The sequence below is a fragment of the Enoplosus armatus genome, chromosome 8, assembly GCF_043641665.1.
Source record: "Enoplosus armatus isolate fEnoArm2 chromosome 8, fEnoArm2.hap1, whole genome shotgun sequence".
Lineage (NCBI taxonomy): Eukaryota > Metazoa > Chordata > Actinopteri > Centrarchiformes > Enoplosidae > Enoplosus > Enoplosus armatus.
In genome coordinates this window covers 10,875,961-11,020,139 of record NC_092187.1, presented here as the reverse complement: position 1 = coordinate 11,020,139, position 144,179 = coordinate 10,875,961, and the positions used below count along the sequence as shown (strand labels likewise).

General features: G+C 41.3%; 5 protein-coding genes across 6 annotated transcripts; 4 read left to right on the top strand and 1 right to left on the bottom strand.

Moving 5' to 3' along the window:
* Nucleotides 1-26,859: 26,859 nt before the first annotated feature.
* her9 (hairy-related 9) lies at nt 26,860-28,739 on the bottom strand. 2 transcript variants are annotated; one of them, XM_070910279.1, is made up of 5 exons: nt 28,443-28,739; nt 28,166-28,261; nt 27,969-28,056; nt 27,401-27,841; nt 26,860-27,322 (listed from the first exon to the last, which is right to left on the bottom strand). In XM_070910279.1, the coding sequence occupies exons 1-5, from the start codon at nt 28,659-28,661 to the stop codon at nt 27,258-27,260; spliced, it is 909 nt and encodes a 302-aa protein (XP_070766380.1). In that variant the 5' UTR covers nt 28,662-28,739; the 3' UTR covers nt 26,860-27,257. The 2 variants fall into 2 exon arrangements, with proteins under 2 accessions (XP_070766380.1, XP_070766379.1); XM_070910278.1 differs by having other exon boundaries at nt 26,860-27,841.
* Nucleotides 28,740-67,943: 39,204 nt separating this feature from the next.
* On the top strand, nt 67,944-69,376 carry foxl2l (forkhead box L2-like). Its single transcript, XM_070910475.1, has one exon. It carries the CDS (start codon nt 67,985-67,987, stop codon nt 68,795-68,797), a length of 813 nt encoding a protein of 270 aa, XP_070766576.1. The 5' UTR covers nt 67,944-67,984; the 3' UTR covers nt 68,798-69,376.
* Nucleotides 69,377-70,659: 1,283 nt separating this feature from the next.
* tmem201 (transmembrane protein 201) lies at nt 70,660-83,575 on the top strand. The gene is made up of 12 exons (XM_070910875.1): nt 70,660-70,769; nt 71,401-71,521; nt 71,670-71,864; nt 71,945-72,124; nt 72,936-73,300; nt 73,433-73,648; nt 75,027-75,041; nt 78,055-78,263; nt 79,216-79,278; nt 79,386-79,673; nt 79,915-80,043; nt 83,472-83,575. Exons 1-12 carry the CDS (start codon nt 70,660-70,662, stop codon nt 83,567-83,569), a joined length of 1,989 nt encoding a protein of 662 aa, XP_070766976.1. The 3' UTR covers nt 83,570-83,575.
* Nucleotides 83,576-92,224: 8,649 nt separating this feature from the next.
* pik3cd (phosphatidylinositol-4,5-bisphosphate 3-kinase, catalytic subunit delta) lies at nt 92,225-109,761 on the top strand. The gene is made up of 22 exons (XM_070909735.1): nt 92,225-92,365; nt 93,185-93,413; nt 94,284-94,516; nt 94,827-95,003; nt 96,054-96,206; nt 96,628-96,717; nt 97,685-97,906; nt 100,448-100,544; nt 100,958-101,088; nt 101,167-101,217; nt 101,309-101,476; nt 102,525-102,646; nt 102,755-102,898; nt 102,984-103,083; nt 103,175-103,341; nt 104,021-104,130; nt 104,440-104,518; nt 104,608-104,775; nt 106,434-106,557; nt 106,985-107,130; nt 107,223-107,355; nt 107,446-109,761. Exons 1-22 carry the CDS (start codon nt 92,225-92,227, stop codon nt 107,581-107,583), a joined length of 3,123 nt encoding a protein of 1,040 aa, XP_070765836.1. The 3' UTR covers nt 107,584-109,761.
* A 213-nt stretch (nt 109,762-109,974) lies between these two features.
* ctnnbip1 (catenin, beta interacting protein 1) lies at nt 109,975-133,169 on the top strand. Its single transcript, XM_070910590.1, has 4 exons — nt 109,975-110,063; nt 118,493-118,607; nt 120,229-120,319; nt 130,243-133,169. The coding sequence occupies exons 2-4, from the start codon at nt 118,512-118,514 to the stop codon at nt 130,299-130,301; spliced, it is 246 nt and encodes an 81-aa protein (XP_070766691.1). The 5' UTR covers nt 109,975-110,063; nt 118,493-118,511; the 3' UTR covers nt 130,302-133,169.
* Nucleotides 133,170-144,179: the final 11,010 nt, after the last annotated feature.

The window sequence follows — 144,179 nt, the reverse complement described above, 5'->3', positions numbered from 1 at the left end:
CGGCACAAACTTGTGGTGGAGAAGGAAAAACCTTTGATCGGCTGAATGTGGTTGTGAGTGAAACGAGACATTTAGAGCAACTGCATGTAATTCACTTCCTGGCTCTGCACCATCTAAGGTAACGGAAGCTCTGAAGTGCCTTTGAAATGTCCAAGGAACAAAAATAATCACTCTCCTTTTTTAGGCCATCGTTTTTCCCCAGAATGCACTCAGTATGGAGTCTCAGGTTGAATGTACACAATCACAGATGTTAGAAGTCCATTTATTTTCCCTGATCACCCTGAATGTGAAACATGCTCATCATTGTTTGAACCGGGCCTGATTGGCAGAATTTAAGGACTCCACTCATCTGGCTGTGTATGAGCCACAGAGTGTGTTACAAGGCCCCCAAAAGCTTGCGGACGGCAGTTTTTCTTTACATAATCTCTCAACATATTCAGGCGGTGAGCACCTGGGCGGATCATTTTGGCCCTAATGATATGGCCTGACAACAAAACAACCCAAAAGGTACTTGAGGAAGTTTTTTGGAGCCTGGGCCTAATTACAACACGGGACAAAAAAATCAAACCGCCCCACACTTAATTGGCTTCTTTTCTTTCATGGTCCTATACATGGCCATTCAATCATGAGATGGAGGCAAACAAAACCCTTGCTCTCTCCTTGACCCAAAACACTCCTCTAATTGCCACTGCATGGTCAGCTACAGCTGTAGGTGGACTAACCTAAAGTAGAGCACCTGAAAACGCCACACAGCACTATAAGATAAACATACAATGGCACGTCCGGTGGAAATAAATCAAAAGAACGTAATCATTTCTGTACTTTAGCATTGCAGGCTTATTACATTTTCTACAACATTGTATCTACTTATGTGTCACATCGACAAGCTTTGCCAACAACAAAATAGGTGCAAAAAGAGTCAGGTGACAGGAAAGTGGTTGGTATGCTTTCATGTGAGTCAGACTACTTCCCCAAGCAAGCAGGTATTTTTTCCATTTACTATGTTGAACCATGCAACAAATAACCAATTCACTGCAATGCTCATGTTGAAGAAGTTCTCATGTACCACAACCTACAAAGGTTACTGGTGCAGGAACATATGTAGTGGTCTATTCATCTGTCCTCTAGTTTCTCTCTGTGCTTGTAGTCAGATACGTGTGGTTTCTCTGCACTCTATGGTTAAGCGTTACCCTGGCTTCATGCGTCTGCTGTCAGGGTCATGGCCCAGCTCATTCACACATGTGGTATCTGCATGGCGGCTGCATGCCAGAGCGCTGCTTCGCCAGCAAGGCGACCGATGGGACATGTGCAGACAGACGCGAGCGAAGAAACAGCATGACTTCCACGTATCAGGTGGCTGACTTTTGGAGTCTTCTAGGGGAGACTGGCTATTACTAAATGAATCATGACGGTTTTCAGCAGCTTTAACTGGGAGAAAGATGTAACAGTGAATGAAAGAAAAAGAAGAAAAATACAACCGTTTTGTGATACTTGTATCTGTGAATCTCTATGAGAGGACATTCAACCCTCAATCACTCATTCAGCTTGGATGAATACCATTCACAGACAGATAAGTGGAAGAGCTGTTAGTGGTTATGTGTGTCTGTGTGTCTGATTGAGGCCACCATGTGGGACCCTCTTTTCACTCTCTTCCCCTCGCACGGCTGCTTCTAATCTCTGACCCCCATCAATAAGATGCATTCAGAGTCCATCAAACAGACGAGCTGCTGCACAGGCAGCCGTGCACCGCTGGGGGGAGAACCATGGGAAACGCTCTCTTAATTGTCCCCCAGACCTTTTTAAAGAATATTAAGCTGCATTAGCTGACCATGAGCCTTTCTCCGAGGGGCTTTCTTCAAGAGAGGGCTACAGCAGCCCACTCAGGCAACAGGCCATTAAACGTGACAGGTCTTTGTGAAGAACAGAGGGACAAACTCCCTGGAAAGTGCAGCTAGCAAACCCCTGCTTAAATAAAGGGGAGGCTAACAGGTTAGCCAGTCTTGCGTCTGGTTTGTATCAAGCCCTCTGTGCCGCCTGACTCACTCCAACAGCCTCAGATCTATTAGGGGCTATAAGCATCCCAGTGGAGTGAGTCTATGCTGCTGGCCATAACTCTGGCAGGGCAGATCCAAACAGACACAATATAGGAGGATCATTAGAGGTAAGATTTTCCTTCAATGATGTCATTGCTGCGCTCCTATGCATCCTCCTATTGGCAGTAGGACATATCTCATTTGGTGGAAAACACCCCCATTAACAACATAATATTCCAATGGCCTCATTCTATTTTTTAAAGGACCATTTCACCCAAATTACACAAAAAAAAAACATATTTTCTAACTTACATCTGGTGCTATTTAGCTATGCTGACACTTTTGGTTTAATTTGTCCAGGATGTGAGATACCTGTCTCTGAGATGTCACAAAATAATGGAGGTGAATGGAATTTCACTTGTGGTGAAATTAGCAAACATTAAAAGAAAAAAATTGTAGTACCACCTCTTTTAATTGCAATGTCCTGGCTACTCTCTGAGACAGACATCTCAAATTCTGGACAAATTATCTGCATGGCTAGATACCACTACAGGGAAGTGATTGGATTTCAGTGACAATAAGTAAAAAGTATTTTTGTATATTAAACAAATATTGTGTTAACACTGATATTCTGTAGAACAAATAAATGGCATAATGTATTTCAGTAAGGGGAGTAAACAAAGGTAACAAAGGGGCTCTTTTTGTCCTGAGACTCAGATGGTGGGGTTTTTGAAGAACGCATAAAATACATGGGTTACGCTCTCAAAATGACTGGATTACTCATCAGGTATGTACTGGTAGTAACCAGTACTCAAAGTATTTTACTGGTACCTGGTTCATACAATGAAATTAGACTGTAAATCACAGGCTGTCTTGTAAAGTCTTATCAGAGTTTTTCATCACAGTAATATTGTCAACTTACATAACATTTCCATGGGTTCATACACAATTAAGGCCACTGTAACATGTTACCATACTTGAATTCAGTCATGGAAACAACATGTGCATAATTGACTTCAGTAAAATTCAAAACTTTCAGCCTGCAGTTACAAATAAAACCTTTGCTGATCAAAGATTTAGCCCAAAAGACATTTCTTGAGTTGAGTGGGCTGTATTATTCCAGGTCCCTGACCCAGTCGTTCCCCAGGGCATGGCTATATTGTCCATCACATTAGCCACATTAAGAGGACTTTATGAGCTTGGATGGAGTGAGCCATGTGTTAAGGTTGGTGTTAAGCTGCTGCGCCCCTTGTTGTGCTCAGGCCTGAACTCGCCTCGTAGCTCTGAGTGACACTGGGGGATTTAGAGGGAATGGCCGAGCATTCAGGGAGGTTTTGGTCTTATTTGAGGGGTCAAGTCATCTCTGAGGCAAAGCATTTATATTTAGCACATAAGCACAATAAAAGACCAAGGGCCAGATGCATAAAACTCTATGTAGAATCAAGATTGTGGAGGGTAAAAGGAATGAGAAAGCTGTCTTTATTTCAAAGGAGATAATGGCCATTTCAAGCTAAAAATTACCTTTATGTTTGGTCTGAACCAGATCTAACTAAGAGGAAAAAACGATTTAATGTTTGCTCAGTAAAATTGGCTTATTTAAGCTCACTCTCATCTCTTCACCTTAAACACATAACCAGTGACTTAAACACATTTACTTCCCACCAGATGTAGGATTGACTGCTCTTTTACAAATACAAAAGCTCCATTTCTTCCTTCGTTTCACCCATTCTGTGTCTAAACTGACCTTGTGACATCATTACTCAAAAACTTCAACAACTGTGTCCCCGTCTTGGGTCCCTAAGATGGCATATGTTACATAGAATGGGCCTCCATTAATCAAAAGCAGTTAGGCGCTAAATAGGCAGATCCTGGATGAGGAGCCAGGACATGCGCCCCCCACCCCCTTTTCCCAATCAACCACCACAGTTCATTTCAGCCCACTGAAGGTTGATTCATCACCTTGGCATCCTTATATAATAAAAAGCCATGAGGCTGAATTTCAGTGTAGGCTGATGGGGTTGGGATGAATGTGTGTGTTTGTGTGTGTCTATGATGCAGAGCGAGTGAGCGCCGATGGTCAGGAATGGGGCGGGGCCTTCTTGTTGACCACACAAAGCCGTTGCTGTGCAATCAGCTTGGTGTAAAATCGCCGCTCTGTGGCCCTCACAAAAGCTCACAAAGGCAGGGGGCTGGTGGCTGGGGCGGGAGTGCGGCAACACAGCTGTGAGCAGAGCCTACACATCCCTGCTCAATATGGGCCCTCCTCATATCTGTAGCAACTTGGCCCCTGCTTCCGCCAGGCCCCTGGACAATGGAGGCCCTCGGCAGACCCCTTTGTTGCAAACTTTTTCAGAGTTCCTCTTTAGCCTAAATCTTAAATATTTCATTAGGCCTCCTTCGCCCCGATCCCTTTCTTTCACTAGCATTTTGAAGAGCATCGCCAGGACCTCTACTCTTAACCCCCCTTCGCTTTAGTCACGCCCTGAAGACCACAAAGGATTTCTCCCAAAATTGTTTGGAACCTGCTGTTACTCAAAAACAACCAGTGTTTAAAAACAGAGGAAAAGACGTGTGCTATGTTACATCTGTTGTAAATTTAGAAAAAGCTTTCATAAATAAATAAGCTTAGAAAATAAAGGGCTTTCTGGCTTCCATCTTAAGGAACACTTTACAGCATTCAACACATACCTTAGTTATGTAACATAAACACACACCATTCTTATTGGCTGCTTGTATATGCATGCACAAGTATGTTTATATATATCTTGTCTTATATTTTTCTAAATACTTTATTTGAACATATTCAGATCTTTTATTGCCTTCATGTTTTATGTTTTGTGTGATGTTTTCAGTTGCTGCTCCTGAAAAATCATTTTAATTTCAACTGTAATTTTTACAGTTTAAACGGCAAATAAACTTTTAAAACTTTAAATTTGAATACACCAAGGCTCTATGATTCTGCTGCTTCTCCCAAACTGAACTAAACTCTTGTATATGTCACATTTTATACCAGCCGACATCCACGGATGAGTCATTTACTTCGATGGGCTATTGCTCAGAAATGGTGAATTATATTAAACACAGGTAATTAAATGTATGGTCTACTACTAACACATAACATATATCTAAATAAAATAATGGATGACGGAGTCAATCCCCAAAGTTAGCACTTTATCTGCACCAGTTTAATTGTCAAATCAGGTTAACAGCAGTAGATAGCTGCCAGTGAAGTGAATAAACATTTTTAAAGAGTGTTTGAGTACATTGAACCTGATAATAAAAGTTGAATAATGGAACTTTATTGAAATTCAAATATATTCATGACATATGGTCACATTAGCAACATTGAGAGTCATTATTAAGTGTTAAGTCACAGGCTGCTCGGTGTATAGGAGGGCCACACATAAATGCCGTGTATGGAAGAGGTGGCCAAACACTCCCATCTAAATATTAAACACTTGTTAATAACTTTTCCGGCCCTGCAGCAGAACTTCTGTCACGACGGATAAAAAGGGCTGAAAAGGACTTGTCTTTATGCTAAGCCTTAAACTGGCGTGATTGGACTGAGTGACAAAGAGATGCTTTTGTTAAAAAAAAGAAGAGAAGGGGGGTTGATTTATCCAACACTTTAAGGGACCCTAATGAATAATTCAGTGTTATCATTCAACTTGATGCCGATTATTATGTTTTTCTTCTTTCTTCACACGTGAGGGACCCCAGCAGATAGGGGGTATCATGCAGGGGCACATAGGGGGAAGTAATGCGCACACAAGGACAAAACAAGAGGGCTGCAGCGCAGTCACTCCGCTGTCAGCTTGATAAATATAATGTGTCACCAATTAAATACTCATTGCCATTCTTTAATTCAGCCAAGGCCTTGTTAACCGCTGCCTGGCAGGGAGGCTGCCAGAGTAGCCACGGCCTCTGCGACCAGCACCACCATAATAGAGGCCCCTGCTTTCCCATCCTTTTAAAACCATGGCCCTTCCCTTTGGCATGTAAATAAGACATTCATTCGGCAGCACTTTTCCGATGACCATCGATGTCTTTGATTTTCATCTTTTTTCCCCAAGGAAAACAAAGAATTCTATAGTTTCAGATTTTTATTCAAAAAAAAAAAAACCTTTTTGGGCCTTTCTTTGGGAGCATTCTCATGGTAATCGTGTTGACTCAACTTTGTGCAACGTGGCTATACAACGCATATGAACCCTAGCAGGAGTCCATTACAGAAATACCATTTAGCAAGCTGTTTCTGTGAGAAAGTCAAACGTTTAAGGAGCTTTTTTGTGCCGGTCGGGGACAAGGGTCCCACAGAAGCAGCAGGAGTCCTTTGGAAACCTCAGTGAAACTAAAGGCCTCTCAGGTCCGAGATACTTCCCAGCTGAAGTCAAAAGTGTTGAAAATGCAGAAAAGCAGGTTTTCTTAAACAATGTCGAACTCCCTGTCAACCATGACTGTTGCGCTATTTAGCAACTTTCTTCTCTGACACTAAGTGGATGTCACTAACCCCTCCAAACACATCTGCCCAGGCACAAATACAAATGATTTTCATTTTAAAAATAATTCCATAAAACACGAAACTGATTTGTTATTGTGCAGGAATATACAACTGCAGCAAACTACACACACAATACACATCAAGTCCTCCAAATAAAACAATTTGCCCTCTGGTCTTATCTGACGCCTCCATCGAACGACGATCGAACGACATTGTTGATCTGTGCCTTCAAAAACCATTCCAAATCTCTCTTTTCTGATCTGACACCGCTATGGTTAAGTATTGGTTAGGTTTAGGCCCACAAATTGGTTTGGGTTTGGGAAAGATCATGGTTTGGGTTAAAATTGTTACTTCATCAAGGTTAGGGAACCATCATCGACATGGTTAAAATAATAACTACTTGGTTACGGCTGGAGAACGATATGCTCATGGTTAACTATTGACTATCAACAGTGTTCAAATTACATTGTGGCTTTCCTGGGAACCCTATTTTTTGTGGAGTGGGGGGTGAGAGGGTATGCACACATGCACGCGCATACATGAATGCGCCCGTCTACGTCCAAAAATATACTATCAATACATTTCAATCTATACAGAGAATATCTAGCCTGGGTCAATAAAAAAACAGAAAAATTATTCACCATTGCAATGTTTTTTTTAATCGCTCTCCACCGTCAAACAATAAAAGATGCCAACACACAGTGGAGGCAATGGTTTGCGTTACTTTGTTAAACAGACCAGACCTAGGTTGCATCCCATGACAACATGAACATGCCCAGCCACCATGGCGCCCCACATGGATGGCCACATTGGCACCAAAACTTTCTCGAATGAGGTTTTCTGGGGAGCTCATGTCTCTTTCAGGGGAGCCCCGTAGCTCCCCCATATTTCAAACCCTGACTGTTGGTGGGAAACAGGAAACAAACAGTTCAAATCCAACATCACCTGACTTCTTCCTGAGCTCCCAGCAGACAAGAATCATAATTCCTACAGCCGCTAGAAGGCTTTGTCTCTTGAACGTAAACATTTGACGTATTTAGGAATTTGCTGAAAAGGCCGATGCTGTCGTTTTTCTTGGGAGGACAGTCTCGCAGCAAAACATAGCTGAAGTTGAAAATGTATAGATTTTATGTGCTTAGTCATAAATCTCTTCATTTAAGTTAACAACATTAACAACAAAGTTTAGGGATAGGCGATCCTGGATTATGTAGAAAAACACATAAGAGTCTTAGTTGGACTTTGAGGCAATAAACGGCTTTAGAGATCACAAAGGGAGGGTCCGCTTCTCTTTCCAGGTGTCTACACTGTTTGTTGAGTCACTCGTTGAGTCAGATTTCCTTCTCCCACACACCTTTTGTGTGACACACTGTCCTCAGCAGTGGGAAAGAATCCAAATTTGGAAACTTTCCTAAGTGCTGAATTGTAGGAATTCAGAGGTCACGCTACTTATAATTCCCAATCTCTCAATGTCCCTCATCAAACCCAATTGAACAGTAATGTTGGAATGCAAGATATTCCATTGGACACTAAATGAGCCGGGTCATCCTGGACACATTAAAGCCCAGAATATAAAAAGAATGAAGTATGAACATCTGAATGAGCTCAAGTCTCCCTCTTCAGCCCCCTACAACCCACCACCGACCCCCCTCCTCCTCTCTGCCCGCTCATTATCCCTGTCACACGGGACCAGGGCCCACTTGGCACAGCCTTGTGGACTTAATTGAATTAGACATACCCGCTTGTTTAGGCATTGTGTGGTGGCATGAGAATCTCCCAGCCATCTCCATGAAGGCAGAAGAAAAGAAGAGAGGCATCGGCAACACTTGTCGGAAGATCTGAGAGTTGGAGATTCTCAGGGATGGAAGGGCCGCCGCGAAAACGAAGGACCACCAGTCTCCCATTGTGCCCCGGCTTAGTGCCAAGAACAGAGTGGGACTCGTCCAGGGGTGTCACTTGACTGAACCCTGAGGTGTGGCAAAATTATTCCATAACTAGAACATGTATTCAATAAATAATTTAGGGGGAATCCTGAAATGTTGCACCGATGTGGTTTATATTTAGATATGGCTTCCAAAGCTTAAGCTTCATCTAGGAAAAAATGTATTTAATTGAACTCAGTCAGGATCAGTGAGCAAGTAGAGATGAACATGAGTGACAGATGTTACTCCAATACAGAGTGCTGCAGGAATGAGTCCTAAAATCCGGAGCAAAGTTAGCATTTTTACACTTCCGGTTCCCTTGTCTCAAAGTCAATCGGGTTTTTTGTTAGATGCCTGAAATAAGGTTTGAGATATTTTCATGTTTTGTTCTACGACATGAGATATGTCATTTATTTACTAATTTTTAGTTAGTTTAGTTTCATTAATTTGGGCTCCGTATTTATGTTTGCAAAAAAAAAAAAACTAATCCTGCATGTATGCGTTTCTGAAATGTTCAGGTCATTAAAACATAGCATTTGCAGTGTGTTTTTATTTTAAAGCAGTCCATATTAGCCATCTGTTGTAGGCTTCTTCTCAAACCATTCGATGCAGCTCTTGACACCGGCGACAGCCACTGTGCCAGCTTAACCCTCTGACTTCTGCTGCTTCCAGCCAGTCTTGGAGCTGACTTTAAAGTCAAGAGTCAGTCACTTTGTGATTAGAGATTTTTTTCTCTCTTTCTTTCTTTTGCTTTAAAATGGAAAGAAACCTCCTCTAATGTGATTGCCCTTTTCCATTTATCCAGACGGGGTTTAAACGGAGGTGCTACAGGGTGATGCCGAGGCGCTGTCACTACATAACGTCACCTCCCTAACCCCAGGGGTCAGGGCCAGATTGACACCATAACCCACAGCCCTGATCCTCCTTCAGTCTCCTTAGAGGTGCACCCGGCCGTCAGTAATACGGCCCGCACTTTATTCATTTGGAGATCAGCCAAGCTGAAAAGATAAGCTCTGAATAATTGGAGCCCACGGACCACGGAGAATCTGATGGGATCTTCGGGTCTTTAACTTTTTCTCCCTCTCTTTATACCCTCTTATAAGTGGAGGACACCCCTTGTTAGATTCAGGCAGCCAGATGGGCAAGAGAGGAGTGGGATGGTCTGTGGTGCTTTAGAGAGAAGGGTGACACTGGCTGCAGGGACCTGTCACTCACGTGCAGTGGGAGTGAATGTGGAGCTTAATGAATCCTCCACAGCCACCAGTGGACAAGACGCAGCTCTGTGTGGACACCAGACAGCCAGACAGTACACCATCCAGCCTCCTTTTCACTCTTTCTCTTTGCCTCTCTCTCTCATGGCCACTTTCATTCAGGCCTAAATCTCTGAAACATCCCATTTGATTTTCATGTGATTTGACTGTAATTGTACCTTTACTTAATAGCTTTCATTTAGAAAGGAATACATTTCAAACAAAATATCAAGGAAAATGTCTTCATTAAAAACATTTAAAAAAACAAATTTTTACACAAAGTGGTCCTGAGTGGCACACAAGGAGTTTATGACAAACAGTTGAGCTGCTGTGCCACATAAACAGCTCATAAATATCCCCTCGAGACACGAGATAAGTCGTTAATAGAGCAGTCAAATCTCTCTGGGAGGTGGGACACTGGAAACAATAACACATGAAAATGAGGAGCTTTTGCTACTGTGGCTGCTGCAGTTAATCATCCCTCTGTCAAATTAGCATTCCCCCTGCCCTGCATGGAGGACAGCACGGCAGATAGACAGGGCATCGTTAGCTGCACTGTGCAACAAAGGGCTAACAATGGGGAGGCTGCAGCTATACTGGTAATGTCAGGTCCCAGGTCAGCTTGGTCCAGAGCCAGTGGAAGCCCATGCTGCGCTCTGCCTGTCCGGTGTTGTCATAACAGAGCAGTTTTACTGTATGAGGCCGGAGGAGAGACAAGACGGGCTGCAGCCTCCTGAAGACAGGCAGAACAACAGGACCACACACTCATTTACTTCTCATTAACATCAGCAACAGTTTTGTTCTTCTTTTTCTTCCCTTTCACATGTTCTGACATGGACCTACTAGGAGTAGCAGCAAGAAGTCTAGTGTATCTTAAATTACTCTGCCAGAGGGGCTGGGAATGTAATCAGTTGCAGATTAGGCATTACTTCTCTGCATCAGCTATTTATCAATCCATTATTATCAAAATAATAGTGATAACTTTTCATAGATAATCCCAGAAAGTTAAAAATCCAAGAAATCGCTTGTTATTTGTTTCTCTGGTAACCCCTTAACTTGTTTTTCTCCAACACTGATTGCAAAATAATTATTGCACATAATTACTGTTGTCTACTGATATGAATTATAGTTGTGATATAATTATAGTATTGTTGCCATATGTCTTACAGCTATATGTATTTAATAGTAGTACAGCATACAGGAATCTGCCCCTCCTACTGATTGCTAATATAATAACAAAAAGTAAGTGAAGTAGTCTGAATGTGTGTGTTGAGGAGCTGCGCAGCGTTCATTCTGGAGACTTATCCTCTAGCCGCTTTCCCCCTTTTGTTGGCCTGTACTTTGACAGAGGCCAGGCATTGTGAAACATAAAAAATCCTGATTATTACAATAACATCAGAGACATGCACGTGACCTCGAGCCGAATCAAAATGGCATGACGGGCTCGGACAAATCTCCAGCCATTGAGTCAAGCAAAATATTTTCTCTGCCCAATCACAAGGGCACATTGCTTCCTGTCCTGGAGACAGCGTCACCCAATGACTCCTTGTTTTCCATGAACCTTGTTTCCTGTGTTTCCAGGGTATTCTGATGGAGAGAAAAAAAGAATACCCGAAGCACTCACTCATGCCATGTTTACAGTATTTGAAACAGAGATAGGTTTTCAGTGAGACAGAGCAGAGACCATTGGTGTAATTTGAGCAGGAAATTTGAAAAGCAGCTTTCCAACCTGACCTGACAGGTCATCTGTGGCCCAGGCAGATACATATTGATAAAAAAGCATTTACAGTACTGCTTCATCACTAGTGGATGAGTATAATATACAACTGGCTTGTCATAAATAAATAAACTGGAAGTACAGAGACAAAAAAGACAAAATTGAAATGCAATTAGTTGCACAGCACTATTGTTTTTTATTTGATTGTCTGTGAACATTTTATCACCAAAACCCTCATAGATAAAATGATTTTCCTCTTGGCTCCTCTTTAACAATTTCAAAATTTTAAACTGTCCTTTATCTCCTTTGACCATCTGACTTAGAGCGTGCAATGAATAGGCTGTGTGCAGACAGCTGAAGTGGTCCAATATTATAAATCAATGACGGTTTGTAATTCTCTTCATTTAAACAAAGGGCAAACGAATAAAAACCCATTAAGATGACATGTGAATTGGCAAACAAACTGTTTAATTTGTGTCTGCTGTGTGAAGGGGGCTTTCCGTCCGTGGGCCGGGGGGCAGCCCAAATTTACATCTGATTGGAGTTTAATGGCCCATGGCCGCTTTTACTGCCCAGTCACTATGGCGACCAAGCTTTTCTCAAGATTTTCAACAGACTAAAATGTCCTTTTTTTGTCCATTTGAAATGTGTCATGCGAGCCAAATGGGGCTGGGGCTTGTATGTATCAATTTGTTTCTGTTGCGGGGCCCACACTAGCCCCGCAATGAATATATGGGCCATTGAATCCCGAAACACAATGGCCACAGCTGATGCGGTTGCCACAGAGACACGCCCACACAAAGGGTCGGAATGATGACATATGGTCCAAACCTGCCCAGTCGGTGGACCCCCAATAGGCCGACTGCATTGACAGACAAAACCCCGCGTTAGCCATTTATTCGTGCCTACTCATTTCATGGTAAGATAAACTTTTTATAAAGTTTCCACAGCCCATGCACAAGAAGTAAACGGCTGGTGAAAAAGCCACCATGTAAAGTGGGGGGAATTCATCATTAAGTGATTAACAAAGGCTTCTTTACCACCTGCTTCTACATTAATACGGACATTAAAGGCCCCTCTCTTTGTTTAAGGTGAAAGAGAAGAGATGAAGGGAAAAAAAGCATTAACTTAAAGGCATAATAGAATGAAGCAGTATGTCAGTACTTTCAACATCTACAGACCCCAAAAGTTGAATTTATTGTACTACTTCCTTTGGAAGGAATTTGTTTCTGCTCAAATCTGTTTTTTTTTTAGGTTTATTATATGAAATACTTGTATTTTAATTGTCTGTTGATACAGAATTTGTAACATTTTTAATTACAAATAGGTTAGTTAACCTTTTCAACATATCCTCGATTCTACCAGAAGTGCAAATGTTGGTGAAATGTCCTCCTTGAAAGTAATTATGAGAATCTTGTTCTTCTACATGGAACAAAATAAAGAATAATAATGTACTGTACAGTTAAGCAAGCACAGAAGTTGAAACAGCTAAAAGTAATAGATAAATGGTTGAAACAACCAGCTCTTGCGAAAGGGTAGTGCGAATACAAACTTGATCAAAGCTACTGAAAAAAAGAGACCACACCTGAACATCAACAGTTCCAAGAACTATACTGTACAATCAAATTTTATGTAATTAAAATAGTTAAATGATAATAATCTAATTCATAACATGGCGGATATATAGTTTCAAAGAAGCGGTACTTGAGCTCATGTGATAGGGCTGTGGGGGCACGTTGGTCCAAAGATAAAACATTAAGATAATCAGCACCATGATAACAACACAGGCCTGCCAACTGTTTGAGGGGAAAGTCCTCAGAGAACAAGCGTGTGGGTAGAGGAGGCCTAATTCCATTAGGAAAGATAAGCAGTGTGTGAACAAGACATTTAAGAGTCGACCTGTTTCATTACTCACCACTGAAATATGTGATGATGTCACTACAGGCTTTGTATGGTGGGAGGCTGGATGGGGTCAACCATTCACTTAAGGCAGTGCAGATGCTCTACTTTTAACTAGCACTAGCCTCATTTGAGGCATTAAGATAATTACATTGGTATAAAGGTATGACACCTTAAGGTAAATCACTCAACAAAAACAGTTAATCTGCAACAATTTTGTTAATCAAACATTCTCTGGCTTCAGCTTCTCGAACGTGAGGATTTTCTGTTTTTTTTCCTGATATTGTTGTAAATTCACTGTTGTTTTGAACTGTTGGTCACACAAAACCATCCTGAGCTCAGGGAAACATTTTATACCATTAGTTAAGTAAGTAATTTAAAAATAGTAAACAGATCAACAGATAGTGTAAAGGATTGTTAGTTGCAGCCCTAAATTTCTGTAAAGTTTTGTTTAATAAATACACTAGTGACGTGGCTGTCAGGATGTTGGTTCACCACTTTGGTCCAGACTGAAATGTTCCCAGAGGATGAAGACTTTGCTGGTCCCCTGACTTTTCCTCTAGCACCACAATGAGGTTGACATTTGTGGTTTTTGAGTGAAATGTGAAAAAATACTGGATGGCAAGCAGAAAAAGTAAAGCATGACATTTAGTGCAGAAATGTATGTCTCCCTCACGATGAATAAACTAACTTTGTTAATCTCTTAACTTGACATCTTTACACATTAGTGCAATCGTTGGCTCAAATCTGTAAATGTTAGCTTGCTAACACGCTAAACTAAGATGATGAACATGGTAAACTGGCCAAACATCTGCATGATAACATTGTCATTTGGAGCACAGCCTCACAGAGCTGCTCGCGTAGATGTAGACTATTCGTCTTGTTATTCTGGTATCAATGAGCAGAAAATAATTTTATAGATTCAGAGCACAGAGAGAACCATACACACACACACACACACACACACACACACACACACACATTCCTATATACAAGATAGGTCAGACCAAAGTGTCACTTGATGTCAGCTGGGGTGATGGGTTATGAGTGAGACCCGGAAGGAGATCTCACTTGGTTTGATTCAGAGGTGACAGGTCCTTCTGGATATGACCTGTCTATTCCCTGATTTCACCCCAGCCATCCGCCTGGCTGTCCCCTGCATGGACGCCTCCATTGACGGCTGTCAAAGAGAGGGACCTGGAGGAGAACATTACCCTGGGAGGTCAGACACCCCCAGGTGACCCAGTGAATTTCCTTCGAAACACTTCAGCGACCAAGCAGTGTCCAGACCAGACCTGTTTTTAACTGACACTCTGCAGTCCAATCTGGAGCTGTCAAACCGGACACAGTGGGTAAATACACCATGAAATTTCAAATGAAATACAAGCTGAGCATCCGTCTCAATCAACAGAGCTCCAATCTTTTCTTTGCAGAACATTTCTCTTAATGATCCTAGTTTTATGACGTGGATAAGATTCTGCACACAAAGATATTCTTCATGGCTCCCAACACACATACACACATCCTCTCTGTGATCATATGAGCAGACACACAGATTCCCACACATGTGCACGGGTGTACAGACCCCACCCTTCGACCCCACACTGCACAGTATTATGCAGAGCTCCCCTGAATTCACACAGAGATCTAAAAATACCCACGAGGGAGGAAATCCCCACATTCCGCAGCAATGGACCTGCACTACAAAGACATCCAAACAATAAGCCTCTCCCAACTCGGAATCATCCCAGACAATATAGGAAGACTGAGGCATCAGAGAGTTGTTTTTCCCGGATAGACTGTTGTGTCTAGGAGTGGAAACCTCTGACCGTTGCCGCTGACTCATGGCAACAGGCCATATGTGAAAGAATGGGCTGCACTTAGGGATAAACACATATGTGGAAACCAACTTGCATCCAAAATGACACAGAAGTATCCACAGACTGGCAAAAAGAGAGGGAGAGGGGAGAGAAAGAGAGAGAGAGAGGTTTCTTGCTGCAAAACCTATTGACAAAAGGTCACACCTGCTTTGGTTTAATAGACGGAAACCAAGTCATGACAGTGAAAGCCGATAATAAGCAGGTGGTTAATTCATGAGTCAGCTTCTGCGGGTTCATTTTGCTGCCTCAAACAATGGCCACAAGCACACCAAAAATCTGCTTCACAAGTGTAGATGTCATACTAAGAAGGTAAACTACCATTTTGATGAAAAAACATATACATACATACATATATAATCACCTGGCCTATCCTGAAGGAACTAACCAATCACACTAACTTGGTAAGAGTTAAATTTATAAAGTGTGGTCCTATGTATCCATCCAATTCTGTCTCCTGAGTTGCAACAGCAAATAGGTTTGAGAAAACATAATGCCACCTGGATTGCATTTTTATATATTTATGTATCAGCAGAACGTTCACTGTGAATGTGTTTCATTTGTTTTCCTCTGGAAATACAAGATGTGGCTCGTACTGAACACTAAAGGGAAAAAGCTGCAGATCATCTTGCTCTCTCTCTGTCTCTCAAACAGGGCTCAGGTCACACTCTCAGGACCAGAGATCCCTCATTTAAACAATGGTTTTTAATGACTCGCAAGACCTTTATTTGCTGACAGCTTGATGGGCGCCGGCATTCTCAGAGCCAAAGGATGACAGTAATACAAGCTTTTAATTTGCAGTTAGCTTTGTCTGGGAAATTTTGGTTCTTGTAGGCTAATACTTGAAGGACGTAGGCTTTTTGAAAACATCTGCTTAATTAATTGCATGTAGTATACAATGCATGTAGTATACACTATCGAAGACACATGTACTATAAATAGTATATATTTTACAACTTAGGCATGTGTGTATCATATTTAAGTTTTTGTTTCTTTCATTGATTAACTGACATGTTACTCATGTTCTTCTGAAAAAATAATAATTTCCAAAAATAAAAAAAGCCCACACATATCTTAAGATATTCTACACTCAGTCGTAGTAATCAGTATCAGACAGTTCCTGCTATTTAGTGCTGATTGTACTCTTCCCACTTGGAGTATGAAACTCTGGACTGAATGAGGATCAAATAAGGCAATACCTTCCGCCTGATTGACAGCTTAACAAAGGCAATGTGGCAGAGTGATTTGTCAATGGGTAAAAATCGACACAAAGAGCTATTGATTGGCAGGAGGGAAAGGGGCAGAGGACAATGAGTGCGGCTGTGGGATCTCGCAGAAGTGATCAATACTGGAGTTCTGCATGAGGGAGCCATCCCACTCTGTGTTTATACAGTCAGAGGCAGAGCAAAGATCAGCTATTGTACAGCCGCACTGGTGCTGTCAGTCAACGCAGGGCAACACTGCAGGGGGTGTCAGTGCATCTCACACACACACACACACACACTCACACAGAGACGTCAGAAAAGGCTGTTCCCAGACATTACAGTGGTTAGAGGTACTACAATTCTTAGAAACACACTGCTGCACCCACAGGTGTCTGTTTTTTTAATCAGACAGAAAACGATTCATCATTTCTTCTGAGAAACTATGTGGTTTGTTAAGTCACGTCAGGCATTACTGTAAAGGGTCAGTTCACCCAAAATTACAAAGAAAGCACATTTTGCTCACAGCTGTGATCCATGCAGAGAGTTTCAAATTCATTTACTCAGATTTTGAGATGTACGTCTCTGAAACATTTGCTGCAGTAGAGGTGAAAGGGACTATTTCTTATTTCTAGGGAAGGGGTGGGCAATACAACAACATTTGGTACCAAAATCAATACAGATTACTGACACATAGTTCTTCTTACTACAAGAAATATGTAGAGGAGAGACACGTCATTATTCATTAGTTGAATGCATCAGCAATAGGCTACTTATGAATCATAACCACCGAATGATTTGCCAAACAGTTAGTATTTATTTCTACTATTCTCTACTGATTACTTAATCACATGTGAGTTACAGTAAAATTCAAGACCGTTTTAATGGTAAAAACTGAGGAGTTCGTGACTGTACAGGTGCAAACAATAGCTGCGTAGAAGCAAAGAGTCCACCTTCCTGTTGATGTTTGATTTTAAAATATCAGAATATTTATACTAGAGTAACAGGGACGCTGTTTATCGAAAGACACACAGCTGTTGTATTTTATACATTTCAATGCTGTGCACATCAAAAACAACATTTTATTCACCTCCATTGTATTAGGGGGGTGGAGGCAGGAATATCAGAGAGGGGTATCTCAATTTTTCCCACTTATCAGGGTTAAGTGAAAAAATATGCTTTTGTCATTTGAGTGAACCAACCAAGTCAGTCTCATAGGAACTAGAAGAACAAATACAGCATTGCTCCCAAACGTCCCAAACAAAGCAAGAGACAGGGAGGCATGAAGAGAGAGTGTCAGTGAGAGACACACGGCCAGACATTCACAGAGGGAGGGATTCCCTCATGAATGGGCTGCGACTGAGAATAACATGCTAGACAGAGCCCCATGTGTGTGTTTGGCCTGCGCTAATCTTATCTCGGCTCTCATGTATTCATCAGTGAGGCCCCAGTTTCTTCAGCTCTCGAGAGCAGGACATGGCTGGAGACGAGTGGTCGTGCTGGACGGGTGATCCATCCCGGAGAGGATCACCCCCAGCAGACAGAAAGACACAAGCAGAGCCGCAGGGTGGCTGCGGAGGCACTGTTTACCTTCTGTCAGTCCACTGCTGAGTACCACTAAAAAGCTGTTTGTTATAGAGATAAGAGTATGACAGTGAGGAGACTGATGTGTGCAGGGGAGTTTGAAAGCGTGGATAGATTATGTGTTGTAGAATTTCCTGTTATGTTGGTCTTAATATTTAAACTAACACATGATTTCTCAATGATATTTTTCTTTGATTTGGACATGCTAGTTGCATAAGATGCATTACACACTTCTGCACAGTCTACAATAACTGAACTAGATCTGTCAACTGCTAATATCAAATAGCTGATAGGGCAGTTAAAATAGGCAGAAGAAATGTGTTTTGTCTGCAAGTCTGGTTTATGAGAAATGTGCAAAGAAAGGCTGTGAGGCATCTCTGCAGCTGTAGTTTTACTTTCAAAACTCTGAATTGTATAAATGTGATGTTTTTTTAAGGGAGCCCGGCCTCTATAGATGTAAAAGCTTCATTTAGATAGAAATTTTCCTAGAGCGTTATGTCTCAAAGGGATTTAAAAAAATGGAAATTATAGCTACTTGAGCTGTGCAGTCACCATATCTTGTTTGAATGACGTTTGACTAATGTCTTCAGGGAGTTGGGCATTAAGAAACCATTTGTTTTGTGTGTGTGTGTGTGTGTGTGTGTGTGTGTGTGTGTACCCAGCTGCATTCCCGGCACTCTGCCCATTCTCCGGGCGCATTTGTTTGGAGTGAGCCCATCCACTTATTGACACTTGTCTCCCCTGCCTCTTGCATGACAATCCAGGCAATAAAACCACGAGTGGAGCACACACTGTTCAACAGTTACCATAAGAAAAACAAGAGCAAAGAGGATGAGTGTTTACCTTCCCAGGGCATGAAAAGAGGCAGAGAGGGAAGAAGAAAGAAAAAGAAAGAAAAAAAGACAAGGGCTCATCTCATAACTCCAGCTCCCCACCACACGCAGTGCAGAGACACATACTCTCATCACCTACACTACATTTTCAGTGTCTGCTCTGCATTTTCCATCAAAATCCATATGTAGGAAAATTTCATGATAAAGAAAGGGAAAAAAACAAGCTGGGCTACTGACATGGAAAGGGAAGGAAGAGCTCAGCGCTTCTAAAAAGGTGATGGCACCTTCACAAATCCCGGTCACATCTGCTTTAAGGATTTGCCCCAATGTCCACAGACAGAGACACACACAAAGGATAGATCATATGAGATGGGAGCAGACACCAGGACATCCTGTTTAGGGGACAATGCCCCCCCCCCACCCACAGTGCTAAAGTGATAATGCTCTTGCAACAGAGCGGCTGTCACCACCTAGTTTAGCCAGGGTCCAGAGAGGACCACAGGTCTCAGCACCGTGGGATAGCCGGTCAGGAAATAAAGCTTTTCAACACCTCCCAGAGTAGAATATCCTTCTGTCAAATATGCTTGTATTTCATTTGCTAAATATAAGACAGGGACTGAGAGTTTCCTTGATCTTAATAATCTGATGGGAATATGTGCAGAAAGCTAACTTTGCGTTCTTGCAATGTAAAGAGAGAGTGACTCGAGAGAAAAGAGAGCCAGTGAAATTTAAGCTAAGTTCTTTGCCAGACGCACAACAGTTACAGTGAAGCAGTCGTTGGCAAGAAAATTCTTGTTCTCAGGCTCCCTCCAACAATGCTCAAACAATTTGAACAGAAAGAAAAATCACACAAGTAAATGAGAAATGAGAAAAAGATATTCTAAGACAAATATGATATAAGAATAAACACGCTGGTAGTAAAACTTCATGGGGGCTTTTTTTGAATGCTAACAAATGAATCGTTGTTTAGCTTTGTTATGATCACCAGTGTTTGAAATTCTGATTGCAAGTGCTGTGGTAGATATTACAAATGTACTTATCAAGAGTTAAATGAGAAAATGTATATCAATTTCATCTCCATTTAAGTTTTAATGCTAGCTAAGGAGATAATAATAATAATGATAATAATAATAATAGCAATAATAGCTTTTGGAGTTACTGGGACGTGTTTTTTAAAAATCTTTGCAGAAGCAAACAATTTCCCCCGCTTCAAGTTTTAGTGCTAAGCTAGGCAACAAACATCATGGACCTAGCTCTGTATTGAACGCACAGCCATTAGAATGTCAGTCTTTTCAGCAAGACGGCAAGTAAGTAATTTTCCCTCCGTAAACCTGATTTGACTATGTAAAACTCACCGCTGGTAGGCTTGAAAGGTGCAGCATGCTTCTCTGCAGTTAGAACAGCTAAAGCGACAACCATAGATATAGAACAGTAGATGTGACGTGTCGTAATAACTCACCATCCAGGATGGATCCATACGGCAGCCGTCTGACCTGGGTCCAGTTTTAAACTTGCTGTAATTGGAACCTATGGTGAAAGAGGCTTGTCTTTATAATCCTTGTTTTATTTTTTTATTTTTACCAATACGCAAATACTGTTTTTTTCTCTCTCAAAGTAATGAGCGTAAGACAACTGTGCCTGTCTAGAATTAACACAGATTTTCTGACATTGCCTTAATTTAATATGTAAGAACTGTCTTTGGTACACTGAATGGCTAATATACTACATTAAGCTATATATTTTATGTAGAAATCCTAAATAGATTCAGTATTATGGCCTATATTGGCAGGCAATTACAATGAGAAGAAAAAGAGAAACACACCTAGTATATATATATATAATATATATTAATATATTTAACATAAACTGTACATAAGGAAAAATATCTCTCTCTCCACACACACTCAGTGGCAAATGCTCATTAACATTGCTAATATCCTAAAGTACATGGCAAAAATGCTTAAAATGTTTCAAATTTATAGATAAGGAATAGATAAATGATTAAATAAATGTAATAAAAAAACTATTCTATTACCACATTTCCTATAAATCCTGGCACTTCCTGTTTTGCCGTTTTTTCAACCAGCATGGGTTTGTTTTGATGATAAGAGGAGAGGTTGAAGATCTTTGCTAACTGTAAATGAGGAGTTATTTTGATGCTGATGAAGCAAGTTTTGATTTTGACTTCCCTGGTCCCTTTGGTCCTTTTAGAAAAGCAATTAGGATCTGCGCAGCCAACAACCATACTTGCTGCCAATAGGTGGCGATTGTAAACAACACCCACGTAAGACGGCGGACGGTTATCCCATCAGTTATGACATAATGTCACATCTACTGTTCTACATCTATGGTTACAACAATCAGCAACAGTTCAGCCATGGCAAAAAACAAATGTGCAGCATAATCCACAAGGCTACTAGTATTTCTCCTCGAATGTGCCAAAATATAGCTAAAGTACAGTCACTCTTTGTTGCGAGCATGGTTGTGTACCTCTGTTGCCCCCATCTGTTAGTGGCTTATGTTGGTCACAAACATAGATGGTCACGATCGGGTGACATAAGAAGAGCTCGTGATCTCAATGAGGATAAGTGATTAAATATCTGCTCCAAGCTGTCAACAGCTTCCGCTTTTCAAGCCTACCTGAACCCTGTGGGTTTGATACTCAAAACAAGCTGGTAGATCTTTCCATGGCAGGCCTTATGACATGTCATACCAGGAAACACATATTTCCATTCAGATTTACCAGTTTCAAAGCCCTGATGTTGAGTATAATGGCTCTCTGGCATGAGTTACTGGGACAGACATTAATGTTACTAATTACACCCGTGCTTTGCCTGCTGTGACTAGTCATAATGTCATATGCAAAAGAGGTATATAGAGGCTTGATAACTGATCATCGCAACATGTCTCTTCGCTTAAAAGAGATTGGCACACCACTGGCCTTTTAATATATTTATATATATATTTAAATATGCATCTTGCAGGATCCATCAGTGAAATAGGTCAAAGGCTCTTTCTCACACTGTCACCCAACTACACAACGCAAATGCATACCCTTAAATACACTGCTTTCACCCACCACTCACTCACGCACACACACACACACACACACACACACACTCACAGGAGGAGAGGAATAGGATGAAATACACACACACAAACAACAGATGCAGATGGTGGCATCTTGAAAACACATATGAGTCAGATCACTGTGCAGGATGTTCACAAGTGTCAAACTGGGGACAAGTCTGGGCATGTGGTGAGACACAGGGTGAGTCACGCACACACACAAACTTGAATGAAGCCTGGGAGGTGGTGATATTGAGTGATCTACTTTAATTGATTTATACTTTTATGGAAAATTTGCATTCACAGATTATATAAACAATGAACACGACACTACATAATCTATCTTGTGAAATTTTGATCACTTGAAGTGCTTTTACTTGTGTCACAGCTGGACTGCAATACAGTATTTCTGATTCTGATTATTATTCTGAAATATATACATTTATTAAATGGGTATATGTCTTGTCCTGTATTTTATTTACTTAAAACATTGATATGTATAGGTTTAACAGCCTAATTAATCACTATTAACAATAATAACAGTCATTTCTTAATCATTACACTGAGCTGTGTTAAGTCAAGTCAAGTCGAGTTTATCAAATTCTTATAGCCCCAAATACTGTGTTACTTACTACAGTTTAAGAATTTTATTATCTCCGCTATTCATGCTACACAACAACATAACATCTCTAAGCTGTTTCATTTTCACATCTCCAACATTAGGACACCATTAGTTAAGTATTTACCTCTAAGACTTGTGCTGTTGAACTGAAATAGAGCAACAGCTGCCAAAGCTGCAGAGGAAAGACTGGGATGATGGCCCCTCAATAGATAAATAAAATGGGTCTACATTTCAGGGCAAGGCTCCTTCAAGGCCACCTAGGAGTCTGCAGGATGACCTCTAGCCCCGTCAAGAGGACCCTTTACTTTCTCTTGTGGAATCTGCACCAGTTGCAAAGGCTGCAAGCCACAGGCCTCACGCCTTGAAACTGGAGAAGCTGCTGAAAAGCCAAACCTGGCCGCAGAAATACGTCCTGTAGACAAGCGGTGAGGATCAACAGAGACCACGCGGCACCCGGACCCTGTGTTATTTGATCAGGCTTGACGCGTCCCATTTGCGTCTGCCAACCCTGCCTCACCTCCTCCGTCTTGCACACACCCAACGCCTCACACCAGGGATAAGTGGTCCCTTGCTATAAATACCGAGACAGGATGGAAGCTCCGAGGGAGCCAAAAAAGAGTGGGAGGTGGAGAGGAGGGGGGCGAGTGTGGCTAAAACATAAAAAGTGAACACCTGTTAATAAGGTGTCAAGGAGTCAAATGTGAGGTGACACTAACAAATAAGATCATAATCAGCCAACTTCATCTCCAGTGTTGCTGCTTACACCATTTGCCCCAATGCCCTTCAAAACAAACACTTGCACACGTCATGTTGGATCACAAACTTGACAGAAACCATTTTGTACTTTTCTGAGTTTCAACACCTTCTTTTTATCGTGTCCCCTCCCCTCTCAGGCAGTCTGTCTGTCTGTCTGTCTCCTCATCCTTATCCGTCTCTCCATATCACCCTCTCAAGAAAACAGGTGCAAGGAGGAGTGTCCAGTACACACACTCTCACACACACACACACACTCACATATACAAGCGCTTCATGCGTGATACCTCCTCCAGCCCCGCCTTTCTCTTACCAGAACCTGTGGCCAAAGCATGCAGAACATTTCCTTCTGTCCTCGTAGCTGCAGCGTCTTCAAATTGAGGAGCAAAAATAGCCTGTCATCCATGTGAAAGTCAGCGTAGTGGAGCTCTCAAACAATATTAACGCTATATTCCTGTTCAGATCTGCTGCTTGAGAGATATTGAGAATAATCCTAAATAAATTTAGCATATATACTGTATATATATATCTTAACAAAGGTAATCTCTAAAGGGGGGAGGTGCAGGTTTTAAGCCTTCAACCAGTGAGAAGGAAATAACCACTTCATGGCACATGGTTGCCTACCACATGGTTTGAAAATGAACAAGGACACTTCTCTCATAAGGCTCATCCAGAAAAAAGTTTTCAAAGTTTCAAGTTTCTATTTTCTTATTAACTGAGTGAAATACTCGAAAGTTACGTTGTTTTTTAATGATTCTAATAATCAGTGTAGATCTGTCAGCCAAACATTACAAAGAGACACAATAAACTTACCACAATACATGGTGAGACAGACAAAACAAAACTTTTACTTCCTTATTTCACTTCAGTTCAAATCCACAAAAGGTCTGGCATGGGGAATAATCTGTTCATATTTATTAATTAAGCTCAGCTGATCTTGGCCTTTACAGTGAACGAGGAGAGAGAAAGGGAGGCTCCACTGATGTCCTCTTGCAGCTCTGCATGGAATATGCAACACTCACTGTAACTGGTTGTGGTAGAAACTGCATACACAAAGAGTTAAAAAGTGCTAAACGAGGCCTAATGCAACAATGGCAATTGTGAATTTTGGAGGGAGAAGTGATGTTAAAGGTTTGGCGGCAAGGTTGTGCGCGCGTTCCTCCATTCAGTCGCTAATGAGAATGATAATTTGTGGCTCCTCTGACGACCCCTACCCCCCTTCAATAGCGACTTCTCCCAAGGGACGTGGTGGCTGCAGATCCCCGAGGGACATTCAGCCCTCTATAGGAATCCTTTTCATCACCAGATAGGGATTCCCGCCTGTTTCGTTTTGATATGTGGTCGATAATCCAAGATTTCCTAAATACTGCTTTTATATCGTTGGCCCAGCACCTCAGCGAGTGCAGCAGACCAACATCTGGATTTAGGTCTACACTACTTATAGCAACATCTGCAAAATGGCAGATACTCAATGCTGTTGCTTGGCTACACGGTTTTCTCAGTGCCAACAGAAAGTGATTTCTTTATCTCCCTTCATATTTCCCAACACTGCGCGTGACCACAGAGCAGCTTTAACCTCATTTGCTAACAGCCTTCAACATGTTGCCATAAAAAAATAGGATGAGTCAACTTCTCTTGGGAGTGCTGGGATCCGAGTCCCCCCTCCGCGATCCCCCGTGTTTACACCGGACCAGGCTCGCTTGTTGGCGGCCACGCGTGTGTGTGTGCTCGCCTCCTCACCTCCGCAGAGCGGCTGCACGACCCGGCCAGCCAGCGGGGATTTACTGACTGGCGCTGTGCCCGACCGCAGGCAGACTAGTTCGCTCGGTTCTCACGACCTCAGCTTCACAAAGGCATCTCTGAACTATTAACTCAGACACGAAGGCAGTAGGAACAACCACAGAACCCACACACGCTGCCAACTGGTGTTTCAGCATGCCTCCTCGCAGAGGGAAGCTGCTTAAGCATCACCATCGTTGGGGTTTCAGTATGCCATTTACTGACGGTGTCATCTGCAGGGCACTGGCACCCAGCAGGGTGGAAGTGAGAACGCAACTACACGAATTATCAAGACAGTCCAACTGTAAAAGGACGATGAACACCAGGAGTTGTACAGATTATCAGGGCAAAAACCGCCAGAACAAGTTAAGTAAAAACTGAAAAATTTGAATTTTTATTTTTGTTCAACAGGTGCAAAACACCTTGGCACGTTTTCATTGATTCCCGATGTTCCTCTATATCCCTCAATAAACTTGTTTCAAATCCTTTAATCGTGTGGTCTTTATATCAATGCATGTGTGGGCATATTGACACTAGTTTTTGCAAAAATCCCCCGAAGACCCGAAACTGTTAAGAGTCAGCACATCTTCTGCGGTTCATGGTTTAAAAGAGACAGGATTTTAAGATTGAATATGAGACTTCTAAACTTGGATGTTTGCGCTGTGGACATATTTACGCACGAGATGTGTACATAACTTCAAAGTTTGCACCCTAGATATTTTGAAGTGGTGGTCAGGGCGAAGAAACACTTTAAAACCGACTTACTTTTGGCCTGTGTCAGCCATACGCACCCACGACGCGCCGGTGGAGTATTAAATGTTGAGGGGTTCTGACCGGCGGTCACCAGGCAGTAACCTAATCCCAAGTAAAGGGGCCCGCTGACTGCAAGTGGCTGACACACGGCCAGCACCACGCCGCCAGACACAGAAACACGGCCCTCAGTTCCGGACCCCACTCACCGAAGGAAGATAAGTTTACACCCAGAGATAAACAGAGACGGGGGGGGGGGGTCGAGAGGGAGAGACCTTTAACACACAGGAAAGTGCGTGAAGCTGGTGCCAATCCAAATGATCTTTCCAGCCATAGATGGATTTTGGAGAGTAAGTTCAAATCAAGTTTCAAAGTTTCAGATGTTCTGCAACAGGTTTATTTATCTACTCCGACTTCCGCCAGGTTTCCCCGCCATCAAACAAAAGTCTCACCAAGTTCCCTCGTTTTCTCCTTTATTGAGGTGTAGGCCCACTGGGAGTGGGATTGAACAATTGATACACAAAAGAAAGCGAGGATCCTTCCATATTCTTCTTTCACTGAGGCAATCTGTTAGTGACATTAACCCCTGAGCGCATTTCCCAGGCTCATGAATAGGGTTTAAGACTTCTTAAAGCTCCCGCTGCATACAGGATGAGACCCCTTTCAAACTTTTAATTACCTTTATAGCAATAGAAAAATACACCCCCATTGTCCCCTGGACCCCTCTCCAGCGGGCCAGATGTAGAGAGCTCCCGCCAAACTGGTGACAAGGTGGCTGCTTAGGAAATTCAATGATATAGGAGTTCATATTTGAAACATAATCAACAGGTTAAGGCTTCGTTTTGGTCCCAGCTGTAACTGCTGTGAGTCTGTTTAAAAGTTATACCCCCTAACAGGTCATCAATTCATCAATGTGACTTTTACGCATGGAATGTAACATTTACGCACGGCCTCAAAAACTGCAGAGTGATCAATGAAACTCTTAAAGTTTGACAAAGCAACAATGACATGATAGAAACAGCCTTTAGACAAGAAACTTAATTTCTGAAATCTCGTTTATTAAAACAATGGGCCGTCACCCAACTTCAGTTTTTTTTTTCTTTTCAACACAAAACAACAAAGAATATAAAACACAGCTTTGGTATAACAATCAATAACAACTCTGTACAAAACTAAACCTTTTCATAAAAAGTACTCCATAACAAACATGTCCTATAAATCTTCCATCTGCATGTACAGCATTTATCACCGACATCCAAATATTGGAATCAGTCAATAAATTATATATATATATAAAAAACATGCGCCATTTATGGCAACACCTGTTCCATAAAACGAAACATTGAGAACTACTGGGGGGTATTAAGTGGTTAGAGTCACCGTCCCGTAGAGGAAAAGTTCCAGGTTTGTGCAGTCAGTTAAATGTCTAAACTGGAAAAGTAATGCAAACTGGTTTCACGAGTCTCTTGGCGCTACCAAGGCCGCCACACTGGCTCGCTGCTCTCCGAGCCGGTGCTGACCCCGACCGGGCTGACCGCTTGGGACCCCCCGGAGAAGGACGTCATGCCGTGGACCGGGGACGCAGCAGTCGGAGCCGAGCTGCCATGCACCGGACTGGCGTTGACCGCAACAGGCACTCCTGCGTTTGCGTAGAGGGGGATGACAGGGGCTGTGGCCGAGGCAAAGGCCGGGTTAGGGATCAAAAAAGCGAACTGTCCATCGGTCGCGGGCACCAGCTGGAAGCCACCAAAGACCTTGGGGGAGACGGCCTCGGCCGGACTGAGTTTGGAGCCCATGGCGGCACCGCTGATGGGCAGAGTGGATGGGAGCTGCACATGCAGGGGCTGAGCCAGGTGCGCCTGCTGGGACGCGGCCTGCTGCGGATAGTTCATGGACATCATCTGGCCCATGCAGCTGGACAGGTGGTTGAGGAGCCGCGACCTCACCTCCGCGTTCACCCCCTCCGAGGTGGAGAGGAAGCGGGTGACCTCGTTCATGCACTCGTTGAATCCGGCTCTGTATTTGCTCAGGACGGTGGCATCTGCTGAGAGCGCTGCTGGAGGGGAAAGAAAGGGAGCGGATATTAGTGACGCATTTGTGGCTTTGTGACTCGTTCAACAGCTTCCCAATGACTTCTAAATGTTTTTTGTTTGTTTTTGTTTTTTTAAATCAAATAAACTTACCGCTCATCTGTACACGCTGCAGGTTCCTCAAGTGCTTCACTGTCATCTCCAGGATATCTGCTTTCTCCAACTTGGAGTGCCTGGAGCTCTGTGGGTCACAACATGCAAAGTTGAGTCTGTATTCAAGGCACACTCAAAACCAAATGATCTACGAACATGAAAGAGTTGTTAAAGGCATCACAATGATCTCAACTTACATCTTTTTTAAGTGCGTCCAGGATGAGAGTCTTGAGCTGCCCGAGGCTTTCGTTTATTCTGGCTCTGCGGCGTTTTTCCATGATCGGTTTGGATGACTGCAAAGAATAAACAAGTCTACATAAATGTCCTGTTCACCAATCACATATATCAACTTGCATTTCGTGTCACGTCATCATAACAAACTTGTTAACTGCATTACAAACTCTAAACCTTCATAAAAAAAAAGTGCTCACTTGAGAACAATTTATTTCCTCGTGAAAATAAAAAGATCCTTACTTTTCTATGCTCGCTGGCATTTTTCGGTTTGTCCGGTGTGTGTGATCCGTTTGCAGGGGCTCCGGCAATAGGGGATGCCGTCTGCTTTTCCATAGTGTCAGCTGGCATTGTTGAGCAAAGCAGGTAAAAAGCAAATAAGTAAATCCTCTGTGGAAGCGCCGGGAGAATAAAAGCCTTGAGGAAAACGTGGAGATGTCTCAAGAATTCACTGCAGAGCATATAAGAGATGCCTGACAGTCGGGTCCCACCGATCGCTTTGCGTTACGTCGCTTGTTATCACTGAGCTGTCATCTGAGTAAGAGGGCGTGCGTTGCACCGTGCGGGACGACTCTCCTCTTCTGCCGCCGACACACGCCGCGGCGGTACTTATAGACGGCTCGCGTGCTCCCAGTTCGTGTGAAACCCTCTCTGCATTCTTTCCCACACTCGCCTCAGCCAATAGCAGAGAGGACTCACCCATTGGGCGCGGGGCAGACCGCTGATTGGACAACACCCCCGCGGGCCGTCAGTCACGCGCTGCTCAATCAGCCCTGCAGGGACAAACAACAAAGCGGAGCGAGCAGCAGCGGCCGGGCCGGGCCGGGCCGGGCCGGGCTGTGAGGTGATAAGGGAGGGGAATGCGCTGGATGTTTGCTTCCAACTTTGCTCCGTGCTCGTCAAAAATGTTTTACTGCTTGGTGTGTGTGTGTGTGTGTGTGTATGTGTGTGTGTGTGTGTGTGTGTACGGAGAGAACGTAGAGTCTGTATTGATAAAGTCGTTGCAGCCGGTAGCCTACTTTTGACAGTGTGTGTTGTTTAGTTGAAGAACTACAGAAATCTGTGAATGATTGATGATGATGATTACATTGTGTTTTGGCTGCAGATTGAGTAGAGAAATAGTCCAGCGATTGTTTTGGTGTGGATTGTGTAATGTGCCGATACTCAGAAGAAACCCAGATGATTTATATATTTGTATCTCCAAACTTGTATGCCCACTTCTCAAAGTTGGAAGTTCCTGCTGCGACTAATAACAACAAGGTTTATTTATTTCAAGTATAAACATCGTCTTGGCTTTACGTGAAAACATACACACTTTTTTTTAAGACTGCTCTTGCGCCTCCAAGGAGAAGGCATCTGTAATGGCACGCGAGGCGGTTTGCAGTAGCACGCACCAGGCCAATGGCATGCGACCGCTCTATGCAAATAAGCCAGGGCGCACTCTGATTGGCTGCGTGAACAGCTCTGTGTCAATCATCCCGGAGCGGGAGCAGCTCAAAGGGGAGGAGGAAGAGGAAGAGGAGGGGGGCACATCTGTCCGCGTGCCATTCGCGCAAAGTCTTCTCCGGTCTACGCGGAGCACGTGCCAAAATTTGCAGATTACAGCCTGGAGACCAGGGAGCATATAATGTCAAGCCTGAGAATCTGGAAACATTTATATTTAACATTATATTTAAAGAGAATAGAATATAGTAGAGTAGACTGGAGTAGAGTAGAATAAGCACATTTATAATCACATTATTATTATTATTATTATTATTATTATTATTATATTAATACCACCTAGTGATTAGGCTTTTGTGTCAGCTCGTCTCAGAGGACGCACTATGATGCATGTGCAATCATCTAAACACGCAAAGACATTTCCCCTAACATTTGATTGTCGACACGTCCTTTCCACCACATCTGTGCGTGTGCGTGTGTGTTTGTGTGTGTGTGTGTTTAAAACAAGGTGTGACAATGTTTGAAGGAGAAGAGCGCCATCTAGCGATTGATTTGTAAAAGTTAACCAGCTCAACATGATGGGTCTCAGGGCATTTAACAAAGTGAATCGACACGTGCATTCAAGGTCTAAGCTTTTATAAAGTCATTTAAATGAAGCCTACAGGCCTAATGCAAGATAAACAATCAATTGTGATGGAATTGGTGTTCATGGATGTTTTACATGGGATGTAATGATTCTCTTGTCTGTGCTCTGCAAATCATTTCCTCATTCACAGCAATTAATGTCTGCTGCTGTATGCTGCTTTTCCATTATTTTATTTTCCTTTTGCTGTGGCATGTAAACGAGGCATAAGAAGAGATCATAGAGATGATCCTCTGTTGGAGACAAGGAAAAGTTTTCTTTTATGCTCATTGTATTGAGATGACCACAAGGTGGCACATCAGTGTCCAAGTTTATGTAGACAACAAACAATAAACAATAAAATGAAGCAAAATGCAAAAGCTATTTTATTTTGGCACCTAATGAGAATGTTATCGTAATTTGGTGACTTTATTTCTCTATTTATATCTGACTGATGGTTATTAAGTCAGACACAAATCAAAGATCTGTCACATTTCTCATATTAGTTCAGAGAAAAGAAAAAGTCAAAACAAGGTGAACAGATGAAAATGAAAAAAAGTGATAAGAAGAAACATTGAAAAAGAAACCACTGAAGGAAATTGTTGTATTAATAGTATATTATTTGAATTACAAAAATAAAGACGTGCTGTAGATGTTTTATATATGCTGTATGTCCCAAAAAGATAAAAGAAAAATGTTTCCATACAACATGTGTTTATATATACATGTTTTATTTATATTTATCATGCATTTAGTGCATACACGTAGGATCTGCATATTTGTGTAAATTCCCCCCCGGGGATCAATAAAGTATTTCTGATTCTGATTCTGAAATTTATGTAAATGTATATACACGTACCTTATAAAACTACATGCAATGTTGCATGTCATTTCAATCATCAGTAATGAATGTATTGCAGCAAAGACATTTCCATGCAATTACATCTGCATTATCACACTACAATAATGTGACTGTGAGAAAAATGAAAGCAGGCATGATGTTTACTGTGAAGTATTAACTTCCAGTTTGAGTCTCTGCAAGCTGACTTTCATAAAGTAATGAAACTAAAGAAAACATAGTATAACATGAGAGCACAAGAGACGTGCAGTTAATGGGCTCCAACATGCAAGTTGATGAAGTTGCTGACACCAGTTAAAAACACTGACAGCGTAACAGTTGCTGGCCACCCTTCACACATCTGCAAATGTGACACAAATGAAAACTTTATGTGAGCGAACAGCAGATTTCCATGTTAAATCGGTTGGTGTAATGCAACAATGGGAGCATTATAGAGTCTAAGGAGGCATAGATGTGATAGTAATCTTAAAACTGATGACAAAGTCTGTGATCCTCTTTTGGTCCGCAGTCTATTGAAACAGGCCAAATGTAATAAAATTTTGCTAAGCCCTGCTTCAGTCCAGCCTCTAGTGGAGTATCAGTCATTGTTCAGTGGCTCATGCCCCCCCCCCACGGGTGAGCTGTGCTGAGGCATGCTGGACGCTTGTTTACCCGGGATCCTGAGCCTTAAGGGCCAGCTGTGTGTACTTGGGCTCACATCGCCTTTATTTGCCTTAGGATTGGCCCAAATGATGCAGATCTAATTCTACAGAGCCTCATATAGATTACACAACTGCTCCCTGCAGCAGCGGAGTTAATGGGATTTTAATAATTCTGTATAGGTGGAGCAGCACCTGTTGAACCTGATCTGAAGTCAGACCGAGTCCGACATCTCTTGGTATTTCAAACCCTTTCCATCAATAATTCTCCCCTCTTCATTGCTGCATTTCAAAGATCTCCGGCTCAGACAACAAAGAGAGCAGGAATTCCCCTTCAACTGAAAGAAACTTTTTGAGTGACTCCGTCATTAGAGCATCATTAAAGCTGATGCCGACATCGCCGGCCTGAGGAATGCAGAGAGGCAGAAATCACTGCTGTTTTTAAGGGACGATCAACATTCAACAGACAAGAGCCAAAAGCACTTGCTTTTTTGACTCAGCTTTATGAGGTAGAGGTCTGCAGGAGGAGATGAAAGGGCCCAAGAGGAGGGAGAAGCTGTGTTTGCAGATTTAGCAGAGATCAGTTGTCTGTTGTCCAGATCCGGTGAATGCTCAGCAGCTCCTTTTGACTGCCGCCTGCTTAATTTGTTGTTGTACAATGAGCCCGTGCACTTCTCCAAATCCATGTGCAGAATGCAGAAGGAGAGTCAATTATATCTGTATTAGCTGGTGTCGGCTGGACAATCCCTTTATACACACTCCCCAATCAAGTGCTAGTAGATGTGTTTACGGTGGTGAATCCCCACAACACTGATGCCTGTCTGGGTGGCTTTTGCTTTGTTTCAGATACTGTGGCCATTTCAAACAGGCAAAGCAGGAAAGTGACAAAACAGGATGCTGCTATTCTGTGAAAACCTCACTTTGATGTATAAATCTCATTAAAAAGCTGTACATTTGGGCGTCTTGAAGATTTTTAGTGACACACAATGATGGGATGTAACTATGTACAATTACTCAAGTACCGTACCTAAGTACAAATTTGAGATACTTGTACTTTACTTGAGTATTAAAATTTTATTCTACTTCTTCTCTACTTGATTTCAGAGGGAAATATTGACCTTTTTACTGCACTGACAGCTTTACAGATTCAAATTGGTTGATAGAAAATGGTTAAATTAGCTCCACCTCGACCAAATACAACAGCAAGTTGCAGCTTACAGATGAATACATCATTAATAATATTCCAATCATATCATATATATAATAGTCAGTTCTGTTGCCATGGACCCCCATCTGTAAGTTTTAATTATTTGTATTTTATCTATTAAGTTAAATTATTATTTTGTGTTCACATTAAGGTCTAAACCTTAATGCTGAATCATTTATTCATTCAGTCACTGATCTAAAACTAGTCAAATGTACTGAGTCTAAAAACACTGGAATCAGCCTATAAAATACCCATCATGAGAAAGTTTTATTGTAGAATGTAAACTCCCCCCAGGTTGCTTAAAACCCCAAATACCCAGAGAATATACAGAGGACATAGCCTCCCTGTCCTCAACAACCGCGATATATTGTCTTTACTTTTGATGAGCACTTTTAGCTAATAACACTTTTACTCGAGTGTTTTTACAGTGTGGTGTTACAAGTATTACTTAAGTAAAGGATCTGAATCCTTCCCCCACCACTGCTGACACACATCCAGATACACGATGACGATCAGGACACGATCACTTGATGTCCTGTTTCCAAATCCGAGAGGACAGCAGGACTTCAAAGGTCCTGTTAGTGCTAGTTAGTGTGGTGAGCTTTCGGAAACAAGTAAAGCCAGAATCCAAAACAGCAGCAGATCTAAGCTCCTGAGTGAAAGGACACCTGTGGCTGCAGCATTCACCTCCCACTTTAAGCAGAGGGATTTGCAGAATACCAAAAACACAGGGTTGATGATTTATTGTGGCATCTAATTAAACTAAATATTGAAGAATTATGGTTAACAAATATTTGTGTTAAAACACGTGCCCTTTTCCCTCACAGTCATTGGCAAAAGATCTGAAGGGATTTTCCCCTGCCAGGAGATATTTCATGTGCGTTGTTGCTGGGGATTTCTTAAATTTTGGGAGTGGCCAGATGTATTAACATTTTTTTTACACCCATCAATTGTGCTGGTATTAAAACAGCTATTTTCCTGTTCAACTATTCCGTGTTTGATGTATTACCAGGACTGCGGGGTGCTTTATAAGAGGTCGGAATTTGAATAAATTAATATGAATTTGGAAATATTTCTCATGGCATTACGGGGCTGGGTGCATTCAGTCAAAGGCTTCAAAGCTGCATGTTTGCACCACAAACGTGAGGGAAAGTGGTATTTTTCATGCACTTTCACTTTATTCTTCTTTAATCTTATTACTCCCTCGGCTGTTTTCATACCTGCGAGAAAGAAAAAAAAACCCTGAGATCAATTATATTTGCCTCACTTTTCAAGCGGCTTGTTGTCATTTTGCCATCTGCAGACCAGCATGTCCAGTACAATGTGGTGTATTCACGGAGCCTCTTTGGCTTTCTGAACAGAGAGAGAGACCCTATTCTCTTGCTTCTCGCCCCAATTCAGGGCTTTCTTCTCCCTTTTAAGTGGGCTGTTGATGAGGTTAGTCTAATCAGATTAAGTCAACTCACATTGGTCTCTGCAGTTTGTTTTCCTTCCAAAGGCGTCCTGACATCTCCTATACTTTTTCTTTATCCTCCTCTTTGCACTTTTCATCCAGGCTTCCACCCAAAAAAACCTTTTCAGCAGAGGTCCCAATGGACTCCTTTATAAACCACAGTTCCCCAATGATATAGGTTATTTAGAATGGGTCACTAGACTGCTATACATGGGAAAGGCCTTTAAAGTTGTGCAGTGACGCATTTGGACATTTCCACTGGTGTCTGTGTGAATGCCAGAGATTAGGTAAACACAAAGCACCAAATCAAATTTTGGAAATTGCTGGAACCTTTAATTTGATTCCTAAATAAATGTTTGAGGGATGTTTTGTAAACTACAAGGCTAATGCAATCTCCACTTTTATCTAGACGCTTGGATGAGAGTAGTGTTTTCACGGCCAACTTGTTAAATCGTTTTTAAGTGAAATAAATAGATTTCACAAGATGTGACTGTTACAAACAGTGGATTTAAAAAAAACATAAGGTAGTTAAATCATCATTTCCCATTTTGTGGTTTTTCTTCAAAAAAATAACACAAAATCTCTACTGTCAAATGAAAACATACGTGGTTGTGAGTATATTTATGTTCTCATCAAACTATGTTTTGAGAAGAATATCTGTAAACAGTGGCATTAAATATATAAATGTATTTTTTTATTACATGGGGAGAGACTAATGTCTCTAAGATTTGTTTTCTGAGAGTTTGATTTTGCTGTTTTGAACTATTCATGTCATGAACTTTTCCTACATGATGAAAATAAACAGTGGTAACACAAATGTATAAATGCACAATAAATTATAACCGTTTCCTTGATAAAGACCTCCAAATAGTTCACTTTTAAACAGATTTAGTAATTGGAAGGAGTCATTAAAGGAAGCAAAACGTTTGGAAAGTCCTTGATCCCACAGTGAAATCAATTATTTTCCTTCAAATTTGATTTGATTAATACGCACAGATGCCCGGTTAAGAATATACCCCCCACCTGTAACTGTAAAATCTCTGAAGTTCTCATCAGTGGTGTGCCGTAACTTGATTCCCCCACTAATAACAGGCTTACAAAGACAATGAGCACAATGAGTACAGAGGAGGTCTTTTCAGATGACTTCAGAGCCCCCCCTGAGAAAAGACATGGCAGCCCACTGACTGAATGGGGGCTGTAGAACCATTTCAAGCTAATGGATCTGAGAGACTGTCCACATAATTACATTACAGCATTTCAGCAGCCCTTTGAGCTCCACACTTGCAGCTTGGGCACACCACAGCACTTCATTCATATCATAGCTCCACAGTGGAATGTGCTATGACAGATATGGCCCTCTTGGGCACTCTCGAACAAGGTTGCGCTCCATGGGACTGGCAACCCCCTCATCCCTCTGCATACAAGTTCTTGGATTTAAAACAGAGGGTGGGCACTGCAAAGACAAAGGATCAAACGTGAAAATCTAAAAATCGACTTAGTGTCAAAGAAATGATGTTTGAGTGCAACAATATGCATATTTTCCTGTTAACCTCGATTTTTCTTACTGGCTTGCTTCACACATGACATGCAACATATTTTACAGTTTATTATATGAGGAGTTCACATGTTCACATTTTGTAAAAGATATCATGGAGCCTAAAAATTGTTTTAATAAAGACAGATTTTAACTGACATGCAGGCTACAAGTCAGGCTCACACAGATAGCTGCTAATAGGTCATGAACATCAATGCTGTGTCCATCTTTTATGGTTTGGTTTTTATTTGACTGAAATCATCTTTCTGTGTCTTTGCAATCTATTGAAAACTACAGGTCAAAACGTTTTAAAGAAGGTTTCTTGTGTTTTATTCAAGTTTGTCCTTTATACTAAATGCCAGTGTGGTTGCAAATAACCAATATACACACAGAAAAATCAGGCAGAAAATCAGCCTTTTATCTCTTTAGGTTTGAACTGAGCTTGTGTCTAATCCATTCCAGCCAAACCACACACATGTAAAAAGAGAACAAGATCTTTCACAGGCTGTGGTGAATGCCGCTAAATAAGTCAAACAGACGAACACAGAGCAGAAAAAGGGCACATTTGTCGCTGCATTAACGTGCCGACTCCTCAATCAGTTTTGATTTATAAAGAACCCCTTCAAACCTTCACAGGCCAAATTATTCAAATTGAGACAGACGTTTTTCTGTGAAAAAGTGGAAAATCCCTCAAACTAATATAACACAAAGCGACAACTTTGAGATTTCCCTCCTTGATAGCCATATTAAAAGATGCCATTGATCTTTTTGTTCAATTTTTTTGGTTGAAGAAATGCTTTGCTCTGTCGTTCCTCTGGACAAAAAAATGACTCCTTTTGTGGAGGAGCAAAATCAATGCAAATTAATCCTTTATTCATTTCCCTGTGAATAGTTCAAGTCTTTGCACTTTTGTTTGGGGGCCCGTGAGCTAAACAAAATCATAAGAAAGGTGGAAAATGTGAAGGTTTATTGGCCAGTGGAGGAGAGAGATGACCCCTCTCGTGGCTGACAAAGACTCCTTTATGGCGCTGGTGTGAACCCACGAAGCAAGGGTATTCCACTCTGACTGACCAGCACCGCAGGAGATCCAACACGTGCAAAAATGGTGACCCAGTAAAACCAACTCTTTTTACACCCATAAAGGAGGTTAGAGAACCAAAAAAAGCCTTAATCTTTGGCCATTCTCGAGCGCACACTCTGAAGGACGAGGTGACAGGCAGAGAAGGACACGCTGCAGACCGTCGGTGACAGTGACGGATTTATTTATTATCAAAACTGTGGTTAAATTCTTTCATTTAGTAACATGAAGATACTTACACATTTATATCCTTGTGCCTAGATTATTATGGTTAACTTGCCTTAAAGGGGAACTGATTTTACACATCACAGTCTGTTTACAGGTCTTGGGCGAGTACTACTGCATATGTGAAAGAAAGTTGTAAAAAGCCTTTAGTGGCTCCAGAGGGAGCTGCATGAAATCTGTTGAATGGTTGGAGCTGAAGTTTGAAAATGAAAATAATCTGGGGGTGGAGAGTTAGAAAGAAGTGAGCTCACCAGGCCTCTGCAGGCCGCGCCTCATCCCTGCTTGAGGCTAGCAGCTCGAGGCTACATTAGCCACTACCAGCAAAACACACCTGAGTCTCCGACTGAGTTGCATAGTGCTGGCTGCCAAATCTCTTGCATGGTCTGGCACCAGAATATAAAACTGAAGTAATTTAACTATAACATTCATTTTAATATATATTTGATTTCATTTTTTTTGTCATAACTTGCTTAGATATTACTTTTTTAATCTTTTCACTGTTGAGAGAGCTTGAAGCTAAAGCATTTCATTGTCAGCAGTGACTGTCATGACTGTAATTGACAAATGAAGAATTCTTGAATTTCTAAATCTCTAATGTTTCCAGAGGCACTCTAGATGTTCAAGAGTCCAGGTTAAAAAACGAAGGGCGATGGAGCTTTGACTGTACTGTCAAGCTCTGGAACAGCCCTCAATTTAGCATCAAGTTGATTTAAACCTTGTCTTAAAACCCAGTTTTATAAAACAGCTTTTCTTAACCACTAATACAGTTTTTAGATTTTGCCATGAAAAAGACAGGACGTTGACTAACTACAAATCACTTTGCACCACTTTGAGAGCGAGAGATGCTGACTTTGCAAGACGCTGCTGGAGTACCGATCCTTTATGTCACAGGTTTCTTGCTGAGGCTGAGCTCAGCACATTCCTCCACAAGGCCAGGGGTAAAACAAAGGACACAAACTAGCCAGACAAGTTGCTGGGATTCTTTCATGTCCAGAGTACAATGGCAAAGAAAACTATTGTGTATGTCGGTCATTGCTAAAATCATCTCAATGTAGCAATGACCAGCATACACAATGGTTGAGCCGAGGGCTGTAGGTTTACAGCGTTGTGGTCACCTCGTCCATCATCCCATCATCAAAGTGCCCTCTAAACCCCAAACACCACCGCCCTTCCTTTTCCCTCTGATGTGGAGATTCACACACTCCACAGCACGTACCCTCCCTTTAACTTTTATTTTGGGCCAAACATTGAGGAGGAGACGATTTGTGTCTTTGAAAACACCATGTATCAATCACATCAAAAGCCCAGGAAACAAAAGCGGAGGCTGGCAGCATCAGACAAACACTCCCATTAGTCACTGCGCTCTCTTTCACGTGTATCGCATCACGGACGAAGGGGGGGGGGGGTTGTTTACTCTGGAATATCACACTGTAAAGGCAAAGAGAACCTACCGCCTGGCCCATTCAATAAGCACGGAAACAAGTGGACTACTGTGCAGTCAATTACAATAAACACGGATCAAAGAGCACAAAATGGACTTCTGGTTCATAATGCAACATGTGGCACAACCTTTTTTCCTCACAAGGACCTCACACTCAATCTTCCCACACTCATGTACAAACTCACCATTAATAAGGTCTGGAAAGTGTGATTTTCAGCTCTCCCTCTTGTGTTTCTCTTCCTTGCCCCATCCCCAGCCCCCTGCCTGGTGCTGACCCAGCCAGCAGACCCCCTCGGCCCCCTCTGTGGCCCCCTCCAACCCTGGGAAGAAGAGGCCCACGACTAGGAGCTACAACTGGGGCTCATTAGCAGCGCCCACCTGGAGGCTGGCTGGGGGCAAACAGGGGACCACGGGGGCCAAGGCCTTGATCTGTTGGCTGGTGTGACACACAGCGGGGACGGGGCTGCTGCAGCATAGTGTACAGCGCAGAACACCATCAGATATACAGTACATGCTCCAACAGTCCTGAGTTGATCAAGCTTAATCTGTTTAATTGTTCCCTTAGCAAAGGCACACCTCTCTCTGTTAACCCACCAGGAGCCAGACAAAAAAGTTTATAACTGTTTGTGTTGATGGTTATCACTGCAGTAGAAACAGTTTGTAAAACAATTATGGAAACGAGCACCTTGTGTGTACGCTTTCTTTGAAGTCTAGCCACCTCATGCAAATTCGATATTCTGACTAACAAATCAGTCCCTTGTTTGGGGGGGGCGGGGGTTGTTTGCTGCGAATCAGTATTTACTCTGTCAGTTGTTGTTATGGGGGTGAGACTGAGGCATGCTGGTGTGTCTGTGTGTAATACTCCAGCGGTCTGGAGCCCCTGCGGTCAGATGCCCTGGGTCTGGGGAGACACAAAGGAATTGCAAGTCTCCCGAGCCATGTGGCTCCAGTCACGCCGACTGCATCCAGGGATTCACGTCGCTGTTTGACTTCAGAGTATCTAAACGACAACCTTTCCAATGGAATTTAGCTTTGGAGTTGCAAACATATGTGTAGTGAAATTTTTCAAATAGTTTCACATAACGCTGTTCTACGGAGGATCGCCTAACCTGATTCACTGAATAGATCTGCTCCTTTTAAACAATATAATTGGCAGTATCAATTAACTGAAATGAGGCCTCTAAAACCAAAGCATGTGGCAGGAGTTTTACAGTGATAATGGTGTAATCTTTTAAAATCATATGAATCAGGAAAACATTTTAATGATGTTCACAAGATATCCATAAGAAATGATCTTTCAGTCTTGCCCTGTATAGTCACATTCTACCTGATCAATTACCACACTCCTCCTGAGTGAGGGCCACACATTTGTATGTGTGACGGTATTTTTATCTTCAACAAGCCATTGTTTTTGTTTGGTAAATCATAAGAGATTTACTTTTGGATTGTCCAGCTTGTATGGGCTTACAAGACACTGAACAACCACCAACATGATCACAAAACAGTTAATGAGAACAGTTCCACGAATACATTTCAGAAGATTAAATGTACATATAATATACATATACACATAATCAAGGATATAGGTCAATCTTTCACAGCTGCCTTTCTATAAATTCTTTCCAAAACACAAAGCTCCTCACTAAAAAGTCACTTCAACATCACTTTCAACCTAAACAAACTTGGACTCTTTAGCTATGTTTTTCAAATTGCAAACACAGGAGAGTGAACTTTGTCCTCAATGATGCCAAGATCACAGAAAACACATTATTGCTGCTTTTTGAGAATGCATTTACTATATCTGCCTCAACTGCTAGGAACAATTTTAATTATAATGTATAATATATGGTTCTGTATAGTAAATATACCTGAAAGCAAGATGAGTTTGTCCACTCATTTATCATTCATTTGCTCTGCAAAATGTGTTTCCATTGAGGATCACATGCACTGAACTGTGTGTTGAATAAAACAGTAGGGAGGACATCATGGTTTTATTCAGCTAGTAAAAACAGCAGCTGTGGCCCTCGGGCTCTCTCCTCCTTCAGATCCTTGGTCCTGTGCGTTGCACTGTGTCAGGTGGAAGAAAACCCTGAGGGTCATTACTGGTACCTATACATGAAATGCAATGCGTTATATCCAATACAGAGTCAGATCATCCTGGTTGCAGAGATTGAATCTGACTGTAGATCTGTTTGTTTAATCTTCTCTGCAATCAAGTTTCTGATGCATGCAAACCTTCTAAAAGTAGTCCTGGGTTATTGTGAGCTTTTAGTTTATCAGATCAAAGAGGAAGAGTCTGGGTCGCTGCTGGTGAATATGGACAATGGATTGGTCATGATGACTGGTAAATCTCAGTCACAGGCTGCCACATCAAGGACAATTAGCATTAGCTTGACTCTCCAGGCTCACCCCTTAAGCAGGATGAAAAAAGTGACCTGCTGACTAAGCACATTCCACCTGCAGCCTGCAGTTCAAAGGGCTCCTGTGATGGTCACCCTCTGCACCTCACTGCTCCTCTGCTATCTAGCCACCACCTGCCCTGAGGCAAAGCTCACCCTCCTCCACACCGCGGGTGACCCCGTGCTCCATCAACAACTATCTTGGCCCATTCACTGCACATGGAACTGCTGAGGCGCTAGCTGAGGCGCTACCTGCCAGCTAAGTGCCTCAGGTGATGTTTGAATGGGCTTCACTTAAGAATTAGCCACACCTCTCCCCCTCCGAGAGGAGGCATGAGGGAGGCAACATATGGCCGGCTCGCATGAATTCCCCTACTGTTTCAAAAGACTCTCGGGAGCCTTCAGGGTGATCAGAACTTCACGCTCCTCTTTACTAGATTAAGTCTAATAATCTGCCAGTAACGAGACTTTAAATCCAGAGCGGTAAAACACTGGGCCCCAGGGTTCACTTACAGACAGTGCATGCTGGTTTCCCTTTAACACTTTATTTTATGACCGCAAGTAAGAGTTAATGCTCCTCATCAACTTTCCCCTCTTCTACGAGCGAAGAGGAAGATGTGTTGATAGTAAGCAGAGATTCCCCAAATAAAAGTTTGATGGATTGAATTGTGTTAACTTGAATGTGTGGGACATCGCAAAAAAGTTCACATATGAATGTGTTAGTGTTGGATGACCAAACGACTGACGGCAGAATAAATAGAGTCTACATATGAGAATGTGAGATTAAAGGAAAATGACATTCATTCCAATTTGAGATTTACTTTAGTAGCATAAACTATCATTTCTAATGGCAGTAATAAGATTGTACTCACCAAAGTAACTGCTGAGATCACGACACAATCTTTCCCTAACCTTAAAGACCAATACCAACAATTTTGAGACTTGCCAGATACATTAATTGACAACTTTTCTTAATTATGTTGATAAAAACTGTAATTGTAAACTGTAACACCATTACGTTTCCTTCATAACGTATTTGCTTTTCCATTCGTTGTAAATCAACGTAATCTGTAGGAGACAGAGTTGCACCACAACAAAGTCTGTCGGGGCAAGAATCAAGTGGTCAGACAATCAGACATTTTGTAACCAGCAAACTGTTTAGCCAGATTATCTAAAACCACTTTATTTGGAGAGAAAACTGAAAGTGAGTGCACTCAAAATGTTGGTAATAATCCGTCATTGCACAGGAAAACTGTATCCAGTCCCAACTACGGCAAGTAACGCAAGTCAAAGTTGAACCACTAAGTCAGTCTGTAAATGGACTTGTCGTTAGGGGTGTTACCGTGTTCCCAGATCTCAGCAGTTGACTTGCTGAGTACAATGTTATTAGCCATGCTAGCGGCATGGTCGGACAGGTTGACATTTTTGGTTTTGAGTGAAATATCTTAACAACTGTTGGATGGATTGGTGGAGAAATTTGATATAGATATTCAAGGTCAAAGGATGAATTGTGATTTCATAACCATCAACCACCAGCAACCCTAGCTATATTTTGTATTTAGAGTTTTAGATTATACCAACATGCTACACACCAGCATGTTTTCAGGAAGTTTTCAGGATTGAACTGTCTTCATGTTGTTTGCTAGCATCATCATACCCAGATGATAATATGACATACTCACACTGTAATAGATTTTCTTGTATAGCCTTCGCCACCGCAAAAGATAAAAACAATAAGTTCTTTTTTTGTAATATTTCATATATTATATTTACATCTGATGAGAAACAGTGCTGTAAAGGACAAAACAAACATCTTGTCTTTGTGAGTACTTTTCATTAAAAACAGCCAGGCAAGGCGGCACCATTGTGAAAGTTATCAATCCCCAACTCATACTGACATAAGGACAAGTAAGCCCCCTGGTTACCTTTCTCGGGAATTACTGTTGAGTTCGTAATGAAGCATGGACTCCCACTGGAGTGTTGATTAGGCAGATGCCTTTACTGGGCTACAGGACCGAGCGCCAGGCTCGTCTCCTGCCCTCCAGGGACTCACTTTATTCATTCGCTGTAATTCATGGCCGACCCCGACACAGCCCGGGATGCTGCACCCTCTCTCCTCTCCACTCATCTAATTTGGAGCTGACGCAGCAGAGGCAGGAAGGAACCCCAGCGATGGAAGATATTAGACTGAGAGGCGGCATTGTATGGGAAATCCACCCTGAAGACAGAATTGACATGTTAGGTAGAAATTGGCCAAGAGCTTCTTGTGATCATCAAGGTCTTTCTGAAGCTATTTAATTGGTAGTAAACTGATATCATTTAGACTTAGAGATCCCCTTAAGACAAAGCAAGGTCTATATATGGACCCATATAGGTTTAGTGGGTCTATGAGTCCTGAGCAGTTCACCTCTGAGAGCAGTTTAGCACCTCTAAACAAGCAAAATATAACAGTTTAGTAATAGATTAGAAAATAGAATAGATATAACAGTAATAGTTTGCTAGCTTTAGAGGTGCTGGTAGGCATATTTTTGAACTTTGGATCGAGGCAGGCTAGCTGTTTCCCCCTGCTCTCAGTCTTTATGCTAAGCTAAGCTAACCATCTCTTGGACACAACTCATATTTACCGTACAAACATGAGGGCAGTATCGATCTTTTCATCTCGTCAAAATGTCTATTACTTTGATAAATCATGTTGTTATGCTTTATAATAAGTAAAACTGTCAAAGCTGCCATTGTGCAATTTGCAAAGTCATTTTGCTATTAGGGACATTTGAACAAACACCAAAAGTTCAAGCTTTGTATCTTTGTTACTAATTTTGAGAGAAATGATTAATTAAAGAAAATTTTTAAAATAACAGATTACAATGCATCGTGTCAATAAAAAATGTCACGAAGGTAAGCACTAGGTTATGCCAGACTTGTTGGTGATATCAGTAGTTGTAGATGTTGGTCGTGTCATTGGTTCGGACTCTGCATCAGGTCAAAAAGAGCATGTTTTTGTTCTGCACTGAAAAACACACTGAAGACAATGGCATTCCAGTCTGGAGACAACCAAGGCCTCCTCACCAGGAAAAGGGACCAAAACAAGGTTTCTCGGCTTGACGGTGTCTCTTCCGACCTTATGCCAGACAGCCGACTGGAAATGCCAGGAATGCTAGACTGCTGCTCGATAGGAGACCATGTTCCAGTTATTGGCTACTGGTGGGCAGAGCCACGGGGACAATGTCCAAGATGAGTTCCCACACAATAGGAACAAGACATTTATGACTCTTCGGCCACAGAAAAAATGAAAGGTTCACACTCGGGACACTCATGGCTCTTGTACTCCCACTGACACACTGGGAGAGATGCTGCTCTGGGCAGTCACCGCTCACATTTTTGGGTTGTGTCTGAAAGGCTGAAGAAAAGGTCTCCCCCGAATCCAACTAGGCTGTCTCATTTGGGGTGATTTAAATGGCCTGTTATTACCTTTCTCAGCCATTGTCTCTCTACTGCAATCCCAGTCTTATGCCGCTTTTAATTATTAGTTTCACCAGCACTCAACAGACAGGAGCCTGTAGATTCCTGGCTTAGTATTTCACTGGCATGTAAACATTACTAGTTATAACCCAGGCAACCAAAGTGATATATTCAGATTCACGTGCGCTCAGTAAGGCGTAATTTCTATGCAAAAACTGCTGCTCCTGGGTTTTTGAGCATCCTTCATGAATAAGAACTGTAGCAATCAGGATAAAATCTAGTAAGTGGAGAGGAGAGATTTAATAGCAGGGCTCATCAGTGAATAAGTGCCCCCAACCTAGATATGCATTAATTTATAGTTTTACTTGAAAATAAATGACTGACTATTTGAAAAAGTGACAGCTAGGGATCGGAGAAAGCACAAATGTGAAACTAAATCCTCAACATTTCAGAGGCATTAAGCAATATGTAATTGTGGTAAAGGTACTCAAGTTACTTACCCAAACATACAATCGTGTAAAGTAAAAGTATTGCATTTAAACAGAAGTGGAAGGTTAGTGGTAGTGAAGATTGATCAATGCCAATGTGTTTATAGATAACTTGAATAGATTTTTAAAAAGGCTATTAATAGTCTATTGTATGTAGTAATATGTAATAATTTAAAATTACTAAATCTACAGTCTAAATACAACTAAACAATGATTTGCATTATCAACTCAGCTGGTGATTATTTTCACGATTAATTGATTAATTGTTTAGTCTATAAAATGTTTTTTAAAAATGTGAAAAAAAACTCATCACACTTTCCCAGAGACCAAAGTGGCATCTTTACATTTCTTCTTTTGTCCAACCAACTGTCCAAAACCAAAATACTCTACATTTACTATCATAAATGACAAATAAAAGCAGCTAATAATTACATTTAAGAAGCTGGAACCAGTAAACGTTTTTGCTTGAGAAATGACTGAAACATTTAATCGATTATCAAAATAGTTTGCAATCCGTTTTCTTTCAATCAACTAATCAACTAATCGTTGCAGCTCTAATATATGTATATATATATATATATATATATATATATATATATATATATATATATATATATATATATAAAGAGAGAGAGAGAATCATGCACAAAGTATGCAAAAGACTGACTGACACCTTTCACACACAAGAAATAAACCATATTTAGTACTTCACAAGCTGTAGACATCTTTAAAGATCATTTCTTTATTCTATTATTTGTATAGTGAATAAGTCTCATTATTTGATCTCAGAGTGATCATTTCTGTGGGCTCATTCAGTCTGCAGCTCTTTGTTGAGACAAACTCATTCATGTCACCTCTCAACCTTCAGACCTGGAGTGCCACCTACTGGTTTCACATCAGAAAAGCAGGGAAGCTGTGCGAGTTGTACAGATTCATAATAAATACATTTTAGGTGCTCAGACACAGGAAATTTAGGTTTATTTGGGTTTTCTTTGGTTTCTGGGAAAGATATACCATTCTACTGTACATTTTTCTTTGTAATGTTGATTTAAAATATTTATATGTATACTATATGATTCCACAAATGTTATTTCCAGTTGACAATTTCAGTTCTGTGTGCTCCTTTTTTGCTAAATAGAAAGGTGTGTAATTAGTTGCTTCTAATAGTAAAAGCCTCTTTCATGCTCATTACACCTTTATACTGCCAATTAGGAGCATGGATGTACCAAAACCCTTTCATGAGTCTCCCATTTCTCACTGATATCCATTGTACTCTTCAGCTGGTTCGCTGCTATTTGAACCCCATATCCAGACCTTTCCCAATTAGACCCACCTTCCACTTTGAGGTTTACTTACTCCAAGACGAGGGAGAAAACAGAGTCCTTCAACAAGTGGGCCCCATTCTCTTGTTCACATGGGGAAGTTTACCCACATCTGTCTCAGCACCTAACCCCTGGAAGAGAAGGGGTCAGTGCCAAGGCCAGAGGTCAGCACTTGTCCCATTGTGAGCTAGAACCAACATGAACCCCAATCGAACACTGCGGTCAGCGGGAAACATTGCCCGGTTGGTTCTTAGGGCCACGGATGTGTGAACTGAACAGGAGTTGTGCTTTGAGGTGGCTTGCCGCACGGAAGCGTTTGAAAGGGAGTCTTACGGTTTCTTAATTAAGTACAGAACAAATAGTTGTCCTGCTTTGTCACGTCTTTTCTGCATCATCAATGGCGTGGACACAAATAGAAAACAAAGCTGAGGTTTGAGAATTTGCAGGTGTGCACGGATGCGTGTGAAGCTGCTGGAGGGAGCGCCACCATGCAACAAAAACAAAAAAACAAAAAAATCAAGTTTATGTGGCACTCGAGGGGGAGGTCTGTGTGAGAACAGATCTAGTTAGGAGCGTCACAACAGATCTGACAAAACAGGCGGCCAGGTCAGGCCAGGCTTGCTGCAGTGACCCAGCAGTATTCAACCATGTGATAAAAAAAAACAACAGTCTTGCTCCCTCTCCCTGTTACTCCCTCTTTCTCTTGCTTGCTTTCTTTCACTCTTATCAGCAAGCCACCGTCCATAATTGACCTGATTCCCAGATTTCTGTCCCTCTGACCACCCTTGCCGTAGCATAAAAGTGGGCAGCATAGGTGGCAGAAGACCGCCTGGCTGAAGGAAAAAGGAACGTAAAAGAAAGTATTCTTCTAATGTGTTGAAAGAAAAAAGGAAAAATCAGCATAATGACCGCGCTCCCCTACCACACATTCACTCTCTCACACACACATACACACACTCCTTCTCCATGCCGGCCCTCCTCCCACTCCCGTCTGCATCCAAATCTTGATTAACCTCCTCTCTCACTCCCCCTTTCCCACCCACTCACATTCACACATACACATGGACACAAAGTGCCTCAGAGGCCCCCTGACAGATGGGGAGAGGGGTTTCGGGGGGTTCCTCTGAACAAATGGCACCCTGGTTTAGTGTGGTGTTGTCAGGGTTTGAATTGATCCCCGGGACTACAGAGGCTTCTCTCTGCCAGTGTGTCACAATGGCAACAAGTGTGTAGAGCTGGGAGCAAGCTTGTACAGGCATGGGACCCATACCTCATGAATGATAGCTTAGCAAATGGCCCTCCTTTCACTGGCTTTCATTGTAGGGCCATCTCTCGTTTTCTTTCATACCCTACTCAAAAAACTTGCCCAGCTTTGTTAGTTTTATTGGGTTTGAGATTCTGAAACGTGTTGGTTTTTGTGTGATTTTGTATGTGTGAACTTTGGAGTAGAACGGGGGAGTGTGTGTTGGTGGTGTTTTTTGGGGGGGGGGGTATTTTTCTACATTTTTGCTTGTTAAATTGATGGGCGCTGTGCTCTCACGGTATGTTCTGTGGAATGATGTAAAGCTATCTGTCATTGGCCAAAGCCAGTGAATGTGATTCAGTTTTATATGAATAGCGCTTCCTGGGAGGTCGTGATGTTTTTCACTCTGTGAGATAAACACCATGTGTGCAATTTTCACAGCTTTCCATAAATTCAACCAGATACGCAGCAATGAGACTTTCACACAGTTATAACGGCTATATATCCCTTCTTGTCAGCTCAGATTCTCCCAAAGACTTCCTTAAACTGTATCAGTGCTGCAAGGAACATCCTGTTTGTTCAGAAAAGTCTCTCTCCAGCATCTACTTTTGTCTTTTTAGTCTGAAAGTCGTATTTTTGTCTAATATGGTCTTGTATATCAGCATAATGAGCCCCTGTCTCTTCCAGAAGATAAAGCCCGGCTGAAAGTCCGCTGCGACCCCTCGGCTGACCCTGGGTAGCAGTTTACAGGCTCAGGAACAATCGTGCCATTGGTAGATAACAACGGCATCATCCCTCCAGGCTCATTCCATCACTGTCACTTCTCCTCCGTTTGGTTAATGTTTCACTAGTCCTCTATTTTTTCCTGCGAGAGAGGGGGAGAAGGAAAAGGAGTGGAGGAGGCTTGGTTAATCACAAAAGGACAACAGAGGGTGATCGATTGATTGGTAAACAAACAGGTCGGGCGGGCAACGGCAGAGCAGAAGGGACCCTCCTTATCTTCCCCATGTGACATCACCATCCATCACGCCTCATTATCATAGCTGTATCAGGAGGTGTTGATGGGGCCGATTACCTGCCTGCTATCAAATCTCAAGATGTTACGAAACAAGGATGAAGTCTTCAGCCTGTCGCAACCATGGAGTCTTCTGTCCTGCTTTTTGTTTGCGTGTGTTTTTCTAAGCATTTTGAACATTCATTGTTAGATACACATTAAATATATACCCACTCACAGATAGCTCTGACACCCATGTATTTATTTGTTTTTATCAAACCACAGGGGCAGCCGGAAGTCGCACAACTAGAAGTGAGAGATGGTTTAAAGGGGTACGATTCAGTAGTCCACTTCCATATAGTTCGGGAACTCACAAGAGACAGATTAAAAAAAGAACAGTCAAAATCAGAGCAGCAGAGGCCAATTCATCCTGACCTTTAGTCTCTAATATAGATTAGGCTCCAAAAATGCTCGATCCTACATTTCACATAATGCAGCTGGACAGCATCTTTAATTAGACCTTGTCTAAATGGTCACTTCTTTCAAACCCCACAGTTCTAGTTTGAAATGCAGGCTTTCTGTCTCAAACCCAAGCTGAGATCATCAGTATTAACTTTGGAAAGCTCCCACAGAAGACATGAAACAACTGTGTTCACAGGCTGAATAGTACTCCTCGTGATGAGTAATGAACTTAATGTGTAAGATTGGTGGAATATTCCTGTAATATCAACTTGTTTTTATACCTCGGTTACATGATAGCAGGTTTTCCATGTCTTCTAGGTCAAACCTGTCACCACAGAAGGTTCTGATGTGAAGCCCTGTTCAACCTCTGAGTCTGAAAATTTAATCTGTCTGTGTTGCTTAACTCTAGGTAGATACTGCATGATGAAAGTGTCTGAAATTAGCATTTGCCAATTGCCAAATGTCAGTAAAAGCTGTCTCGCTGGATAAATCAGTAATTAGGCCGCCTGCCACATTCTCTTTTTGGAGAAAATGCAATTTCAAAGCCTTGGCTTAATCAAACTCTTTAAGATGGATTACAAACATGACCTTGTAATGTGCAAAAAGCAAGTTTAAAATCAACATTCAGTTTAGCATCTACTTGACGAAATAGCTGTGAAATTGGTAGGATTGCATACATTACGTTATTCATTTTGGCAGGGGGAAATCACTCTGCAGGTAAGTGAAAAACTTGTAGGCTGTTTAAGTAGCCTACAGTAGTTGTAGACTGTTAAACAAGTAGGCCACACCCCCGGCTATGGTCTGGGTCACAGAGCAAAGGTACACATCTCATACATACCAAGGTGTCAGGACGATGTGCTCCCTTGCTCGCTTTTGTGTCGTCCACTCTGCATAGCAATGGCAAGAACATTGCAATATGTTTGAATTGTTGAGGTGGAGGGGCAAGCGTGTATTGTTGAAGAGGCAAGGTCTGCATATTAAGAAAACACGGAAGGTAACTGAAAAGGCCTTTGAATGAGAATCAATTAATTTTCATTTACCTCCATTAGCACTGGGCAGGGATTTGCATCTGTGAACCCATTGCCAAACTGGCAGTGGCCTTTTTAGTTGAGGGAGAGAGCCACATTAAGCTAATGATGGGGGGCAGAGGGAGAGACAAAAGGCTGTATGTGTGGTAGGGGAGGCCTGGCCGTCCTCTTCTCTCATTAGCACCACAGTGCCCTGCACTGCTGTCACACAGCGAGCCCTCACAGGCAGATCATTAACCACTAGCTGGGATGTGAAAAATATTCTGCCTCACGATAAAAAAAAAAAAAGGGTATTCTCATCTATCAAGTACACATTTTTTTGTTTGACTTACTTTTACTGTGATCAGGCCTTGGGTCTGAAAGGCTGTTATTTATAGCTTCACCATAAACATAACATGTGGATATGTGGTGGCAGCATTCCTGAGTGATGAATCTGAACTAAAGGAATAGGAAAGGGACAAAAATTAAGTCTGCTTTACTCATTAGCTCTACCGAGGAGGAAGATACTGAGCCCCCCAAGAGTGAAATGCGTGTGCATGTGTAGCTAGATAGAGATACACAAAAACTGCTTTGACAACAAATATCTCTTTCTACAACACTGTACAATACTGTAATCTAGATGTTGAACAGCATTATATTTTGTTTGTAATGTATATGTATCCTGCATAAAGTAAAATTTACTCCCATAATGCACCAATAAAGTCACTACCTGTGATCTGTAACTGTCAGACATGTTTTTAGGTAATTGCCTGATGCTCTAACCCAAAGAGACTTCTGAGAGTGAGCAGGTACAGACTCACTGATATTTGACAAGCTACACCAGCTGATGGAAGCACTATCGCCGATCAGAGATGTGGGTTTGCAGTGAAAGTTCAGTGTCATTGACGAATAACTGAGGACAGTTGGGAAGTTGTGAGTGCTTACAGGTTGAAAAAAATGGACTGATCCGAAGGTCAGCAGTTCTGTAATGGTAGGACTAATCCAAAGATTCACAGTGATGTGATGCTCTTGCTTTTAAATTAACTAAGTAATTTATACAACAAGCACAATAGAGTTTTCTACAGTGTGTGTTGTTTTTCAGCAGTGTAGACTACAATTTATGTTGGATACCATCAGAACCATCAAATAGGTTTTGATTTACTGTAAGTTAAGCATACTGCAGATCGGGAAAGACATTCTGTTCAAACCAAAAGTGAAATACCACATTCGCAGAGCTAAAATATGTAATTGACAAAATTGCAGACCTGGTAGTCAAGTAACAAAGTTGACCGAAAGTGTTTTCTGTGGCTACTTCAGTGTAGGCAAGACGGCAAGACCACGGTGGAAATCCATATCTACCTAAGACTGTGATTATCTACAGCCTTGAGTGTGTGTAACTGAAGCTGCAGGATCAAAATACGGTGAGAAAATGTCATCCAGAGTGCACACATGCAGTCTCAAACCAAATGTCCCAGAATTTCGTTTAGATTCCCTGTTTTTCAACATGGGAAATAGCTGCATGTCTGTGGATGAGGGTCAAATTAAAACAGGATTAGACATGAGGGCCTGGTCGTCTTATTGCAGCACTACGGTTCAGAGCCTTGCCTCCACGTGTAGGGAGGAACCTAGACGGTATGAAATGGAGCGGAAGGTATGAGCAGAGAAGAGGATGAAAGACCAAATGGTAGAAGGGAGCAGACAGGGTCACAGATGTGACATTACACTAACAATAGGAGCGCTGGAGGTAAAAGTGTGCAGACATCCCATCTTGGGCAAAGCTGTCTCCCAGCTGTGTGGTTCACCTGTCTATTAAAAAGGAACATATTTCTTGGTGTCTACAGAAGGAGAGACAGTTTTATTGGGCCTACAAGGGGGAGGCCTTAAAGTGGATTGATTATTAGACAAGGGCCAATAAATCACTTTTCCTCTTGTTTGGGGAGGTCCGACTCTCCACAAGTTTGTTGATAAGTCAGAACAGAAATAAATAGGAGTTGTAAGCTCATCATAAGAGCAGCAGATTCATAAGCAAATTGCTAACGGCAAGAAAAAATGAAGGGGTTGTGTGTCATATTTTAGAGGCACCTTTATCTGGGAAGTTCTGTGTAATTGAGGACCACATGGTGAGGGCTTTACATTAAAGCCCAGACAGATATTGAACTGACCTCCAGCCCTTTCCTGTACTCAGTCGGCCCCATTCTAAAACAAAACGGACATGACAAGAGGAGAGGGGAGAAATCAGATGGCTTAATTGTTCCTTGACAATTAGACCATCACTCAAGCGAACATTGAGCAACCCAGCAAAAGTAGCAAAGGGAGGAGGCAGCTGAAGAAAGGGATGAAAGAAGAGGGCACTAAAACACCCACTGAGTGAGAGGGAAAGAGGGAGAGGGCCCTGCTATTGAGGGGAAGGGAAGGGAAAAGGAGCAGAGAGCAGTTTACAATCCTGTACAGTGCTGTTCTGCTCCATTAAGTGGCATGGAGGGCAGGGCTGGGACAATGGGCTTCTGTCCCCAAGGAGAAGGCCAGCAGCTCCAGAGGAGTCCTCCTTTTCAGCCCATATGGTTGTGGCTGCCTCACAGGATGGTCCTCTCACCGCGGCCGCATGCTCAGCATCTGGACACATGAGGTCCAGCGTCTCTCCTCAGTGACCACTGCAGCGTTAGGGAGGGCAAGAGGGTCTCCCCGGTAACACTGCAGCGATACTCAAGGATTCAGGAAAGCACTCAAGAGATTAAGGAAAGGAAGTCCTTCTGGATGGAGTGAAATCCCAATTTTGTTGGATTTAGAGTCACAAAAATCACACAGCAGATGCCCCAACAGGACTGAAAAAACTGGGAGCAAGAAGAATCTAAACCAGAATTAGCCCCATGCTGATAACAAGCTCGTTTAGACAAAAGAAGCTCTCAAATACATCCAATAAAATCTTTGTAGAGAGTTTTTTATTCTTTAAGTGGAGACAAAAATTCTGCTATTCCCTTTTAATATACATCATGTGAAATTACAGACATTAACATTGTAATATTCAACAATTAAAGACAATAAAGTTCCTAACTAGTGATAGCCTGCACATCATTCCAGATTTTCCCATTTTTCTACACATTTTTCTATGTATGTCAAAATTGCACCTACACCACACACATACTTTTTCAAAAGCTTTGGTCCAAAAAGCTTATTTTTTTCAAGAAACATCCAAATGCTTCTAAACACAAGCAGATGTATGTCTAAACCATTTACATTACTTCAGCTAGTGTATTTTCCTCCATGCTCAGAGCAACTGTGACTCCTGTCCCCTTTGGACCTGTGACAAAGAGCTGCCTGAATGATGGATTATGAAGCTGCTGCCTGAATTTCAAACAAGGGACCTGCCTTTACTCCTGTCCATCCTTAAACAGACCCACAAACCCCCCAAAAGAGAAAAAAGTATAAGCCGAGCGACCGAGAGAGAGAAAAGAAGTTGGGGGTGAGCCTGGAGAAGAAGAATCTTAACAAGTGTTTACCCTCTTTCTGTTGCCAAGCTGTGGAGCAATAACCTACCGTAGCGAAAGGCAGTGCCTGATCCAGGAAGAAAAGCCTCAGCCTGCAGGGTCAGGGGTCACTAACTCTGCCATTGTCTCTGACAGGGCAAGCACACTCCAGCTTTTCTCCGGCTTTCAAAGGCCTGTGATGGGGGAGGAAAGATAGGCCTGAAAACAGTGGGTCAGGACCAGGGGCTCTATGGTAGTTGGGGAAGAAAGATTTGGACCCCAAAGGTTAAATGAAGAGCGAAAGGGCCCTTCTGTCCAATTACCGAGGGACAAATGCTCTCTGTGACCCATCAGGGTCAAAGTTCAGCTGAGCCATTGGTAGCGGCACACTCTGGCTTTTTGTGGATCAGATGAGATGAACCTCCGCTGTGTTTATCTAAGTGACACCCTGACCAATAGTAAAAGTATAAATAATTCGGGGGCTTGTGTGCTGCCACTTAGCAGAATTAATTTATAGACCAGGGCTACAGTAGGTCAAGCCACTCACAAGCTGGAGGAATTAATGAAAAGGCTGAGCATCCATGGTGTCTTTCAAAAGTAAAATGAATAAAATCAGGTATTGGGATATGTAGTGAAATAAGAAGTAAATAGTATTGCTTTGATCAGCTCTAATATACTCTGAGATGCAGTCGTGGAAAATAGAAGTTGTGCAAAGTTATGCGTTGATGAATGAAACCCGCCATCAACTCCCCCCTTGCCAGAGCTTTCAGCCACGCCGGTCACTAGTTCCCCTAATCATGTGCCCATCTCAGTCTCGGGCGGCACTTGGTGGTGTTAATACCTGCTGATACAAAGGCCCAGTGGAGCGGCATGGTGAGAGTGTCCGGCATATCCGGAGATGGCTGGATTAGACTGTTCCTGAACCACTTCCTCCTGAGCCCATGGGCCGCCAGGGATTATGTCAGTGGATTTAATCATCCGCACTTGTTAGGTTAACAAGCAAAGTACAATCATATTACAAGATTTAGCCAAGGTCCTTTCTTGTTCCAGGCTCTTGCACGGCAACAAGTTCCAGACTTAGTCTTGAATTCACTGTATTATACTTTCTGTTTATTGTTTACATATCACATGAAGACAATATGTTTCGGCCTATGTTTTGAAGATGAACTCAATCGTGTTTAAAGAAGTTATGTATATTAAACAGGAAAGATTAATTTTGCCATTATTCTGATAAAAACTAAGTACAGTAGAGTGTTGGTTCTGGCACAACTACACCTTCTCCATACTTGCATGGAGAAAAGAAAGCAGTCTTAAAGGGTCAAAACTCCACAACTACAAGTGTGGCTGGACCCTTAAAAATACACACAGGAGATTCACTTTTAAAACAAAGTTGAATCCCGTGTTTATACAAATCCCACTCAACCCTGGCGGCACTGAGTCATAGCCAGGTCACCGCTGCACCGCTCTCAGAAAATCCAGAAATGAACCTGAGAACAATCCATCAAAGCCCTGAGATGCAGCCGCCTGGAAAACACTGAGCACCATGAAAGCTTTAAATCTCTTCCTCTGCAGAATCCATTTAGCATGGCTCTGCCACACTCCACCAGGGGGTGCTTGGGCTGGATACCAGGCGTGGTACCACAGGGATAAATTATGCATCCAGTGTTTGTGTGTGTGTGTTGTGGATGTAGAGGATTTTTCTCTTTTTGGGACTCCTCTCTGCAGGTCCTCTCCGTCCCTCATGAGCCAGCATAAGCCTGTTGGACACACATCGGAGTGGTGAAGGGGAGTCACTGGGAGCGAGCCAGGCTCCCTGGGTCTTACAGGCCCTTAGAAGGAGCAGGATGACCTTTAATCAGGGATCAGGAGCCCGGGCTGCAGCTGGAGGGCCACAGGAGCCCTGATTATGCCAGAGCCCCCAGGTCACTCTCCCAGCTGGCAGTCCACCTTGAGCCAGGACACTGAGGCAGCCTTAGGCCGGATGAAGCGCTCAGTGCAGGCATGAGGTGTACATTTATGATGAAGTCTTAACATTAATCTGCAAGATCTTCATCCAAACATTCTGAATAACATCCACAGACATGATTTTTGATCTACCAGAGATCTGATTCTCTGTGTTACAGCCAAACCACCCTCTTTCACATGAGGGTTTTATTGGATTTACTCCTCCTCGTACTCAACTTACACTTTGTGTTTCACAATGGAAGATCAAACGCAACAAATCAAATGTTCTGGCTATGATTTAGTGAAAAACTTTTGGGTGAACTTGCTTTCATTGTTATCATGACTGAAGGTAGTGCCAAGACCGTTGGATGCATTGGAGTGATGAGATGTCAGAAATGAAGGAAATTAGATGCTGAAAGCTCCACTACCCGGGGATCAAGGTATTTGCCAGATAAATCAGACCTGAATTCACAAACACTGGAGGTGGGGGTGAGGGTGAGCACTCACATTTTGTTCTTGCATTTTTCTTTAATTAAATTGACAACAACAGTCCACTTAAAGGGGTACTCCAGAGATTTGGTACTACATTTCCATAAAGTTGAGGGAGTCACAAAAGACAATTGTTAAAAAACAATGGTCAAAATCGAAGCAGCAGAGGCCAAGATGTCCTGACTTTCATGCTGTGTACAGACTGCCGGTGACAAAGCAACAGCAACATTTTCAAAGGAAGACAGTGACATGAAGCTACAAACTTGACACACGACACTTGTAACACGTTACAAATAAAAGTTGAGCTGGACTCTACTTTTTTGGCGCACCGATGACGCGGTGAAGCGTGAACCAATCGTATGTTTTTGTTTCACCATTTCCAGTCCCCTTTTTTTTCCCCACAATTCCTGTTCCGAACTATCTAAGAAATGGAAGTGCTATTAAATCCTGCCCTAACAAAAAATGCAGCTTGGCAGAGGATGTCAGCTATTAGGGGAGTAGCATACATTTTTAAATGCACAATGGCTAGCTGAGGTACTGTCCTATTTAGCTAAGTTAGCCCATTTTGTAGCTTTGTCGCTCGCAGTGTGAACATACAGTTAGTCTCTAGTATGGGTATCTCCAAAAACAATGGATCCTACATTTCCCATAATACAGCTCAATAGCATCTTTCATTAGACCTAGCCTACATCCTAAATGCCCGCTTGTTTTAAGGTTTTTTCTTCCTGAGCTAAGGGAAACATTATGCAACTGTTTTCACAGGCTAGTGCTCCTCCTAACAAGTAAAAAGATCATCATGTGTAAAATCAGTGGAGTGCCCCTTTAAAACTATAGAAGTTTTGACTCACACAGGGGAACCAGGTAGCCAAACACCCATGTGTCTAATTGGGCTGTTGCTGTCAAATGCCAGATGTACATTTGTACAGTGTTCACCCCACTTATGTGTGAATTCTATGGATCTTGGTTCCTGACTGGTTGCCCTCCATTAAGAAACTTTGTTCATCTTGTCAAGTTGTGCTTTACCTACATATTCTGGTTTTGTGCTTCGCATCTAACCTTGACATGTCATTCCTTTCTCTCTTGCTTTTTCCAATCTTTTCATCCAATAGAGGCAAAAATGTCAAGAACATTCACATAAACTAGCCCTTTCTGTGCCAAGCAGCATTAACCACGCCCTGCCCACCACACACACACACACACACACACACAACCTTTCCCCACAGACACGCTACCACACACACTCCTGCCATCTAGGGGAATGCAACCCCCTCCTCTCGCCCTCTCTGCATCACCCACCCCAAGGATTAGCCCCCTAGCCCCACCTCTCTGCACACTACCATCCCCTCTTGCCCTATTATCATATTTGATCCACAACTATCACCCCCCCAACCACCCCTTACGTATTCACCCTCCCACAAGCACCACCAGCAAGGCATGCCCCCTTTTCTTTGGCCACTCTCAGGGAGAAGAAGAGGAGGATGAAGAGGCAGGGGCTTTCATGGGGAACAATCTGCCAGGGAGATGAAGAATGAGCGGGCACTCAATTAAGGGCTGCCCATTGAGCCTGCGGAGTGAGCCTGAATGTGGGCCCCTCCAAAGGAATGGAGTCCCATGAATAGATTGTGGGCCTTCATGAAATATTAAAGAGCGGACGGATTTCCCACAATATTTGTACACCTCCCTTTGTGGGGATTTCTCCCTCCATTGAGCCTGAAACTGTTAACACATCCGCTCTGAAGCACGGCCCGCAGACAGTGCTAAAGAGCCCCATGGTCCAAGCATCAAACACTCCCCACCCTCACCTCTCTCTCTCTCTCTCTCTCTTTCCCTGTCGCCCTGTCTGTCTCTTTCTCTTTGTCTTTCTCTCCCTATATCTCCGTCCTTTGCTTTCTCTGTCTGTCCTCTTACCCATGAGCTATTCATGGAGGGGATTACAGCAGTTTTAATGACCACCTGTCCTTGCTCCAGCACTGTATTGTGCCATGCCAGGCCAAGCAGCAAGTATCCCTGCAGTATTAAAGGGTCATATTGCTAACTGGTGACCCTTGTCTCCACCAACACAAGCCTAGACAGCCAAAGCCACCCAGACAGGTAAGGAGCACAATCGCTCCAATCATTAATCGCCTTGAACCTAACCACAGTCCTGTGTGTGACAAAAACAAAGCCTTAAGATGCAGAACAAGAAACAAAAGTGGCTTTAGCTTGCCTGAATCAACATGCTTATTTGTATAAAACACTGCATTACTGTACTGAATAGCGACCCAGTAAAAGTTAACAAGTGCTTCCTCCTAGCATACTCATCTTGTCACTTTTCCCTTTTCTCTCTCTCTCTCGCTCTCTCTCTCTCTCTCTCTCTCTCTCTCTATCCATCTCCCTCTCTCCTCACACACTGGGATCAGGCTGAGTGGAGCTGTATAGAGAGCGAGGGCCATGTGGTTAAGTAGGTGGTTAAAGCTGCCATTAGCATCAGAATGGCCACATATTCCTGCCATGAGTCAACATTAGTTCATGTCAGAATTGAGGGGTTGGGGACGGGCCACAAGACTGAGGCTCTCGCTGCAACAAGTGCAAGTGTGCTTGGTTCATAGTTTGATTCATGGGGTCTAGGTGATGATTGTATAAAGTGTAAATAAGAGAGTTACTGGAGCTCAGTTTACGGATCAGTCCTGTTGCTTCAGTGTATCCGTGATGTTGACATGAAAGCCTCTGTTAAGCCCATATGGACTTGATATGCATTTGTTCATATTTAACTTCTTAAACACAAATACTACAAATATGTTCCTTAAATTTTCACTTAAAAGATGATTCAGCATGACATTACATTAATTTTCAGACGTCTCATACTGTACTGTATCCCTCTGCGTCTGCTTGTTATTTTGAGATGTTGCTGTTGTATATACTTTTTGAGTACCACAAACAAAATGCCATCTACCTCCGTGGGCCTTTCTCACGGAGGACATTTTGACATGTCACAGTGGGAAAAGCACAGGTGTAATTGTTAACGTGAATGATGGCTGAATTCCATTTAGCTTCTTCAGTTTCAGGGCCCTGGTGTAGTTTACAGGTCATGGCTTACTGGGACACTTGAACGAAGAACCGTTGCCTTTTCTGCTATGACAAGTCAAAATGTGTGCTGTGAAAAGGGCATCTAGTACAGGTTTAACTGAAACAACACGTCATATTAAAGTAACTGAAAGCAATGAGTGACCAGGACTGTAATCCATCCAGTGATCTGCTATGACAAGTTGAAACGTCTGCTGTAAAAGAAAGACCTCTTGTATTGGGGAGGTGGCAGAAATCCACTGCATGGGCTGACATCACTAGGAGTAAGTGAGAAAACATGTTATTCTTTTCATAATATGGGTGAACTGACCTTATAAGTCTGCCAATTTTCGACTTGTCTACACCAATCAACAAGTTTGACATTGTGGGTGAAGACAGTCAGCAGAGAGCATGTGGCTGCATGAAGCTCTGCTGCCCACTCCAGCAGAGCCCCAGCTGTGGAGCACATTGGAGATCAGGCCTCTTGGTCTGGCCTCCATATGCTGAGGCCTGGGGTCCAGGCTGTCAGTGCGGCTCCAGCACATGGAGGGCAGTTGGGGGGCATATTGGGAGGGGGGGTTCTGGGATGGTGATGGGAGGTTCTGGGGTGGTGATGGGGGGGCAGCCGCTCCACCAGCATTGTACCAGGAGGACAAGAGCTGAGCAGGACCCAGCAGGAGAGTGGGGGGCCTTTTCTAAAGAACGATCAACTGGAGCTCCTTTTCTCACACCCCGCTCACTCTGCCCTGCTCTGTATCTCCTCCTCGCCCGCCCACCCCCCCATCCCTCCCCTCTTTACTCCACCCTCCCCTCCTTTCCTTGGCAGATTGATACACTGACTGAAATGTGATTTTCTTGTGTCTCTCTTATGAAACTGCATTCTCCCCCTCGCTTCCCCTTCCCACCCACTCATCCCACTAACCTATTCTCCACTGGAATTAAATCGAGCCACGCTGCATTGTTTTTCAATCATCTTGTCCACATCAAAGTCACTCATGAGAGGATGATAAAAAAGGAGGAAGGGGCCAGGGACGAGACAAATCTCTTTGACTTTTTCCCTCACACAATGCTTCTCATTTGAATTCCCCCATATATTGCTGATCACCGTTCTGAATGGTGCCCCTGATGAAGTGTTGTTTTTGTGGTTCCTCACATGAATTCCAAAGACCCCAGGGATACATTTTCCTCTTTTTGTCTTTGACTTCAAAGTTATCTGGAACGAGACGTGTCGGAATGGCGAATCTGAGGGGTCACTAGGTCCAAGGCTGGATGTTGTTTACCAACCTTCTCACCAAGTCAAGGAGCATTTAAAGTATGGAGTCACCGCGGGGCATAACACCAAACATTTCTCAAGCATTGAAGTTGTTTTAGTGCTGAATCCATGTAATGTGCACAACATTATTCCTACTTTTGCTTGGGTTAAAAGAAGGCCCCTTTGTTTTGATGATCTTTAAATTCATGGGTTACACCCCACGGTGTAGCAATACATAAAGGATCATCCAGCCTACATCCGTAGCCCTTGTTTTTCATGTCTGGGGTCATGGCATGGGGTTAAGGAGGTATAAACCTTCTGTATTATCTGCATAAAAGCATGTTGAAAAACATGAAAATGTATTTGCCTTATGTACAGTATGTATTCTGTGCTGCATTCACTGGTATGATACCACAAGATAAACCCAACAAAATAACAACATGCATTATGATGAGTATTATTGTTTGGCTCCTGAATGTTTTCGTTTACTGTTGTAATCTTTCTTCAGTTTTGATGGAGATAGTGTGTACTGTGGTTAGGAAGAAACTTAATGCATTTCACTGCAACAGGCATTTTGCACTAGATTTCAGATATAGGAAACGCATGGTAGTGTCAGAACATCCTCACATTCAATGTTATATGGTTCTACAAAAAGTGAGGAGATCCATGCATTCATTCAACATCCTTGAAGAGTGTCAGTCTGCTGCCATCTGCTGCCAGAATGTCCAACTGAAGCAGGAAATTACTGCATGTGCATGTTAAACTTCTGTATCTGATAAACCATCTGGTATTAACACAAAAACTGTTTATTTGATTTCTATGGCTCCATGTCGGTGATATCCGTGGACTGAGGCATTATGTTTTCAGGTTGTCCATCCGTCCGTCCCAACACGATATCTCAGGAACGCCTTGAGGAACCTTGAGTGGCACTAACGTCCACTTGAACACAAGAATGAATTGATTAGAAGTTGGTGGTCAGAGGTCAAGGTCAAGGTCACTGTGACTTCACACTGTGGTCCTGATAAACATGCTTTTGTCCATAACTCAAGAGTTGATGCGTTAATTATGACAACATTTCACACAAATGTTTAATGGGATACAACAATGAAGTGATGACATTTTTAACCCAAAAGGTCAAAGGTCAACTTCACTGTGCTCATGATGTCCTGGATTAACACTTTTTTGGCTATTATTCAAGGACCTCAAAATAGGTTTTTAGCCACAATTTACAGGAGAAAAAAAAGAACATCATTTTGTGTAACTATACTCTTTTAGTATCCATCTTTACATAGTAATCAAGTACATGTGTACCTGTTTAGCCAATACATCTCTGATAATCCCTCATTAATCAGTTCAACAATGTAAAAAACCTTTGTCCCTCTCTGTCTTTATGCTGCTGCAACACCAGAAGTTCCCCCCGTGTGGATAAATAAAGGCTTATCTAATCTTGTCTTATCTTATGTCATTGGTAAACTTGAAATGTAATTTTTAGGATGCGTATTTATAGTATTTAATGATCTTTATTTCATGCATTACTCATCAAATGTTGTAACATTGTGATTGGGGTTGAAAGGTCTTACGATTGTGGCCTTTACTAAGCCTCCACCTCCATGTTACAGAGACCTGCTGTAACTGAATTATAGTTGTGCTTTCCATTCACCTCCACAAGATGGCATAGGAGAGCAATAAATGGACAATTACCGAATACACACTGTAAGTAAATGACAATACCAGAGGTTTTCAAAGCAAAGAAGGTGGATAGTGTGCACATCCAACTCCAATTGGGTACAGAAAGGACTGTAGACCATTTTTCTCTTTTTGAAAAAATGCATATTGCAAAAAAGATTTAAAAATGGTGTAAAAAATATGTGTATCACCACAGAACTTTCTTTAGGACATTATGTGTTTAGTAAATCGTTTGGGGATAATTGGTGTTATCTAGTATCATATGATCTCCTTGTATGTGGAGATGTCATCTTATGTCTGCGTATATAAAGCCTGCTTTTGTTCACATGGGTGTTTGCCTGACGAAGTCTTAAAACATTGCATCAACTAACATTTTGGAAAAATTTCAATGTGCGTACAACCTCTCCTTTTCCTTTGAATAGTAGATGTTTTATCTACTGGGGAACTGGACCAAGCAGGAGAAATTATATCCTAATTACTTTTAACAAAGGTAGTCTGCAATCTATTTTTAATATTGCAATAACAGTAACAGTAACTAAGTGTGAGAGGGAGCTGAAAAGATTGCTGTGCAAAGTAAAAAATAAAGGATATTCTCAAGTGGGAACATGCAGGTGATGATTCAGGCAAGGCTGGTATTTGGCAGTGTCCTTATCATATAAATGTGATCTGACCTTAGTCACGAAACTCATGCCAATTGAGAGAGGCTCAGTTGAGTTAGATGTCAGTGAGATGTCACAAACCTCACAGCTATCTGAGATCAGCGCCTGTATGCCCAGCTGTTCTGCCTGTCTGAAAAAGGCAAAAGCATACTGTAGCAAAACTTTGCATAATAGTTTCAAACAAAAGGGGCACGCATGTGGCAACAGGTTGATCTGGAGTGAGGAGAAGTCAAACAGTAAATTAGTCATTAAGAGGCTGAAAGGTTTCTTTAGATGAAAGCATCAGCAAAGTGCAAATTATGAAACACCATCTGTGTCATTGTGAGGCTATTAAATGATAGACAGAGGTGTTTAGAGGTGTTTAGAGTTGTTTAACCTCTGTGTGGATGATGATCATTCCTGTAACAAAGAAGCTGTCAGAATGCAATCTGTCACTGAGGAATCCTTGTTGACTTTATCTTGGCAGACAACGTATTTTGCTCATTGACAGGAGAGTGTAACAATGTTGTTTTTACCTTTAAACCTGAGACTGAAACATTTTGTCTCCACCATGAAGGCAAGTATCAGTCCATGATTGATCATGACTATTAGAAGAGACCCATTCAGAGAAACTCTTACAAGCCAATCAAAGATCAGGCTGTGGATATGTTCGGAGTCATTCACTGGATTACTCAAACAACAAAGAACAAAGATCTGACGTACACTAACATTTATTGTCTTATATGAGTTGGGAGTCTCTGTTGGTGTGATAACCTCAGTTTAGGCAGCCTATGCAAGCAATAGAGATGTGGTGGAGTTAGGAGTGGTTTAGATGTGGGCTACAGGGCCAGACCAGCACAGGGCTGGCTGACAGGCCGTCATGTGGAACCCAAGGAACTCAAGTATCTCATCACCTGATCGAGAGCCGCACCTAGCACGGGAATTCAGCCAACAAGTAGTGTCAGACAGGTGAAAGAAATTATCACATTTATCACCTGTGAAATGTCCATACATGCTGCCATTTTCTAAACCAGTATCATGTTCAGGATGATGATCGCGTGAAATGTGGCAAACAACATTTGTTCCTCAAAACTTTTTTTTTTGTCTGTCTGATGTGCCCTTCACATCAGATCAAGTATGTTGTTTGGTCTGTCACTATCTGAGGGAAGTCAGGTTTCTTGTAATCCACGGATTAGAGAGGTCTGGGAGTTGTCCCAAAAATGACTACTGTAAGTCAAGGAGACGGCTGTGGTCTGCCACATGCACATGTGTTTAGACAGAAGCCACAACACATACTGTAATTTCCTTTTATCACTGATCACAGCTTTGCAGGTGCCCTGGTGAGTCAGATTTCATACCTGCTCGCCCCACTGCAATCAAACTACAGGTGTTTATTTACTGCTCATAGATTTTATTCAGTTCCTCATGAAACTTTTTACTCGAGGAGCCAGACCAAAACCTGAATTTCTGTTGTAATATTACAGGTATTGACGATATCTTCACACAGAAATCACTTATAACCTGCCACCTTTGAAGAATATAATTTACCCTAAACTTTTTGAGAGTGTGAGGTAACAGGCCTTTTTTACAGAAGACATTTTAACACTTTCCACAGTAGGAAAACCACAGATGTAAATAATTAAATCAATGAGTGCCATTTAGTTGCCTCAGTTTCAGTGTCCTGGCATTGTGCATGCTCGCTCACTGTCACACTGCCACAGCTTACTGGGACACCTGAGTACAATGGAGTCATTATAAATACTGCTTTTCCTGCTATGAGAAGGCAAAATGTCTGCTGTAACTAAACTAAAATAATACAAAATATTAGTCAAACGCAAACTAATTCTCTCAAGAGATGGTATTACTTTCTTGCATTGGCACAAAATTGATTTATAAAAGTGTGTCATGGTTGATAAACAACTTAATCTTTAAGCATTGAGCTAGCAGGGCAGTAATCCTTCCAGTGATCTGTGTAGTGAGATTTTAAAGCCAGGAGCTGAGAACATGTCTGCAGCTGGACATCACTCATCTCACTTACAAACATCAGGGTATCCTGTTGCCTCAACCTCAACAGGACGGGACCATTTGGAGCCTTGTAGCACACACACACACACACACACACACACACACACACACACTTCAACCTTTCCACCCACGTCAGCCTGCAGGAAGAAGACAAGCAAAGGTGTTGAGCCACCTGATCTGTTAAGACGAGTTGGTGTGCTGAACTAGTGCAGCTGTGTAGTCGCCATCTGTGCATAAAAGGTATTTGTGGTATGACTGCGGGGAAGTTCCTAAAAGTCGCAATCTTTCAAGTACTTTACAAGTAAAAGCACACTTCATACTTTATAGACATATTTGCAGCAAATTGAACTCTAGAATACAATTTTTTTTTTAAATGTCATCAGTGTGCACTGATCTACAAAAAACACTTACACAACACAAACATATTCAGCCAGTTCTCCTCCTACACGATATAGTTAACAAACTCATCATCATAGTTACATATAAACCTCTCAACTTTCCTGTCAATGTGACTGTCAATAACAGAATAATCATTATCAGATTAACAGGAAAATCAAATGTTTTATCAATAGCATATAACCTTTATTACATGATCATTTTATTGTGTTACTGACAAGATTATTATTCTGTTAACTGCACGTTTACATTGATGGTTTATTGGAAAGTCGTTACATTAAGGGTTGTTGAATTGACTTACGGCATTATGATTGATTTGACCATGCTAATTCACAATAACACAACATAGAGATATTTTGCAATAAACAGCATATAAAACAGAGCTGCAAGTTCTTATATCTTTTAACAGTCCTTGACCAGTTACTAACATTTGCATATTTTTAAATTACTGTTTTGTTTGTTAGTCAAGCACAAGTACACATCGTCAAGTTATATTTCTCTTATATTTTGGCAAGTCTCCCAGGAAATAGCAATGGTGTGGTATGTTTGTTATAGCTCTTATTTAGAAAGAATTAACCAGAGAACATCAAGGACAAATTTATCCTTGTATCTCTGTCTGAGAGATGTGCTTTGAGGGCCTTAATTGATGTGGGACTAGAGAGAGAGGATGCTTATCAGATCTATAAAACTATTGCACTGTATTGAAAATAAAAAAGAAAGACTTTAAATACTCTGTATGTTCTGAACATGATGTTCAGCTATAGGTCTTGAACACAGCCTTGAAACAATTGTTTTTGTTCTGGTTCAGACTTGATGGCTGTTTGAGGATGTCTGTGGGTTGTAATTCTTCATTTGTTCTGTTGTCCAACCCCAGTGTTCATGATCTTTGTTTTTGGCAGTTTAGCTGCATTCTTCTTTAGTCTCGGATAGCTTGAACTACACAGATTGTGTTTAGCCTGGCGCCTCGCTTCGCTCGTATGACATCAGGGAGGTAAATCTAGCTTTCTCTGTGAGGAAAAAGGACAGTGGGCTGTCCAGTTTCCTTTTGTCATTTTCACTGGTTATTAAAAAACTGAGAAATCAGAGAGGGAAGTTCAAAAAGAGCAGATCAGATATATGAGTCTATGAGGATTCATTCCTGCCCAGTGTGTGTGTGCATAATTTGCTTCAGAGTCAGGAAAGTAACTCTTTGATTTTGAGTTTGAATTTTCTAAAAGATCTTCTGATTGACGATACCATTTTCATAATTGATTGACACACACGAGGCAAGCTGTAGGCTACGTTGTCAAACAATTTTGATTCCAGTGAATCAGAATCAGGTTTATTGCCAAGTAGGTTTTCACATACAAGGAATTTGCCTGGTTATATTGATGCATAACAATAAACATAGTAAGTAGAAAAAATAAAAAATGATGAAAGCAAGTACTGCAAGTCAAGACGCATAAATATAAAACATAAAATTGACAATAAAATGTGAAAAAACAATATGACAGTTATTTAAATGAAAGAGCTGTACAGTTTTACGCAGGAATGTGCAAAATGTGCAGGGTGGCCTGAAACTTTCCTTGCATAGAGTTCTTACATTGACTTTAATCAATTGATAATATTTACCTTACTTTGTATTTCACATAAAATTAGACTTGTTTCCATCCTGTTTGACCATATAGTTCTAGCACTTCACAGCAGCTGTATCAATCTTATAATCCGTTGAATGCAACCTTGTATCTAACAAAATAATTGGGAAAATAAATAAGTGGTATATAAATGTAATTTGCAGGAGGCAGGGTTGTTTAATGACTACACCATTTCAGCAAACAGAAAACTGCACAGAAAAGTGCTCCATTTATATGCATTTCTTTGTCATGTCAGCGTGATATGTTCATGTCATAGAAACCACGGGATCATAGAGTTTACAATACATTTCTGAGGGTTTGAGTAATATTTCTCCATAGAAATGTAGTTAATAATGATGGACTACTTGGAGACAGGGTTGGATAGAGTCATGGTCTCCTTAATTCTGTATTGTACTGAACTTTATTCAAAAAAGACATTATCTTTGATTCTGAATAATAGTTTAAGAAAGGTGTAACTCCAATTAATATCCTTCCAGCAACACAAAATGCCCTCTAATCCTTGCCTGAGATGTAGTTGCTTTTCCACTTGTTGCTCTCTCTTTGAGATCTGTGCTCCCCTATCAGTTCAGGGGAGACAGGCTGTCTGGTGAGAGGAGGTGATCATTATCTACCATCCTCAGCGGACAGACAGGCCTGCTGTTCATGCCTCACTGTATGTGGGTGGTATGCTGGGCTCTGATACCTGCAAGCCTCAATACTTCTCTGCCCTGTGGCATACCAAGCTGGAAATACCCAACTATCATGTGCCTCTGAGTTGTGTAAAGCTGTGAGAAAAAAACAGCTGTGTGTCCAAAGGTAGGCTACAAATCAATGCTGTGTGTGTGTGTGTGTGTGTGTGTGTGTCAGTTTATCCATATTCTTTTAGGGACAAACATCTCATAGAAAAACAGTTTAAAGAATAACTTAAAACATGCACACATAGCCTACAATATAAGATGGGGTTTGTTCATTTCAGTCAAAGTAAAAAATACTTTATATTGGTCAAACGTGTTGCAAATGACCTGTACACAATTATTAACAACTCTACACATTTAACACAATGTATGTAAAGGGGCACCGTCTTTGATCGCCTCGCTCCAAAGAGGGACTATTTTGATTACTGTTAAAACACAGTCTCGTGACCGCTGTTTCAACCTAAACTGACTGCACAGTAGTCCCGCACAGAGGCATGAACAGTGTGAGAAACCCGGCGAGATGAAAGAAGGCGATAACTGCTGCGCTCTGTACCTGTGGGAGGAGGGTGTGCACCTGCGGACACCACCGCAGCGCTGCCTTTGCTTAGCGGCAGATTGCAGCCTTTTTTGCCCACCAGGAGGACGCACAAGCGGACACCTAAAAGCCATGGATGCAGAGGAGAAACCCCCCGCAGACCTGGGAGTGCAGCTCTTGGACATCAGCTCCAACTCGCCCCCTCCTGTGCCCAAAGGTGCGGAGGACACCGTCCAGCCCGAGAAGCCGCCGTATTCATACGTGGCTCTCATCGCCATGGCCATCAAAGACAGGCCAGACAAGAGACAAACCCTGGCCGGAATATACGACTACATCATCTCCAAGTTCCCCTACTATGAGAAGAATAAAAAAGGTTGGCAAAACAGCATAAGACACAATCTGTCTCTCAATGAGTGTTTCGTCAAGGTGCCCAGAGAGAGCGGAGGGGACAGGAAGGGCAATTATTGGATGCTGGAGCCCGCGTTTGAGGACATGTTTGAGATGGGCAACTACCGGCGGCGGAGGAGGGTGAGGAGAACCTACAGACCCCCGAGCGTGCCTTACCTGACCGGGAACCCCGCGGACTATCCCGAGCCGCTCTACCTGCAGCCTTATGTGAGCAGCTCCTGGGGTCTGTGCCAGCCCAGCTCGCCCCAGCCGACCGGATACCCGACACCTCAGGTCATCACTGGGCACAACCGCAGCGTGTCCCCCGGCGGCCCGGTGAGCTCCTACTGCCCGCCACCCTACTTCCACCACTCTGCCTACGGCGCCTACCACCGCCACCCGCCCGTGCTGGTCCCCCACAACGGGTGTCCCTACGGCGGAGTGACCCAGCCGATGAGCCCCGACGGAGGCACCGTGTCAGTGGCATGCAATTACCAGCAGTTCACCTCCTATGCAAGGCAGTCGGATGCGCCGCTTCCTCTCCCATTTGAACTGTAGGGGTTTGAGATGTTCGAGCTATTGACAGCCAGTTCACGAACTCAAAGTTCATCTATTTCACCATTTCAGTTCTGCTGTCATTCGTTTGTCAGGTAAAGTTAGGCTAATTGTTTAGTATTTTGATAATATTGTTGTTGACTAAGGTTAAATAGGCAATTGGTTAACTTTTTCAAAAGCTTATTGTCAGTAGCTACTCATTGCATTTTGCTTCAGGAATAGCACCGATCAAGTGTGAACTGCAGGAAGACAGCTGATTTAAATATGAGGTTAGTTTATGCCTCTTTTGTTGGATAATTATATTGCAACCGAATAAACTTAAACGTTTTTTTTTTGTTTTTTTTTTAAACATTTTTATTATTTTAATATTTCTATTCTTTTTCAATATAGGCCAATACATATGTGACTATGTTATTTATTTATTTACCCTGGTTTCATCCCATTCTCCGAGCTGCTATGCAACAGTTGGTGATACTGACGCACTGATCAGTTTTCTTATTCGATTATGAATGTTTACTTGATGTAAAATACATCGTGTTTGTTAAAATAAAATGTTATTTTTGCATCAAATAATCTCATTTATTGAGTTATTCCTCTGCTATGTATCATGGCTGAAAATGTTGTAATAATAATATTTTTTTATTTATATCATAAATAATGATGATTCTCTATTAATGATGCAAAGCTTGGGATATTAGCTTTGTTGAAATGATTAAAAGAACTTTCCTCGAAAACTGAGTAGGATAGTGTTAGTAATATAAATCACTTATTTTTGCCATGACATTTGATATTTGACATAATGTCCTACTTGCACCTTATTGACCGATGTCACTTTACTTTATACTACTATCACTTAGTTACTGTTTACATCTTCGTTTATTACTATTATATCTGCACTGCCTACATCACAGTATGTATGTGTATATATAGGCTATTTATTATTTATTTATGCTACCTGTTTAAAGCTGTGTAACCATCGCAGTATATATATTTAGTTTTTTTGAGTGTACTGCCTGTCTAAAATCTTGTTCTTACCTGTCCATAACATTACAGTTTATTCAATTTATCACTACTGTAGCTACACCTCCCTGTCACAGTATTATATTTTATTCTAAAGGATATCCTATATATTCCATTCTATTCTATTCTTATATTTTAACTTCAGGACTACTTTGTGTCTTAGATTCTCTTTTACCTGCGCGACTTTCTTTTTATAAATTGTTATGAGTTGTTCATTGTTATGAACTATAAATAAAAAATTGCCAATGATTGCTACGCTGTAATTGTTGTGCATATGACAATAAAGAACTTGAAATAACAGGTGATATGACGCAGTTAAACCAGTAACTAATGTTTCAGAAGGTAATTATTCTTGACAGCATACGAAGTGACCGATTAATGTAATATTTTTAAAGATTCGTGATGTGCAGTAGTATGTCTATGAGTGGTATCAGGGGTTTAAACCATGAGAGGAAAAGGAAGACAGAAATGGTCCCCTCCCACATTCCAACACTATCACACTCCCCGTCTTCTACACTACGTGCTGTTTAGAATCAAACCAAAGTGTGATTGATTTCAATGTTGATAAGCACTAACACCCAAAATATTCAAATTGTGACTACATTTTTAGGTTTACGTGATAGTTTTATCATGTGTTGTTTTAGTGAATGGTACAGTCGACAAGAAAGAATGAATTAAAAATATTGGAACGCGTCCAGGCTGTTACGCACGTTCCGTTTCCGTTTCATGGGCGTGAACAAAAGGGGATTGCTTGCCGCGTGCGCTATCGCGCCGTGTTTTGCGTTACCAGTAGAACACTACATTTTTATGTTTTGTTAGCTTCCTTACTGCTAATTTCAGTGGAAATGGAGGCGTTTAACCAGCTTCTGTTGGAATATCCTCAGTTAATGTACAGTGGAGTCGGAGCTACGGCGTTTGTCGCCGGTGGAGCGCTGATATACAGAATTGCTACCAGGTAACTTCAAGGTTTTGCACCGCTTCGTATGCTTTTAGCTAGATCCACGTTAACCTTAATACAAGTTAGGAAACAGTGTTTAACGTTTGCATTGGTGGTTCAAAATTGTGACATTCAAGAAATAATTTATAAATATGAATATATATTCTAACAGTGGTCTATTTATCTACGATAGCCCGAGCACTTTGCTAGCCTGGGTGCTAACTAACTTTAATGCTATAACGTTAACGTTAGTCGGATAGTTGTGACAACAACGTTAAGATAGTGACTTTCACTATTTCAATGCACATTATTTTATTTTTTTTAAAGTTTATTTATTATTACATTTCATACAATATTGACTCAACGTGACAGTTAAGCGCTACCAAAACAACAGGGCTTCCCAAACTTTTGCACGTCAAGGATTTGGTGCACCTCCAACCAGACTGACATGAACTTAGATCCTCTACTTACTCTTACTAGAATATAAGACACAGAGTGCCTCCTTAATACAACAGGGATAATTGGGTTGGTGGGGTGGTTAGTGGATCCCACTGTGGGAAACATTTGTACCTCCTGAAATGCACCAGCAGGTTTGATTAATAGTATTAATGTTGTATCATGTAATCATGTATCCACGTCTTGCTTACAGAAAGAAGCCGACCCATGCAAATGTGAACTGCTGGTTCTGTAATCAGAACACAGTGGTGCCCTATGGGAACAGGAACTGCTGGGACTGCCCCAACTGTGACCAGTACAATGGCTTCCAGGAGGTAAGTTTCAAAAACACACAACACCTGTGAATAATATTCTTGGCATCTCGGTAAACTTCACAGAATTAAAACTTTTTTTTCTTTTTGCCAGTGGTGTAAGCTGTGTGTTTTTTATATTCTTCTTTTTGTTGATCGGTCTGGTTTTCAGAATGGAGATTACAACAAACCCATCCCAGCTCAGTATATGGAGCATCTGAACCATGGAGTATCTGGTAGCCTTCCCTCATCTGAGACACCCAAGACACTGCAGTGGGTCAACTGTCAGATGCTGCTATGCAGGAAGTGCAATAACAACCAATCTACAAAGATCAAGCAATTGGCCTCATTTATCCCGAGGGATGATGTATGTGCGCTGCTCATTTCTATTCACTACACAGTCTTTATCGATGTAATTAATACATTGATTTTTTGTTTCTTTTTTAGGAGAACTACGATGAGGAAATTGAAGCCTACAAGCACCACCTGGAGCAGACCTATAAGTTATGCAGGCCGTGTCAGACAGCAGTGGAGTACTACATCAAATATCAAAACCGTCAACTTCGAACAGTGCTCCTAAACCATCAGCTGCGGCGCAGCCGAGAGTCAGACAAGAGCTTCGTAAAGGTCAGTGCAATCCAAAGTCCAAAACTGCAGACACCTGACAAGCAAAGTGTGTGAATATGTGAATGAATGAATTTACATGAAACACAGTAAGGCTTGATGAGTAACCATATGCTGACGAAAAGGCATGCCCACTGTAGCATTTCATCAGAAAATATATCCTCACATTGTTTTTATCTTACTGAATATGACTTTATGCCACGACAATAAAGTACAGTATTTTGTTCACAGGTATTGCCACTTTCATCATGTCTCATATTAAATATCCCCCCTTTGATCTCATCTGTTTATATTGCATTAGCTTGGTTTGTGATCACAAATGTCACCTCTTTTATGTGCACCTGCCCAAAGCTGAACTGATAAGCCAGAGGTTAACACAGTTGTCAACCAGCTTTGTAACACCAGTTATACAGCACCACTGATCAGGTTTAGTGAAACTCTATAACTTAAAGAAAGGATATTAAAACTATTTGGATTGGACTTGTTTCTTTAGGGACGGTTTGGTGATCTTAATATTACATGCTTAAAGAATCAAGTCATGTATGGAGTGCCAAGGGTTGTGATTTTCTTCCCCACACACCAATAATAGCTACAATCCTAAATACATACTGTTGTTTGACACATTGCCAATTTAAGTCCTCATTATACCTCTGAGTTTTAGTGCAAAAAGGGATGTGTTTTCAGATGGTTTAATTTAATTGGCTTTCACACCCCTGGTGTAGACTTTAGTTAAAGTGAAATCATGAATCTGTTTACCCTCCATGTCAAAATGTCACCCAATATTCACAATGAAAATATGTTCTTTCTCCTTCAGAGCTCCTATTCTGCCTCTTCTCCCACGGGGGTCATACTGTTACGGGCCCTCGCCTTCCTGATATGTGCTTTCCTAGTTGCTGCATCTTTGAGTGAATGGCCGGACCACACTACTTCACCTAGTGGCCCTCAGACATTAAGTGGTGGGGTCGTTCCTCCAAAGCCTAAACCCTCCAATGAATCCACCCCCAACAACGAAAGCAGTGGTGGCGTGCCTGTATGGCAGGGTCTGCTGGAGCTGCTCCCAGACAAGGCCATAGAAAATGTCAAGCTGGTGTGGCAGCATGGAAGGGACAACCAGCTGGCGGTAGTCTCTGTTGGCCTGTTGACTTGTCTCACTGCTATCTTCTTTGCAGGACCTGTGAGGTAAGCAGTCACTGCCTCTTTAGTATCCCTTGGAAAGTTTGTCCCAGACAAGTTTAATTTAGCCAAAAACTAACTCTGGAAGCTCATGTGTTGCTGATTTTATTTCATTAATTTTATTTTTATTTTTTTCAGGTTGAGGAGAATTGATGCCGTGGCCTCTGTCCTGTGGTTCCTCATCCTGTGCCTCCACCTGACTGAGAGCTACTTGACTGGTGCCTTGGGCTGGATGGACACAGCCAGGCTCAGTATGGTCTCCCTCTGTTGCCTAGTCAGCTTTGCCGCTGCTGTGGCAACTCGCAAACCACTGGGTCCAAGAAGAGCCAGATATCGAAGGTCAGAATCTGAGCAGTAATGTTCAAATAGTGTTTGAAACATGGGATTTTATAAAGAGTCCTCTTTCCTTGAGAGGTTTGTGTTCATTAGAACCAGATCATAGTACATTAATACATAATCTGAAAGTGTTATTTCCCTTTATTTTGTCTTGTTCATTAACAGAACAAGGAACATGCTGTTTTTAAATACAATGTCCATTTTTTTACTCATAACCCCCCTTTTTTTACTGCCGTGTGCGGATGACTATGAGGTCATGACATGTGAATGGCAAACGTAAAGCATAGGATTGTGTGGCCCATGATAGGAACAAAAGACTAGTGCTACTTCACATCAAAACCTTACCTTTGAGCACACATGCACGTGAATAAGATAGTGTCGTATGAGCAGCTTGATCCCTCTGTTTGGTAACAGAATTGTCATTGACTCAATGTCAGATTTCTTATTTTTGGACTGTTTCCATGAGAGAAATTGACTAGGAAATCTTTCAAGAATCATGTAATTAAAAAGGCATTATTAACTACTATTACTAAAAAAAAATATTAGTTACCGACTCTGAAGATGACTCTCAAGAAGACTCTCAAGTACACTATACAGAAGGCATCTTGTAGGAAATTGTGCCACAATTTCTTGATGACTAATTGCATTGCTAATGCAATATTAACTATAACAACTGTGTGATGGACTGACCTTGAGAGTGAAAAGAAAAATACAATAAAAAAATGTCATTTTTAAACCAATATAGTGTGAATTTAACATTCAAGTACCCAACTAGTACTAAACTATGTAATCTTCCTCTTTACTAGAATGTTTAAAAGCATTTTGAATGTACTCATTTTTTTAACACTGTAGCTGTAGGATGAAAATAGTTACCAACAGCTCGTTGCCTGAAATACTTTTTCTTACTATTTGTGAAAACACTGCAAGCCATACTCAAGATGTGGCTTTTGAACAGTCACATCGCTCGTGTATTGCTATCGTCGACAATTTCTGAACAAAGAATAACCTTGGACCTGTGTGTCCATCACGAGTCCTTTTGACGACACTATTTATTTATTACCGATGTCTGTAAGGACTCTCTAAGGAACACAACATCAGTGCTGAAACAACTGATCAGTTTGCAAGTCAGAGCTGGAAGGTTTTTCCATGTGTGATATATGCAGTTATGTTTGTAGTGAAGTGGCGGCTATTGCGTTTTCGTCCTTACAAGTTTACAAATTCTGTGTCTTGAACAGCAGCTGTAACGGTCGCCTTTTTTCCTTCTTTTTTTTTTTTTTTAATGATGGAAATGTTAAAAGTGGTTCATGTTCTTGTTGCTATTTGAAAATCATTAAACATTTAGCTGCCGGAGAAAAGCAGCCACTAGTTCATCGATGGTTTTCCCCAAATTCTGTAGTTCAAAGGTCTTGCTGTTAGCTGCTCTTCTCCCGTCCCCATTGTTGTGGTTTTGTACTCTTGTGATTTCCACTTGGATTTTGCTTCAGTTTTTTCCTTTGCCTCGAAATGATGCATGACCTTCATTGTAAGACATAATCCCTGTAATTATACTTTTGTATACAGCACTTTAAAAAAAAAAAAAAAAGTTTTTGTTACTCTCTGTTGTGCCGAAAGCTGATGCTTAAAAATATTGACTACCTGGCAGGTACTTATTTGCTTGAGGTAATCATGTCTAAGTAGTAGTTTCTTGCGGCCTTTTTGTATCAGTGCTTTAAAACACAAACATTATGAAGTGCTCATCTCTGTACCTGAATATGGTCATTGGCAGAAAATCTTTCAAGTGTAATGTAAAACTTTAAGCAAGTACTTTGTTGAGAGTAAGTAATAAGACTCGGATGTAGTTTTTTGTTGTTGTTTTTTTTTGTTGCGCCACCAAAAACTCAGCAGTATTAGAAATACTGCACTTCCAGTATTACGGTTACATCCAGATTTTGATAGTTTCAAGTGAGATGTTGGACCGTCATCTTTTTCATACTCTATTGGAATAAAAAAAAATGCGATAGTTAAAAATGTTGCATTACATTCCATTTGCAGCTAAAAATATTAGATTTCTGTTGCACTTACCTATTGCTGCACTTGACCACTTCAGTAATACTGAACTTTCCTTTGCCAACATTCTAACACTGATGGATGTTACATGTGCTAACATTTCACCTCTTGCAAATATATTTTTGTTAACCCATTTGTTTTTACTTGTGGAATATAGTGAAGGGAGTGTTTATTTGACAGTAATGCGAAAAGGTATTAGAAACTAATAGCTGTAGAGAGTGTGTATAGATTGTAATTGGTGGGTAGAGTACTGTACTGTAACTGTGAGGTTTAAATTGCATTTTGTGCTGTCCTGTAGCGTTATGTTCTCGAACCAGTAGTTTCAAAGCTTTTAAATTGTGAATTTTGGCAACAAAAGTGTCGCCAAATGTAAAATATTCAATTTGCTGTTTGTGGATTATGAGGAAAGTATTGACTCTGCGCATGCAGAGTAATAACCAAGTTTTGAAGCTGTGATTTTATTTTTCTGCCTCTGAAATAAATCAAATGCAAGTATTGCAATGCTATAGAGTGCTATGAACCAGTATGATTCCTCAAGCTATAGCATCTATCAGTAATTACCTAGAGGCTCTTCCTTTTTTTACCTTTCATAAACTTCATCATGTGACAAACTGCATCTTAAACTCTTGACAAAGATGATATTTCATCAAACTTGGAGCACGTCGCACAACTCACCATGCTTTATTACATGCTGAAAATGTATGTATACGAATCAAGCATGGTGTACTGGAGAAGAGTTGTGAGACATGTTTTCATTTTGATTGATTGATTGAAGATCACACTAGTCTGCACCTCGTTGTGTGTGCGTTCTCAAAGTAAAGGGAAAATATCATTATTTCAGTAATGGTATATTTTTACCCTTTTGTTTGCATATGTAAGGTACATCTTAAAATGTATTATCTTTGCCAGAGCTTTACATGCTGTGCTAAAAGGTTTGTGTTGGCTATAAACCTCCAGTATGCATGTGTGTTATGCTATGATAAATGCATAATATCTAGCCTGAGTATATGGCTGTTTCTGTGTGGTTTTTAGAGAATTCCTGTATCTTTCTGATAAGCTGTATGACTGTTAACCTTCATTTGTGTCAAACACTTAGCTCGAGAAGCACTACATTCAAACTTGTATGTTAATCATGAGTTTCAGCTGCCATATGCAACTACAGCATTACACTGTTACCACAAACGTATTTTGTGGTGTTTTTAACAGCGATAGCTAGAAAACTACCTTTTTACTAATGCAGCCGAGAATGTTAATGTTTTTACCGCACTGTGTTTCTATGGATATCCAGTATGTAGCTAACAAATGTGATTGTGTTATATCTAAATGTTTTAGTAATGTGTGTGTTGCAGAAAGACTGAAGGACTCAATACTTAAAAAGGAAAGGTTATTGTGCCAAATCTTGGTACTTTTTACACAATTTAAGCAATAATTTGCTATACCAAACTGTAGAATAAATAAGCTAATGTAATATATCTCAATTTGATCAGTTACTGTGTGTTTGTATATTCTGTAGCAGCCTCAGAAATGGAGGTCCGTCCATGCTGAAAGGTTTCCTGCAACATACCCAATGAAACGTACTGTGTTTTGGGTGCTTGAATGCTGAAATAGGGTGTCTTGCTTGTCATATCAAGCTCCAGTATGAAGACTTGCTTGCTGTACATGGAATGTAATAAACAACTGGTGAAAGGATATGCCTCCTCTGTTTGTTTTCAACACAAACACACAGTCTTGTCCACTGGTTTCTCTACCGTTTTTTTTTTTAGATAGAAGTGTTATTACACAGCATAGGATTTAAAATAAAATGTTAGCTTAATGTTGGCCAGGATTCCTGTGAATTGTTTTTCTAGAAAGACAAAGCATTGCCACTATACAGAAACTACTTTGACACATAACATGTATGGGCAGTTGACTGTGTGTTGTGGAAATGTGAGTGAGATGAGCTGCGTTACTGGGCAGCATTTCTCCTGGAGCTTTTGTCCTGTAGGCACTTTCAGCTGCTGCCTGTTGTCCGACAGCTGCAGTGACAGCCTTGTCATAGCTGCTGCCATTAATGAAGTGCTGGCATTAAATATGAGAGCTGTGTGGTACAAAGTTTGTGCGCTGATCTGATTTCAGGCACTTCTTGTACCTTTTGCAATTCAAAGTATATATTTTGATGTCAATAATGTTGTATATTGACATTGACGTGGAACAGATAAGTCACATTTTAAGACTTCTTTCTTTGCACATAAAATCACAAGTTGAAAATTCTGTCTCCTTGCAGCACCCATTCTCTGTAAAGTATATTATGCTTTTTCTGGAGTATTAAAACCTTTTGACTGTTTTGTTGTAATTTTGATTTTCAAGTAGTAGACCGTTGCGTTGCTCTTGTGTTGCAGATACCTTGCAGTCCCCCCCTTCAGCAGCCAGCCTCACTTGCTCTCTCCTGACCTGGCAGACTCCTTCGTCCCCATGCCGCCCCCCAACCTCTCCAAGCTCATCAACCGCCAACAGAGCCCTCGCGAGCGCAAGGCCTCCCCCTCCTCTCTGCCTGGGCGCCTCAGCAGAGCCCTCTGCCTTGGCACCATCCCCTCCCTCAACAGGACAGGTAACATTAAAATGATTTATTTTCAGTTTGAGTTGACAGGCATAAAAACAATGAATCATCTGGTACTGGCAGATCCTTCTATGCCTTTTGGCATAGGCTGAAGATGATTTGTTAGATTAGATTTATTCATTCAGTCATCATTTTGTGATCTGATAACTAAATAACTAAAACTCACTGAAGATAATTGACACGGTATCTTTTTCATGTAGCTGGACACTCCCTTCAGCTGGGGCTTGTGGGAATATTCAGCCCACTTCTGCCTACAGTTCTTGTTGCATGACTTCCCATAGCTGCTCAGACATGTTTGATCTTGAGTTGCTTCTTGCGATGTTCATTGCATACAGAAGATTTATAATTGTTAAGATTCAGTAGCTTTCAGTTTCTGCTGCTTGGCACAGAATTGGGTTATGCCACTGATTCCAAACATGTGAAAGATATGTTTGAAGGATTGGTGTTTCTTTGCAGGGATTAATGTTACATGCACTGTATGGTTTATACTTTGGTGCTTTTTTAGAAACACAAAATTGTACAGTAAAAAAGTGCTGTCTGGAGGACAAACTAGGTAATTTACTAGAAATTGCAGATAGCAAACTAAATATGGGAAGATGTCACCTCAGGCTTTAAGAAATTGTGATCAACATTTTTCACCATTCTGACCTTTGTATAGACCAAGTGATTTGTTGGCCCCAGCTGCATTTGTCAGGTTTTTGCCTCTAGGGGGCAGAAAATCATCAAAATAACTTGACAGATGGACCACCACCACATATCACTAACTTAGGATTGTTAGTTGAACGTCTTAGCTTGAAGTTGCTTACTTTTAATTTTATCAGACACAGAGCAAAATTTGCTTTTTGGACACTGACACTAACTGTCCAACTGACTGATGCAGGTTAAAGTCCTGGTTCATGGTTGTGGTGAATGGTGTGACTGTACATTGTATTTCTATTTTCAGATTCTGGTTACCTGTTTAGCGGAAGTAGACCAGCCTCACAATACAAAGACTCCCCACCCTCAGGTATTAAAACTCCTGGTGATTTTGTGATGTCCACTCAACCCTATATCTTAAACAATTCCTAACCCTTTCAGAGCACTTGATTGACGTTCGATCCTTTTTTGGCACAGACTACTTTTCACTGATGTCTGGGAGTCGCCCATCATCTCCGGGCCCCTCTCCAACTCCTTCAGTAGCTGGGTCGGTTACATCCAGTTCAGGTTCTGCCAGACAACGGCGCCCACTCATCAGCCCTGCTCGCCTCAACATCAGCGGCCGAAAACTCCGGCTTTTCTCAACGGAGCCAGAGCCCACACTCATGTCCCCACCTGTGTCTCCGTCACATTTTCTTGTAGAGCGAGCCTCCATTTACAGCGGCTGCTTTTCACCTGACATCTCACCCTTCCAAAGCCAAAATGGTAAGTACAGCTGAGGTGAAACTGTTAAAAGTGAAATGTTTGTTGTTGGGTGGGTTGTAGCAACATGCATTGCAGTCTACCTCAGTGTCATTCATGATGCTACCACCAGATGGCAAAGTAACATAAGTAACATTCTCAATACACAGTGGCTGTAAAGAGAGATTCCACATTAATTAATGGCTTCATCTTTAGATGGTTTTATCAATGGCTTCATAATTTACCTAGTTCCATTGCTTTGCAGATTTGAGTTCTTTGTTAAGGGACGGCAGTGTGATTGAAGAGGAAGAGAAGCGAGGCAGCTCCTCAGAGTCCTCCGCGTGCCTGGTTGGCACTACGACACAGGGGCTGGAAAGCACCCCTCCTCCAAAAGGTAAGCAGTCTCATTTTAATGCAGGGAGGTGAAGCTGTGTCTACGATTGGTCGGAAATCACATTTAATTTTGGTTTCATGCCTGTTGTCTAACTGGATGCCATAACAGTGTCTTGGTCCTGGGACTTCTTGTAAATTGTGATCCTAATCGGATGTACAGTTTTTAAAGGATAGGTTCACATTTTTATGCCTTTTTTTGGGGCCATAACTCAAGAATTAATTACCATGTTTCAGTTGGTCGGATACTTAATAGGTGACACTTTTGACTCAAAGGTCATTGTGATTTCAAAGTAGCTTTTTAGCCATAATTTAAGAATGGATTGGACGATTACAGATTTCACACACATGTTGACTGGGACGACACAGTGACTAAACAATAACTAGCACAGTACAGGTGTTTGTGAGGTAATTAAATAGGGCTAGCTCATATAGGGTATGGCAGTAAACAGGATGGTGTATCGGTCAGAACACATGAATCAAGATGAGGACATTTAATTTCTTCCCAGAACTACATCATTATCAGTCTGGAATTACACATAAAATCACTATTGGGCACTGGCATCTTAACAACAACAGGACATAAAGGAATATACTATACTAATATATGCCTATATACTGTATATATAGATAGTACCAAATCTAACTACTTAATTTAAACAAATGTATCAATCAACATTGCAATGATCATTCTTTAACAAAAGCAGTAACCTCAAAATGCATGCAAATGAAAATATTACTGTTCAGAAATAAACAAATTTTACATATGCATTGACCAGTACAATGTCGCCACCCTTAGGTCAAACGAGGGTGTAACGTAATGGCGTCCACCCACAACGGACATTTCCTCCCCATATGAAGATGCTATTAACTAAACTCTTAACAGCATTTACGTGCTACTGTAATGTATGTACATGGAGCGTAATACAAATTTTATATTTCCACTAGTAAATTACAACATGAGCATCGTGACAATATTAATAATATTTCTCCTCACGCTGGGCACATACAAACACGTGGTTAAATTTGCAAAATATAAACATAACGAAGCAGGCACTTACTTTGTCATTGACTCAATACTTGAACATCACAAACCGGACCACACAGGAGGAAAATAAGGATTAATCACTCCTGAACTTGAGCACTCCCTCTTTTTTACCACACAATGAAAAAAATGCTAGCGAGTCACATAACCCATCTATACATAGGGAACGGGAGTATGAGAGTGATAAGCATATTCGGCATATGCACGCTGGTGTCTACAAATTGCAATTGAGCAAATGTGTAACTGGGTGTGAGTCATCCAGGACAACAGGGTGCAATGTCGAGTCATCTAGACCTTCTGAGCGTCTGAGCCGACCACCCACTCTTATGAGGTTCGTGGACTTGTCCATTTCAGGAGCTAAAGTAAGTAGGCGACTCCCAGATGAGACGGGTTTCCCTGCTGCAAGGAGTTTGTGGTTCTCTGGAAAAGACTGTTGTTGGGCTTGCTTAAGAATGATCATCTCTGCCTTATGAAATTCTTCAGCATTAGGCGGAGAACTGGAGATGGTCTGTCCATGGAATTCTTGCGCAATGGCAGCCATGAGCTCCTGTCAGGTGTTGTATGCCTTGTCATCCAGGCTGAGAGATCGGTGAGGTGACTGCTACCCCACAGAAGGTGGTCTTTTGGAGCTCTGCTGTGTCCTCAGGTGGTTCTGTGTTGGGCCTCTCTGGCTAAGTGACTGGGTGTTGGAGAAGGAAGAGCGGTCCTTCTGACCATCGGTTTGGATCTATAGGGGCTTCCAGGGTCTTCCCTCTAGTAAGATCATCCGCAGGATTATTCCCAGTCTACATAGCGCCAGGTGCAATTTTCTGTTAACTCCTGTATCTCAGCTACTCTAGCCCCCATGAAAACTTTGTAGCGGCAAGACTGGGAGTGCAGCCAGGTGTGTGTTTGTAGCTGAAGGAGTCTGTTTCCCAATTCCAGCTAAGGCTGAGTGTTGATGCCAGAGGGTTGGACTTATCTTGTGCTAGCCACAGGCTGTGGTCAACAACATGGCGTATGCTGCTATGTGATGTTCTCGAAATCTCACCAAGACTCCTAGCAACGAGGCACCGAGGGTAGGACCACGTAGCAGGTACTGGTTCAAAGTCTCCCTGAGGTATTGGTGAGAGCAGTTAAAGACCAGGCGATTCTTCCCGTTGTGGCTGACAAGATGATGGGGAATGTACCAGCCTTCTTCATGGGCGGTCTCCTGATTGACTTCTCGTGCGGCTTTTACTCCAGTGAGCTTCTGCATTTGTCTTGTTGGCATCCGCTCGCTTGGGATCCTTCAGGAGACGGCTCTCAGTGCTACGCAGCATAGGCATTTTTAGTGTCATCAGAATCACATGACTGCAAATGACGTATCGGAGCACACCTAGCTAATCGTGATCCTGTGAGTGAGTCAGTTTCACCATCAGAAATGCCAGAAGAAAACAAGAGTTATATACATCAATGTGTTGCATTTTCAGAGCAAAATTAAGAGGTCAAATCTCTGAAGAACTTTGTATTTTGGGTCGCCACATTCTGGGTAATTAATGGGAAACACTGAGTCTGGACAAACATGGATGCAACTTGACTGGTTGGCGGAGGCATACAACCGCTGGAAAGATGGAAAGATTTTACACAGTAATAAGCTCAAATTAATGCTGATGCAGTGGGTTCAGAAAATATTCAGACCCCTTTACTTTGTTCACATTTTTCAGTCATCAATATACACTCAATACCCCATAATGAGAAAGCGAAAACAGGTTTAAAAACAATAATAATAATTTTGATTGGCTGAAAGCTGAGGGGGGCGGTGGTAACACCATTGTCATGAAAAGTGACATGAATTAAACAGTGACAAAATGAGAAGACATAATGAAATAAAATGTGACGTCAAATAAAAGAATCATTGGGGAAGAAAATACTATGATGAAATAAACAGATTTTTGAAAAGGGACATTTTCATCATGCTTCTAATGAAATAATAATGTACTTCCTTCTTTAACATTGAACACTTCCATGCAGGATGTGGCAAAGTATTAGTGGTAGCTTCACGCATGTTAGCTTACCACCCTAAATGAGTAGAGAGTGAAACAGAAAGGTGTCTTTGATTTGGATTGGTGATGTTTGGCTGATATGACCTGCTTTTTAAGGTCCATATCAGTGCTTCCCTATTTTGTAGTCTTAGGCAATCTGTATTTGAAATACACTGGTCTCAAATTACATTGTCATGGTCTTATCAACATGTACCTACATTTAAACTAGCTGACAGCTGTATCAGTTCTGAAGGAAAATTGGCTGACAGTAACCAAACCGTAAAACATGTAAACAAAATACAAAACATTCATGCTACATTGATGATAATAATAATAATAATGATAATTCTCGTTAAACTAATTTGCTTTCTCTGACGTCTCCAGGTTTCGTGAAGCGTCTCATCTGGCCAGGGCTTTTGTTAATGAGCCTGACTACCAACCTGTTCTTCGCCTGCCTCTACATGTACCACAACTGGACATGAACTGGGTCTGCTGCTGCTGTTCTCGTGTAACCTGCACAGAATGAGTTGGCCTCTGGCCCTTGACAGCCCTGTCATGTCTGTAGACTTGGAGGTCACTCAGCAATGCCAGAAAACATCCTTTCTGGCAGTTACTTATTGTTTACTGGTGCTTAGTGAAAATACAGATGTTAGCTAACAGATCTTCAACAGCGTACCTCCCATTTGATTAGAGTTATGAGAGAACTGTGTGGCGAAATGAAATATTACGCCTTTTTGAACTTGTGATTCAGGGCTTTTTTGACCTGGGCTTGTTTTGTCTTGTCACTGCTCCTCTTACATGAGCACAGGTGCATGTGTAATTGATTGAAGTCGTGCACTGATGCTTGATGGTTTTTTAAAAACCATTCTGTGAAATGTGCAATAAACATGTACTGTTTATTCTATGCTGCCTGGACACAGACGGTCATGTCTTACCTACTTATGCTGATTGTGATGAGAGCATTACTTCTCCCAACTGAATAACATTTCTGGTTCTCTACAATAGCCAAACATGGGACAACATTAAGCAGCATGTTTTGTCCGTGGTGTATAGTTAGTTTTGCATTTTTGAAATTTGTACAGATTTCCCCTTTTTGTAGTCTCATAATTTCACAGCACTGGTGTTTGCCACTTACTTTCTATGTATATTCAGCTGGGAAAGAGTGGTGTGTCAAACTCTCCTGTTATGTTATTTTGTTATACAGTTTACAGTCAACATTTTTAATATTATGGTCATTTATATCTCATACCAAAGTGGCACATGTCACAATCATCCACTACAGAAATGGTTCTCTTTCACCAAACCATTTCATTTTCTGTGATATCCTATTCACAGGCTAGTTTGTAAGGGGCAAAACTCCTTCGAGTCAAGTGCAATATAAAAATAATTAATATTTCCAATCTATAAAACTTCAAGTTCAAATTTACATGATGTTTGCATAAGAAATGCACCAAGATTCAGATAGACGTTTTACTTCTAATTGAGCTGTGAACTAATTTATACAGGACTTTGCTTGTAACTTGTAGTCAAACATCTACACATTAAATTGCATTGATTTTGCACTTGTTTTTCTGAATTGTATTTCCAGTTTCTTGTGTTCGGTTGTGTGTTTTGAATATGTATATTTTGAAATTCTTCTATTAGAGATTAAGAGCACAGATGTTTGATTATTGTGTGTGTGTGTATGTTGAACATTACATTACAAAAAGTTGTACATTTTGGACGTGTAAGATGTGTAAAAACAGTTTACAGTTAGCTTGTTTTGCTTCTCATGTAAAGATCACATGTTAGGCTTTAGGGTGTTTATTTTCATGTTGAATGACCATGCACTTGATTTTTGAGAGGAAAACTTTTGTCCTCTTTGTCTAAGTATTATGGGTTGTGTTTTTTCTCAGACACTTAATGCTAATTGGAATTTGTGGTAATTTAAAGTACAGTTGTCAGTTTGTTTTGAAGTTGATATTTTTAGCCAAATTAAACTAATGTAAAAATAGGTTTCTGAGAAAACGAAGATTTGCTACTGAAAGACATCTAAATGACTGGCAGTTGTCTAATGAAACAATCATTAGACAACCTTATAATGAATAATTGTTTTTGAAAGTTATTGTAACTTTTCCACATACAGTATGTACACATACAAACATGCTGTTTCATTTGTACTTTGTGGCGTATGTTTATTTCTTTTCTGAAGAAGACTTGTTCATTGAAAGATAATGTACATGTTGAAATGTAAATGTTCTTTCAGTCATGCAGAATTTTCCTGAATGAGACAAACCTCAATTTTTTCAGTTGAAGATAAAATGAAATAATTTTTGAATTTGTATTTAAATTATTTTGTGTATATTTTCTTTGGACTTCAAATCACCATTATGTCAAATCAAGAGTCTGTCTGTTTGACAAGAAGTATGCGGTCATGTTCTCTTTAATATTTTCACTAACTGTTTGAAGGGTTGTTATTCCACTGTGTTCAGCAATGCAAATGTTTGTCTGCAAAAGCTCCTCGGTCTGTGTGATTGTAAGGAACAACATTGGTTTGTTTCATCAGGACCCATACTTTTTTAATAAAACTTTTTTTCCTAATTATTTGTGTAATTTACTACTCTCTGTCCAGGTAAACCAGTTATTTCTAGATGATATGTGTTAGGTTGATGCTTTGCTAAATGTGCCCCCTTCTGGCACTAAGAGCACATTTCACTGTGGTAAACTGAAAGTTTTCATCATTGAACTTGCATTGAAGACATCTAAAATGTTGCCATAGCAGCCTGAACTTGAACACAGTGGATGTGGGAGCAACTAGAAGTGCATAACTGACCAAGCAGTCAAGGACAAGTAAAAGAGGCTTCTATGGATTTAGATAAACAACACAATTATTCCGTTGCAGATTTTGTCACAGATTTGTGCCAACAAATGAGCCTCCGCCACATCACTGATGATGATCAAACTCCAACGCAACACAGTTCAGTTTATGTAGCAAACAATGTATGTAGCAGAATTTATTTTTTGTTGACTTCATGATGGTCATCTCTTCCGTCTTTCGAAATTGTTCCGTTTATCAATCGACCTAAATCATTCAAACTTGTGTTAATGGCCCGATACATGAAATAGGTCATACTCTTATCTCACCACAGGGCAGTTGTGTTTCATACCATGTTTCCTTTCCTTAACCGTAAGCTGAGCTCTTAGTTGTCAGTTACTTTTGCTGCTTCCCCTTTTGCTTGGTCGATTAGAGCATCCCCTTCTCTGTTATCGTCAGAGGAGCTTTTTTCTCTGTTCAGTTCCTCCCTCGTGACCATTCCTAACCACATTTCCCGGGTCAAAAGGAGAAAGCCCGAGCCTGACACTCAACTTTGGCTGAATGATACCACTAAGCCTCTACAAAGGGAACGTGGGAAAACTGAAACTAGAAGGATAAATTACAAATCTTTCATACTAAAACATATTGCTATATATGTATTTGATGTGAAAATGGAAGACTAAATTATTTCTGTAATGTCTCACATAACTGCCGTACACCAAAGATCCTTTTTTGAAATGAAACTCAAAACTTGCTTTCTGGATATTTTGCGTCCGACATTGTCCATGCAGACTTTGGATACTTTAGCTTCCAGTATTCTCTGTCTTGTCAACAAGTGTTGTACTAGTCTTACTCTGTTTTAAATAATTAGTGGTGCCACCAAACCTTAAACAAGACTAGCAGCCATGATAAGAGCTGGTCCAAACCTCTAGATGCTAAGGAAGGGTACTTCGGTGCTTCCTTTCTTTTGTCCTTTAGTGTAGGGTACACTGGAACATCCTTTAAGGAAGGAAAGGAGATAATGCCGTCCCACAATTCCTTGCAGCAGCATTATTTAGTCTTGACCTCATTACGTTTTCCATCGAGGTCAAGGAAGTTTTTTTAGGATTCATTTTTTTGACTATTCAACCGCAGACTCTACAGCCATGCTCGTGGCTCTGTGAGGATGTACTTAGGCACAGCAATGCTTTGCGCTAACGTGCTTACAAGTTTAAAATGCTGATGACATTTCCTAATTAGCACTTAGTCTCGCACACTTCGCTTTAGCACTGTGTCAGCGCTGGAGAAAGGTCTGGCTCAACCCATTGTCATTCTGGGATGGGGGAAAGAAATGCTCTGGCTTGTTTTGTATTTCTTTAAACCATTTACAATCATCTTGGGCGGCGCTAAGCCACGGATGCAAGTGCCCTTGCAAAACAGGAACACACAGATAGCGGAAAGAAAGGAGAATTCCAACTGAAATAATCAGCCAATGGCAGACATACCAACAGCTAACATCCTGTGAGCCAGACTAATAAGCACTAAACACCAAGCTGAGGCTGATGGGAATGTCATTAGTTTTGCAGGTATTAGGTCATAGGTCATTTACCTGCTACCCTACAGACAGAACTTTTTCGGTTAACATAGGTCCCATCCTTTGCTCTCTATATAGTACACTTCTTCTTTGTCAAATCAGTCAGAAGTACTGCATGTATTTCTTTGTTAATACTGCTGTCATGCTGCATCTTCCTCTAAAACCAAACTTAGAGCAAATCTACAGCGAAAATCCTCATCCAGCGATCTGCCTACCATTACTTAAAAATCTTGTCATCTTTGATTCTGAGCATTGCTTGGATAAACAAGGTCATTTAGCCGTCAGGTCCGGTTTCCTGCACCCGAGGACAATTTTCTTCCTTTTATATTATGATCTGAAGAAAGTTATTCACGGCCTAACAGAATAGTTGCACATTTATGGAAATAAGCTTATCCGCTTTCTTGCTGGCAGTCAGATGAGTAGATCAATTCCACTCCCATATCTGTCAGTTTAATATGAAGCTGAAAAGCCAGTTAGCTTAGCTTAGCATAAAGACTGAAGACAGGGAGTAACAGCTAGCCTGGCTCTGTCCAGAGGTCACAAAGTTCACCTATCGACGCCTCTAAAACTCACTTATTAACACATTATGTCGGGGGGGGTTTTATCCATACAAAAACCAAAGTGTATAATTTTTTATCATTCACCTTTATGATTTTTCATCAAAATGACAACACCATTATATTGCACAGTCCAACAGGAGAGAAAGTAGACGAATGACAAACAGAAGAGTATGCACTAAACAAGCCTCGACAATGTTTCTGTTTGGCCAGAACAGTGCTTATCCAGGAAGTCAAGACCCCCTTCTCAATCTCCCCCCACAGTACTGCGGGTAAACAGGTCACACATGTCAACATCACATGACCAACCTATTAATATGTTCACTCATTGTCAGAGTGAATCTATTGCCTTAAATAGTTGCTGTTTTGCTGCGCTGCAAAAGTTAATGATTCTAGTGATGGCTGTATTGCTGTGTTAAAATAACACAGCTGGTTTCCGGTTAAGCTGTTGACTACCTGCAGTTTCATTTATATCTCAGATCCCAAATGGTCTAAACTCTTATGCATACAGTATTGGGGTTCTGAGTTCCTATCAAAGCTAGCAGGTATAGTTGTACTTTTTGTCAGACACTACTGACAAAGGGTCTCTGTCTCTGTACCTTGTTTACTGACTGAGGTTTTACTGTCTCAGAGTTTAAAATAGTTCTCTGACGGTTCAGGGGCGAAGGGTGGGAAGCAGGTTCATACTTTCAGTCTGCAGCTCTGGCCAATAGTTTCTCTTCTGCACAATCACTTCCTGTTTTCACCAGCTGGTCTGAAGTGCACTCACAAACACATGTTGTGTTCGAAATACACCAACGGAGTCTGCCAGATTGTATGTGCTCATGTCATTAGCCTCTAAGACATCATTCAACAGGAAACCAGAGTTTTCAGAGGTACTAGACCACCAAGACTCAGAGAGCACATGAAAGAATAACACCTGCAAACCAAACTGACAAATAAACACGGCTCACAATATTTATGTATGTTTTTATTTGCCTGTGAATGATGTGTCTTGCTAAAACATAGTCTGGCATAGATATCAAGTCAAAATAATGATTTTTGATTATTGTGTTATTGTATTATGTATGTGTGTATCAAATAGCGGAGAGTAAATAGTTGTAATGTGCTGTTGATGTTGGGGCCCCTCCATTTCCCCTTTCTACAGTAGTACTACTGTGGTTTATGTTCCACTTCCAGAGTGGTGTCATTGTTCACTAATGGCTGCAAAACTAAAATTGTCACTTATGGTTATCGTTTGGAAATATGAAACAGGGAGGCAGGTTTCAGTTCAATTACAGAACCACCTCTTGAAAAGTCCAAATAAATAAAGGCAGGCATAAAAGTGAAGTTCACTGTGGGTAACTATCAATGTTAGGGGTCGTCTCAAGACTTTGACTTGCAAAGCATTTTGTCATTGGTTAATATTTAGGAAACAATTTTATTTTTCACAAAACAGTGTATTTATTTATTTTTACATGTTCATTTATTAACATATAGATTAAAAATGTACCATAATTGATACATTTTGGAATTTATAAACTAAAACTGTATCATCTAAAATCTCCTCTCTCTGTTTTATGATGGGTTGCATATTCTTAAATGCACATTAACATGATGTTCATATGCACAATTTAACCTCCTTTTATAAATATAAAAAACAGTCACGTTACAGAAGGATGGACTTTCTCAAGTGACACTATGGTACCTGGAAATACACTTAACCTCCGTCTGACTTACAAGAATTTCGAAAACTGCACTTGTGAAACTTGCAATGGTGGAGGGAAACAAAAGGAGAAAGTACCTCCTGTACTTTTGTCTTTGCATACCAAATATTGTCAATGAATATGTTTTATAGTTTTCTTACTGTGTCATTGACAAATTGATGAAGCTGTCTTAATTTGATGATGATGAACATGATGTCCTTAAATAAAGATTAAAGTGACAACATGAGATTAAGGCTGCGTAAAGCACTCATTCTCATTATTGATTAATTATCTGATTTTCTTTTCTTGATTAATCGACTAATCATTTTGTCTCTTAAATAAGTGACGGTGTCCGTTCTAATTTCCCAGAGTCCAAAGTGACGTATTCAAATTCCTTGTTTTATCTGACCAACAATCCAAACCTGGTGGAGGAACCTTACACAGTACATTTACTCAAGTACTGTTTTTAAAATGTGAGTATTTCCACTTAATGCCACTTTACACTGCTATTCCACTATGTTTCAATGGGAAATATTGTAGTTTTTACCTCACTACATTTATCTGTCAGCTATTAGTTACTTTACAGATAAAGATTTTACATACAAAACATGTGATGAGATATGAAGCCTTTATTTAGATTTTATGTCATATACTGTATCTATAAAATCTACCTCTACCTACACCAAATATAGCATTAATGTTTCAGTAATATTAATTTAAAATGTAATGTATAATAGTATAATACTCAGAGGGACCATTTTTCTGCATTGAGATTTTACTTTTGATACTACAAGTACATTCTGCTCATAATACTTCTGTGCTTTTACTTAAGTGAAGTTTTCAAAACAGGACTTTCACTTTTTTTTTAATTTTACATTGTGATACTTTTACTCACAGAATTTCAATACCTACTTCACCACAGTCCAAAACCCAAAGATATTCAGTTTACTATCACATATTAGCATAATAGATTATGAGTTATTTGCTTGCTTAAGTAAATAAAAATGTAATAAAAAATAAAACGTGAAAGCAGCTAGCTTGCTTAAAAAAATGACTGAACAATTATCAAAATAGTGACAGATGAATTAGTAAACTGACTAATTGTTTCAGCTCTACATGAGTTAAACTTTGATCCAAAAAATAAAAATAAAATAAAAAAATACATGAGACTACCAACATACAAGAGGGTTAACTTAGCAGGGATGGAGGGCGGGAGTTAAAGAGAGAACATTTTACTTTCACTTCGCGCGAACTACAGTTTTGGTGGACGGTCCCTTGGCGCGCAGGGAGCTGGAGAGGCAGAGCGCAGCCGCTCAGTCCGGGTCAGTGCAACAACATCGCTGCATGAATGACAGCGCACTTGAGCGACGCAGGGAAGCACCTCACCGCTTCATTTGAGCCGTACGAGCCGGATTTATAACACCTCGCCTCACCTCAACCCAACGGAGGGACCCGCAGCTTACAGCCGCCCGAGCGAGACATGACACCGTGATGCTGCAGCCTCCATCTTCGCTGTGATAAAGCCATGAAGAGATGACCGGCTTGTAGAGCTGACGGGCAAGTGTCTGCGCTAACAGGTTGGCAAGGCTTTCGCTCTGATGCATGTACAAGTTTTAGCCTGACAGGGAGAATATCACGTCTTATATCGGACTGTTGCTGTGTGTGCACCTTCTGTTTTCTTTCCCACTGCTGATTTTAACGATGTTGCTCTTTAATAATGTGCTAAAAATAACCACACTGTGGGTATTATAAATTTCATTCAAATACATTTTTATATATAGGCGCAAGTCAGCCTACATCTGGCAGCACGAGCTTCCTCTTACCAAAATCAATAGTGTAGAATTACTTTATGGCAAACTATTGAAAATGACACTCCAAATACGATGTTTTCTGTTTGCACAGTCAGTTGAATAGATTTGTAGGAAGTGGGACATCAAATTTCCACACAGTCTGTATTTTTTTGTAGTGTGTAGCTATAATTCAGTCAATTGTAGTTTCTTTTTAGTGTGTCTTCACCTTGTTTGACCCCTGAGCTCTTATTTCTGACAGAACATTCAGTCTGTTAAGGTGGTGTATGAATCAAGTCTGCATACTAAAGGCATTTAAACTCCAAAAACACACTTAAAAAATCTCAATACTATTGCCTCATTTACCATTTGCTATCTTATAAATAAATATCCTTATACACGCATTGAACTACATTAAAGAGATGGAGGAAGGGATCAGGTGCAAACAAGGCCCTTCATCTACAGGCTACTGTTTATCACTCAGTGTCAGTTATTCATTCTAGTCATACACACTCTGCATGTGCTCTGTGATTCCAATGAACAGCCTTGAACAGCCTTGCAAAGATAGATCATTCAGCTTGTCCACGTAACACACTGCACACGTACACATGTACAGTAACACATGTTAATAGTGGACATATTAACCCCCTGGCTCTGTTTGCTCTGTGTGGACGGGCGGCTTGGGGTTTTTTCTTCCCGGTGAGCAGCAGAGGAGCTGACGGTAAATGAGAGGCCGTCATCATGCCCCCGGGGAAGTATGGGATGCAGGAGGAATGGGAGAAGGAGGGGGACCAGGGGATCGTGATGGACTTCCTGCTGCCTACTGGGATCTTCCTCAAATTCCTTGTGTCTCGAAACGACACCATCAAAAACATCAAAAAAGTATGTCCCCTCACATCCCCATTTACCTTGATGGTATATTTTTTTTACCATTGATATATGATGTATAATGTCATGATACATCTGATATAAGACAACACTGTATTTCTAATAGATTGCAATTGATTGACTGCAGCACAGCGCTGTGGCTCTGATGACCACAGTTGCGAAATGCTGTTGTTGTTTACAATATTTACTCAATACGCTTTTAAGCAAATTGGTTGACTTAATATTTCCTTCAGACATTAAACTAATTAAAACATCACACAATCTGAACAATGCCTGCCTGCGCTTTTGATTCATCTCGAAGTTTTGATGCAACTGTTCGAGAAGGAGCTACAGCTTCCCTCCTTGGTATACACGGCCAGCTCTCTCTGCTAAAGCAGATCTGCTGTTAAACGTCAATGTGCCAGTTTCTATGCCAACAGTTCTGCCACTTCAGGCTGTTTGATTTAGCTGTGTTAAGTAATGATGCTCTTGGAAGCTGGTAAGCTGATTAAGAGATTAAATGTCTTTCCAATCGAGGTAATTCACAAGGAATTTTAGAAAATGTTCAAAAACTGCCAGGGTCATTTTTTGCACAATAGGTTATAATTTTAGCTCGTAAAGTTCATTAGAGAAATCAGAGTGGTGACAAATATGTTATTCTGCAACAGCTGACAGTTTTGTCTTGCTTTTGAAAATTATGAGGTGTTTTAAATTGATAAAGCTTTCTTTTACACAACCCCTCATGCATACATTTTACATGCACTGAGAACACACTGTACACTTCATAAACACTGCACTCTCAACCTCGCCTGTTGCTGCTGTCTCCTGTCTCAGATGGTTTGGAAAAATGCCAGAAGTGAGGCCCTGTTCAGTGCACTGGGTGATCCCGACGCGTACGTCTTCACCTGCATCAACCAGACAGCAGAGAGGGAGGAACTGGAGGAGGAATCGAGGCGTATATGCGATGTGCGGCCCTTCATGTGTGTTCTGCGGCTGGTGGCGAGGGAGGGCGACCGAGTGGAGAAACTCACCAACACCCAAATCAGCCTGTTAATTGGCAAAGGTCAGCAGCATCCATTCTCTGCTGGAGCTGAGCTGCTGATAGTAGAGTCGCAGTGGGGCCATAGAGGTTTTTGGTATTGTTGTGTAGTTACTACTGTCATCATGCTTCTTACTTGGTTCCAATTCCCTGAATCACTGTCCACATCTCTAATTTATTCAGCAATGCAGATGGAGTAACTGATTATTTATTGAATACAATAAAGAAGTGAAATTAAATGTCAGTTTCAGACTGAATTGCCCTTTCGTTACACTTTATTTACACATTTACACATTATTTAGTCTGACATTGTGTTCATGTTTTCTGTTTGGCACTAACCAATCAGAAGTGACACTTTTTTCTGCCACCATGTTTCAGGCTCTAGCACAGGAAGGTGCCTGTCTTAATCCATCGCATACTCTGATTGGCTGGGGCTGTTTTTCCAACCAAGGAAACAGCCATCGCAGCAGTACTGTTAGAGTGGATGAGAAAAAAAGATGTGACTGTGATTCTGGACCAGGTTAGAGCTGCTCTGGAGGCAGAAATGGTCCCACTGGCTGAGTTAAATCCTTAATGGGCAGAACCAAATGGCCGCCATTTTTCTTCACAGTTAGCAAAGCTAGCAAACCAAAACTGGAATGAAAAAGAAGGAACTCAAACAAACAACAAAGCAGTTCTTTGATCACATTTGTTCGTGATGTTCATTATCTGGAAAGGTCGGCAAGTTTCTGGCTAGCTATGAGCTAATGTAGCTAACTTGAAAATGGAGCACAGCTAGGCTGACTAATGCTAACTCCATTTTTCCGACTCTCAGGTAGATCCAGTAAATGTTTGTACAACAAGGGTAAAGTGTTCCTCTCACAATACAAGTCTTATTTAATTATGATTTCCCAGGTCTGCACGAGTTTGAGGCCCAGAAGAACCACGAGGTGAATGAGTTTCGGTCCAAGATGCGTACTTTTTGCGAAGAGAAGGCTCAGGTGCGGCAGATGTTGCCATGGCAGCAATGGATGGAATACAGCTTCCCATGTGACCTGGAGCCATGCTGCTCTCCGCCAGAGTGTGGGAGCGTGAAGTCAAAAAACACCAAGAAGCTCTTCATCAACGTCAAGTTTGAGGCTTCTGATGTGAGTTGATCTGCTGTTTTTATGAGTCATATGTATAAAGGTTGTTAAGACAAATCAAATGTTACAGTATGATGGGGCAGCAGTAGGGAACCACACAAAGAGCACAACAAGCTTTGATTGGAAAAACTGTGCTTCTCAAATTGTGGAGGATGATTTTAAGTAAGTGTGTGCACCTTTGGAAATCCCCCTCCCACACCCCCAAACACCACCTTCAAAACATCACTCAGGAAGTAGAAATGAAAGCTACATTTTGTATGATTTCTTAAAGCTGGCACGTTTATTTGTATTAAGTTGTCCGTGGCTCTCACAGGAAAGCTTCATGCTGCAGCAAGACCCCCAGGACCTCCCAGTGGCTCTGATGAGGAGCGCCCTGAAGAAGAAGGCCACCGTCTTTCGCTCAGTGCGGCAGGAGCCCGAGGACTACACCTTACAGGTCAACGGGAGGTGGGAGTTCATCTATGGGAAACACCCCATGAGCCAGTTCAAAGTGAGTGACCGCAGCAAAAGCGTCTTTGAGCTGCCACGTGAATTTATTGTTTTGTCCATATTTAATTGATTTACACATTTATTCACACCATAGAGAGGCACTTTGGCAACAATTACAGCCTTTAGTCTATATGAATAGTATGTCTGTATCAGCTTTGCACATTTGGACACTTCAGTCTGGCCCCATTCTTCTTTGGAAGATGAAGTTGCATAAGGACATAGAATGGAGAGAAATTTCCTGTGTAGCTTTGTCATTGTGTTTGGGGTTGGACTCAGTTCTCATTCAGATTGGTATTCCGCCATGTTGTTTTTTGTATTTTGCTACATTCATTTTACCCTAACCTCACAAGCTGTGGAGGAGCATCCCCACAACATGACGTTTCATAGTTGGGATGACGCGTCGCTTTGTTTGTGCCGTAAAGCTGTGACTCGCAAAGCAACTGGGCGACTTGATGAGCCGCCAGATGCAGGTGTATTTAACCTAAAAGCCCTTGTCACTTGATGATTTTAGGCGTGTCATAGAAAGTGGGTGAATGCTTCAATCACTTATGAACTGTCAAATCAATTAATTTTACTTTGTTTTAGATACATTTGTAGAGAAGTTCTTTTCTTTGATCCGTGTCAAAAGAAAAAATGATTAAACGTGAAAAAGCCCAACAATTGGGAACACTGTTATTTTCTCAGTGGGTGTAGATCTCTATTCTGTGTTGTTTGTCTGCCATTCTGCCTGTGGGCTTGGTCTGTGCAGGTGGTCCATAATAGCTGAAATGATTGTCAGATCAGGAGTGCGTCAAGGTTTTGGTGGCAGGAGACCCCATTGTTGATTCTGAAACTCCAGCCACCTGCAGGGGTGACTCATATCGGTCTAGCAGCCCTGCAGAAAGGAACTGCATCCATCCACACATAATGAGATTTCGGCTGCATTAACCTACAGCAAATGAACAGCCTCCAGGAGTCAACCAGTGCTATCAGAACACTGGGAAATATCTGTGGGTGAACTGATGGCTGTACCATTAAACAAAAAAAAAATCTCTCCTTCTGTCTCTCCCAGTACATTTTCTTGTGTTTGAGAAATGGCCAAAACCCTCATCTCACCATGGTGCACCGCTCCACCATCAGCAAATATCAGGAGGAGCAGGGCCGAATGTGCCAGGCGTACAAGAGTCGCTCCTTGTCCAGACCTCCCCCACTGCCCCTGAAGAAGGTAAGAAGTCAGCGGACAGCTGGCGTCTCTCATTAACAGCACTCTCTTTCTCCCTCTCCTCGTCGCAGTGGTTCCTTGATCGGACTCTGGACTTTGGCACACTTGAAACATGCTGCGCGACACAATGTTGATAATTTACGCCGGACACCTTCGCTTGCATTGATCTGAAATATGAACAGTAAAATTACATGTTTTTCAGACTTAATCAAAGTACCTTTTTGTCCGTTTCTACCAGTTTCAAAGTTTGTTCCCCTTTTTTACTTTCTTTTGAAAGCGTGCATTGTTGTTTCTATCTTTTGGCATGTTGCTAAACAGGAAACTGTAGCAACAGTTTCATGACTTGAGACTTCAGTGAACGCTATTTCAATATAATGAATGAGAGGGAAAAAATTAATTTTCCTTTCTTCTGACTTTTCTATAGCAGAATACCTCCTCTCTGTGGTCCATCAATGAGCCTTTCTACATTCACCTGCTGCAGGGCAGCCGGGTGAATGCTGACGAAGGAATGAAGGTTGGTGTGGTTTTGTGTGGGTTTTTTCTCTCACTTTGCTGCTCAATGAAGTGTGGCATTCACTTGTTTACCAATATCTCAATTTCAGTTGTAGAAACAGCGGGGCTGACATGTAAATGACAGGAGGGGTCACATGGTCCAGACCACACGTTTCCCATAATTCATCAAGGCGGTTGGTTAAAACTTCAAAACAGGAAGTGGGGAGGGCCTATCTGATTTTTAAGTCTCATTCTGAGGCCTAGATTCTAAGAAAAAAAGACTTCATGCTGTCTCTCCCTCTCTCGCTTTCAATGCACTTCTTTTTTTGAAGCATGCGTTTTGTTACTATTGCTGAAACCTGAGTAGAATCTTGTTCCAATTTCAGTAATGTATATTACGTTTTTCCATGTCTTTTTTTGCAATGTCACTTTTCTTTTTCAACCAATTTGACTAAAAAGAGGGAGAGCGCACACAGGGAACTCTGTTAATGTGTGTCTGTGTTTGTGATCCAGTTTCATAACTAACTATGTTACTGTTTAGATGGGTTATTAAGTGTGAGTGCACTTCCGGCTGCTGCCTTAGAGCACATCATGACTGATGGCAAATTTGTCCTGTCACATAATTATCAGTCATGTCTGCAGTTGGCAGGCAAAGGTCTGAAAACACACCCCGGGGGAGAATAGCCACTCATATATTTTGTAAATATAGATTCAGATTATCTTGATTTGCCAAAAGGCAGGAGCTTAATGGTCGTACAATATTGAATTGTGATTCTGTGCCGCACTGAAGGGCATCGTCTGCTTACGTTATGAATGTGTAGACCCTTTGACTCATAGCCTGAGTGACACAGGAAACTCTGAATCATCTAGCGAAGTCTATAAATCTTCCACAAACAATCTCCCTCACACAAGTGCTAAACAGCTTCCAAACCACATGTCATGCCTTTATCTAATCACTACTGTGTATGTGTGTATGTTTCCCCATCCAGCTTGTGGTGCAGGCTGGTCTGTTCCATGGCAGTGAACTGCTCTGTAAGGTGGTGACGAGCTCAGAGGTGACAGTGTGCTCCGAGCCGCTGTGGGACCAGAAGTTGGAGTTTGACATAAATGTGGCCGACCTGCCGCGCATGAGCCGCCTGTGCTTTGCGCTCTATGCTGTCATTGAGAAAGCCAAGAAACCCCGCGGCACCAAAAAGAAGAATAAGAAAGCGGTGAGTCTGTCAGAGGCTCACGCCGTTTTCTGGCCTTAGTGTGCAACTTGTGATTGAGCAGGCGAGTGTTTGGGCTGGTGGGTGTGAATTTGTTAGCAAGCACAAACAGATCTGTTTCCTCTCGAGTGTGTAGTGTGCGTACTCAGTGTGTGCTGTGTGGGTGTGTTTTGCTGCTGCGTCTGGTTGTGCAAGTGTGTTCAGTGGCAAGGCTGTGGTTAACATTTCATCCGCTTCAGCTCTTTTATCTGTACATCACCCCAAGGAAGGAAGGAATTGGCAAACATTTTCAAGGAATTCTAAATTCATCTTCACAGTCGCCATTCGCAGTTATAGCCGTCCCGCCCACTGAGCATTTTACATTTAATTTACTTCTCATCTTTAAGGCCGCTACTGGGGACAGTTTAGAGTAGAGGTCTTAAAAACTGTGCAAAGCAATTTCTTGCTGCTGTTATTCTTCTTACATTTGGAGACGTTTATTTAAACCCAACCCATGCTTTATTGTTTGTGTTGCTGAGATGCTACCAGACCACATTTAATTTTTTCATATTATGTGAAGCACTTTTTTGTAGGTACATAGATGCAAATATGCAGATTGTACTCTTGATGTACAAGACTGTGTCATCAGCATAAAATGGGTACGTCTGTGTTGAAATAGTATAATTTATTTAAATTATAATGGACGAAGAAGTTAATAACTTCCAATTTGACAGTAATACAATTTTTACACTTAGAAAAATTATTACAATTAGTGCCGAATCATTGTGTATTGACAGGAAATTGATGTACAACTATTTTGATCATGAATTAACCGTCATTTTTCAAGCAAAAATGTTAAACATTTGATGGTTCCAGCTCCTCAAATGTGTGAATTTACTTGTTTTCCCTGTCTTATATCATTGTCAGTGGTGGAATGTAAGTACTTTTACTCAAGTACTGTAATTCAGTGCAGTTTTTAGGTACTCGTACTTCACTAGTAATTCCATTTTCTGCTACTTTGTACTTATAATCTACTACAATTCAAAGGCAAATATTGTACTTTTTACTTACCTTTTGTTTGATAACTTCAGTTACCTTGCAGATTCAGATTAAAAATGCAAAATATAATCAACAAATAAATTATGTTCTATTATTATGGATAAGACTTGATACGTTGATGAAAGCTACCCGGCAGTATATATAGTAAAAAATAAGCTCCACCATTACCAGCTGCAACATTACAGTAATGTACATATTAATGTAACATATATATATATACATATACTTTTACTTGATTAAAAACAAAATGATCAATGCAGGACAGAGTGTTTCTACACTATGATATTGCTATCGTAAATTGAATATCTTTGGATTGTTGACTGTTGGTTGAACAAAAGATTTGAAAGGTTAGAAAAGATTTCTTAGACACATGCCACGTGAATCATTAGACAAGACGAAAATAATCGGTAGATTAATCAATAATGAAAGATCATTACTAGTTGCAGCCTTAATTACATTTATGAATTTAAAAATGAATCAGTAGTAGTACTCTGAGAGGCTGCATGGGAAAGAGAGGCTGCATGGGAAAGAGCCTCCACACGCCCACTCACTGTACATGGACAAGTACAGTGAACAACAACAAATTCCCCTTTTTTTCTGCGGCTGTGGTCTCAGCCTCTTTTGTTTTGAAGCGTTGCAGCGGCTGTGGGCAACATGTTTGGAAGGTCCGCCCAGGTGGGTTTATGGGCATCAAGGCCACTTCTGCTTTCTGAGGCACTTCTCTCTTCTTTTGCCCGGAAGAGAAGTCCCGCAGACAGACGGAAGCTGAACTATTTTAGCTGCTCTTGTTTATGGGTATCGTCTCATTTTTTTTAGCTTGGTACATTCAGCCTACATGTGTTTGTTTTGTTTTTTAACACATTGGATGGTCGTGTTAGTTTTTGCTGACCTCTGACTGGATCTTATCTCCTTTTCTGCTGCTTTACATTCCAACTTTAGACCTTATGAATATAATATCACTGTCATATCAGTTTTTCACTAGAAGCTGCAAAATCTTTTGCTCCACGTGTTATTATTTAACACAATTAATTATAAAGTCAAAGTTTCCACGAAAACGCTTTCAACTTTTTTGTCATTAAAATATAAATATATAACGGTTTCTTAATGCTGTTTGACTTGAATTCAAATGAACGTCTATGGTAAAGCTGATGTTATACAGGAGAGATTTAATAATTCAATACATTTTAGAGTAACTGATGGAAATGCTTTATCTTCAAAGAATCTTAGATATATCTATGGATGCTGCAAAAAATGAGTCGGCTGTTGAACATATTTTTGACAGGAAGAGAGCTTGAAAAGAACACATAGATGTTAAAAATGACTTAGAGAACTTATTTTATATCCCACAAATTACTACAAACTACTGTATGTATTTTGATAAACTAAATGAACAGATTTAGTTGTAACTGATCAAAACTTAATGTAACTTTTATTGAAAATGAGAGTAGATGCAGATGTTCTTCAAAGCGAATCAGCAAACCTAATCCTCCCTGTTACTCTCTTCAGGATTGCCCGATAGCCTGGGTGAACACCATGGTGTTCGACTACAAGGACCAGCTGAAGACCGGGGAGTTCCTCTTGTCCACATGGCCATCTCTCCCTGGTACTTTCAGCCTTGCCTCTTCTTAGATCTCCTCCTCTTCAAAAACACCTCACGTTACCAGCCTCCTCCACAGCGCCTGGCAGCACACAGTGAGGGCTGAAATACCCAATGTGACATGTGGCGGCATCAAAACCCCACATATTCACTCATTATGCGTTTGCTGATGCACAAGATAGCCTTTTTAAGATGTGGGAATTACTGTTTGTTGGTGTCAAAAATGTCACTGTGTTTCTTCACTTTGGCTGTAACGTAAAATTATTTTTAACTTTCTCTACGGTTTGGAAGAGCAGTAAGTTTAACACTCACTTTCCCTTTTAGAGATACAGGAGGGATGTGAAGGTGAAAATGTACTCACCAAGTGGATAAAAGCCTCTACCAAATGACACAGTTCATATATGACATTTTTATCGCAGATGACAAAGGCGATCTGCTGAACCCGATGGGAACAGTCGAGAAGAACCCCAACGTGGACAGTGCTGCCGGGCTTCTCATTCGCTTCCACAACATCCGGCCACACCCTCTCTATTACCCTCCTCTTGACAAGGTACTTATTCCCAAAAGGCTATATTTGAGTGCATGCTGATAGTTACAATCAGTACAAAAAATCCTCATCTGTTTTCAGATAAGTGACATGGAGAAGAATGGTGATGCAGCCATCACCACTAAAGAAGAGGTAAGACTTTCTACATCTCACAGTTGAACAATTAAAAGAGTTAAAAAAACAATTGCATGAATATGTTTCCGGGTCATTTTGCTCTCTGCAGTACATGAAGCTAAAAGAAATCATGGACAACAAAAACTACACCGAGTTTTTCGAGGACGAGAAGGAGCTACTGTGGAAGCTTCGCGCAGAAGTCCGCGACCGTTATCCTGAAAGTTTGTCCAAGCTGCTCCTCATCACCAAGTGGAATAAGCGTGAGGACGTAGTTCAGGTATAAAGTGAGAGTTTTGAAAGAGAATTTCCCCACTGTGATCAATTTAGTTTTTCTTAGTCTGTATACAGGTCTTGAAATGTTTGCCAAACACACAAAACAACTGGAAATGTCCAAAATAGATTTAAGTCCTCAATGTACAAAAATACTCATTTTATTTCTGTTAATTGCCTTGGCAGGCAGTGTTGGCAGGAATTGCTAGATTTTCACTGACCAGTAAGGTTGTAGCTATTGATATTTTCTAATTTTAATAATGATTAATGTAACAATTGTTTAGCTGATTAATCGATTGATTTAGTCTCTAAAATGTTAGACCAAGACTAAGAGTGTATAGCCATGCTAGCGCTTTGAGCTAAATGCTAATGACAGCATGCTAACATGCTCCAAATGACAATGCTAACAAGCTTAATGTTTAGCAGATTAGCATGTTAGCATGCTAACATTTGCTAATCAGCACTAAACACAAAGTACAGCTGAGGCTGATGGGAATGTTGTTAGTTTCCCAGATATTTTGCCAAAAGTTGTCGAGGCAGTTCAATCAAAAATGTGAAGGTCATGCTGGTGCTGGTGTAAAAGTCAGGGGATCATCAAAGTCAAACGGATTCATCCTCTGTGGACGATGAATGTTTGTACAAACCAAAGCGAGACTAGTGCCAGAGCCACATCGCTAGCATAGCTAAAAACTAAAAATGCCATCACATTTCCAAGAGTCCAAGATGATAATCTTCTTCCAACCAATAGTCCCAAAAAAAGATATTTAATCACAATGGTATAAAACAGAGAAAAGCTACATATCACCACATTGGTGAAACTGAAACCAGCAAATGTTTTTCCTTGGCGAATTATCTGAACAATTAATCGATCATCAAAATAGTTGCTATAGATCTTTTCAGCCCTACAACCAGTAAAGGTCTTGAAAATGCTTTTAAAGTAAAAATACAGAACACTGAAACACTCAGGTCTCGTGAGAAGTTTAATCTGCCATCAAACACATTTGAGTTTTGATTATTTTCATCATGTTAGAAAATTGTCATTTGACTCTCCTCAGATGGTGAGTTTACTGAGGAACTGGAGGGACCTCCCTGCCATCCATGCCCTGGAGCTCTTAGACTACAGTTTTCCCGACCCAGCGGTCCGTTCTTTCACCATCAGATGCCTCAGGAAGCTCAGGTACACACATAAATATGTTTAGGTATCTCATATCCATGTAGCATCAGCCATTTTGTGTTTCAACTTTTAACAATGTGATCGTTTATGGGACATTTTCTCTGCACACAGTGATGATGAACTTCTGCAGTACTTAATCCAGCTGGTCCAGGTCCTGAAGTACGAGTCCTATCTAGACTGTGACCTCACCACTTTCCTGCTAGAGAGGGCTTTGTCCAACAGGATGATAGGACACTTTCTGTTTTGGCATCTCAGGTGAGATGCAGTCCAGCAGAAATAACAATATCATGTACGTCTGCAGCCTTTTTGTATTTGACGGCAAAGTTCGTGTCTATTGTAGGTCAGAGATTCACGTGGCATGTGTGAGTTTGCGTTTTGGCCTGATTCTGGAGGCCTACTGCAGGGGAAACATCCACCACATCAAGTTCTTAACCAAACAGGTAATCTCACACACTTACACACGCTGACTTAAAGCTCTGAACCATGTGCTTTTGTTTTGCATTAAATCCCTGCCTCACCTCTCCCACACAGACCGAGGCTCTGGGCAAAATGAAGGCCCTGAGTGACTTTGTCAAGTCGGGCTCCCAGAAGATGACAGCGGATGACCTGAAGCTGTGTATCAGACAGGAGTCCTACCTGGAGGCCCTGTCAGAACTGCTGTCACCACTCAACCCCAGCATCATCCTTGCTGAGATCTGGTTAGTGCCAGACACACACACACACACACACAGTACAAATTGCATTTTTTGACTCCTTCATTGGATTTTCAGGGGCAGTTTTGGTCCTTTTCTACGTTTACTGAATTACAAAATAATACATTTACGTAGCATATTGACAAACTAACCCGAAGTTGTTACAGTACCAGTAGACTACCAGTAGATTATACTGTATGCCATTTTACTCTTATTTCTCACCGCTAAAACGCTCAAAGATGAGGATGTTACACTTTTTTCTATTCTGTCCCCAACCTTTTCATCTTCATCCCCTTGAACAGAGTTTTTTTTTAATAATATTAGCTCTTAGCTTGCTTACCCTGGACAAAATGTCGCCATTTCTTACAGTGGCCCACAAGGGATGGTAGTCATTGATACATAAATATTTAACAACTCAATAAATAAAATGTCACCAGGGTGAAAAATCTAAAAATAAAAGCACAGTATTTTGTAAAAACATTCAGGTACATTTTGTCCTCACAGTTATAATGAGCATGTGTTTAACATAATATTTATAAAATATTTAACAACTCAATAAATAAAATGTCACCAGGGTGAAAAATCTAAAAATAAAAGCACAGTATTTTGTAAAAACATTCAAGTACATTTTGTCCTCACAGTTATAATGAGCATGTGTTTATAATGAGTGTTTCGGCTGTTGCAGTGCAGATAAGTGCAGGTTCATGGACTCCAAGATGAAGCCGCTCTGGCTGATGTATAAGAATCCCTTTGCTCAAGGAGACATGGTGGGCATCATCTTCAAGAACGGAGACGGTGAGAAAATCTGAATACATGGCCACACACATTCAGTGCACATTAACGCACAGTAGCCACGCGGTTTCAGGATTTAAGCTGTAGTTTACTTCAGTTGAGCACAAAAGGAATTCATTGAAGGGTTAAAATACAGGGTTATACATTTAAAATGCACCGGAAAGACAAACATACCATTTAGGTTTTGAAGGGGACGTCCCCTAAATTCAAAAAGAGGAAAGTTAGAAGTCAAAAAGTACCAGGGTTAAAGTTAGCATGACATTTAAATTTGATGCATCACTTGTGACAATAAAATTTGTTTTTCACCTTTAGATCTTCGACAAGACATGTTGACTCTCCAGATGATCCGGCTCATGGAGAATTTATGGAAGAAAGAAGGCCTGGATCTCAGGTACAGTGGGAGCAGTTGTTTGCAGCAGCTGTTGGTTCTTTAGCACACTAGGCCGACCTAATACTATCATTGTCACCCTACACTCGCAGGATGATCCCATATGGCTGCTTGTCCACTGGGAACAAGATGGGGCTCATCGAGGTGGTGAAGAACTCAGACACCATCGCCAATATCCAGCGTAACAGCAGTAACAGTGCCGCCACTGCTGCCTTCAACAAGGACGCCCTGCTCAACTGGCTGAAATCTAAGAATCCTGAGTGAGTAGGATGAACAACTTTGATACAATAGTTACTGTTGGAAGCCCCAAAATGTCTTCTTCTACTGTGTAAACACTGTATTGATCCCTTTAACCCCAGGAAGCTAGCGCTGGGTCCATTATATGCACACCAAATGCTGTTCAAAGCCACAGAGTTTTATCTGTCCATCCATTTTTTAAATTGTTTTTCATGATCATCAGGGTCACTCAACAGTATGAGCAAAGGCACCTAAATGGCCTTTTCCCCTGTAACTTTCCCCAGCTCCAATGCCAGCTGTGTCACAAGCTGTTTCCCAAATACATGTTATATTAATCATGTTTTGTTTGTATGTAGTGTGTAGTCTCTTAGTGCACAACTTGTTTTTTATTTCCTGTTAGTATGAAATGGTTAAGTATATTGATTTCTTGTACACAACTACATCACAGTTGTTGTTGTTGTTGTTGTTGTTGTTTGTGTGTTCAAGTGTATCGGAAGATGTGTGATGGTGTGAAATGTGTCACATCCATTGGCTTGGTTTTGAACAGACATTTTAGGTATTGTCTTTACTTTAACCCCCCCCCCCCATTTAGCTTTAATAAACAGTAAATGAACAATTAATAAATGGTCTTTAACACATGTAGTTGTAAGCAGATGCAAGGACATTTTAAGTGTTTATTGATGTATTTGTCGACAACTATAACTCCGCCTGTGAGACTCCCACAAGTAGGGGCTTGTGTAACAGATAAAAACAGATAAAACACATAATGAATGCCAATTTAGTAAAACACAGTTTTACAATATAAGATATGTCTTCATGGGAGAAGTTATGATTGTTGACAAACACTGTACAACATTTAGAATGACATTATAGTGTGTTATAAACCATTTATTACATATTTCAAAGCTTTAAATTCTAAGGTACTTTTATTTACATTATACATTAAATATCTAATATTATATAACATTATACACTGTAGCTTCAGTTGGAACACACAGGTACAGAGTATGTTGGTGGTTTTTCTTTACAGTATGGAGAAAATTCTTTTTTTCCATCAATGGTGGGAGCATTTAAGTTTTAAGCTTTAAGAAACGCGCTCTGTATGCCTGTGTGTGTGGTTTGAATCGTTCACTTCAAAGTATTTATTGGTGCAGAATTTTAAAATCCATGACAGACCAACACAAAGTGCATAGGCAACTTCAGCTTCAGCAACATTAAATGAGAGTAGATTTTTATTTGGTGCCAGACAGTCTGAAGGTCTTGTCTATTCTAAAAGCTCCTTGAAGAGAGAGAGAGAACCATTCAATGTAATGAATAAGCCTTTGTACGTCACGTTGGCAAGACAGGCCCAGCTGACTGCACGACAGAACAGAAAGGTAATTAGCTTGAAATGCTGCAGCACCCAAAATGGAGTGGAGAAAATTAGTAAAAGCTTGACACGGTGACCCCCGTGGACGTCTAGACGGACGTGGCGGTCAATCATTAATCGTCCACAGTAACTCTGTGAATATTTCATATATAGCAATGAGGAAATTCTGCTTCATGACTGTGTGTGTGTGTGTGTGTGTGTGTGTGTATTAGTAGTTATATGACAAAGATAAGAGAAGTGTAAATGTACTGTAAGAACAAAACCCGCTCATGCTTTGCTTCCTTGTTTCTCTGATTTTATTTTTGTCACCAGGGACAAACTTGATCAAGCAATAGAAGAGTTCACGCTGTCCTGTGCTGGCTACTGTGTAGCCACTTACATCTTGGGAATTGGAGATCGACACAACGACAATATCATGATCAGGGAAACTGGACAGGTGGGGGTTTACTGCTGTGATGTTTTTCATCACAGGGAATCATTACAACACTGAAATCGACCACAAGGGGGCGATTAGACATAAAGTGGGAATTAAGTGGTACTTTCAACCCAGTAGTCAACCTGACTTTACTGGTGCTTTGCTTCATAACGCAGAACACTTACTACAATTGCCAAAATCAATAGTTTAGTAGTTTTCACTGCTGAATGTTCAAAAAACAAAAATGATTTTCTATTTTAAATGTAATACTGATTGGAATGTGGAGGTTTGTGAGTTTCCAAGACCTTGATAATATTAACTTGTGACTTTTAGTTTAATTCCAATGAGTTCTTTTGTAAGATTGGATGGGATGAAATCCTTCAAGTCACTCACCAGTTAGTGGTCAGTGATTCAGAACCCATTCATAACCCAGAACTTTGCTCCTCAGCTGTTCCACATTGACTTTGGGCATTTCCTGGGCAACTTCAAGCGGAAACTTGGCATCAACAGGGAGCGTGTGCCTTTCATCTTGACTTATGACTTTGTCCATGTGATCCAACAAGGAAGGACGAACAACAGCGAGAAGTTTGAGAGGTACAATATTTTTGTATGATCCGAGTTACTGATCAGGGATTCTGTTCACATATTTTATAACAGATGACTGACTGTTGCGTCCATGTTGTTAGGTTCAGGGAGTACTGTGAGTGGGCCTATAAGATCCTGTGTCGGAATGGGACGCTGTTCGTCAACCTCTTTGCTATGATGAAGGCAGCAGGACTGCCAGAGCTCACCTCCTTCAAAGACATCCAGTATCTAAAGGTATGCAACGATGATGCTGATGCTGCTGCTACTGCTGCTGATGAGGATGATAATAGTGTTAACAGTGTTTTGGTTTCTTGTTTTCAAAAGGACTCTTTAGCTTTGGGCAAATCAGAGGAAGAGGCGCTGAAAAATTTCAAGGTGAAGTTCAACGAAGCTCTGCGGGAGAGTTGGAAGACGAAGGTCAACTGGATGATGCACTCCTTGGCCAAAGATAATAGACCGTGAAGAACACTGCACCAAGGTAACCGAAGACCAACCAAAAATTATGGATTTTAACTTATGGAGGTAAAAAGGGAGAAAACACAATCAAATATCTTACTTTATTGATGGCATTCAAAGACACTCAGCAAACGTTTACATCTGACTGGCCTGTCTGTGGCAAATAACAACTACGTGGAGACATGCAAAGACAGTGATATAATCATGGAGCAAACATTTCAACACACAGATTTTTTCATCACACTTTCTCCCATCAAACCTGCCTTTGCCTTGAGGACATGAAAAAATTATAAACACGCTTTTTTTTTTATGTGTTAAAATCGCTACTTGAAAAACCACCTGCTCGTGCAAAGTGTCATGAATCACTGAAACAGGAGCAGAGACTGAAAGTTCATCTCACCGACTGCATTACTCAGCAGGGAGCAAACTGCAAAGAAACTTTATGATGACTACGGTTTACAACCCTCGATGTCTGTGTCATTTCCTCTCATTTAAACTGCCTCTTTGCAATGTGTCTTGTTTTTTTTGTTTGTTTGTTTTATTGTATTTAATTTAATTTGGTGACTCTGAAGTACTTGTACAAAGCCATGAAGGATATTTTAAAAAGATTGTTGTGTTTTACTGCTGTATCACTTATTGATGTGTAATGTTGCCTTGAATTACAGTATGTTGCCTTTGGAGTGCCAGTAGACAGGAAGCATTGTAACATTCACAGTTTTTTGTAAGATGAGAAAATACCTTTAAAGGGACCTTTATTTTCATAACATCCCTGTGTACCAAGCTATGTCACCCAGCAGATTCTTACCAAACTGCTACTACGCATTAAAGGAATAGTTTGACATTTTGGTAAATACGCTTATTTGATTTCTTGCTGAAAGTTAGATGAGAAGGTCGATACCACTCTCGAGTCTGCAGCCTTTAGCTTAGCTTAGCACAAAGACTGGAAACAGGCGGAAACAGCTAGCCTGGCTCTGTCAGAATGTAACACAATCTGCCTACCAGCACCTTTAAAGCTCACTAAATAATAAAAGTGTATATAGGATAAGTTGTGGTTTTATGGGGTTGTGTGCCAAAAAACAGTTTCTTGGCTGGGAGCAGACACCCTCGCCCCACCCCAGGCTAGCAGTTTCCCCCTGTTTCCAGTCTTTATGCTAAGTGTCTCCTGGTTGTAGCTTCATATTTAACACACAGATATGAGAGTGGTAAAGCTTTTCTCGTCTAACTCAGAAAGTGAATGGGTGTATTTCCCAAAATGTCAGAGATATTATATAGATGTTTGGTCAGAGGATCAGACAAAATATCGAATAGGTTACATGAGGCATTACGACCCAAATAAGAATCTCTGGACTGGTATAAGCCATAGCGTTTCTCAAAATGTGGTACTGTACAAATGGCCCTTTTGAAAGTGTAAATCTGGACTATGTGTACTATCTCAGATGATGCAGTACGTGTGTGTATGTGTGTGTGCCTTGATATTTTCTGATATTTAAGTTATGCACTGTGACTTCCATTGCATTTTTGAACGGATGTGCCAGGTGCCATGAAAGAGATTTCATGCTTGTAGTGTCAAAACACCTTTTGACATAGCTAATGGTGTGCCAAATGGTGTTTGTTTAATTTTATGGCACATTCAGATTATTTTACATTGCTGTATATCTTGTTGTCAGTCCTGAAAAGGAGATTATGTGCTTTTCATAGCCTTTTATTATTTTGCTTAGCAGTTTAAATTATCTCTAGCGTTTGTATGAGTCTCTGTACAATGATGACTTTTACAGAAGAGCAAGTGTAGCTGTGGATTACACAGCAAGAAGATTTAAAAGCTACTGAAATGTTCACAGTGGAATAGACTTTAAATATGGGTCATCAATGTCCCTCAGTATGGGCTCAGCTAAACACTGCTGCTTTAAGCCAGGAGGAGTGAGTCTATGGAGTTTATGTGCTACTTCTGCATATTTTAAAATATACTTGTGTTGCCTTTTGGATTGATTATAATTCATGAAGTCTGTCAAATGGTACAGATCTTTTTAAGGCTCAGGCCTCATTTTCACGTGTGCAGCTAAAACAGATAAATCATCCTGTCAACATAGGTCTGATGTAGACCTGTCCTTTATCAGCATCCTGTTTTTACATTTGCTTCACTTGCTGTTGGGAGGGAAACATACACTCAATAAACAGTTTGCAACAGCAGAGCGCACTGGGGCTTTCTGGGATCTAAGCCATATGTTAGCTCTGAGACGTGTGTATAGAGGATACATGGAGTGTAAGTTTCGTAATAGATCCCAGAGATCACGTACAGTGTTGGCTGGGCCGGTGGCGGCCCCAGCGGCCGGTAGCGGTACTGAACAGCCAGCAGGACTCTCGCTGCGTTGAGTCAGTTCGCCGTAGCTCTGCCGACTGGAGGGATGTGACCCCGGAACAGGACGCCCTCCTACAACAACACACCATTCAAACAGAGCACTGAAGAAAGAAAAGCTGGACCAGGAGGGGTAAGCTCGTATGTCTCGTTTTCTTGACGAGGCGCACATTGTCAGGGGTTTTTGAAACGATACGTGTATTTGAATCCCGGCGTTTACACTTCTGGCAGAGCAGCGGTACCTGGATGGTGTTTTCACCCATAGGAACTTCATTCAGGCTTTTGTCTCGGGCATGCTAGCGAGCTAGCTCGACTGGTTAGCATTGGCTTCTTTGCCAATAGCAGCGCGGGTTCGGTGGAGGCTAAATTAAATGTTTGGCAGGTTAAAACGAGTGCGACTTGTTAGTCATTGAGAGTACTGTCCATACATTTTTTTCACGACGGCTATTGCTGAAGATTCACATCGAAAACGCGTTGAAGGCTTGCTGCTTGCTAGCAAGAGCGCTGCTACAGTTTGAACAGTCTGCGTCCCGCAACATGATAACATGAACCGTTCACAGTCATGTGTGTCCATCTCGTAGAAAACCAACAGTTCTTTTGTTTCGCGTTGCTTCGGCTGGGGTCAGTCATTTGTATTCGCTGTGTTTGTTTTTCTCCGAAGAAAACTACCAAAATTGAGAAATAACCTACAGTCAAAAACTACAAATCTCAGCTAACGTTAGTGTACGCGATGCAGACCCTCGTTCGCGTTAACTCTACAGTATGGTTTACTTGTACCAACGGTTATGTTGTTAACAATAATGTATTTAACGTGTCTTGAACAACGACAGTTTTCTGTTTCCTGCTGACAAGTCATTCAGCAGACTACGCGTACATGGTGCAAGCCTACATGTAAATTATACAAATTACAGACCCATTTGTCCCACAGAACACCTACTAGGCAGCCATGGCAATGCTTGGGCTTAGAGGACATTTAAAATGCTGCTCCAACCACAAAAGCTACTGTACATGTGGTCACCTTCTTTCAAATTGGTTGTCATGTTCAAGTCTGCTTTTCACATAACTCCTTCATTGGTTTCCTATTTTTGGATCATGCCACCCATGGATGCATTGTGCCACCCTGCCTTTTACAGTGTCTGCTCCCACCCCACATGTCAGATAGCTGACAACCCTCTGAGTAGTGAAGCTGGCACCCTGCCGGCAGCGGGGCATTGATGAGTGCTGCAGCCAGTGGGTATCAGGGCTTGGCCACAGGCAAGCGCTCTGAATCCTCCTGGCAGCTAGCAGAATTGGTCATGGACCACGGTATGTCAAGCCTGCCTTAGTTTGCACATTCCCCTAGCTGGCTGGATTTTGCAGAGAAATTAGGACCCCTGGCCTCCCCTCCCTCCCCTCGTCGCTTCCTCACACTCAGGGCAGGTGCTCTTCAGCGGCTGCTCAACCCCCTTGAGCCCCGAGGGGATCTCATCAGCTGCCTGCGAGCACAGTTCGGGAGGGTGGGCTGGTTCATCTCACAACCTCTTGCTGTGAGTTTGGCACAAGCTCTTGTAAGCCTGTCAGCATTAACCAGCCCACATAGTAGCCTGTTGTGGCCTGACGCTATGATACTAGAGCTCCTTGCATCCATTCGTGGTTTACACACCCAGTCCACAGCGGCCTCCAGACAACCCTCAGGTCTTTCACTGTTTTTAAAGAATCAAACTTGAAAGTGTAGTCATCTTTTCTGTTCGCAGCTCTCTGTCTGTTGTGCATGGTGTCCTGCACATTTGCATTGTGTTGTTCCAAGCACATAGCTCATGTAACTTTCAGAATATTATGCTCTGCCTCGACGTTGGCGCTTTTGAAATCTTGCAGCCACACCTCCCAAGGGACCAGCTTAAGGCAGCAGCTTCTGTTTCAATTCCTTTGAGGGACCCTGAGGAGTGAGCTAAGATGTTCTGAGATCATAGACCAGATTTAATTATGTTATATAGTATGGTCTGTGAAAAACTCACATTTCGTGTCATGAAAGTGTTTGCATAATCAAGCTGCTGGAACGGTTACATTTTCAGGCAAGTTCTTAATTAAACTGTATTAGTATTACAAATCTACAAGTTATTATTTGCTAGTAGAAGCCTAAATAATGGGGAACATATATCTTGAAGTGTCATGTCCTGACTGTAACTCACTCTCTGTAGGTCCTAGTATCACCTTAATGTGGCACAGAAATAGTCAAAGCACAGTTAAGCACACCCAGAAACCCAGCTATGAACTAAGCCTGTACAGTTGAGCAGGATTGTTTGAGTTCATGCCTCACGTGGTGACAACAAGACATGACCTACTTATCAATCATGTTTTCACAATCCAGTTCATCACCATTGTCCCCAAATACTGTAGCCATTGTTGTGGGCACTGTATATGTGAGGAGATGGCTTCACACAAAGGCAGCATGCAGACATCCAGTAAGTCCAAGCCAGAGAGCCCTCCTGGCCTGCAGTGTCTGCCCGTCTGGCTCAGGACCCCACGCTGCCCTGACCCAGAGGGGGTCAGTCCGCTGGGTGTACGGCTGGTCAAATCGTTTTCATGATGTTTCCTGTTGGTTTGGATGGATAGAAGCTGTGTTTTGATAGGATTGATAGAATTATTAAAATTATAAGGATTTTTTTTTTCTTGTGCTGAAACATTTAGTTGATTAATTGACAAACAGATTGGCAGCGGTTTTGATAATCTATTAATTTTCAGAAATCATTTATCAAGCAAAAATGCCAAACATTCACTGGGTCCAGCTTGTAAAATGTGACTATTTACTGCTTTTCTCTGTTTTTGCATTAATGTAAATTTAGTGTCTTTAGCTTGTGGACCGTGGGTCGGACAAAACACGTCATTTGAAGACTTGGACTCTGGGCTTTTCACAGTCACCAACATTTTGGTTAAAAAAGTGACAGATTAATTGGTAATCAAAATGATCATAAGTTGCAGCCCAACTTTTTCTATACCATTAGACAATATTACTTAAAAAGTCACAAGATAAACAATCACATTGATGTTTATTTTGCTGAACTGCTGTGTTGAATGAGAATTTTGTTCTGTCCTTATTTCCACTAGTTTTTTTATTAGGTTTCGTGTTGCGGTTAGCCATCAGTAGAAGAGAGCGTGTGTGTGTGTGTGTACCTGCAGTGACACAGCTGCTCTACAGAACCAGGCCAGGTTGTTGGCAGCTCAGCTGGCAGCCACACCAGTCTGCTAGCCTACTTAAGTTTCTCACACATTTGCTTGGGATGTTGGAGCAGCTCATGATTGAAATCAAGTTATTTTTCCTTCTCAGTTTTTTTCCTGCCTGTAGAGGCTACTGACCTCTCAGGGTCTTGTAGAGTTCCAGCCTTTAGCGGCATCCGTGTAAAGCTGAACTCCACTCAGACACAGTTTGTCAACTCAGAGGCCTGTTTCTTGCTTTTCCGCTTACTGGGGGAATTTGATTTCTAAAACAATCGGACATTGTGCATCATGTGAGCAGCTGATTCTAGAGCCAATAACAAGCTGGACAAGTGGACCGGGCCATGTGTGACTGGGCCGGTGCACTCTGGCAGCCTCTGCCCTTCATGACCCTCAGAAAATGTGAGGGCCTATCACATTGCATACTGTAATCCCTGGCAGCAGATCCTCCCTCACTGCACTGTGTGGCCTGGTCAGAGTGTTGAAATGGTCTTGAGAAGTCTACTCCATGTTTTCGTTTCTCAGAGACACTAATGAATACTGATACACAAATGTACACAATAAATCTGGATTGCAGGGGCGATGCAATGAATAGGCTAGGTCTGTATGTTCTAAGTGGCATTACTAAATGTGTAATTAGCAGTCAGTAGCTGTATGACAGGAGGTAACAACAGTTATTCTTAATCACATTATGATGGGAAACCATGGCTCTTTTTTAAACGGCACATCAGCTTGATGGTTATATTTTATTCATTGGTGCCCCAGAAGTTATCAAAGAGAAATCTGTCTCTCTAAGTTTAAACTTGTTTTACTGATTGAAATAACATAGCAGCAACTCTTGCATGTTTTGTTTTACATGTTGGAAGTTTAATGATGTAATGCAAACAGTGGAACACAGTTAATTGCATTCAACATCAATTTATTTATTTTTCTCTGATTTTGCTTACATTTGTCTTAACCAGATGCAGATTGGTATCTGAAAAAAGTATTTGTACTAACACTGTAATAATGATACCAACCATATTCTGACCTACTAGCATATATTCAGTCTCCTGCCATGTGTTTAGAGGGCAGGGAATCAGATTTGTGATACCATAGTCTATCAATACATTGTTGACAATGGTATTGAAATACAGGTTATTCTCCAATACACCATTGATTACAAGACAGCCATCTGTGATACATCATGATAGCCATAACTGAGGATGATAAAAGTGCAGCTGAAATAAAAATTTCAAAAGTCAGAAATGGATCATATGTGTTTTAAGAATTAAATAGCCTATACTGTGACTTTTTATACACAACTGAAAAACATATGTTTAGTACACGTTTTTAAGCTTTTTTTTTTTTTTTTTAAACACTGACACAGTGCAGCTTACAGTATATATTTGAATGCCATCATTTAAATGCGAAAATGCCAAAAAGTGAGTGCAGTAAGGATACACCTGGCCCTTGTGTTTGTTGTTTTTGTTTCTTTTAGATTTCTCAGTTCAGTATCTGTTATGCTGTGGTTAACTGGGCTGCCGAGAGGGGCTCACAGAGCTTGATGTTTCAGCGCAACCCAACATCACAACACTGACGTGGGGGGGGGGGGGGGGGGGGTATGAGGACTAGGTCAGCATTAAAGAAAGCCTTTTATTACGTCTGGAATATTAGCCGCATGCGTCTGAGGCTGGCTGAGCATCCCTCGAGGGATTAGTGTTGAGCCGGCCCACCTCTAGAACCTAACATCAGGCACACACAAAGGAGTCTGACAGGATCCTTATTGTGGTCCTTGAAATGATGTAAGACATGTTACACAGTAGAGCGTGTACCTCAGAATAATGCTAGACTGATCCTTGTGGAAGGAAGGTTTCTTTCCAAAACACTATTTATAGGTTTTATGTCACTTGTACGTGTACTAAAAAAAATGATTTAGTGGATGTGTCAGATCATGTAAATATTGGAAAAAAAGCAGCTTAAGTCTAAACTGTCGAGGAGCAGTCTAGATAGACTTTGTTGTTTGTTGAAGTGGCAAACATGTAATTTAGACATTGGTCTCTATAAATAGAAGAGTTTGTGTTTATGTCTTTCCAGAGGAGTTTAATCAGAACACAACTTGAAGAATTATTAATAGACATATGACAGAAAAATTGTGTCAGTCTGTAGAAATTCAAGTCATTTTATTAAGCAAAAATCTCAAACATTTGCTGGTTTCCACTTCCTAAATGTGAAGATTTACAGCTTTTTTTACTGCGTCTTCCATCATTTTAAATGTAATATTTTTGGGTTTTAGACTGTTTGTTGGATATAACGATACATTTCATATACATCTTGCGCTTTAGCAACCTGAAAGAGGCATTTTTTACTGTATTTAGATTTTGAGTTCTTGGATTTTTCTTGCAATGTGTACTTCACCTTAGACTTATTGTGAGTCATTTTTTGCTATTGTATAGAAAATGAAGCGATTCATTTTAAAAATTCAAATAGTTACTTGCAGCATTGTGAAATATTTATTATATAAGGTACAGACCCCTGATAATACATGTGACTATCAGGACATATGTGATTTTTGGCTTTTAATCATCTTCAACTGGACTTTACCTTGACCCCGTGGGTTTAAAATGTTGTAATCCAGCAGAGAAACACAGGAGGCCATTATTTAGAGGTTAAGTCAATGGCAGTGAGGCTTTGTACGCCAGGCACCCAAGTACCATCTGGAGCATTGTTGGAATTACAAACATGGTTGGAAAGCTAGTTTGTTCAGCAGGATTGCATGGACGAAATTACCAGTTACATAATCAGATGCACAATGTTAATCACTGTTGTGTACATGTTGTCATCCAGTTCACTGAGTACCAGAATTGTAACAATTCCAGTTCTGCAGCTACTCTGCTGCCCAAAATAGTCATCTACAAATTAGTCTTTCTGCCCCCTTCCAGACTGAAGAAAAAATGGTGAAATCCATCCACAAAAGAATGGGATCTGACTCCTTTCCCTTTCCTCTTTTTTAAAGTGACTCTCAAACATATCACAATAGACGAACGTCAACGATCACCCTGATTTCCATGTTCTTTCTACTTCCTACAGAGATTCTCCCTATAGGACTCCATGCAGTACGTTTGTTCTTCTTATAGCCCATATTGCTGTGAAAGTGGGACAAGACAAAAAATATTTTTTCAGACTGGTTAAAATACAAATCGCAACCCTCAAAACAGTCAACAGCCTGGGCAGAGATGGTACTAAATATGGCCAGTTTTCCAACTTCAAAAGCAAACATCAGAGGATCAGAAATGCCTCAGTCATGAAAGCAGTAGGCCTATTTATACAGATGATGAATGTGGAATATATCTGCCTTTTGTGCAGCAGCAGACATGAAAATGGCGAAGTCTGAAAATATGCCTGAATATTAATACATGTTTGTCTTTAAAAATCTCAAGACAGGACAATACCTTTTTTGGCAATTAAAGTAATCCTGTTCTTCAGTCTTTCTCTGCATCGTCTACTCTTCCACTAACACGTAGTGACCCTTTCATTCCCAGAGAGCTTCTGAGTCCGACAGATTGCTGCCCCTGGGTTTATATCATTCTTCATTCTGTATGTCGTCACGCTGGTATGTCTCTCTGCCTGGACTCTTAGCTCTTCCATGTGTCTGAAGCTAAGAGCTTGGAGACGTGATCAAACATGTCACTGCTGCTGATATGAAGTGACTGCCACCCTCTGCACCCTCCTCCACCAACAGCATCTCTGCAGCACTACCACCCAAATACATTCACACGCCGCCACCACCACCCTTGAGGTGTACTGAGCAACCAACACTGGCAAGCTCTCTCCATCTTTTCATGTCTGCCTTGCTTTGAGTCGTCAGTCGCTCTCCAATTAAACTATGCCTGACGCTCAGGTGGAAGTGAATAACTAATGTATTCATCTGTCCCTTATTCACTGTCCTGCTACCACATAGTGTGGCCGAAAACAGACAACAAGACAAAGTCAAGGGCTAGTTGCTTGCAGTAAACAGCCACCGAAGGTTGCTGTAATTATAAGGACTATAGCCAGAAGCATGGTCTCCAGCTGCTCTGATCTGGATGAATCCACACGCTCACAGTGGCACCCAAATGCTAGCCATTGGCCAACGGTACCCCATTCATCCTCCCCCCCCTCCCCTGGGGTCTGGGAAGGGGGGACGGCGAGCCAGCTCCTCAATTAAATATAACCCCACATCAAACAGCCTGTCAACATGCATTAGTGGTCCTTTGTACAGATAAGAGGCCAAAATAAATTGCCAGAACTATCATAGTCACTGAGGCTCCCGTAGGCTTTTTATGAAAGATTCTTAGGGGAGAACAAATCCTGACTTGCATACTGATATTCTCTCTGTTAAATCTTATTTTATTTCCTCACCAGACTTATCCCCTTTTAAAGATTTATTTTGCCCTTTTCTGTGAAGGATTTCTTCTGCGTGTTTAGCTATTTCAATTAGCAAATTTAGGCTGGATATCAAGCTGCGGCGTACGTCTCGTCTTGTTGGTGCGTTACAACAGAGATCTAATGCGACACAGCCGACCTTGATGTGTGTGCGCTATCACAGCGGAACCTATCCCTTTTTCTGTCATCCGCATTAGCAACTCCTTTTATCGCCTTCTTTTCCCTTGCCCCTTTTTCTCCCCCTTTGCTTATATCTGCATCTCTGCAGACTGACAGTGAAAATAGGTCATTAGTTAGATGGAGAATAAGAGATGGAAGGAGCAGGAAGGGACGAGATCTGTGTGGAAACCGCCATGCAATATTAATGACAGCCATTCACCCTGTGAAATGCCAAACCTGCACTGTGACAACACTGAGACAAGGCCTCTGACTTCTAATATCATCACTGTTTGGATTATATGAATTAAGTGCTTAGTTATCACACAGACTAGAGTTTGTATTATTTGCCCTAATAGTAAAACATCTAGTTCCAGTCTAGTGCTGTACCTCTGAGAAAACATCTGATAATTGAAATGCAGTCAGTCATTTTGTTATAATAGTAATACTCCAGGGGGCGTTTGCTCAGTGCTGCTGACTATATGAGCCTGAACCTCATATCTGCTAAAGAACACAGTAAAGGATAATATGACTTATACAATGGTTAAAGGAAAAAACAAGTAAAAACACTATTTAGCTTCCTGGTTGAAGCGATCTTAGCTGTCACTTTTCAAGCCTGCAGGGGCGACTGTTCACACTCTTAAAGATGTTTAATTTAGAGTATCTCTCTATCAACTTATGGTCAGTCAGATTGTGTGGCTGAAACAGCCCAGTGTCTAAGTATTTTTAACTCCTAATGACACAGTGAGTGTTTGCGTAGCTGTGATTTTTCACAGGTCTTGTGTAACATGGATTTGTTTGTGTGTCCAGAGCCACAGGAGCAGGGGGGATGAACCGCGAGGAGGCCCCGGGGAAGTCTCCTGAAGACATGTACATCCAACAGAAAGTGCGGGTCCTGCTCATGCTAAAGAAAATGGGATCAAATGTAAGTATGGTGTCTTGACTAACCCAAACTATGGTCATGTGACGTTTTAAAATTTGGGTATTCACATTTTACATTTAAAAAAACTGCAAAAAGTAATTTTAGCACTGCCTGTTGTCCAGCTCGTGTACACAGTGGATGTTTGTTTAATCAGCAAAGTCGCACATATCTTCAGATGATGTCATCCTGAAATCTGGCTCTATGAATCCTTGCAAACTCAGCCATCAAGACCAGAAACCATCATTACTATGTCAAAATGTTGGTGTCATTGGTAAGATGGATTCTACCAGAAGCAGACCTGCTAAGAAAATACCTTTGAGAAAACAATTTCATGTGAAAGGCCTCAAAATAGATTCACAATAAATAAAGACCTCCATCTGAGCTGTTTATTCTATTGTGTTAAGTAGTGTAGCACATGTCTATTCTGGTGGAAATGTGATTACAGAGGGCAGACTTAATAAAATTTTGTTGGAAGCCATCTAGATCAGTGAAAGTACTCTGGTGGTCATTGTAAAGCAGTTCGGAAACCAACATTTTGTCATTTCTGGAGGGGATACACACTTTGTTGTCAAATCTAACATCACTCAGCAAATGCATTCACCTGATTTTGTATGTCTGCATCAGGCAGAGCAGATAGCAGCTCCAGAGATGTGCCTTCTGACAGCGTGGAGGAATTGAGCAGAGATGAGCTCATTTGCAGCCTCTGGAGAACAAACAACCTGACTGCTTTCTAAATGATAACATTTAGTTTACAGAAGCAAGTTTATTATGCAAGCCTGTCCCCCTTCAAACCTTTCTTTAAAGATAACAAGCAAATGTAAAGGTGGAAAATGCTTCAATATTCAGGGTCTTTATTGTTAAACCATTGTCATCTTATTAGAGAGACACCCCCCATTACACTCATCACTCCATGCTGGTTCCAGCATGTAAACAGCACACAAACCAGACAACAGATTTGGGCAACTCAGAAATATTGTTGACTGATTAAATCAGTTTGTGATGGTTTACATTTCAGGCAGCAAAATCTACAGTTGCTGGCTAAAATGAGAACCCTGAAATGGGTCAATCATCTGATCACATGTGTAACTCTGATGCTGTAAATGCTCAGTCTGTGTGGACATAAGCTTGGAAGTGTGCAATACGCCGGTGTTATATAATACATAATTATAAATTATAGACAAAAATCTCTCAATTAAGATGGCTTGGTTATGACACTGTGATTACAAATTCCCATTACAACAATTAAGGAATAACAAAGTCACAAAAGTTTGTTGCTATAAATAAAATTTTTATATAGTTTTCAACAACAAACGAGTGGTTCCAGAAGCTGTAAACCACAGAGTTGAAACATCAGATATTCCTGTGACCCTAAAATGATTGAAGAGAGATGCGTACCAAAACTCAAAAGGAGAGCGGAAAAATAAATCAATAATCTCTATGAACTAACTCCTGTAATAAGTCAAAATATTCTGGATCCAAAAAGTCACATACCTTCCTCTGGGGAAATTATTTTGACTGAAATCTAATTTCATAGTAAAAGCATACTTGACCTCCTCCGCAAGGTTAAGATTTAGTTTTGTTTGTACTTGTTTTATAATTTGGAACTTCGTTTACTCCTCTTCAGCTTACACCGAGTGAAGAGGCTTTTCTCCGGAATTACGCAGGTGTGGTCCACACTCAGATGAGCCAGCTACCACAGCACAACATAGACCAGGGTAAGGCTGTGACACACACACACACACACACACACACACACACACACACACACACATTTAAGCGCAGTCATTCAGCCAGTGTTATTTGCTTTTATTCAAATTTTGTTCTGAATTGTGTGTGATTTACTTTACCTTTTCTATGCAGGTCAATAGTTGAAAGTTTCAGTTCTAGTCTTAATATTTAGATTTTTGAAGGTTCGAAGGCGTTTATGACAGTGTGTTAATATGAAACACATTTACATTCGCTCACAAACACCACCTTCGCATGTCACAGAAATGCCTTTTTGCCTAGACTGAAAAACAAGGGAAAATCCCTCCACACACGCCACTCCTCTCGAGTCCTTACCCCAGCAGGCCTGACAGATTCCCTGACTGTGTACTGAGGCCGACTCAGCGGCCCACCAGCACTGTGAGATTACTCACACAGCAAACAGTGTGCCTAACTGGAACCGTGTGACTCATCCAGTTTGAGTGCATCACTAGTTTCACCGCTGCTTCTCACAAGCAGCCTAGATAGAGTACTGAGTTCAGATATTGGTGTGTTTATATGATAAAGCAAGTCACTGATCGAATGTGTTGTTATAAGACTTGGCTTGCCCAGTAATATGACCCTATATATGATGGTCATGCTTTTTTCAGGGCACCAGAGGGCACTGTTGAGCTTTCTTTATCTCCTACGCAGTTTTCACATTGTTACACCACAAGAGGACGCTACATCAAACAATACAAGAGTATATTCAGAGGCACTGCAATTACCTGAGAAAGCAGCAGCAAATTGTTCCAGATTATTATTTGCTGTAAGTAGACTTATCAGCTTCTTTCCAGGCTCAGTACAAACACGACTGCCCTGGTAAACCTGCTGGGGCCCAGGCTTTGCTTTGTCCCTTATGATATTGGTCCCTCAGGGGAGCTTTAAGTCGGGAAAATTGCCTGCGATGCTTTACCTTCAGTGAAGTGTTATGTCTCCTTGTCTGTGTCCTTTCTCTGCAAGGAAACAATCAGTGTTGGTTGAGTTGATAAATATGTGATTTTCTGTGTTGGAGGAGGATTAGGTTTATGATTGTACAGGGTATTAAGGAGGCAAGTAAAAGGCGCAATGACTTTGCCTTTTTGCCCTTCTGTGGTGTTTCTTATTATCTTTGTTTTAACCTGCAGGCTTTTAAACTGCGTTGTCATAAATTCTGCCTCATTCTGCAATATGGGATGCATCGTTAAAATTTCTTATGTGGGTTATTGCATCATGGACAGGGTAGGCTGCGTTATTACAGTGTTTCTTCATCAAGCAGCAGCACATAAAACATTGCATCAGATAGTACGGATGGTATCGCATCTTAAATTGGGCAGCAACAAAAATGAGATCAGCACTGATTTTAAATAATTAATTTATGAAGGATGTTTTCTGTCTGTTTTAACAAGTAGAGGCTAGCTGTCAGTTTGTGCTGCATGCCGTCGTTCTCTTTCTGCATGCCCTTTAGTAGATACAGGACTCCGTGCCTATGCTGTGTCAATACTGCTAAGAAGAGCACCATTAATTATGTACGAATATGACTGGTGAAAGGTGCTCTGAGTATGCATTATACATCACAAAAACAGACACATTTAGAGTCACTTGGCAGCCTGCCACCTCCTCGGTGTGCCAATAAATTATTTGTGGTGTGCATCTTATCTAAAGTACTGTGATTAGGCGTCGTGGAGATGGCTGAGAGAAAGTTAATCACTTTTAAACGCTGCGCTGAAGGACAGCGGTTTGTAGGCATCAGCACAATCGGGATCCTTTGAGGTGGTGTGAAGAGGTTCAGTTACATGAAGAGGGAAGTCCACTATTTGATCTCATTTAGACTTGGTAATAGGGGAAAAAATAGATGAAAGGAAACATTTCATTGCCTAGCAACTTGCCTCTTAAAACGTAATTTTACAGAGGACAACAAATTACCAGTGTGAAATATTACAAAGTAAGATTTTATTTGATTCCTCTTTGAACAAATAAATAAAATGTAGGTAATTGTGTGAATTCTGTTCATGTATTTTGCGGGAAACACATTCACAGTTAAATCAGAATCAGAAATACTTTATTGATCCCCGGGGAAATTACACAAGTTACAGGTACTCCCTTTCAAGAATAGAAAAGTAGCGCAAATTTGTACATAGCGCAAGTATGTACAAATACATATATATATGTATATATGTATGTATGTATATATATATATATATATATATATATGTGTGTGTGTGTGTGTGTGTGTGTGTATATATGTGTGTATGTATATATGTATATATACGTGTGTGTGTGTGTGTGTGTATATATATATATATATATACACATAAATATATATGTATATATATATATATATTGCACTGGTGAATTGAATTGATTGAATTTCGATGTGTTGATTTTAATGGATATGAGTGTGGAGGTAAATCAGGTTGTACTCTCTGTGGTTCACTCTGTTCTTACTTCATTATAATGACAGTAGACCTTTTGCCCTCCGCCTGCTGTATGCAGCAGAGGTACTGTCCCAGCTGAGCATCACACAGTGCAGCAGTCAGACCGACACCTCCTGTGACCAGCCAGTTTTCCAGGCAAAGGTTGTCTATGTGTGTCTGATCGTGTGTCATTAATGAACCTGCTCACAGCAGTTCCACCTTCATAACTCTTACCCCTTTAGTCGGCCTGCGCAGCAGACACTGAGGTTGTAGCTTCAGTTAACTTTTTTTCGTCTGTACAGGTCAGCTTGAGCAATATTTGTGATTTTTGAGAAAGACAATTTAGAGACAAACCTCATCCACTCTGTACTGAGTTACAATGTTTTTTGAAAAATGTTTACTTTGAGCTGTAGACCTTAAACCCACCTTGCTTTTTGGTACCATTTGACAAAGCTAACCTCTCCTGCACAGGCTTATGTTGGATATAGTGTAAAATCGGTTTGTAATAAAAAGCGCACCGCTCTCAATCATTGCTGCTCAGCTAGCTGTTTTGAAGAGTAATAATTTAGAGTGGATGACTCACCCCTTTCAGCTTGTCAAGTAATACCATTTAGTCTGCCACTTTAAAGGTTTATGGAATCTTTTGTCACCCCTTTCATTGTTTGAATATTGTTAATTTGGAAAAGCATTTAGGCTGTTAGCATTGGAGCCACCATTAGAGGTCAGGTGGCAACAACCAAAGATACTTTTCAGCAGCTATCCAGCCACAGCAGTTTGAAACATGCTGATGCAGGATGCTCTGATACCAGCGTCCTCAAGAGGTCTCAGCATGGAGCACGGTAGTGTCACGTGTCAGACACGGCCTCATCGATCGAGTGGCGGCATGCTTAGAGGGCGCTGAGGGCACGATGGCGTAGTGGAGACACTTTCAGATATTGATCCCTCTAAGTCAAGGCCGGGCTGTATTCAGGCAATGTTGAACAGAAGTGTAGGTGTGAGAGCACACAAAAAGGTAATGTGACAAATGGATAACATCCTTGCTGTTGTCAGCTTAGCATATTCTGATAAGAAAACAATTTATGGGTGCAGCAATCTAATCTATGCAGAAATGTTGTCAGCCTTCATCACATCTAATGAGAATGAGTGGAAATGTTGCTCAAACCCTGAATCATTCCCTCAGACCCTGTTCAGCTGTCAATTGTTGTCAAAATGGGTCCTCCTTGTAAGAAACAAGAGAAAACCAACTTGGGGGCTGCTACTCATATTTCTTTTAAGTCTATGGGTCACTGAATTTGCATTTCAGATAGTTTTAATTGGCTGATTACCATACATGCAAATACAGAATTTTGTTTTGCAATTTTAATCGGGGCCTAAGAGGAATTCTCTGCCAAAGGCTCTGGAGCTGAGATTTATTTTATTTATTTTTCATTCAGCTTTCTCGCTGTGAATAACATGATGTAGCTTAATGTTGGCGGCGCAGAGGAAAGGAGGATAGTGGGCGAGCAGGACTTTGCATGCTATGTTTCAACGCTGTTATTATGATTAGAAATGAAGCTCATTAAGTGAAGCCTGTGTTTTTTGGGGGCTCTGTTTCAGTGTAAATTGCTGCTTTTTGGGTGATATTGAATAATGACTGCGTCTCTCTGTGGCGCAGAGAGTTTTCTGTAGCACGGTAGTTACAGCCTAATATGGGGAGTACAGAAGTTTTGTCTTTACAATCAGGCTTCTTCCCCCTTTTAACTCACGTATTCATCTATAACTGACATCATGTCACTTTAAACAAAGCAGTTTGTCAGAGCCGCACATAAAGCCAGCAATCTCAGGACTTGTTATCCTGTCTGATTTGACGAGGAAAGTTTACTCCTCCCCAGAAGGACGAACGACAAAAGAGGATAGACGAGGAGGGGTTGCCATAGCAACCTCAGTTGTCCCAGGAAAGCTAAGCTTCCCTGTGGGCTTTGGTGTTGCTGCGACATGCTGCATCGGTGGATTGGAGCAGGTGTCATTAGGGGGCCTGGAGGCAAGCTGGAGTGCTAATTACGCAGCCAGAGTGTGATATTCTCTCTCTGTCGGTCCCGTCCCTTCTTATAAAAATATGGCCTCTCTTGTTTCAAATATTTCTGCAGCCTTGCACAATCAGTACACCATTTCTTTTCATCTCTGTTACAGTTCTGGTACCACGCAACCCTTAAACCTTAAGAGTGAAAGCCATGTGACACAGAGCAAGGACCCGCCTTTGTCTGGTAACTCAGCCAGGCCTGAGTGGTATCGATTGTTACTTTATCTTGTTCCTTACTGCAGCATGAATCAGAGCCAGAGACTCAGATTTATGAAGTACAACGTTTACCTAACCCAACCCACCGAAACACAGAGGCTTAGTTTTCTCCTACGATCTCATCTCTATCCCAATCTGTGTTGATATGTGGTCTTATCGACAAATGTTAAAGGATAGTTTTTATATGTTTCCTGAATCAGTCAATTTTCTTGCTAACGATCTCCGCTCCATTGGCAACAGAAACTGAAAGTTTAAACAAACTGATTTTGAGTTCTGGTCTGCTGCCTTAGAAGCTAATTTACTTTCTGGACATGGCCTATAAAATGTCAAATTCATTAGATCCATCTTTAAAGGATCCATTTAGAAAAGAAAAATGACTCTGAAAACTGTCTGCTGATGTTTAAACCTAATTTCAAAGCTTGTTAAATCTCTGAAATATCAAGTGTGTGAAGTGAAGAACTGTTGCACAAATCTGACATTCTCTGTGGCATCTTAAATCATTCAATTGCGCTGACATTGCCCTTTTATAATGTGTAATATTATAATAAACATTTAGCTGAAGCTCATTAGAATAGACAGATTGACTTCAGTTCCTAGATTATCTTTTATCTTTACTTAACCGTGAAGTCTATGGAAATACAGTATCTCTTTTAAAACGGCAACATGTAAAATACCATCAAAATAATAATCACTAATCAATAACACTGGGGAACAATTTGAAATGGCATGCTGATTCCAAAATTGCAGTCAGTTTTTTTTCTAGCACGTCAAGTTTTTTCTCCACAGCTTACCCTCCAGATAAGCAAAATTCCACTGATTAGCTGTAGTAAGACTTGCCAGCTGATTACGATTGGACTCATCTACAGCTACGTGGCAACTTGTTTGTGCAGTCACAATTGAGACAGTGCGGTGAGAGGTGTGTGCAGCTCCCAATAGGTCAGTACTATCACACACATATCTGTTAAGTACAGTATTTTTCATATTTTTTAAGAAAACAGGGATCCTATAGTTCAAAAACTTGACGTGATAGAGAAAAACTGAGATCAGTTTTGGATTCCGCACCCAAAAATTAGTTAAAAACAGCTGTCAGACCTAACTCAACAAAAATTGTGTTCCCCAGTGTAATCATAAGAGAGAGAGAGAAAAATAGAAGATCATTCCTTCAATGCACTGTGTAAAAGTCGACCCACTGTGTTTGTTGATGTCAACGTGTCAAGCTGGACCACACACACACTCCTCTGTTGTGTGTCGTGCTTCTCCCTGCTGTTGTTTTCATGGGGAGGGGGGTGTCTCTCGTCTTTATCCTCTCAGCTGACCTTGCACAGATTGTGACCTCAAATGCCGTTGCTGTTCTGACTAATAACTCAGCGCTTCATCACTGCAACACTGGAGTCATCATACGACTGCTTATTCAGACTGGAGGGAGTCGAGGGACGCAGCATGGTGCCTTCAACTTCAAACAAAACTCCCCTCGGGTTCATTTCTCAGCTGTCCTATCCTCAGAGGTTTCTGTGGAACGTCGTGTGTTTCTTTGTTAATTTCAGGCTACCTTTTCTCAACCACATATTGACTTATAGTCTCTCAGAAATGTGAGGAAAAACTTTGTTTGCTTGTGAATTAGTTCAGGTGAATAGATGGATGTACTGGTTCTGGCTGCTTTTGGTGGCATGAAGCCAGGGCTGCAACTAATTACTATTTATTCATTAATCCCTCTGGGTTTTTTTTTCTTCAGTTAGTCGATGCATTGTTTTGCCTATTGAATTTCAGAATATAGTCAACAGTGCCATTTACACTATCTCCCAAGGTGATTTCTTCAAATTACTTGTTTTTGTCTGACCAACAGGACAAAACCCAGAGATAGTCTTTCGGGCATTTTTGTTTGATAAATGACTTTAACGATTTATCAATTACCCACATAGAATAGTTGTTTTAGCACTAGTTGAAGCGCATAGCATTGTGATGGTGCATATTTGAATTTGAGACATGGCTTCCTGATCATTTGTTTCTTGCTGATTTCTTTTCATAATGGCTGTGCATTATGTATTTAAAAACAAAAACACACTTTGACATTATATTGAAATAGTTCTACTTTTACCTCTATGTTCTTTTCTTGGAAAGACTATTTCTGTAATGAATGAGGGGGGCTTTTCTCCTTTTTAAAGTATTTATGGAGGACAAATCGGATGACATGCCTGTTGTTGCGGCTATTTATGTAATCCGCCGTCCGGAGCCGCTCTGTTTACCCCCATCAGGCAGTGAGGAGGGGATCAGTGCACAGTGGAGGGAGGGGCCAGAGAATGGACACAGAGCCGCATCGCACAGCAAGCTGTTTGCTCATAGGCAGCAGCAGCCTGCCATCCTCTGAAGCTGTGTGATTTGTATCTGTCGCTAGGCAACAGCTTTGAGGGACCTGATGTTTCCATCGTGCTGGCTGGAGCTTGTTTGTGCGTTGTACGTTTGTGGCAGGGCGAGGTCTGAACATGACTCTCAGGAAGTGCTCAAGTCAAACAGATATAGCCCGGCCGTCCACTCGGCTCTGTGGATGTATTTTGAGAACATTTCTTCTGGTCATCGGCTCAAGTTGCACATCGTCTGACAGTCCTTCCTCTGGACTGCCCGCAACACGAGGGTGAACTCCTTCACGCAACCACAAAAATGACCCAGACTGGCATTTATCGTGATAAATGGCTGCTATTGCAAGTTCCCGCGCCAAAACATCGTCTTTACCAGCAGTGCTATTCTGCAGTAGTGTAGATCAGGTCGCGTTCCCTGTTGTGTGGTATTACATAATTGTCTCTTGTTCAAGCATCATTATCCCTACGTGCTGTCTCTAAGCAGAGATGAGATTTATGTTATTAACTCAAGTCGAACAGCATGTCATATTTTTTTTTTTATCTCATTGCCTCTAGTTTCCTCTCCTGGTGCTGCGTCTGCCTGTTGGCTTCTTCTTTGCCATAACCTCATTTGGTAGGCCAATGAGCTCCCACGGGAAAAGGAGCTTGAAAGTTCATATTAAAAGCCCCCCCCCCCCGATTCTCCATCTAACCAAGCTCAGGACGACCTGAATAGAGACATGCTAATTATCTTCAAAATGAAATACACAAGTCTGCGTTTGGAGGGTCTGTGCCGTCTGATGAGGAGGGTCCGCCCTTTGTGCCAAATACATGTGGAAGCTCTCAGTCCCTGGCCTACTTTCATATCTCCACAATAATTAAATCTAACAAGCACTTGAGTGCCGGGGTGAAGAGAGTTTTTTTTTTTATAGCAGACTGAGGTGCCGCTAGGAATACTTCTCAGTCGTCTGCAAAGGTGTGGAACTTGGTGTTAATGATATTTATGAGATCGTAGCTTGTCAAAAGTTTTTATTTCAGTACGTGATCATGCTTACTAAAGGCTATGGCACCTAGTTGTCATTTGCTTCTTTTAAAATGAAGGGGTTTGTGGAGACTAGAAATGGTAAATGTTAGGTACTTTGGGGTCTTGTATATTTCACAAACAATTTACTGCCATTACCAACAAGGAAATGCATTTCACCGGGCTGCCAAGCATGCCAGTGCAAGTGGGATTTTAATACTTTCCTACTTCATCTGGCAGAAGTGTTTCTCTCTCTCTCTCTCTCTTTTTCTCTCTCTCTCTCTCTACAGACTGAATTGCTCAAATTAAAACTAAAAAATGCCAAAAATACGAGGCTTGTGTGGAAGAACAGTTGGATATATATTTTATTTATTCTTACTCAAATACAATTTGAAAATGTATGTTCATTTACCAGAGAAAAACTGTCTCAGCAGGTGTGGGCAGGCCAGAATGACTTGATGAATCACAGTTGGCAACAGACTAATGAATGATTCCTTGTTAAACAAAAGCAAGCTGACGAAGTCTTATTGTGTAGCTGGCAGGATCCATTAGTTGGCTCAGCCCAGATGAGAATGTAATTATCGCTTGGTCCTCATTAACTTGGTGAAGTGAAAGAAATCAGACCCCGTGTACAGTCTCTTTTCTTTGGGCCCATTGATTCTTTCTCCACATCTTGGTGAGGTTAATATCTTCAGCTGGAATCTAGTATTGTTTACTCACAGACAATCCTGTGTCTCACAGCCTGAAATGCAACAGCAGAGGAGATTGAATAGTATTGAAGCTTCAAATCTAAGTGTATCACGGCAGTGCGGGATGCTGCTGTCAGCGGCCCACTCAGTGTGTTACAGTAGCTCCCATCAGGGCGCTGCAGTCGCTGGTGAACAGGTGAACATGGCAGTAGATGAAATTACCTGCAAGCACCAAAGGGATTTTCGTGGCGATGTATTCCCTCTCGGCTTTATAGTCACAGCTGACGAGATTTACGGCATACTGACAGGATCCAGCTACCTGTAGGGAAACCCGGCTGACTCCACGCTTTGCTCTAAAATTTGTTTTGGGTGATCTGATCGCAAGTGGATAGTTCAAGACATGTTGAAGACTTAACGGAACCAGTGATTAGAACATCATTCAGACAGGGAGGGGAAATTAATGCCAAATCATCCCTGATCACACTGAACATCCTCTTTTGTGTGAATGCTGCACAACAAACGTCCCAAACACTTTTGGAAACAGCTGATTTGTCTGTTTTAACTGTTTTGACTGAGACCAAATGTGTATTTTTTTCCTTCTGTAAAGCAAACTTCCCACAGAAAACAAAATGTGAGCAGAAAAGCAAAATCTGACCCCACTTGATTACTTTCGATACATATTAGCACCTGAAGCCAGATGCTAATGGACATATCTGAATGCAGATGATCTTTGCTGTATGGTGCACTTGGTAGTCATTATATTTAGACAGAAACTGCCCATTAAAGGCCACACCTAATATCAATGTAAAACAGAGAAAGAGAGACATTTCCAGTTAGTCATAAAAGTAAATATCATTTTTCTGTGCTAGGCATTAACGCCTCATCTGTCTCAAACTAATGAACTCACCAGACACAATTGGTCAATCAACTGGAATAAAAGTCTGGATGTTTGGTTGATATTATGCATCAGATTTTGGCTTCAATTACACTTAATTCTTCTTCCCAACATATACAACAGTCGCAGTAAATTAGATTGTCCTTGGTCAGTCTGTTTATGATGTTTTTGTCGTTTTATTTTCCGTTGCAGGAGAGCCTGTTGGATGAATATCACTGTCTGTGTAATTTAAATGATCTTCTACCTGTTTGGAGGACTCACCTGACATTCTGCTGTTGGTTCTCAGGTGCAGAGGACGTGGTGATGGCGTTCTCACGGTCAGAGACGGAGGACCGGCGACAGTGACCCTGGGCCCCCACCCCATTCTGCCCCACTGCATCCCTCCCCACCCTGAACCCCCCTCCCCTCCCGTCCCACCCCGCACGTTGACCCACAACGACCCAAACTCCACAAACACAACACTGAGCTCAGGAGAGGAGGGGCACCTGGGAGGGGACAGAAGAGGAGGGGAAGAGACACCAGGAGGTGGCTGCCTCGCTCTCCCCCAGCCTTTTCCATCCCCAACTCCTCCTCGTACAAGCTGACACACCATTACCTGAGATGCACTCAAGTGCTTCACCGTGGGTTGAAGTCTTGGCGACAAGGCAGTCAGTGAAAACACTCATAGATTGTGTGGATGAATATCAAATGTAGTTTCTTTTGTTTTTTTTGGTGGGTGGGTCGGTTTTGTTTTGTATCATTTCGTCTGTGTTGAGACTTTAGGCAGTGTTATGTGTTATACCTGCTGTGGTCACTGGAGGAATTTGACCAGTCAGCAGCTGATCGAAGCAAAGAGAAATATAGTTTTGGTCAAGCAGCGAGTATGATGATTGATCGTGTTAGGGGGAGAGATTTTAATTATTTCTGCTTACCCTAACGGGGCTGAAATTGTTTTTGAGTTAGCTGTCGTGTTATAAAGGCTTTTGTATTCTGTCACACACGGGGCCTCATTTATAAACATTTCGTGTGTTTCCCCGCGCAGACTTTTGGGATGTTTCTACATCTTCTGGAACCTGCATGCTGAAGGCAAAGTAGTAAAATAAAATTTAATGTGTTAATAATTCTTCTCAGACAATTAATTTCACTTTATATCAAATTCTGGCCAGTTTATTTATCAGCTTCTTACCGCAGGAAGTCAGTTGTAGAACCCAGGCGCACATTTATCAAGTGCATTGAAGTGAGCTTCAACCTTTAGGCTTCAAAGTTCCTTTTCTATACCGACATGCAGCTACAACATGTTTTTTTTTTTGGTATCAATCTTGATATTTTTATTTTAGAATTTGGCTTTCTGATCGTGTAGCACTCACTGCAGCTGTGACTTGCTGATTGTCTCTTATCAGTCAAACCAGATAAACAAAAACCAAACAGCTCAAGATCTGCAGCATTTTACACTCTGTGGATTTACAGTCCGACCTTTTGTTCACTTGTACAAATACTAGAATGACATCCTGACTGATGTGTGTGTGTGTTAACACTCACAACAGGCCTGTCATCAATCCTTCATGTTTAATTATGGGAGTTAACAAGGCTAGTGACATTGATTGATGTGATTTATAAATGCTTTAAGGTGAGAGTATTGAGAGTATTTCTGAGTGTACACAGTTTTCTACGCACAGTTTCATAAATGAGGCCCTGCTTGTTCTTCTGCTGCTTCATTTTGAACCATAGGCTGTTGAGCGCGCAACAATGCTTTTTCTCACGAGGAAAGAAATTAAAGACACTAGCAGACATAATCACATGAAACACAGGTTTACACATTTCCCCCCAAACAAAATCCTGGTTTTGGGTTATTGTGACATGTAAAACCATTTTTTTTGTACATATAGTTTGGGAAAATACAATAATGAATTGATTGTGCCAACTGTACTTTGTTTTGTTTTATCTGTGAGATAAAATTAACATGATTCAGAGAACTGATAAGAAGACGAGCTGTAGTTGTAATTTATTGTTTACTGAATTGACTCTCTGTTCCTCCGACGCATCATTAAAGATGGAGAACCAGTAGATAGTGAAGGCCTACCACGAGTCACTCTTTCACGCCATCAGCCTCTTGGCTCTTTGTTCACACTAAAATCACACAAACTCTAATTTTTAACTACCTGTAACTAAACACGTGAAGCCAAACATGAGAACTGTGTGCTATTTCTGACTTTACTGTATCTCTTGCACTATTATCAATGAGATATTTGCAAAAAATACATTTTGATATTTAGCACAGGGATTCTATGTTTGATTCAATAGATGAAAGAAACCTTTGTAACCATGTTTTTATTCCTTCAGTGATTTCAAAAAGATACCTTCTCTGTGTTAATTGACTCAACTGGAATAGCTCAAATGAATATTTGTTAACAACCGACATGTTTTTCTAGTGACATGCTCAATATTTAATGTGTTTTAAGTACAGTTTGTTATCTTGTATAACTTAAAATAATTGTAACGTAATGTTTTAAAGCCAAGCATGTCTGCCTCGTGGTTTATAATGTTCATTCGAGTGGAGCCGAGGATCTTTGAAGCCTCGCCCCCCAATGACCATTGTTTGTACATTCTTGACGTTTTGTGGAAGCTACTAGCTCTTTAAAAAAAAGTTTCAGACAAAAAAAAAATCATTTTTGTATGGGTAAAGTGTTATCCATTATATCTTGTTGGCAATAACTTCTATTTGAATGTCTTCAGCAATCATCGCAATGTAATCAGCCAACAGATCTGTCATGCTGTCCGCCTATGACGAAGAAATTTGTCTTTTTTTATGTTTACTTTTATTTTAAAACATTCTTTATTTGTCTATGCATTGTGTTTTTTTTCTCTCTAAGGCGTCTTACTGTACATTTTACCTATCAGGGTTGTTCTGCAGCCTTCGTTCAAGTTGTGGATGAATGTCTGTCTGTATGAATGTGAGTGTATGTGTGTGATCATCATTGAACTTGCTACCGGTTTTGATTTTCAACATGCTGTTGAGTTTGACTAGGATCGATGTATCTTTTTACTGTGATGACCTGACGTTGCCTAATAGTCCTTTTTTTTTTTTGAATTTTTTTTGTGTTGCCTTTGTATTTTATTTTCCTCTCAGTCGACATTGATTAGTTGGTTTTGTTTTGTATGGCTGCTGACCATGTCTTGACTTAATGCTTCCAAATCCTATACCAACTGAACCATTAAAGATATTTTAAACAGTGACACGTTACGTTTAGTCGAACTTCTTCAAACTTGCACAGCTCAGAGATGAGAAAGTTATTCTTATTACAGCCCAAAATGGCAGCTTGTCCTCAGATAAGGCCTCATGCTGAGCGCCCAGAGAAGAAAGTGCTCAGCAAAGTCATAATAAGGGTACAATCATGGTTTCTTTGTTCCTCTTATCGTCTGCATGTACAGAAGAAAATTATCCTTTTGTTCAGTCTGATAAGTAAAAAATGCAGTTTGTATACAAAGACAGAAGTCTGCGTATTTGATTAAATCTGCAGATGACAACAACTTCTACTCAAGGTCCACTTACTTGCTTGTTCTGGGTGTTTTGAACAAATCTCTGTTGTCATTTAACTGGAAAAGTATAAACTTTCCATTATTTTGAGAGCTCTTCTGGGCTTGTAGAGGGATTCTCAGAATTCAAAACAACTGGGCAGCTTCACTCAAGGCCCACTTGCTCGCTTGTTCTGGAGCTTACAAATACATCCCACTGTCTTCATCAGAGATGACATTGCTCAGTTGTTATGAATTCTGACAATGTCTCTGGAGGCCCAAAAAAGCTCTCAGATTTACTACTTAAACTTTTCCAGTTCAATGACAACTCCGCAAACTTCAATTGTTGATGAAGACTGTATGATCTGGTCAAAAGTCCCAGAACAAGCGGGTAAGTGGATCTTGAGGGGGGATTGTTTAGTCAGGATTTTGGATTTGTTTTAAAAAGAGGTTTAATCATTAATTCTGTTATTTCATTATCATAATTACACGTTAGCTCTCATGCATTCAAACTTTACATTCGAAGACTTGACAGTAATAGTGACACAAATGTTGTGGGACTCTGGTTTGTGACACGTTAACTGCTGTAAATCTACCTGTCATATTCCAACACAATCGTTAGCCAACAGTAAGCCTCGTACATTTTCCAGTCAGGTGTTCAGGCAGATGTTTCAATTGGATGCTGTCTGGTCATCAACTTGGAAGTGGGGCTCCATGTTATTCCTGTGCTAATGATGAGCATCTGTTCACTGTTCCCATGCCGTCTTTCACAGATGCATAAGAATCCTGCGATTTAGACGGAGCTAGCTGTGGGAATAACACGCCAGCTGTTGGCAAATTTTCCAGTGTTCATGCGCCACTTAAGACTGTAGCTGTGATTTACTGACATTAAAACTTTCTGTGTCTCACCAGAACAAGTTGAGCACTTGTTCCGGTCGCCGCTGAGTATTCAAACTCCAACTCTAACCAATGCTATTAGACCCTGGTACCATTATGTATGTATGTGTTGTAAGAATTATTTATTAACACCATAGTTGTTATTATTTTAACACAAGCTCTGAGACACAATTGTCTGCTGCCGGCCTAAATGTAGACAAAGTGCAGCGTGTGAGAGCAGTACATTTCTCCTTCCAGCCACATAAGCTGCCTCTCTCACTGTACACGTGAGCCTTGACGTTGTGTTTATCCGATGTCAGGCAGATCAGACCCACAGCAGCCCGTCTGTGCACCAGCCAGCCGATAACTGCCACCAACACTATCACATCACGTTACGCAACAGCTTGTGTGTGTGTGTGTGTGTGTGTGTGCCTGGACAGCATACTGTAGTAACTCTGTGCTGAGTGTCCACACACTGTGGACAGCTGTTTAAGGACAACAGGGTGAAACATGGTCACTTTTGCTGAGTGTTTGGGAAGTAAATTATTTGCTGTTCAACATGTATGTAGTTTGAAATGACACTTAAACAGGTCTTCCATCCAAAATGCATCGTTTGAGTAGCAAATACTCACTTCCTGTATGCTGGAAAAGTGGTTGTAAAAGGAAAGAAATATCAAAATGTCCACTGAAACTTCCCAATTTTGACAAAATGTAGCTAAATTACTGTTACTGGAGGGTGACAGCATGACACATAAGCAGTGTATTCAGCTGTATTTGGGCATAAATAAGACTGCACATATGGATGAAAAACAGAGAACGGATTATTATGAGTAGTTTGAGAAATTTTGCCAGATGGCTTTTGACCATATTGTAGCATAGCTGACATATTTCTACCCAGTGGTGTTTTTTCCTTTGTTTAATACAGGCAATTTACAGTTTCCACTTGAATGTTGGTTAAATTATACCCAATAAATTGAGGACCAGTGCTGAAATTCAAGCCACTGTGCCTCATGACATTTACACACAAAAAGTGTGCTGTCAGCCTGCTGTTAATCCATCCAAAACAATTCGCACATACTATCAGACAGGGATAATCATCTTAAGAGCAGCTCATGGCACAGCAGCTAGAAAACAAACATACAGTAAGTACTCGGTGATCTCTGATGTCTCCGAGACGGAAGAGCCAAGATAAACCAGCCAATCCCTTTACAGATGGATCCACTATGTGGTGCCAGAACAGCTTCAGTGCTGCTCTGCAGACAGACTCCAGTCTTTCGAACTTAGCTGGAGAGATGAACACCATTCATCCAAAAGATTTTCCCTCATTTGATGTTTTGATGATGGTGATTCAATGGTTTATCATGCCCTGCAATGAATCTGAAGAATCTGCATCTGTTATGTTAGTTAGTTTTTATTTCTTTGTCATGACAAACATTTGGCTCATCCCACATAAGACACACAGCTATTTATTTATTTATCTGATTACACATATAAAACTACATTATATGTACTTCTATGTGTTTTCAAATAACATATCTGTGTGGATATTTCCAAATAAATTGTAATGAAATATTAAAACAAAGAAAGGAAAATGCTGCAAGTTTATCCTGATGAAGGGCTTTTTTCTCATCTCTCCAGCTTCATCCATGTGAGTGGCAAATTTAAATGTTTTGTATGTAAACAGCCAACTCAGTATTTGTGCATCATCCATATTTACAAAATCAGTTTCTCCCCTCATTTATTCAGGTGCTTATCGTGAAACGCTTGTTTAAACATGATCAGAAGGAAATTATCCACTTATTGGAGTTTTATTGTCAAAACCTTGTCAGACAGTTTTGGCTCCACTGATCTACTGATTGCAACATTTGCTAATTCAGAAGAGAATAATAAGTGCGGAGTTGCTGTCCAACAAAAACCACATGTCTCCAAATTTGGTGATTTTTGAATTTTTCAGGTTAAAAAGTAATTATATTTCTTAGGCTGAATAAATAATTTAAAACTCACTGGATTATATGAAAAACACATTGTCACAAAGTCTTTGTTAGGTCATGAAAAGCTGCTGTCTTGGAGATACATGACAGTAACCGTTGTGTTTACAGACAAATTACTATTACAACTATAAATGAAATGTTAAAAAATCCAAAGAATTAAAACATTTTCGGACTTTATTTCTGGTGTCTGGTCACATTTTTCTGGGAGAATGCAGGCTCGGACTCCTGACCTCAGTATTTTAAATCTTGACCAAGTTTGAAATCAACATAATTTGAAGGGAAGCCTTATTTTGAAAAAGAAAGCCACATGACTCTCCTGACCCGGCACTAAAATAACTCCACCCCATAAATTTGAGAGGAAGGATATAACTTTACAGCCCAAAATGAACGTGATCCATGAAAGCTCCACCTTTCATCTTCAAAGCAAAAAAGCAAGCTAGAGGCAGCTCCAGGAGCGAGGGAGGTGACTCTCCCTCCCACCTTATGACTCAACATTATTAAGCAAAGCCAGGAGGAGGAAGAGGAGGGAGAGGCATGCAGGCAGGGAGGGCACATGCTGTGGAGTAATGCAGCACTGCACAGTCGCTCACAGCCCTGCACAAAGCTCTGCAGATACACTCTAGTCCGCCCTAAAACCTCATGACTAATAGATGAGATTTGCTCTCAGTTCCTTCAACTCGCAGCGTCTAACGCTCTTCACGGAGAGAAAACCTCCCGTTATGCATCAGATGCTCAGCTTTTTCTGTTTTTTTGTGTCCCTCTCTGATCTGTAATCCTGCAGACACAACTGTGTTCTGGCTTTTGCTTGTGCACAGTATGACAGTTATATACAGGTCTTTATATTTTTAGACAGAGAATACAGGAGTCTATTGACAGATGAGTGATACTGTCCCAGACTGTGTGTAGTATTATAACTCCGCCTCATGGCAGCATAGCTCATACCACACACTGGTGAAGGACAAAGCTTGGCATTTGGCCCTTGGTTACACCATGATGGTGTGTTTCAAATGCAAATATACAATATAGTAAACAATTTTTCATGTAGAGTAACTGTAGACTACAGAGCCTGAGGAGTCCGGAAATAAGTTTTGTTTTGTTTTTTGGGGAGTTTTTTCAGCCATGCCAGCAGGTCTAGAGATGGCAATGTTTGTTGTCTGACAGTCGTTCTCTCCACCACTTTGGTCCACACTAAAATATCTCAACAATTATTGGACAGATTACCATGAAATGTTGTACAAACATTCACGTTCCCCAGAATGTGACCCTGGTGTTACCCTGACTTTCCCTCTGGTGACATTCATGTTCCCCTCAGGATTAATTGTAATAACTTTGGTGATCCTTCTAGTGCCATCAGAATTTTATTTTGTCCAATACTTGAGCTGCAAAACTAATGTAATTCCCATCAGCCTCAGCTGCACTTTGTGTTTAGTGCTAATTAGCAAATATTAGCATGCTAGCAAGCTAACCTATGCGGAGCTGTCTCAATGACACCTCCTGGACTCCCTAATGGGTAAAATGGTGAACAGGGTAAAGTACCTGCTAAACATCCGCATGTTAGCATTGCCATTGTGAGTATACAGCATGCTAGCATTAACATTAATACCAAAGCGCCGCTACATGCACATGTTGTAGTTCCACACCTTCAGATTACATCATGTATATTCTGTATCAACTTGTTCCAGCTTTTAATTGAAGCTGTAGGATGTTTACAGTACTTGTTTTGTCTTTGTTTATTTGCTTGTTGTTCTTGTTGTTGTTTTTTGTAACAATATATATAATATTATTCTGGATGTTTTGCATAATTTTCTACACATTTCCTCAAAACTCAGCCTGACATGTTTGTTGTCTTTGGAAACTTTGGGATCTCCACTAGAATTCAAATTAAAGTTCTGCGAGTGTGAACAACGTTTGGCTGCACAGCTTGAGTTTGTAATGGTTGACCCTGGCAGGTCAGTGGAGTTACAGAGGTCAAGAAGAAGAACTGACCATCTCACTGTATTTTTAGAGGGTTCGGTTGCAGGATGATATTTCTGTCTGCCTCAAACACAACACACGTTGCACTTACAGTACCTGCTGTCCATTTGTAAAGGCACAATTGGACATATATATATATAAGTATATTTTATTTTGCTAACAAGAGACAGTGTGGTTTGAAACTCCCTTTGATGCCTCTGAAAGCATTTTAAGCCCATAGTGCGACAGACCAAGTTTTGGTTCATGTTCCTACTGCACCTGGTTGCTCCAAATCCGGGCCATATGTTGGTTTAGCTGCTGTGGGGTCGTGAGTTTGCTCCCGTGGACCACCTGCGTTACAGTCATCTCATTTTGTGCTAATAAAAAAAAAACATGCATCCCATTTTAAACCCATCGACCACTGGCCACTGACTGAAGAGACTGCGTGCGTTGCAACACAGATTTGCAGCTTCCACTCTGTTTCCCATCTGAGAGTCGTGGCGTACCGCTCCCCTGAAGGCGTACTGACTCCAGCCATCTGCTCGAGCTCTTCCGAGCTGTGATATTGCTTTGACAGAAGCTTATTTCCACAATATACTCTCTCAGGATCAACATACCTGTCCACCTCCAGGATTCCCACTCCAATGCTTTCACTGTGCGAGATTTATTTCCTGTACATGATACAGTGTGTGGGCAAAATGTATGGAGATGTCATCTCTGATTTTTGCATAGGACACATGTGAGGAGGAGAAGACTGTGGGAAGAATTCAAAAGGGTCCAGTCTATTGGTGGAGAACACATATCATTGCATGTGTCCAACTTTTTGACTTCTAACAACAGTGAATCTCAAACTTACAGTGAGATTTTGAAAAGATCTCCTGTGTGTAAAACTTCTCTGTGATTCGATTCTGATGGCATCATTTGACAGGTGCTGAAATGACAAATCTGCGTGTTCTGGAAATGTCACAAATCTATGCTGTGTGCGAATATAAGCTCACCAAATGTTAGAAATGTGATTACTGTTTGTGAATATACGCACAAGTTTCCGCTTTAGCCTCAAAATGTCCAGACAAGCCTGTAACTAGCTGTCATAATAAACAGACTCTGGCTGTGCCATCAGGCCTGAAGTATGCATCATGACTGAAATAAGCATGAGTGACTGCTGTTGCTGCAGGAACAGAACATCCTCAGACAGTGTTTAGAGAAGATCCAGCTACAACAATAACACAAGTGCTGCAGCCAACTGCAACAGCGTCTCAAACTATGAAAGCTCCATATAGAAAATCATAGCACAAACTCAGCTTCTTTGTCTGATGTGTCATTTTGGTTATGTTTTGTCCTTTTTTGAAGCTTTTTTGGAAGCTTTTTATCAGCCAACTGATATACAAACTTCCTTTTTCATTTGATTTCACCCAATGCAGGAGGAATCACAAAAAGCTGAATCTTAAAGTGATAAAATTCCTCCCTGAGGAGGTTGGGGGGGGGGGGGGGGGGGGGGGTACACAGCCAGCAGCAGCCCTGGCATTGATTAATGAAACAGACTCCAAGCTCTCAAGTTCAAAGCTGTATTTATTACCCTGTTTTCTCTTCAGCAGATGATGGAGTCTGTAAAGCAAAAACATAAACTCTTCAATATCTTTTAAACAGCAGACAAAGCTTTGTGTACTTGTATGACTTTTTTCCGCAGCTGAAACTCAAACTGTTGATCTAAGTGCCTCACGCCATCAAATCAGCATATTTTGACCCACTGGGTGCTGAGCTATATGTGGACTTTGACCCCAAGATAAATAATTGGAGCAGTGAAGCCAATGCAGCATCCCGCTTAATGCTGGGAATGCGTAGAATGACTCAGCGTTCTCGGCAGGAGTTGGCAGCATGGACATCCATCACGCCACTACTATGGTCTGTCGGTAGCCTATAGGAGCCTCACGCCTGCTCTGACATTGCAACTGTGGGCTCGCTGTGCAGAGCAGAGCAGACACTGCTGACAGGCACTGCTGAGGAAATATTACTGACCTTGTTCCGCCCAGGGGGTCAAACCAATCTGCAGCGAGTCGAGGAGGAAGAAGTAATTAGTGGAATTGACTAAAATGTAAACCATGATTATGTCTGTAACAATACTGACTGTCTCTATAGGATTTACCCCGGCTTCAAAACCAGGACCAGATTAACCTGCTGTACAGGTCCCCAGGGAAAAAACGAGCTGTGGGCTAGCTTCATTATATTTTGCCTTGGGCCCCTGAAATGAACCGGTACTCCTATACCTTGCCTCTGGTTTGCTGTGTGTCAGTAAGTTTGTGGAAATTTGATTAAATACATGTATATATAAACAATATGAACCATGGAAGCATAATATCAACTAAAATAATGAAGGTATTAACACTATATTTTGATACATGGCCAATCTTTAAGATTCACGAAGGTAAGGTAAGAATTCACTATCATATCAGTTTATATTGTGCTTTAGTAGTGCATATTACCAAATGTGCAATTAATCAAATATATTACAAAGTAAATGCCACACAGATTGATGATCCTGGGGTCTCTGGGGCAGTTGCACTCATTATCCAGTGAAATACTGTGGGATTGTGGGATTGTGAGCATGTTGTGACTTTGTTATTGTCTGCACCACCAACAAACGTGTTAAAGGAGAAATCCACCCTAAACTGCTACATCCCATCGAGATGTTTTTGTACTGTGGCTACAATACATCAGGGTTTTACAACAACTCACCATTTTACACTGATGGTGAGTAATTAACCCGAGAGAAATCCACTGACGAGGAGAAAGAGAAACCACATCTCTCCACTGACAGTAGCATGGGGGGAAGGGGGGCACGTTTTTGCTGTTGCCATTACCATCACTGCGACTGTCTGTAGCTATGGCTACTGCTTTCCCTCTGTCCACCTACACATGCAGAGGGTGGACAAAATAACAGGAACATCTGAACAAATCAATGCAATCCACTAATAACAATACCACAACCTGCAGCCTCAGAAATTACCATTGTGTTGACCTCTCTGTCAAAGCATCAACAACATTTTGTTAGCAGCACAAAGGTTGTATTCATTGCACGGTTCCATTTAATTGCATGACATTTCGCAGGTGTTGTGTCAACATCAGGTAGGCGTGTTACAAGATGCCGCCAATTAAAAAAAAAAAAACCCACACTGTTACATCTGCCTCTACTCTGGAGCTCTTGCTGATATCATCATCCCTTTCCGTTTGCCCTCCACTGCCGGCACCAGAGGTCAGGGTCATCTACAGGACAGCACCCTGCAGGTTCTTGTTTAAAGAAACCCATAAGCATGGTGGCTATCTGCAGACACGGGGACCTGCACACCAGCCTTTGCAGCTCCTCATTACGACGCCCTGTATGACCTCCACATGAGAATTTGCAAATGCATATGTCAATATCAATCCCCGAAAGCTTTATTGGCATGAATGGAAGAGAACCAGCGCTGCCAAAGTATTTCAGTACATCAACAGGCTGATGCACAATAATGAACCAACTGGATCTTATGCAACAGCATAATCGATGACCGACACAGCTGCAGCTCCAACCAGCAGCACCTGTTACCATCAGATGATGATGCAGATATTAGTGACTAATGGCTTTTTTACCAGTTGGTCATCTGCAGGATTGGCATATGAATAAACAACCACACGCGAACACAAACACACAAAAACAACAGTTTCCTTATTGGCATTCTGTAAAAACAGTGTATTTTCTCATTTGACGATTACCTCACACACACACAAACACTCACACCCTTCAATCATGCGCTCACGACACAGAGGAGGTGGTACTGAGGTGTCACCGCATGTGCTTTCATCTGTCTGCAGGTGCTGTTGCCATGGCAACAATAGATGAAATTCTCGGAGTGAATCATGAGTTGACTGCCGGTTCACACTCTGCCCTGAGATCAGGTCCTGACCTCCTCGGGGCCCTTGAGAATAGTGTGTCAGGGAAGGCAGTGAAACGAGGTTCAGCCCCACACGTGCAACATGCAGCTTTTTTTTTTTTACAGACTTCAACATCCGCTGGCTCTCAGCTCTCTCTGTGACACCCGTATCCTCAGGCCCTCCACTTAAAATTAGAGAGCAGCTGTCCCTGGATTATCTTATCCTGAGACAGATTCCTAGAATACCCTGGACAGAATTATCTGGAGGGCAACGCAGAGAGGAGGAATGGAGCTGGGAGCCATTTTGGGGGGTGGGTGTATGTAAATGCCTATTTTGAACTGTGTTAGTATCCTGGCAGGCCTGAACACTTGCTGGTTTGTGTTCCTATATGAATCTGCCAAAGCGAGGGCATTGTACTTGACCTCCTCTCTCAACACACCGTTTTCTAGGGTTAAGGTTAGAATTACAATAAGGCTTAAGGCTTAAATCAGCGATTAGAGGTTAGGGAATGGATGTTCATAAAGGTGTGTTAGGTTATGTATTTTCTTTTGTGTGTTCACATGTGTGCATATTCTCACTGAGTCATGTTTCTAATCATAGTCCTAGCTCCTCTGAGGGTTGAAAACCAATTACAGATTTGGGGTTCATATAAACATCTTCCAAAACCAATTTTAAGAATGAAAAAAACTTGAGTATTTGTCAGGCCCTGAAGAGGTTTTTGAGAGAGTGGTATGCGCAGTATGTGCATGTCTGTGGACGTGTATTTGTGCATTTATCTGTGTGTGTTTGTGTGCTTGTCACTGGGAGTGTAGCTGTATTTTTCTGTGTGTGTGTGTGTGTGTGTGTGTGCGTGTGTGTGTGTGTGTGCCTAAGTTCCCTAATAGAGCCCCAATGAGAGCTGTGACAGCTTATTTACAGTAGCATTGCACAGGGCTGGGCTGGTGCTCTGTGGAAAATATACCCAAACCTCTCGTGGGTGTAAACACGTCGAGGGCTTTCCACAAACTGACTTCCCTGAGCAGGAACCGCATCTCATCAAGAGGGCTTGCATTATCTCCACAGTGAAATATGCGGTTTTGACCAAATATTATTCATTCACACCTATAACTGCAGGGGTGTGCTTTTAAGGGGACACACACATAAAGAGATCTTCCATTTATCTCAATCTCAGAGCTCCAACTGTACAAATGTGGCAGCACGAGGAGCATGCGGTGTTTAATGAGACTGTGTGAGGCTGCCGTTAGTGCAGGCGGAGTCGCTGGATTATTGATGCCTCCGAGCTCCTCTGCTGGGCTCATTTCTGGCTGTCTCCTCAGGGAAGAGGTGTGCTCGCTCACCTCCAGCCCGGGTGACAGCCGGGTATGAATTACCTTCCCCATTCCCCCCCTGCTGACTCTGCAGCTAGCAGCCAGCAGCTACGCATTTTAATATGGAGACAAGTTGGGGAGAAACAGAGGATGGGAGAGAAGAGACGAGAACAAGTGTGTGTGTGCTCATAAGATGCCTCTGCATGTGTGCGTGCAGCTGTTGCAAGTGATTTTTGTGTTGGAAGAAAAAGAGCCAGAAAGATAAAATGACAGCGAGCGGCAGTGAGATGAGATGAGAGATGAGGCCTAGCGAGTTGAGAATCAATAATTAAAAGGTCATGTGGAAAGAGAGAGAGAGAGAGAGAGAAGGCCCTTTAACTAAACCTTAATCCTCCATTAACATGCAGCAGCCAGAATCTCCTGCTTCCTCATCACGTGAGGTCTCAGGGGACGCCAGCACAAGTGCACCATGGGATTTATTCAGGCAAAACTTCTATCCTGCTATATGAACGCACACATACTGTAGTTCTGAGTTGACACGAGCCAGTGATGTACTGCAATTTCTGAATAATACATGTAGCATGCTTCCATCAGTTGACACATTATATTAAACACACAGTGTGGTATTCAGCTGGTCCATACTGATGGAGACTTAGACCTTATTTATTGGTATTTGTTTCAATCAACATGTTTCATCC

Coding starts and splice junctions, on each gene's coding strand:
- her9 (XM_070910278.1), bottom strand. CDS start 28,661: ATGCTCTGCAGTGAATTCTTGAGACATCTCCACGTTTTCCTCAAGGCT. Junction 28,262..28,442: donor ATGCCAGCGAGCATAGAAAA/GTAAGGATCTTT, acceptor TATTCTTTGCAG/TCATCCAAACCGATCATGGA. Junction 27,842..27,968: donor GCAGCGTGTACAGATGAGCG/GTAAGTTTATTT, acceptor TTTCCCCTCCAG/CAGCGCTCTCAGCAGATGCC.
- foxl2l (XM_070910475.1), top strand. CDS start 67,985: ATGGATGCAGAGGAGAAACCCCCCGCAGACCTGGGAGTGCAGCTCTTG.
- tmem201 (XM_070910875.1), top strand. CDS start 70,660: ATGGAGGCGTTTAACCAGCTTCTGTTGGAATATCCTCAGTTAATGTAC. Junction 70,770..71,400: donor ATATACAGAATTGCTACCAG/GTAACTTCAAGG, acceptor TCTTGCTTACAG/AAAGAAGCCGACCCATGCAA. Junction 71,865..71,944: donor CATTTATCCCGAGGGATGAT/GTATGTGCGCTG, acceptor TTTCTTTTTTAG/GAGAACTACGATGAGGAAAT.
- pik3cd (XM_070909735.1), top strand. CDS start 92,225: ATGCCCCCGGGGAAGTATGGGATGCAGGAGGAATGGGAGAAGGAGGGG. Junction 103,084..103,174: donor TCAAGTTCTTAACCAAACAG/GTAATCTCACAC, acceptor TCTCCCACACAG/ACCGAGGCTCTGGGCAAAAT. Junction 103,342..104,020: donor ATCATCCTTGCTGAGATCTG/GTTAGTGCCAGA, acceptor CGGCTGTTGCAG/TGCAGATAAGTGCAGGTTCA.
- ctnnbip1 (XM_070910590.1), top strand. CDS start 118,512: ATGAACCGCGAGGAGGCCCCGGGGAAGTCTCCTGAAGACATGTACATC. Junction 118,608..120,228: donor TAAAGAAAATGGGATCAAAT/GTAAGTATGGTG, acceptor ACTCCTCTTCAG/CTTACACCGAGTGAAGAGGC. Junction 120,320..130,242: donor ACAGCACAACATAGACCAGG/GTAAGGCTGTGA, acceptor GTTGGTTCTCAG/GTGCAGAGGACGTGGTGATG.